Source organism: Hylobates moloch, unplaced genomic scaffold, assembly GCF_009828535.3.
Source record: "Hylobates moloch isolate HMO894 unplaced genomic scaffold, HMol_V3 SCAFFOLD_3, whole genome shotgun sequence".
Lineage (NCBI taxonomy): Eukaryota > Metazoa > Chordata > Mammalia > Primates > Hylobatidae > Hylobates > Hylobates moloch.
Window position 1 is genome coordinate 10,895,752 of NW_026652278.1, and position 106,362 is coordinate 11,002,113.

Genomic DNA, 106,362 nt, shown 5'->3' on the forward strand with positions numbered 1-106,362 from the left:
TGTCACCATGAGCTCTGAAATAACGCCTAAAGCTGCAGAGTGTGCATTCAGATGCTCTTCATTAGGGCATCTGGCCAGGACTTGCCAGCCACAACTGTCTTCATCACAGATCACATATCTGTAATATCTAAGGATCTCTTGACAAGAAGGGACTTGCTAAGAAGCCAACTTATCCACCTCTCAGTCTTCCAGTTAAAACACCTCTTGAACCACCCCCAGATGGGAAAATCTACATGTTTTCAAACATTTACAACATGAGCTTCTACAACTCTTAGTCACCCTTTTTTATGGGGAACAATGCACAAACGTCATGAGATAAACATTGTTAGCCACCGCCCGAAATGAAGAAAGGAAAATGCTCATCTCTCTCTGTCCCGGCCCTGCTGGGGCAATATCCCCTCTGTCTTCCTCTGAGACCTGCAGAAACAGGATTGGGCTGGACTGGCCAATGGTCATGCTCCGTCACCTCTCACCTGGCTAAGCTGCAGCCTCTCCCCTAATTAAGCACATGTGCACGTGTGTGCATGCACAAACACACCCAGAGAACCAAGAGATTCAGGTGGAAGCCAAATATGAAATGAAGCCTATCATTCGGGGTTTTTTTTCAAAATTCATTTTGAACTTCGTATTTCAGCAGCGGCACGCTCAGGTTCACATATTCTAAGAATGTATCTCCTGCCACATAACACACTTCATGTTGACCTTCCTCGTTCTAAATGGGCCACATTCATGGACTTCAAAGGATAACTGTTTTAACATTTCCCTTTTCCTGATTTTATAAACTTTTCTTCATTCCCACTCCAGCTCATCTTTCTATTCCTAAGTGTCTTCCTTTGTGTGTCTTTGGATGGTGGCATATCTATATATATGAGCAATATTTTCATTCTTTGACCATGCTCACTTCCAGTATTCCTTAAAAAGTCATGATTATGGACCTTTGTGCTCACTCACACAGCCTCCGGAGAGTCTCTTGCACTTTCTCTTGGCCCCTCCGCTGAAGAGCCTAGTGGCATTTAATCATTTGTCTTTTGGAGGGTTTTTGCTATTTTCTTCATTCTCTTCCACTGTGGATTAGAGGAATTTTGCTGATAGTGCTGACATCCCATATGTCACAGCATCCATGACTAGAGAAGACAAGCCCTCTTTTTTTCTGTTCCTATTCAAAAAATTGGGGAAGGATTCTGATTGGGCTACTTTAGGTCATATGCTTACCCTTGAGCCAATCAGCTAAGTAAGGCCAACTGTGGCATCTTCAAGAACATGGCAATGCCCACTCAAATGGATAGAGCAGTTTCCAGAAGCAATTGAAAATCTCTTCTCAAGAGAACTGAAGACAAAGTACTCAAAACAATAGACACTCACAATAATTAGCCAGGCCTGGTGGCGGGCGCCTGTAATCCCAGCCACTCAGGAACCTGAGGCAGGAGAATCACTTGAACCCTGGAGACAGAGGTTGCAGTGAGCCGAGATCAAGCCACTACACTCCAGCCTGGGTGACAAAGCGAGATTCTGTCTCAAAAAAAAAAAAAAAAAAAAAAGACTCTCACAATAAAGTATTTGTAAGCCTGCATGTAGGTGTAGTGAGCTTGATAACATTGCTGCCTGAAGACATGTTTATACATAATAAACACATCACAAAGAAGTTATCAAAATGCCAGTAACTACTACACTCATTTGGTATAGATACTGAATAACTTTAAGTTTTTCTAGAAAAAAGTTAAAGTATTAACTTAAAATATAAAATTTAAGGGTAAGAATTAAAAATAAGAAATGCACAATTTACAGTTTCCACATCAGCAAAGGAAATAGAAAGGGGAACATTAATAAACTTCAGAGACAGGCTGGGAAAGAAATGCAAACAACAAGGATGGTAAATAGAAAATACAGAAGATGTTTGAAATAAAGTTTAAATGTATAAGAAATCACACTAAAGAGAAATGGATTAAACTAACTTTTTATAAGAGACTATCCATATGTATTTTTTTAATCAGGCTGCTTCTGTCCTATCTATAAAAGTTATGCCTAAAACAAAATGACATAGAAAGATTGGGAAAAGATGTACTATGCAAATACTCAACAAAAGTTTGCATGGTGATATTAATTTTTAGTAAAATATTATATAATTTATAGTAAAAATTATTAACAGACATAAAGAGGATGGCTACCTAAGAATAAAAGAAACACTGCACCAAAATTTGGTTGCATCTACCAAAATAATCTAGAAACATCCTGAGCAAAACCTGACATAATTGCAAGCAGAAATTAATAAAACCACAACCATCATGGGAGATTTTAGCTCAGACACTATACATCAAACAAGCACAAAATTCGTGAAAATATAGAAAGGTTATATATGAAAGGGAGCTAGTCACCAAATCATGGTTGAAATCCAACCTGTGATGCAATTTTAGGCAAGTTATAAAAAACAGAAGCGTTCACACTGTAAGCCCATTGTCAGCGCCCTTTCTCTTATCACTCCGAAAATCATTTACCCATGAACAGCATGACTGAAAAACTATTGCTGCCAGGAAATGATTAAATAATCTGGATTACAACACACATTTACAAAACTTGCCAAAGGGTGACAGTTTTGTAAAAACAAGAGGAAGGCAGTCCTTGGCTTTTTATCATATTATTGATTTGAAAAAATGGCATCAGGCTTAAGGAACAACATCTCCCATAGTCTCTGCCAGAAGACTTGCCACCTGCTGACAGGTGGGCTGGTCACTCAGGAACTCTTTCTAGGGCAGGGCTTCCCACCTAGAATTTTTGCAGGAACTTAAAGAATAAAAGACTCAAAACAACACTAAAGATTACAATAGAATTTTCATGCTGGCTATGAAAGCATCTACAGTTAGTGTGATATTCCCTTGACTGCTGTTTACTAGCTATCCCTGGTCAGGAATGTTTATTGCCCTGTCTGGACTCTTTTATATGCTCACGTTCACATCTGGCTCAAGCTCAATTGTACACTAAGCCTCTTAACTCTTCCTCAGGAGAAAGGTCAGGAGAAAAGCTACTTCTCTTCAAATGCCCTGCTTCATTCAATAAGCCTGTGATGAACACTATCAGAATAATATATATCATTTATTCTAACAAAAGGTATCTCATGTGTTGATCCAAATCCATTGACCCTCTTGAGAAGAATTCGTAACACATCAAGATGCCATGGCCCAACACCTGAGAACCATGGTCCCAGGGTCTCACCATCCTTACATCCTTTCTGACACTTCATAACACACAACATTTTGCTTTAGTTTAAACTAGCTCCTGGAAGAAAAATGAAGAGTTAATCTGCATCATCCGTTCACTAATAAATTATAGAATACCTACTCCATGTCAGGTCTTGGCCCAGGCATTGAGAGCCAACATGAATAAAATAAGGTCCCTGCTCTTGAATTGCTTATGATGCAGGTGGGGAGACCTAGGCAAGCAGGTAATAACAACACAGTGCAATCAGGTAACCAACGAGGCCATGAGGGCACCTAGGAGAGTCCCCTTGCTGGAGAGAGTGGCACAGAGTAAGAGCATCAAGTCCTGAAGGTGGTAGCTGGGCCAAGTCATGAAAGAAGAGTAGGCAGAAAGGAGGCAGGGGGCAGGTAGTGACAATGGGGAGAGCATTAGGGCAGAAGGTTTAGCATGTGCAGGGCGTAAAGATAGCAGCAAGCACCAGACACTGGGAGGATTGTGAGTGCAGAAGAAAGTCTAGGAAGTGAGTGGTGAGAGATGAGGCTGCAGAAGCCATCAGGAACCACACACAGCCTTGTGTGCACCCTGAACAAGGAGAGACACACATGCCTGGCCCTACAAGGAGGCTTAGCTTCATCTCTACAGCAGTTCTTCATGGATCTGGAGGCTCAAAATAGCCTACTTCTTTGTCTTATCTTCTTGGGGCTTTGAATCAATTCTTTAGCCTTTTGTCCTGTATTTCCAGCTGCCATGGGAAGATTCCCATGGCCTAAAGCACAGACTTCCAAGTTTGACATTTCAGGTGTTACACCAACTCCAGGCAGCCCACCTGCCTCTCTGCAGACTTTCTTCTCCTACCCACATGTGTCCTAGTAACAGAACTTACTCTTCTCCAACTCTTTTCAATTGCTTGCAGCAGCCTAGCTTTACCTCTGTAGCCACATTCACTGTCCAGGACTCACCTCGAGCTGCCCCCTTTGGTGGCGCATAAGAAAATGTCTTGCCAATAATTTGGCATTTTCTATGCGCCACCTGGCATTGTCAAATTTCTTCTCATGTCCTGAGTTCCTGGAGGTAGCGAATGTGCTTTGAAAGACACATTCTACATTTCAAAAAGTCAGTTGGGTTAGTATAGATCAGAGCCTGAGTTGTGCTCTCTCGTTGTTAAAAGGGAGCACCTTGGTTATAAGACAGTGGTAGAGGCTAACCCCAAACTGAGACATCTTGACCTAACAGACAAGTGCAGGACACCTGAAAAGGACCCACTTCCTCCCAGTGAGATTCCAACTATTTAATGCTGGTCCCTCCACTGTCAAGATCATCTCCAGGACCGGTGACCCAGAGATCTTGGGTCACTGGATGGAAAACATGAAGACTATTTACCTCCGAAAGTGGCAATGTACATTTTTGAGGTGACCTTCCTCTTTTTCTGTATAAGTTTTGGTATTGTTCAAATCTATGGCACACACATAAAATACATTCATAAGAAAAACAATTATTAAAGTTTTTGATCACAAAATAATCAAGAAGCTCATAAAAATGATGCCATAGTTGGATGATGTGAGAGGTTATTTGTTACTCCCAAACACCTCAGCACCTGGGGGACAGAAATGAGTAAAATAAAAAAAAGAGTATCAATCCTGCCATTTTAGAGATCAGTGTGCATGCATGTGTGAGTGGCTGTGTGCACATGTGGAGCTTTTTAGTGAATGGTCAAAAGAGGAGTGTGAGGGAAGAGAGGAAGACTGAGAAAGAACATGGAAGAAGAAGAAACACCAGCAAATACCAGGATATGGAAGGATATGGAAGTCTTCTTCTAGCCCTTGAGAGAAACACTCATTTCTTGAAGCAGGAAAAGGCCCAAGAAGGATGAAGTCTCAAAGTTTTTGGAGGAAGTTTTTAGGAACAGAATTAATTCTCCTTGTTATACCTCCAGAGAGGAGAACTGGAAGTAACACCAGGTGGTTGTTGCAGAAAAGTAAAATACAACGCATCCTGGGAAGGTGCTTTCTTCCAGATCAAGAGTTTCCAGGGGGCTGTGTGGAGCATGAGCTCCCAGTCCCGTGCAGTATTGGAAGCACGTGTGAAGGCCATCCAGCAGCATACAGGCTCAAGTGACCTCCAAGGCCATCCGAGGCAGTGTGGTACAGCAGAGAGCACTAGGGTTTCCCCTTTCCCCTACTTCTCATATCTCCCATATACAATCCATAGACACGTCCTGGTGGTGCCAGAGCCAAAATATATCCCAACCCATCTTTGCTGCCAGCTTCCAGCATCCCAGTCCAAGTTGTTCCCTTCTCCCCTGGAAAGCTGGTGTCCTGGCCTCGACTCTTAGTACTCTGTGGTAGGCTCTCCCCACAGCAGCCAGAGTGGTGTTTCTTTATTGTGTGTGCGTGTGTGTGAACAAATATTTCTTTATTTTCATTGATAAATGAAAATTGTATATATTTGTCTGTACAACATGTTATTTTAAAGTATGTATACATTGTGGAATGGCTAAATTGAGCTAATTGACATATGCATAACCTCACAGACTTATTTTTTGGTAGTGAGAACACTTAAAATCTACTCTCAGCAATTTTCAAGAACATAATACATTGTTGTTAACCACAGTCATTCACCATGTTGTACAATAGATCTCTTGAACTTATTCCTCCTAACTGAAATTTTGTATCCTTTGACCAACATCTCCCCAACACTCCCCACTCCCAGCACCTGGTAACCACCATTCTGCACTGCTTCTGTGAGTTCAGCTTTTTTTAAATTCCACATATAAGTGAAATCACGTGTATTTTTCTGTGCCTGGCTTATTTCACTTAATGAAATGTCCTCCAAATTCATCCATGTTGTTGAAAATGATCGGATTTCTAGTTCTGTGAAGAATGATGGTGGTATTTTGATGGGAATTGCATTGCATTTGTGGATTGCTTTTGGCAGTATGGTCACTTTTACAATATTGATTCTACCCATCCATGAGCATGGGATGTGTTTTCATTTGTTTGTGTCATCTATGATTTCTTTCTGCTGAGTTTTGTAGTTTTCCTTGTAGTGGTCTTTCACCTCCTCAGTTAGATATATTCCTAAGTATTTATTTTATTTTTGCAGCTATCGTAAAAGGGATTGAGTTCTTCATTTGATTCTCAGCTTGTTCACTGTTGGTGTATAGCAGAGCTAATGATTTGTGTACACTAATTTTGTATCCTGAAACTTTGCTGAATTCACTTATCAGTTCTAGGAACAGGTGGTATTTGGTTACACGAGTAAGTTCCTTAGTGATGATTTGTGAGATTTTGGTGCACCCATCACCTGAGTAGTATACACTGAATCCAGTTTGTAGTCTTTTATCCCTCACCCTCCTCCCATCAAGTGATTCTCCTGCCCCAGCCTCTTGAGTAGCTGGGACTAGAGGCGTCTGCCACCACACCTGGCTAATTTTTGTATTTTTAGCAGAGACAGGATTTTGCCGTGTTGGCCAGGCTGGTCTCAAACTTCTGACCTCAAGTGATCGGCCCTCCTTGGATTCCCAAAGTGCTGGGAATACAGGCGTGAGCCACTGTGCCCGACCTATATGTCTTTTTTAAAATGCCAATACCATGTTGTTGGGATTACTATAGCTTTGTAGTATATTTTGAATTCAGGTAGTGTGATGCCTCTAGCTTTGTTCTTTTTGCTCAGGATTGCTTTGGCTATTTGAGGTCTTTTGTGGTTCCATACAAATTTCAGATTTTTTTTCTATTTATGTAAAAAAATCATTAAAATGTTGATACGGATTGCATTGAATCTGTGGATTGCTTAGAGTAGCATGGACATTTTAACAATATTAATTCTTTCAATTCATGAACATAGGCTATTTTTTCTATTTGCATCTTCTTCAATTTCTTTCATCAATATTTTATAGTTTTCAGTGTACAAGCCTTTTACCTCCTTGGTTAAACTTTTTCCTAGGTATTTGTCTATAGCTATTGTAAATGTGATTGTTTTCCTGATTTCTTTTTCAGATAGTTCATTGTTAATGTATAGCAGTGCTATTGGGTTTTGTATGTGGAAGTTGTGTTCTTGACCAAGAAATGAACAATAAGTAAATCATGGATCCCCCAAATGCTATTAAAGCACAGTTGAGCATAACCATGAAAGAATGATTTTTATTAGCATCAACTGTGTCAGCCTTGTTAGAATTTATAAAAACTTTGGAGAAGATATATTGGGTGGCTCAATGCTCTATATGAACCTATGCTTTGTCAATAAGTTTTTCTACAGCAAATAGAGAAGTCAAAATCATTCCATGGATCCTAGGTTCTCCAAACACCTGTGGAATCACAATCTACTGGTTGACGACAGAGTCCCTCCTACAGAACAGCAGTTTGAGAATCACAGATTATCATTTAGTCCACAAATACTTATTGTACCTACTCTGTGCCAGGCGCTGTGTAGTGAGCAAAGAACACAGAGCCGCTGCCCTCCTGGGACTTCCAGACTGGTGGAGGAACAATTAAACAAGTAAACATGCTGACAAAGAAGGACTGAACCAATGTTTCTCCCCTTGAGCCTGTCTTAATTTAGTCACCCAAGTAACTTATTTAGACATTTAATGACCACCAGAAAAGAACGATGCAAGCTGTTCAGGATTTGGTTCCTTTCCTGTGAGAGTTTCATTGGGCTAGCTTGCTTAAATGACTACAAAAGTACTTCTCATTGAGTTGAGAGCCATAATGCAACTCTCATTAGTATGAGTATTTGTTTTTTAACTTTTTATTTCATGGGTACACATACAGGTTTGGTATATAGGTAAACTTGTGTCATGGGGGTTTGTTGTACAGATTATTTCATCACCCAGGTATTAAGCCTAGTACCCATTAGTTATTTTTCCTGACCCTCTCCCTCCTCCCAGCCTCCTTCCTCCAATAGGCCCCAGTGTCTGTTGTTCCCCTCTATGTCTCCACGTGTTCTCATCATTTAGCCCCAACTTTTGAAAAAAACTCAACATCACTGATTATTAGAGAAATGCAAATCATAGCCACAATGAGATACCATCTCACACGAGTCAACATGACTATTATTAACAAGTCAAAAAATAACAGGCGCTAGCAACATTACAGAGAAAAAGGAATGCTTATACATTGTTGATGAGAGTGTAAATTAGTTCAACCATTGTGGAAAACAGTGTGGCGATTCCTCAAAGACCTAAAATCAGAACTACCATTCGACCCAGCAATTCCATTATTGGGTTTACAGCCAAAGGAATACAAATCATTCTATCATAGAGAGACATGCATGTGTACATTCATTGCAGTACTATTCACAACAGCAAAGACAGGAGATGCTGAAACCAACTGCAGCAAAAGCAAAAATTAACAGATGGGCTATAATTAAGCTGAAGAGCTTCTGCACAGCAAAAGAAACTATCAACAGAGTAAACAGACAACCTACAGAAAGGGAGAAATTTTTACAAACTGTGCATCTGACAAGGTCTAATATATAGCATCTATAAGGAACTTAAACAAAATTACAAGAAAATAAACAACCCCATTCAAAAGTGGGCAAAGGACATGAACAGATACCTTTCAAAAGAAGAAATACATGTGCCCAACAAGCATATGAAAGAAACATATATGGGTATTTGAATCTGAGCGTCCGGACTCCTCCAGGGAGCTAGGAAGACAGCTGAGGAGATGCTCCCCTCCACTGAGTACCTAGATTATGACCCTGAAAGAACTGTGACTCAAAGAAGAAGACCAGAGTCAGCCCACTGGACACTCAACTTCCAGAGAGTAGAGGGCAAGTGAGAAGTATAATAGTAACTGCCAGTGCAATTTTACATCCTACTGAACTGGAAGCATGCTGCATTGTAAGTGCTCCCCTAATTCCTGTATTATTCATTTCCTGAGTTGGAGATTCCCAAATCTGGTGCCACAGACAAATGGACTTCAGGTATCCATGAACTCCTAAAATGCAGGGAGTGTGTGTACACTTCCTAGGTACAGAGTACATGGCTTTTATCCAATTACCAGAAGCCTGAGCTTTAGAGGTTATGTTCTCATCTAACCAGCCATTATGAGCAGAGGCCCAGGTACAGGATGCAGAGCAGTGAATCCACATTCTGCAGTCATGGTCATCCTCAGGAGAGCCGAGCATTTGACCGATTGGGGAAAAACAGACAACGATGATAGCAATAAGCTTTCTTAGGCTCCACACATTGTGCTGAGTGTCTTAGCTGCTGTATTTCATGCATCCTCCCCATGGCTTCTAAGACAAGTCCTAATATCATTACACCCACTTTCCAGATGAGGAAACTGAGGCTTGGGAAGGTTAAGTAACTAGCCTATGATCAGAACAAATAACTGCTCAGATTCAATCCCACATCTAAATGATTGCAGGGCTGCTTGCTTAACCACTACCCTAGGCTTTCCCCATGGCCAGAAGCACTTGACATCTCTTATGGGAACCAAAAAGCACTATTATTACAAAGAGCCTCTAGCTACCCCCTTTGCTATCAAAATCAAGTCCAAAGACTGGTACCAGAAAGTCCCAACAGTGTCTCTGGCAAAATCTGATTTAAAAAAAAAAAGTAAAGGGAATCGAGACAAGTTCCCAAGATTACAGGTGCTAGCAGCTCTGACGCCTGGTATGTGTATACTTCAAAGAGTCATTGTGCATCTTAATTACAGGTAAATAGATAGGTATAATAGTCTCTGTTGATTCTTTTCAAGTCTAACTACTTAATTGTGGTCTACTCAAAGGTGAAAAACCCAAGTTCCCCATGCCCTGTCAAGATTACTTTGCCAAAGTTTATAATGCAACTCAATTCCACCCAAACCTACATGGTACCTACTACCTACAAGGCAATAGGCCTCAGGCAACTGTAGGAGGGAGGGTGAATCACAAAGATGAATGAAACATTTCATATATCCTTCCTCGCAAGAAATAAGGATGCAGGATGCATTTGGTATAATTGATACAGTCCTGATCGTTAGGTGCAAATCTTTGCTTTAAATGTTTCTAAGGGATCAGATTGAAGAATAGGAACAAGGACCAAGAATAACATCAGGCCTGGCATGTTATATGCCGTGTCTCAAAACCCCACAACAACTCTATGAAGGAGGTTTTATCGGCCCATTCTGCAGGTGATGTACAGTTGAGAAAACTGCCGGGTGGCACATAGCTAGTAAGTGAGAAGCCGAGCAAGAACCTGAGCCCAATTCTCATGGCCTGGAGAGCCTTCATCCTCCCCATGGCCTCCCCCTGAGAACTCTCTGCTGTAAGGAGAATGCAGTGCCTAGTTTATCTCTTTTATCTACTTCATCTTCCAAGAAGCAAATTCAAAATAGTGATATAAGAAATACATTTTAGGCTGGGCACAGTGGCTTACGCCTATCATCCCAGCATTATGGGAGGCCAACTTGGGTGGATCGCTTGAGCCCAGGAGTTCCAGACCAGCCTTGGCAACATGGCGAGACCCCATCTCTACAAAAATATACACAAAATTAGCTACTGGGGAGGCTAATTTTTTATTCCCAGCTACTGGGGAGGCTGAGGTGGAAGGATCACCTGAGCCAGGGAGGTCAAGGCTGCAGTGAGCTGTGATTGTGCCACTGCACTCCAGACCAGGTGACAGAAAAAAAAGACAAAAAGAAATACATTTAAACTCTAGATTGGAGCACATGCGATATGGACCCATGATCTCAGGAGGGTTAGGGTTTGCATGCAGCACTTCCTTTTCAATGTCATTTTTAAGAAGTCTTCCATCCACCACTTGCATTCAACCTTTTCATGTGCAACTGACATCGTCAGCAACAAGCACAGGTCCCGTGTTCCAGAAGCCCCCCTCCTCAGGAGCTGTGTGACACTAGCTGATCAAGCTGACTTCCTCTTTTTGAAAATGAGCATGAGAAATCGTACCTGCCTCCTGTCACCCCATGCAGGAATATTATCTAGCGAGCCCATCTTTACACTGCAGTTAATCATTGACAGTATTTCTCACAACTTAGACAATGCCAGTAATGCATAGCATAAAAATAATCTATAGAAAGATTAGTTTCTATGACCCCATTGTGTTATAAAACATCCAAATTACTGGCATTTAGATTATCAAGCACTTGGTTTGTGGGGAAATGCCTTATCCCAAGAGTTGCTTTATTATTATGGATAACTCTGATTACCAAAAGTTTTCTAGGCAAAGTCCACCATCTTCCGTTTTTCAGACATCAGGCTCATTAGAGTCACACACTCTCAACTTACAGTATGCCAAGTATTGCATAAGATCTGATATGAAGTGTTGAACAGGTGCGGTAATACATTTTAGTTTACTGAAATTGATATATGCTAGAGATGCCATAAAATGCCTACCGTTATTACACCTGATAATTGTTAACAGAGGGCAATTATGAAATACTTTATTCGGACTTTTCCGTAGTATATAGAAATTTAAAAGGAAAATTAATCACAAGAATCAGGTGGTACAACATGGGTATACTAAGCCCCTCCAAACTTCATGTTAATTAAGTTTCTAAGATTGCTAAGATTATTAATATTTTGAAAACTTTTTGTCCAATAAAGGGAAAGGTTACCCTGTTCTCAAATCTTAGGTGACATCAGAATCTAGGGGTCTGGAATAGGCATAAGGATCCTAATATATGCTCGGGTCATTCTAATTCAGGTGATTTTGGGGAATTGCACATTAAAGGGATGTAACTGACATATCTCAGTACAGGGCAATCTCTCCCCTGGCAAGAAGCCCATCAGAAATGCCCTGAGGCTCACCCACACCCTGGTGCAGGGAAGTGATTGAAATCATTCCAGCCCTTGCTCTCCACTATCCTTTCCAGACCTAAGAGCTAAGGTGTAATGATAAATGCCACCTTAACCTTGGAGAATGTGGCTAATTTGTTTGCTTAGCAGTTCAAAGGCCAGGATAAGAGGTTATAACTCACAGAGGTAGGCATGATTAGAGTTCACCAAGCCCTTCTTCATCCCAGAAACTCCCAGCCCCTTGGCACCTACAGTATTCATCTTATCCCTTCCTCCCGCCTCTTGCCAATCTCCCCTTTCCTTTGTCTCTCCTGGGCTCTGGCTGCCTCCCCTTTTCCTTATTGTTCATCATTTGGGGTTAAACTTTTAAAAATGTTTGTCATCACGGCCATTCATTTAAAAATCAAGAGTCCCCTGCTTCTAGATCATTTATAAAACGCTTACTATATTTATTTGTGTTTTGTTTTATATGACCATATGTTTTCTCTGTAGTCACTAGCTAATTCCTACTCATCTTTTTTATGCAAGATTTTGAGCTGGGACCTCTAGCCATGCAAAATCTGAGACACTTGTTTTCTGGAGGACAGAGGTATGCTTTACTCATGCCTGCATTGCCTCCCCACACAGGTAGTGTGCTCAGAAATAAAGCAAGTGTCCAAAATATTTCTACTGAACAGAATTAAGTGCATCTACGTGGCCAGAACTCACCTCCTGGCTGGGAGATGGATGCAGATGCAGAGAAAGGAGATCACAACACAGACTATGTGAGTTTCCCGCAGCTGCTATAACAAATGACCCCAAACTGAGTAGCTGAAAGCAACACAAATGTATCATCTTACAGTTCTGGAGGGTAGAAGTCCAAAATGGATCTTACAGGCTGAAGTCAAGGTGTCACAGGACTGTGCTCCCCTAGAGGCTCTAGGGGAACACCCATCTCCTTGCCTTTTGCAGTTTCTAGAGGCCACCCACATTCCTAGGCTCGTGGCTCCTTCCTCTATCTTCAAAGCCCATCATTCCAACCTCTGCTTTGGTCATCCCATCCCCTCTTCTTCCTTCTGATCCTCCTGACATCTTCTTATAAGGACCCATGTGATTTACACTGTGCCCACCAGAAAATCCAGAACGATCTCCCTGTCTCAAGATTCTTAATTCAATGATGCCTGCAAAGTCCTTTGGCCATATAAGGTCACATATTCACAGGTTCCAGGAATTAGGAGAGAGACATCTGTGGGAAGGGGCAATATTCAGCCAAACTTGCAGGCAAGCACAAATCTAGGAATCCAGAAAACAGGGTTGGGGCAGGGAGAGCCCCCAGGCGGGATGGCAGGGGTTGGCTTTCTGGAGGGAAAGGCCTCCAGCTGAGCCATGAAGGACAGATCAAACTGGGGGATAAGAGAGTAAGTTTTGAAGTCAGGCAAAGCTGAAGCCTTGATTTCCTTATTTGTATATTAGTATAATGTCCATTTCATAGGGTTATTGTGAGGATTCAATAAGATAATGAATGTAAAGGGCCTGCATGTGGTGAGCATGCCGTGTGACTAAAATCTAGGACACGAAACGGCAGACAGAGGATTTCGGAAACATCAGAAATGACAACCAGCTTAACTGCTCATTTCAGACTATTGCCCTCAAGGCTAAAAGGACACAGCAAAAGAGAAATTGTGGGGGGAAAAATGTAGGGTCCTAAGAGTGACCATGAAAACAAACTTCGTGCCATTCTCCTTCCCAGAAGTTGTGAGCTCCACATCCAGAGGTCCCAGTCTCCTGCCAACCATACGTGGCTATTTCCGTTTAGAATCAAAGATGCTTGGGGTGTAGTCCAGCCAAAGGAAATGCTTATGACCACGATCAGGAAACCGTTTCCACAGCAACCTGGTGCCAAGTGGCAGCCCGGCAACGGTCATCTTGGGCCACGCCTGGGGAGCTGGCTATTGTCCTCACCTACCGCGAGAGAGCGCTCCTCCTCAGGCTTCCTCAGACATTGTTTTCTTTTAGAACGTTGGTTGGGTTCATGAGAAAAAGAAGCCTGACAGGGACTGTTGGTTATAATCCCAGTGGTGGCTGGCCGACTGGACCATGACTTCTGGTGACCACCTTCTAAATGTGCAAAGCAAATGAGCTTGGGGTTTGACGCTGCTGAATGTTTATGTTACCCCCAAAGTTCATGTGTTGAAACCTAGTACCCAAGGTGATGGTTTGGAGGTAAGGCTTTGGGAAGGCGATTAGATCATGAGGGCAGAGCCTCATAAAAAGGATTAACTGCCTAATGAAAGGGACCCCAAAGACAGCCCTCGCCCACAGGAGGACACAGCAACAAGACAACAATCTGTGAACCTGGAAGAGGACCCCCACCAGACACTACAACTGCCAGTGCCTTGCTTTTGGTCATACTGGGCTGCTGGGGGTGGGGCAGGAAGGGGAGTGGACCTCTTTCTTAGGTGACATGATTTTTCCAGCAATTAGATGAAACTGATGGAAGCAGGCCCAGATATCGGCATATTTCCTGAAGCCTTGAGTTGGACAGTTCTCCTGGTTGCATAAACTTCAAAATAAGTTACAAGCACAGGTGTTTCCCACTGAGAGCTGATTTCCTTGTCTTTGGACCAGATGAAGTGGTAGAATGGGGTCCCTAACAAAGTCCAGATTGACATTTTTGTACAGGGCAATGACTTGGCCCTACTCGAACTTCTGGTTCAGTTTCCCCTGTGGCTCCTGTGTTGTATTTATGTCAGCACTGTGTCCTGCTGCCTTCCAAGTCAATAGAGATGGCTTAGGATAAAAACACATTACGAAAATGGACACTTAAAGGCACAAGAATAGAAGCTATGCCTGGGGGCAGGGAGTAGAAGGGGCACAAGGGGGCAGACTTGGCTCTGGAGGGGGTCAGAAGATCACTTCAGCAATAGAGTTGGTGTGACTCCATGTTTGCATGAACCAAGACTTTTGTGGTTGCAAGAAACAGAAACTTAACTGGAACCCCCAAGCAGAAAGGGTGTTTTTAATGCATATCTAGGGTGTCTTATGGTCCCCAAGGGCTAGGGTGCAGTCAGCCCTCAGGAGTGGATGGGAACTAGGGGCTTGGGCTCCTTCATCATCTCCCAGTCCCTCGTCTCTGCTCCCTCAGCACTCTGGAACTCCCATCTTGCTCACACTGCTTCCTTCCCCTTCTCTCTTACTAGTTTCCTCTGCAAGGAAACCTCAGGCTACCAGCAGCTCTCCAACTTGTATCTGCTCCTTTTAAGAAACCAGCAAATTTGAACCAAGAATCTCTTAGTTCCAACCTAAGAAAATCAGTGCTTGACACTGCATTTAAATGGCAATTTATGTAAGATTGAGAGCCACTAATTGTCTACATCAAGAAATGGGGCCCCAGAGGGAGACTAGGGGCCTTGGGAAGGAGAAGTGGAGGTTTTAACCTCTTCTCAGAGCTGCCATTATCCTGGTCCAATCAACTGTGCCAGGAGGCAGAGCCACTTTGCAGAAATGGTTGCCTGGGTGTTCACTGCACTTTCCTTGTGAACTGAGTAAGGGAGAGCTCCAAGAACGATTGTGGATGAGGGAAAGAGAACTAGATAGAAAAACTAACAGGTACTCAGTACCAAGCTGTCTGTACTTAGGCAAAAAGCTTCCACCGAGGATGGGTACCTCAGACTTATTTCTGACATAATACTGCGGGCCCAAGCATTTCAGCAGGAATTCAACCCAAGCAGGAATTTATCATCTAGTACTGGAAACAGGAACACATTCAGAGGATGAACACAACGGTGAAGGCATGGGAGCCCACAGTCTAGGAAGGCTGCATTCCTTTATTATTTTATGTTTTGTTTGATTTTGTTTCTTGTGGCTGTTGGTTTTCTATAGTTTCAATGGCTAGAAATCGTTTTTAAATGGTGGCTGTTTCACCTAGAAAATTAAAGACAGGAGTCGAGATGGGCATAACTGTGGCCTTTCAGTATGCAAGAGGCTTGCTGCCAAAGTGGGATTTGGTGGTTCTGGTTAGCCCCACAGCCACAGCTGGGCCACAGAAACAGAACTTACCAGGACACAGATTTTTCAACCCAATGTAAGACTGAGTTGCCTTTGGGTACAGGGAGTCTCCCTTCCTAAGTGTGTGCATTCAGAGGCAGATGCCTTCAGTAGCACAGTAGCACTTTGAGGGATGCCAGGTCCCATTCCTGGAGGTGTTACTCAGGATGGGCATCTCACAGTGGCAACTTGTTGGGGGAACTGGGTCAGAGGACTCCCTAAATTCCCTCCAGTCTTAGCATGGAGCCACCAGTGACAGCCCTATTCTGTGGGTCACAGCCCTCCTTGATAGGTGCAGCCTGAGAGGCTGCCATTACCAGACACTGGGGAAGACATGGGGGCACAGGTGTTCTGCAACAGCAGTCATCATGGGGGCCAAAATCTCCTCTCCGTGGGAAGACCTGAGAAGGTTCTGGGGCTAATCACCTTGGCCAATCACCTGTGCCCCTCACATAGCCCCAACATGTGGGAAAGGTGTAAGGATCCCCAATACAGATAAACACACTGAACCCCAGCACCATAAAGGCTTATCATTCAGGAAATAGAAAAATGGGTTGTGGCATATGCACGTGATAGAATACTATGCAGAAGTCAAATGGAGCGAACTATAAATATGTATGTATGTATGTATACACATGCACATATACGTACATATACATATATCTCTCAACAGGATAGACCTCACACTATAAAGCTGAGTGAAAAACAAAGTTGTAGAATAACACACACTACAATATCATTTATGAAATCCTTAAAACCCACATAAACAATGTGAACTGCCCATGGATATATATGTAATATATAAACATGAAAAAAGCAACACACTAAAGTAATAGCAGTGGTTGCCACTAGGGTGAGGAGGCAGGAAGAATGGGATTACGTTGGGGTGATCGAAGAGAGTTTCTTTTTTACTTATAAAAAAGCAAATATAACGAAGTGCAAATCGTTAAATCTGGTTAGATGGAGCATGGGTGTTTGCTATGTTGAGAGGCAGAAACAAACTGAGGCCCCAAGAGATTAAATCATTTCTCCAGCATTGGCTGGGATGCTGCTTAACACACACTTTCCAGGCTGCGCACGAAGCGGCAGTGGATATTGACCCCGGGCTGCCCAGAGGCCACCTCCACTCCACTCTGGACTTGAACCGTCATGCTTGACCGCCCCTCCTCCACACATGCCTGCCATCTCTCCCCTGTTCATCGCCTGGAACCCCAGCACCTTCAACTTTTAATAACAGGGAAGGCTCAAGATGTCGAGGAAGGCCGGGCACGGTGGCTCACGCCTGTAATCCCAGCACTTTGGGAGGCCGAGGCGGGCGGATCATGAGGTCAGGAGATCAAGACCATCCTGGCTAACACAGTGAAACCCCGTCTCTACTAAAAATACAAAAAATTAGCCAGGCAAGGTGGCAGGCGCCTGTAGTCCCAGCTACTCGGGAGGCTGAGGCAGGAGAATGGCGTGAACCCCGGGGGGGCGGAGCCTGCAGTGAGCCGAGATCGCGCCACTGCACTCCAGCCTGGGCGACAGCAAGACTCTGTCTCAAAAAAAAAAAAAAAAAGATGTTGAGGGAAGGTGAACTGCTTGCTCCTCGTCCCTGTAAGAAGTGACTAACATCAGAGCCTAGCTGGTGGTAGGGGGAGGCCTGGGGGCTGGGTGGTGGATGGGAACAGAGGAAGGCAGAGGTGGCTGTAAATTAACACTCTTGCCACCCTGGAGAAGACTGACTTATCATCACCAGTTCCCAGCATTTCTTCCTGGGAGGAAGAGGGCCCAGCATGAGATGGAAACAGATTTGATCTTTGGGGTCAGGGGTTCTCATGCCTGAGTGCCTCAAGTCACCCTGGGCCACTGAGGCAGGACTTCCTCTGAGCCCTGGATGGGTCTAGGTAGGTCAGGAATCCATGATAGTGGGGGACCCCAAACCAGGTGTGTCCCTGTGAACAGATAAGGAGTGGTTTAAACCAGATCACGGCCCAGTGCCAATAAGGGAGATTAAGCCCTGGTCATCAAAACGGGGAGAAATGCTTAGCAAGCAAAGAAACCATGAGTAAGGAAGATGAATACAGCGGGAGAGGACAGAAGCCACCCAAATTAGGGAACAAAAAGGTGCTCCTAGCCCTAAGTGATGCTCACCTGCCCCTTAGGGCCTAAAGTAGCCTCATGTTTCAAATTGCATGAAGCCAGAGGCAGCAGATGCTTCCCACGGAGCAAGAAGGAGGCTGTAAATGCCTGTGGGTCCCTGTGGACATCTCTCCACACCCCTCCACTCATTTTTCATTCATTCCTCAACTGCTCATGGAAAGGGCTCTGGAGAGTCTGTGCACAAGGTCCCTGCTCTCACAGGGTTTATATTTTAGTGGGAGAAACAAGCAACGAATAAGCAAGGCAACGAGGCTGGGGTGTACGGAAGGGGCCAGACATGGCTGGGGCATAGAAGGGAACAGACAGGGGCAGGTGGTCTTGGAGCCACCTCCCCTGAGCCTGACAGCGCTGCCCACAGTCTGGCTGGAGGAAGCTGCCCGCCCCTACCAGCAGACTTGTGTGTCCATCCTCTCTCGATTACTTCCTCCAGATATCCGTCCCTTTCACACCCAGGTCGTCTGACACCTCCCTGGAGTTTCGTGAGGCCAGCTCACCCCCTGGTGGACATACCTCCACCATCATCACAAAATTTTTTAAAAGGTGTTTGCTTTTTAATTTTTATGTTAAATTCATGGATACATGTGTCTGAACAAGTTTACCTACACAGCCACAATTTTTAGTAGGGCCTTGCCTTCTCTCCTAGCCCAGTAATAAATATTTGAAGCGTTCTGGGTCTCCAATGCAATATACCTACCTCATTGTACTAGTCAGGGTTCTCCAGAGAAATAGCACCAGTAGGACATACAGAAATCTACAGAAAGAGATTGACTATGGGAATTGGCTCACATTATTATGGAAGCTGAGGAATCCTAGTTTGCTCTCTGCAAGCCAGAGCCCCGGGAAGCGGCTGGCGTAGTTCCAGTTCAAACCTAAAGCACCAGAGGTTTAGGTTTAGAGGGCAGAAGACAGATATCCCAGCTTAAGCAGAGAGAATTTTTGCCCTTACTTGGCGTTTTTGCTCTATCAGGGCTCTCCACTGGTTGGCTGATTGATACCCACCTGCAGTGGAGAGGGTGAATCTTCTTTACTTGGTCTGCTTTATCAAATGCTACTCTCTTCCAAAAACACCCTCCGAGACACATCCAGAAATGTTTTACCAGCCCTCTGGGCATCCCTTAGCCCAGTCAAGTTGACACATAAAATTAACCCTCACCTCTATGAATAAAAAGGAGGTAATGTGGTTATAAAATGAACCAGTGGGAGGAGGGGGCCCTGTGTGAGCAGGGACCATGTTGTACCAGATATAGCAGCCCTGGGCACTGTAGAAAGGGCTTGGCAGATGAACGAAGGAAGCGGGGAGTGCGCATTAGCCAGGCAGGCGCACCCGGGGTGGTGGGCAGGGCACAGCGGCAAGAGGCACCCCCAAAGAGCCCAGGGGGAAGGTGATGGTGGCTGCATGGAAGACAGGCAGCTCAGGCCTTTGTCACAAGGACAGGTCACTGCCCCCCGCCCCGCCACAGGAGAAGGGTTTGTGTGCCCAGGGTGTAGGACTGCATGGGGAAGGCGGCCTACCTGGAGCACCTCACAGAGTCACACTGACCCAAGGCACGGCGCATGTATCCATCTTGTCACAGCCTCCCAGTCCTCATCAGTCAAGAACAGATTTTCTTTCATGGGAATGTATGTTTCTGTCATGGGGAAAGAATGGGGTTAGGAAGCACTGGCAGGGCAGGTCGGGAGGAATGCACCTTAGTGCCTTGTGGGAGCCAAATGAGAGCCACCTGCCACACTCTAGCTGTTGCAATGAGACTTTTCACTTTTATTTCAGGCTGAAATTCCACAACAAGAACCTGCTGGGGGAGTCTCTTCCTTTGGGAAGTTCCAAAACTGTGAGAAAAGTATGACAGTGAAAGAGATCTGACCTAACCAACCCCCATCTTGCCTTTAACCTCAAACTGCCTTTAGTCATGCCTGGACTTGGGCCAAATTAACTTTGGGAGAAATTTAGTTTATACTTTAAAATGATAATAGCCCTTCCCCAAAACTAAACTGCCTTTGTAAAGCTAATGAAATTCCCCCAGGTTAGGAGGATGACAGGTGCCTGAATTCTGCTAAGGTGTAGACAGGTGTCCTGAGTAAAGGTGAGCAGAGCATGCTCTTCAGAGAAGAACTGTAACCGCCCAATGGGTTTTTCTTGCCCACTGCCCAGATACAGCCAATTTATAATGATTAAATTGATAAATACCAGCCGTTATTCTGGAGGTCCCAATATTTGCAACTTCCCCAATTACTCCTGCAGACGACAGCACTTTTGCAGAACCTAAGGTTGGCCTTTTGCGATGTGAGCAAACTCAGCACACATGAGGACCATTTCCCACACGCCTAAGATTGCACCCCCCCAACCAATCAGCAGCACCCATTCCCTAGCCATCCCCTATCCATACACCTAAGATTGCACCCCCCCAACCAATCAGCAGCACCCATTCCCTAGCCATCCCCCATCCCCAAACTATCTTTGAAAAACCCTAGCCCCCAAATGTTCAGGGAGGCTGATTTGAGTAATAATAAAACTCTGGTCTCCCATTTAAGCCAGCTCTATGTGTGTAAAACTCTTTCTTTACTGTAATTCCCCTGTCTTGATAGATTAGCTCTATCTGAGCAGTGGGCAAGAAAAACGCATTGAGTGGTTACAGTTCTTCTCTGAAGAGCACTCTCTGCTCACCTTTGCCCGGGACACCTGCCTTAGATCTGCAACCTGGGCCAATGCAGGATGCTGCTGGGGGGCCATCATGGGGTCTTTTTCTGGATCGGACAGGTGCTTCTTCTGGCTCTCGAGCTTGATAATGAGCCTCATATTATTCCATTTTTAAATTTTAATTAATAGAACTTTTTAGAGCAATTTTAGTTTCACAGGTAAATTGAGCAGGAAGTATAGATAGTACCCCTATGCCCCCTGCCTGCCCCAACTCTCAGCTGCCCCCATTATCAACATCCCTCACCAGAGTGGTGCATTAGTTACCTAATGATGAGCCTACATGGACATGTCATCATCACAAAATCCATAGATTACATTAGGGTTTATTTTTGGTGTTGTATATTCTATGGATATTGACAAATGTATGTGTCTATCATTACAATATCATACAAAATAGTTGCATTGCCCTAAAAGTCCTGTGTTTCACTTCTTTATCTCTCCCTCCACCCAACTCCTAGCAACCGCTGATCTTTTTACTGTCTCTGTAATTTTCTAGAATGTTACTGTTTCTATAATTTTCCAGAATGTTACATAATTGGAATCATATACTATGTAGCTTTGTCAGATTGGCTTCTTTCACTTAGCAATATCCATTCAAGTTTCCTCCGTGCCTTTTCATGGCTTGCTGGCTCATTTCTTTTTTGCACTGAATAATATTCTATTGTCTGGGTGTATTATAGTTTCCTTATCCATTACCTGCTGAAGGACGTTTAGCCGCTTCCCATTTTTCGGTAATTATGAGTAAAGCTGCTATAAACACCCATGCTTGGGTTTTTGTGTGCACATAAGTTTTCTATCCAGATGCTTTTAAGCATTTTTATTCTTCGTGGATTTTCAGCTTAATATACTTTAAGTAATTTCTACTGATGAGGATGACAAATGTTTACCCCTTAACCCATCCAGGACAAGACTGTGCTCAGGCAATCTGACCAATGCCCAGTGGCCCCTGCAGTGAGAACCAGTGTACAAGCACTAGAGGCGGACAGCCTGGTTTCCACCCTCTGCTCTGACTTCAGTAGCTCTGTGTCATTTGACAAGGAAAGCTGCCTCTCTGAGCTTGTTTCCTTCTCTAAAAAGATGGGTAGCAACGTTGACTAAGGTGTGGTGGGAATTCAGTGGGTTGGGGACTGTATAGACTTAGCACAGTACCAGGCACAAAACCAGTGCTTGATAAAGGTTAGCAAAAATGGGTGCATGGCCAAGGTTAAAAGTAGACACTGATGTGACAAGCCCCTAACTCAGTATCCCGAGAATATTCTCCCGAAACCTCCCTTCCCTTGGATGTGCCTTCGTGCATGTAAGAAAGCTGCTCATATTCTTCCATCTCGACTCCACCTTTCTCAATTGCAGTCCTTAAACTGAAGTCAGTCCAACTTATGTATGAAGGAAAGGACGAGAGTGATAAACGGGAAAATAGCTTAAAAGTTGAGGAGTCTTGGTTGTCAGAATTTCTGATGCAGTTTGAATCCCACACAAATGACTTCCTTGGGCTTCTCTTTGTTGAGGTTCCTAAACCTGTTTATGCTCAGCATCCATGCAAGGCCTTTGGTGATGGTGCCCATTTTCTACACTGGGTATCATCTCAGACTTTGTGTCTGAATATAATGACTCATCAGAAGAGAACACAATGGAAAATGCACAAGACAGACCCGACACTCAAGAATCAACGGAGCCAGGCATCTGAGATGGGGAGACAGGTGTCCCTACGGGCTCTCCCTCTTATTGCCTACAGCATTGATGATCTTTCACAGGAGGTGATGCCCATGGAACATGGTGTAAACTTTTCAGTCTTACAAAATCATTCCCACAAATCAACCACTGAGCTTGTGTCGGGCCAGCTTCACCACTTCAGAGTTAGACCAGTAGAAAATTACACCACCGTGCAAAGTGGGTCTTCAGTTGCAAACACTGAGCATCAGACAAAGGGGAAAATGGCATGGGGGTTAAGAGAGAGGGCTCCAGGGCCAGACATCCTGGGTTTCAATGTGTCAGCCACCCCTCCTCCCTGCTGTGTGACTTCAGGCTGGTTACTTAACAGCTCTGTTCCTCAATGTCCTCATCTGTAAAATGGAGATTCTAACAAGATCTCATGGGGCAGCTGTGAAATGCTGTATGTACATCACATGTCATGGTGGTTGGTGGTGCTGACAATGGCGGTGGGTTAGGGGAGGAGACGGGCTGAAGGAGGACCAGCTGGCGTGCATAAACGCTTACCTGACCAGGTGAGACGCAATTAACTGAACGCTGTTTCCAGACAGCATCTGTGCCCCCTTTTTATTCTTTGTTTAAACCAAAAACGTATTTGTTAGTGTTTATTTCATTTGATCTTTGCTGACTCTTGGCAGAGCCCTAGACTGAGGCAATATCTTTTATAAGTTCTAAACGAAACAACTGCCCACTGGCAGGAAGGCCTCTCCTTTGTGTGTGCCTCATCCGCGTTCTGACGGAAGCAGCAGGGCCTCGGCCTCCGAGTTGGGAGCTGGCACTGGCAGCAGTGAGTCAGCCCAGCTGGACCCCCCACATAGGATGCTGTGGGGGTGGGCAGCCCGGGTAGGCTCTCCCAGAACCAGGCCCAGTGCCCTGAAAAGACTGGGGACCTACTGATGGGTTTTCAACCTGCAGACACTGGCATCCCCTTGGCAGTCAGACTCCTTTCTGGGGGCTGTGGCTGAGTGATGTCACCCCTCGGGTATTTCCCAAGATCTCCAAACAACAGACGACCCTGGGACCCTTGTGCATGGTAGAGAGAGAGGGGGGCCCAGGGGGAATAGTCCACACCCAGACACACCACGGGGTGACTTGAGAACTTTTTCAGGGACATCTCTGAAGGAAGCTCATCCGATCAGATCAGATAATGACTGAGGAGGTGAGAGAAAGAGAGAGGCAGGCAACATAGTGTTGGAACTTTGAAGAGTCTTTGGGGCATTGGCAAATCAGCAGTTTTTAAACTCAAATGACCATAACTTTTATTGCCTTGTGAAGTACGGGAGCTAGATAATAATTATAGGGACAGTCAAATAGACAGAGGTGAGCGTGGGACAGAACCTGGCATGTCCTCCTACTAGCTCCAGGCACCTCTGTTTCCCCTTGTGCTAAAATGAATACTTGATCTAACAGCACAGACAGCCCCCAACTTACAACGGTTGTGGTGTGGGAGCAATACGCACTCAGCAGAAGTCCCAACACAACCATCCCGTTTTTCACGTGCAGAGCAGCATTTAATGATTGATGACATGAGCTATTCCACAATTTACTATAAACAGGCTTTGTGCGAGGTGATTTTGCCCAATGGAAGGCTAACGTCAGTGTCCTGAGCATGTTTAAGGTGGGGTACGCTGAGCGATGATGTTCTGTAGGTGAGGTGTAGTAAATGCATTTTCAACTTACAACATGTTCCATTTACAATGAATTTACCGGGACAAAACCCCATCTTGAGTCAAAGAGCATCTGATCTGCTCACGAGGTGCCTAGAAGGAATGATGTGAGACAGCCGTGGCAGTGCCACTTGCGACCAAGCATGAGCATGTGGCCAGCGCCCACACACCATTCCCCGGTGCCTCAGACACGAGGAGGGGCTGACACCGGCCACTGGCCACTTTTTACAGATGAGGACAAGGAATCTCAGCGAAATTAAGGGACTTGCCCCAAGTGTCATGGTCAGTAAAGCCCAGAGCTGGGACTGAACCCACGATCGGGAGCATTCCCTCCACTGGGCCTTGCCCGCAGTGGTTTTGAGAGCAGCTGTTCAAAGGGGATCAATGGTAGACTCAGAGATCCCTTCTCGCCTCCATCTGAGGTCCCCCTCCCTTCCGAGGTCAATGTGTGAGACCCTCACAGGTCCTGTTTTGTATCCCTCACAAACCACCCACTTGCACTACTCTGAGAGTGAGGCCCCATCACTTTAGCTCCTGGGCACCCCACTGGCCTCCTTCTGTTCTGGGCCCCACTCTCTCCCTCCCCAGCCTCACCTCCTCCTCACACTCCCACTCCAAATATGCCCAGCACAGTCCTGGGTGCACTGTGGTTATGCAAAAGATGGATTCCATGAAAGAATGCCTGCTAAGAGGATTCTTTCCTCCACTGGCAGATGTGACTGTCCAGGGAGGTGTGGGCCCACCTCAGCTCTCAGCTAATCCATATTGATTGACACCTGCTTTGCAGGCGGGGCTCGGCCCTATGGCCTCAACAGTGGAAAGGCCGATGGACTTGGCCCCATGGAGCTGCAGCCCCAGAGTGAGTCCTGACAAGGGAATGGGCAGTTGGGACAGCACATGGCCAGCGTGCGAGCTCCTGGCAGGGGAGCCCGGTGGGGCAGATGGTAAAGAGATGGGGAGGAGCTTCCATACACGGGACAGGGAGGGTACTGGGATTTAGGTGTGGAGACAGGAGAAAGAACAGCCTGTTCAAGGAATGGAAGTGAATTCCACATGACAGAGCATCGAGAGCAGGAGAGGAATGGAGAGGTGAGAGTGGAAGGAAAGTGGGGACCAACTCAGGAAGGGGCTCAGATGTCCCAGAAAGGTGTTTAGACTTGTTCCAGGGAGACTGGGGGCGAGGCAAGGCTGAGCTGTGTGCTCCTGACCTGTGCCAGACATGGGAGCACTTGTCTCCTCTGGTCAGATACACCAGGCCAGGGGCTTGGGGCCCCCAATCTCCCCACTCTCCTCCCTACTTCCCTACAAAGGCGTGTCCTACCCCTGCCAGAGACAAGCTGGGTGGCCTTGGGCAAGTTACTTAATCTCTCTGAGCCTTCATTCCTTCATCTATAAAATGGTATAATAATAGTTTCTATTCCCTGGCATTACTAAGGAGACTAAGTGAGATATGTGTGTAAAATGGTTGTACTGTGCTTGGCACAGAAAGCCTTAGCGACAGCGCCTGCTGCCACCTTCCACACCCTACACGCCACACCCACACTCATTCTACGGTAGCATTTACTACGCGACACTGCCATTTCTATTGTTAACATCCCTCCTCTCCCCTGGATGCAGCTCAGACATGACGCCCCCTCTCACTGGTTTCCCTTTACCATGGCAAGGAAGCCTCCAGGGCCCACCTTTTGGGCTCCAGAATGCTAATCAATGCACGCACCTGTCCCAGCTGGTCCAGGGCAGCAGTGAGCAGGGCTCCAAGGCTGGAACACTCACAAAGGTCAGCAAAAACACGTGTCTGTAAATGGGAATGGCTCTCCAAGAGAGATCTGATTGTTCTCTTGCCTCAAGGATACAAAAGAGTCCCATCTCCTGAGCAAGTTACCCTGGAGGTGGGGGCAGTGCAGCAAAAAGCAGCCCCCAGGGCAGCCTGCCTGCTCCCACGAGCCTGCTCCAGACTCCTCAGCCTTGGCTGCTCCCCGGACTCAACCAGGGAGCTGATGCCGGACACACACCCAGAGCAGGGACCTCATGAGAAGGTCAGGGAGCTGAGAGGGAGACCCAGACAGCAGGTCTCCTATTTTTCTTTTCTTTTTTTTTTTCTTTTTTTTTTTTTTTTTTTGATAGGGTCTTGCTCTGTCACCCAGGCTAGAGTGCAATGGTGAGATCACAGCTCATAGCAGCCTTGACTTCCCAGGCTCAAGTGATCCTCCCACCTAAGCCTCCCGAGTAGCTGGGACCACAGGCACACACCACCACGCCTGGCTAATTTTTGTATTTTTTGTAGAGACAGGGTTTCACCATGATGCCCAGGCTGGTCTTGAACTCCTTGATCCACCGGCCTCAGCCTCTCGAAGTGCTGGGATTATAGGCATGAGCCACCACGCCCGGCCACAGGTCTCTTTTAAGCTCCTTCACACTGAGCCTCACAATCCGCCTCAACCCAGTGCTCTAGATGGTTCCCACCGATGGATCAGCATTGGTGGGATGGACAGCAGAAATCTATCTGCCCTTCCGGCACTGAGCCACTCTGACACTGTCATACCTCTGACCTTACCTATAACCACCTTCAGAGGTGCAACCTTGAATTGGACTGGCCCGTTCACCCAGACATATGTCCGCACAACCTCAGCGAGGCCTGGCCCTGACTTCAGTGGTATTTGCTGAAATGGGCCAAGCATCCTTGCCAGCCCATGGAAATGCTACCATCCAAGGTTCAGACCTGTCTAAAATATTAACCAGGTGGAGACAATCACTGTGAAGGTTCTGATAACAACATGTGCTGCTCCTCACCACGCCCACCAGACAGGAGCATTCTTCCAAATTTTCAGATGGAGAAATGGAGTCAGAAAAGACAAGACCCCCCAGGCGTGGTGGCTCCTGCCTTTGGGAGGCCGAGGTGGGCAGATCGCTTGAGCTGTAGAGTTTGAGACCAGCACGGGCAACATGACTAGACCCTACTTCTACAAAAATTACACAAATTAGCAGGGCATGACAGTGCACGCTGTAGTCCTGGCTACCCTGGAGGCTGAGGGGGGAGGATCACATGAGTCCAGGAGGTCGTGACTGCAGTGAGCCATGATCAAACCACTGCACTCTAGCCTGAGCAACAGAACGAGACCCTGTCACAAAAAAAAAAAAAAAAAAGAAGAGGACCCCCCTGTATAGAGCTGCCCATCTCAGATTCATTCAGCCAAGCCTGAAAGACACAGCAAGGAGACCCCTGCACACCACGGCCTCTCTCCTGGCCAGTGCATCAAGAGAAGCATCTGGCAGGGCAGGGTGGGGACGGTCACGTGATGCAGATGTGCTGGGGAAGCCCAGCCATGTGGTTGGCTCGCAGTTTTGCAGAAGCTGGAAGCAGAGGACTAGAGCTGAGGGTGCCGGGATTGGAAGAGGCACTGCTGAGCCCACATTTGGTGAGCAGTTCTCCAGGAGCCAGAACAGGGGGCAGGTGCGGGCCCACCAGCCAGAGGGCTGTTAAAGTGACCTTGGAGGGACCAGAAGTGGCCAAGAGGAACTAGAAACTGAGCTCCATGGAAGCAGAGATGGACCCAACTGAGGGCATTCTACAGATGAAAAAGAGGCAGGGAGGTTAAGGGACTTGCTCAAGGTCACACAGCCAGTAAGATATATAGACACTAGATTTAAACCCAAATCCATCTATAACTCTGAAAGCCATGCTCTTTCGACTCAGTTCTCTGCCTCCAGGCTTTAAGACTAATGTATGTTGCAAAACCCTGCATCACAGCCTAAAGCAAGCAGAAGCAACAACTATTCCGGAAGTCTTCAAATGTGAGGTGGGGGTTCCAGGACAAGCAGCCCCAGTGGGACACAGGGTCTCACTGGTAAGTGCAACCATGTAATCAAACATGTAATATGCAACAATGTGGCAAGCTGCCATTTCTGTCTTGTATGTGACCACATATGCAGGCAAAATTCCAACCCCGTCCAGTGTCCTGCAGAAATGTTGCAGAGTGTTTACAGAGGCCTCAGGCCGGTCGGTCACCGGGCTAGTTTCTTCCAGCAGAACCGTCTGTGATCTCCCGGATGCCTGACAGGCTGAAGACAGATAGGCTCAGGCCGGGGCTGGGTCTGACCTCAATGCCACCCACGGCATCCTCCCCACCTGTGGCAGCACCTCAGCTCCGGGGACCACCCAGGAAAGCAGGCCCACATACAAAACATCTGAGAATGAACCCCTGAAGCCACAAGCCATTCTGAGTCATCACCTTTAATGCAGAAGGGAGGGAATGCAAAACACACTCCCACAGCCAAAGGACTCGCTGGCTCCTTCCTGACTCTACTAGGTCATTCAACCAGAGAGCAAAGAGACGTGCCAGGGTTGCAATGGGCCACAAGCTGCTCAGCTGCCGAGCACCAACACTGATGAGGGCTGTGCTCAACTGGACTGCCCCTGCATTTAAGTTTGCCCTTTGGCCTTCCACAGCCTCCCCAGCTACGAGTTGGGCCTTATGCCTCTGTTGATGGACGAAGGATTCAGCTCTCAATCGGGAGAACTGAACCTCCATCCGGTCCAAGGCCCTCCTTTTGACTGCTGACAGTTGGAAAGCTTTGACCCGCTGCTCTTGGCATAAACAGCATCCTCTCTGGTGTGTGCTCCCCACAGGGACATAGGTCTGTGCAAACTTCCAAGCTAAAGCTGTGCAAGTCCTCTTGGGTCAGCCTCCCAAACTTTTGGAAAGCTTTCATGGAGATAAAGGTGCCTACAGCTGCTTCTAGCTGTGCCTGTTTGAGGGCACATCAAGGGGAGTCCTCCTCTAAACTCACCAAGGCTTAAGGCCTAGTTCTTATTTCACAACCCAGGACAAATGAGGTCAGCTGCAGCCGTGTGCATTCTGGGCCCATTCTGGGGTTGCATCCTGGTCTCCTGAGCTGTCTCCCTTTCAGAAAGAGACTTGGCTTCTGAACTGAAGCTCTACGGAGGGAGAGCCTGAGTCTTTCCTGCTCTCACTGACCACACACTTACAATGCCTGGCACAGAGCAGAGACCCAGAAAATCTTTGCTGACTAATTGCATGCTATATGAGGTCAACAGACTCTCTTTCATTTGACAAGCTCCGGATGCGAGTGCAACTGTCCTCAAGTCCTGCTTCATAAAGCCAGGGTGTCCGAGCAGAGTTGTTCATAACCCTAGTAAATCCCATGGGGTGATTCTGAAATAACTCATAAGACTAAGAGCTCAAACCTGCGTGGACAATGCAGTCTAATGAGGAGCCCACTGACATTAGAATCATTCCAAAAAGACTGCAACGAGCTGCTCTTGGGAAAGGAAAATAAGCACTACAGAAAGCAATGTGTAAGAAGTACTTTAATAGCTCAAACTCAGAGTCATCGTGCTCCCAATTCCAAAGAGATTCCTAAAAGAGGCAACTTTGGCCGTTTCAGAAGCCAGCGCCCACCCACCCGGAGTCTCTGTGCATTGACCTTTGGGTGCTGACCTGGAGAAAAGCACAAACATGACCAGTGCCATCCTGGTTCCCGTGGGGCTTCTTCTATCTACGCATTGTATCGACTGCATTAGTTGGACTAAGATGATGACTCAGTTAAAGGAGGAGACAAATGCTGACTGTCTAAGCAAGAATGGCCCAAGCTGGCAAGAAAAAGCACACTGCATACATAGGATACAGAAGGGCAGAGCTTCTGCCTGCGGATCTGCAACATTACATTTGTTTTGCCTGCAAACTATCAAGAAGGATTCTGTTGGCCAGAGTCTCCACTGAACAAACAACATGGCGGTCAAAAGTCTTGAGTGTCCTATTCCAGCAGCCCAGAGTCCTCATCCGTCATCCACGGGAGAGTCTTTGAGGGAAACATGAAGTCCAGCTCATGCCTCTGCCTATGGGTCGATTTCTTCGGGAATCACTGTGATCATGATGTCTTCATTACCCCTGCGGACCACCATGTTCAGGGTGCTTTCCCTTTTAATGACGTCACTGACATCATTGGCAGAGACCACGGACTGTCCATTGATGCTGATTATGACATCGTTTTCCTTGAGACCACCACTGCAACACACAGGGAAACACAATGGCAATGTTTCATGTTTCCATTCCTCCTGATCTGACTTTACATGGACAGAGGCACAGCTTAGAACCTAAAAGCCCAGAGCAAACAGGATTGGATGGTGGTGAACTCAGAATAATTCAAACCATCAGTGGGTCAGGCACGGTGGCTCATGCCTGTAATCCCAGCACTTTGGGAGGTTGAGGCAGGTGGATCACCTGAGGTCAGGAGTTCAAGACCAGCCTGGCCAACGCGGCAAAGCCCTGTCTCTACTAAAATTACAAAAAAAAAAAAAAAAAAAAAAAAAGAGCCATGTTTGGTAGTGGGCACCTGTAATCCCAACTACTCAGAGGCTGAGGCAAGAGATTCACTCGAACCCAGGAGGTGGAGGTTGCAGTGAGCCAAGATTGTGCCACTGCACTCCAGCCTGGGCGACAGAGTGGGATTCCATCTCAAAAAAAATAAAATAAAATAAAAAATAAACCATCAGTAGATCGGATTACTTTTTAAGGTTTTTTTTTTAATAATGTTCTTTTCTCCCCACTTTTTTTTTTTTTTTTTTGAGATGGGGTCTCAATTGTTGCCCAAGCTAGTCTCGAACTCCTGGGCTCAAGGGATCCTTCTGCTTCAGCCTCCTGAGTAGCTGGGATTACATGCATGTGCCATGATGCTGGGCTCCTTTTGAGATTTGTAGGCCAAATCATCCATTGTGTCCACTGTAGAAATGCCTACTAACACTTGTGTGGCCTTATGACCCCAAGGAGATCAAAGGTCAAGATTGACCCCAAAGTGGGGAAGGATGTACCAGGTACTATCTGCCACGTAGCATGACCATGGCCAACTTGCTTATAATGGGTATTGCAACTCAGAATGCAGTTCCTACAGGGGTGGGCGGAATGCTTCTGTTAAGGGGCACTTCCTTTGTGTGGCTGCCACTATAACTGTAGCTCTTATATAGGTCAGCATCAAAACGCTGTCACGGTCCTTCATGGGCTAGCACAAGGGTCTGCAAACTTTTTCTGTAAAGGGCTCCATAGGAAATATTTTAGGCTTTTCCATACATATGGTCTCTGTTGAAGCTACTCAACTCTGCTGTTCCAGCACAAAGCCACCATAGATGTCATAAACCAAATTTCAGTGGACACTGAAATTTGAATTTCATACAAATTTAACATGTCACAAAATACTATCCTTATTTCAGGATTTTTTCAACCATTTAAATGTTCTCACTCATAAGTGGGAGCTAAGCTATGAGGACTTAAAGGCATAAGAATGATACAATGGACTCTGGGGACTCAAGGGGAAAGGCTGGGACAGGGATGAGGGATAAAAGACTACAAATTGGGTTCAGTGCACACTGCTTGGGTGATGGGTGCACCAAAACCTCACAAATCACCACCAAAGAACTTACTCATGTAACCAAATACCACCTGTTCCCCAAAAACCTATGAAAATAAAAAATAAGTAAAAATAAAAATAAAATGCAAAAACTATTCTTAGCCCACAGCTCCATATAAAAGCAGGCAGTGGGCCAGATCTAGCCCCCAGGGCACATTTGCTGGTCCCTGGTCTAGCGCTTTTCTCTGGATATTCCGCCAGTACAGGTAACAAACCCTGATGGATGGTTGGGCTACTTCTTGTTATGTTACTTTGATACCACTTGGGTTATTTTTCTGGTATGGGCCTGTCAGAGACAATCTGGAAGACTCTGGGAGAAGAAGGGGCGCGAAGCCTAGAACAGGACCGCCACATGAGGGTTTGGGGACACTGTTCCTGAAACCCTCTCTCTGGCCAGCCAGGCCATCCCAGAGACTCATTACGAGTGTGCTATTGCTCTGTCCATCTGGAGGGTCCTCGTGGAGCAAGGACTTTTGAAGACAGAAGGCACCCTCCTATGGATGAGTCCTGGACTGAACCGGGTCGGAAGGCCTGTCCAGCAGGAATGACCAGCAATGTCCGACCACGTCTGTCGAGGATCAACACCATCATCTGAGCCAGTAGAAAAGGAACAGCGCTCCCTCTTCCTGCTACCCCCACAGGAACAAAAAGAATATTGGAAAAAGAGAAAATGACTCTAACTCACGCTTCTGCTGGGGTATCAGGAATTACTTCAATGATATACGCTCCTGAGGTCACGTCTGGAAAGTCCCGGTGCCGGTCCTTCAGCTCTTTGGCTTTGCTGCTCCAGAGAAAAAGCACCCGTGTGTTAGTGTGAAGAAACACCAGGCCTTCCCCAGGCAAAACTCAGCTCTCACCAGTTCCCATCTTCTCCCTGGGTCTAATGTAAAATTCCTCCAGGAGTTCTGATCCTATTTTAAAATTGCCTGTCTACCAGAGTCAAAGATTTACTTGGTAACAGCAAGGAAAGTGCTTTCATCATTACTATTATTTCTTTTTTTTTTTTTTTTTTTTTGAGACAGAGTCTTGCTCTGTCGCCCAGGCTGGAGTGCAGTGGTACGATCTCATTTCACTGCAACCTCCATTTCCTGGGTTCAAGCAATTCTCCTGCCTCAGCCACCCGAGTAGCTGGGATTACAGGTGCCTGCCACCAAGCCTGGCTAATTTTTTATATTTTTAGTAGAAACAGGGTTTCACAAATTGGCCAGGCTGGTCTCGAACTCCTGGCACAATGAGTTGAAGAGCACTCTCTGCTCACCTTTGCCCAGGACACCTGCCTTAGATCTGCAACCTGGGTGCTCAAGTGATCTGCCCGCCTTCGCCTCCCAAAGTGCTGGGATTACAGATGTGAGCCACCGCACCCAGCCATCATCGTTATTATTTCTTAATTAATAGTAGCTATTACTAAGGAGTCAGTAAAGTATAGTGCTTGGCCTGGTTTGCAGCTCTAGCTCTACCATTTGCTAGCTGTGTGACCTCGGACAGTTGCTTAATCTCTCTGTGCCTTCATTTCCTCACTTGCAAAATGGAGATAATAACAGTACCCTACGACATGAGTTGTGAGGATCAGATGAGGTCATCCCAGTAAGCCACCTGGCATGTGATACATAGTGGCTGGCATCACTGTGGCTGGTGATCCCTGCCACCACTCCCTGATCCGAGCCTGGCCACACACCAGAAGCACCTGCGCTGTCATCCCCATCCTGAAGAGGAGGAAACTGAGGCACTCAGGGGTCATATCATTCCCAAGGTCACAAGGCAGGAAGTATCAGAGCAGGGCCAGGAACCCAGGAAGCTGGGCGCCAAGGGCCTACCATCTTTCCCTACACCTCCTAGTTCCAAAGGCAAACAACTGAGGGGACACTTTAACCTTGACAAGTGGCTCCATCTTCTGGAGTGCTAAGAAAGGGACCACCATTCATAACGTGTATCAAAATATATTAATACTTTCACAGTGAGTGAATCATTAATTCGTCATGGTAATGAACACACTAATCTATCTGTTACTATATTTTAGTCTTTACCTACTTTACCTCTGACAGTTTTAGCCATGCCAGGTGAGTCTACTACCAGGACTCATGAGATGACACCAGAATTTTTCATCCAGGTTAGAACACCAGGATGCCATGTGCCTGCCAACCACAGGCCGCAATTCCGCCAGCTCGGGGAAAACAAGCACATCAGTCATTCACTTCCCTGAGCTTGGCCTGCCCTGGCATTCCTGGAGCCGCGGCCCACGAGCTGCAGAGCAACGAAAGCAGAGTGCCTAGAGCTGCGGGAGGGGCTTGGGGCCCTCCTGGAATGTGGGTTTCAACAGAATGTGGGGTAAAGAAGACATGAGCCAGAGTGAATCAACAGCCCCACCACACACGCACAGTTCAGGCCTGCCTTCAAAGAGGAGGACAGAACCTTCTACACTGGAGGGCCTGCTGCCAATGAAGAAAACCAGCTCAGAATGCAAAAACACAGGCTAAAACCAAAGGGACCAAGGCTAATGACCTGTCCTCTTTCCCGATGCTACTTCGTTATAAGCAGAAACTGAGATGTCTTAAGGCAGCATAAGGTTTCTCCTTCAGGGGTGCCCGTGAGCACCTTCTGAAGTTCAGGTTTATTAAAATTTAAGACACAGACATGCATCCTGTTTACCCACCTGGATGTGAGTGACATCATTCGGATACCAATATACTTCTTCTTGGTGATGGCTTTTCCTGGTGAGACAACAAAGGGACAGCAGAAGGTCAGCCCAGTTGGTGGGGGTGCTGGGGACACCAGAGGCCGGGGGCCCAATCCCCCAGGTTGCAGGAAGGGCCACAGAAGGGTACACTGAGGTTGCAGCTCAAATCCTGGTTTGGACCCCTCCCCTCTCGGGGACCTTGGGAAAGTCCCATCGTTTCAATTAATGGTCAGATACCTGGGCATGACCCTTAATTCCTCATGGCGTCATCCTGACAGCTGGCCCTTCCCCAAGCTTGCTCTACCCCCCATATATATCTGGAATGTGACCCCTCTGTCCCACCTCCACGGCCACCACCCTTGTCTGAACCCCCAGCATGTCTCATCCAGATGACTGGGAGAGCCCCTTAACCGGTCCCCAACCTCCAGCAATCCCTCCAGCAGACTCCCCCCAGCCATCAGAGTGTCCTTTCAGTGACATCAATCAGATCATGAACTTCCCTGTTCTTAAATGTGGTTAGGATGCAACCCAGGCCACTCACCACAGCCTGCTGTGAGCCTGCTCGCCCAGCCTTGGCCAGCTTTCCACCCCGGGGAACTCCATGCTGTCACTGTGCTCCGGCCCTCCCGCCACTACAGGGGCCTTGTGCTCACTCAGCTATGCTGAGTCCTCTGTCTTTCCTTCTGGAGTGTTCCCCCCACATCCCTGCCCGCTGGCTCCTCCTCACTCAGACCTCAGCTTGGAAGGCATTTCCTGGCCACACCATCTCCACCAGCTGCCCCTCCAGTCACTCCCTTGCCGGCCATCCTGATCTGTTTTCTTGGAAGCACTAATAGTATCTTATGTGTTTGATTATTTACTGTCAGCCTTCCCATCCCCCAACAGAACATAAAAGTCACACCAGCAAAGGCCCCAGTTGAGCCCCAGGCCCCAGTTGAGCTGTCCAGTGCCAAGCTCCCTGCTTGACTTAGAGCAGATGGGGCAATAAACGTTTGTAGAATGATCTCCCTGAACCTGTTTTCTCATCAGCAAAATGGGACTCGTAATTCCTAACTGATAGGGCAAAAGAATTAAGTGACATACATAAATAAAGTGAAATAATGTACAGAAGTCACCTCGGATCATGCCTGGCACATATTGGACTGACTCAAGTGACATTGTCCTGTGACATGATCAGAGGACAAAAATGGTGAAATGTCTGTGACCTTCTACCAGGGATGTAATAATGTGCATTCCCGTTCACTTCTGGATCGGAGACGGCTTGGCTAGTCCTGGGAGCTGCCGCTTTTCCCTTCCCCAAGTCCCACAGGGCAGCTGAGCTTCAGGCCCAGTCTCCGGAGTCCCCGGGGCTGTGTGGGCCTTGCCTACCTTTGGCCTGTCGGTCATGGGACTCCGTGAGGAACTTTTTAATCTTATCAGATGGGATTGCAAAGGAGATTCCAGCTGTCACTTTCAAAGTGTTAATTCCAATCACTTCACCGTCCTGAAAAGCAAGAAGGACACGGCTTACTGAATCGTGAAGCTTTACCGGCAGGTACACACCCAAAGAGAATATGCATGAAAGAATCCCTGAGCTATTTCAGAGATCGAAGTGGGGAGATGCAAGGAGGGGATCCCCGTTGCAGCAGGGAGAGAGGCATCAGGACACCCAGGCAGCGTGAGCCACGCGCAGCTGTGGAAGAATCGCACACACTCCAGGTCGGCACTGGGTGCTCACCTCACAGTAAGCACAGATAGTTTCAAATGCACGATGTTATTTGCTCCTGTTTCACAAGGAATACGTTTCCAAAGGCTCAAAGCCCTTTAGGTGGCTGCCCACACCTTCCTGCTTCTCCCATTTCTAATGATCTTAAGATGACTCTGCTGACTTCAGGGGGAAACAACCCTAGAGCTTAGGGCTGTCATGCTTCATTACCAGCAAAGCCATCTCCACTCCATCCCCAGGGTGCTGCGCGGGGAGGCAGAGGGCAGAGCTGGGAGCACAGCTGCCCCTCTGCTGGGAAGGGAAAGCTGCCAAGCGGGGATACATCACTCCGTGCACACTTCCCATGAGTGCTGAGATGTCAGTACCTGATGCCAAGGCACCATCTAGGAGGTGCCATCACACTGGGCCTTGCTAAAGACAGCCCCTATAAACGGCCCCGGAGCTGCCCTCTAGCTCTGATGGTCTGTATTCTAAGGCTTCACTTTTTCTGCTCAAGTATTTAACGGTAGACTTAAGTGATATCTTTGTGGGTGGGTAACTCCCCCTCATTCCAGCCAGGCCTTAAGGGAGGATTCCTGGCCAAGAGAAAGTGTGTATGAGCCCAGCCGGCTCCCTCAGCAGCCCAGGAGATTTAATTCAGAGGAGGGGCTTTCGGTGACTGGCCAGCACTTTTGGTGACCTTCACCTTACTCCTGCATTGGCCCTGAATTTCACAGTGTTTACCCGTAACTCTGAGACACAAGTGTGTTCTCTGGCATCACATTTCCAACCCTCACCTCCAGCCTGCCTTACTCTTCCCAGAAACGATCCGTAGGGTCATTTGCAAGCATGCAGTACATTTACAGAGCCATTTTAAAGGAATTTGATAACACGATTTGGCAACCTTATGTTTGAAAAGACCCCCTGCCTCAAAAACAAACAAACAAACAAACAAAAACAAACAAAAAACAACGTGTACACAGATAAAAACAAATGACCTAACATAGGTTTAAAAGACCTTACCAGGTTCACTAACGGGCCTCCCGAGTTTCCATACTGCAATTAAACAGAAATGAAAAGGTTACAAATCGTGTCATAACATGGTCCAATCTATGTCCCTGCCTGGCCGTTTCCTGAGCACGGTGCCTAGAGTGGGGGGCATGATTCTTCTCTGAGATTCATTCCCATTAACCTAATATTTTGCTAGAAAAAAAATGACCTTAACAATTTTTGGAAAGTTTTAGAGGTGCCATAAACAGGGAGATTTTCTCTCTGAAGCCCAGAAGCCAACTGCAATCACCCTAAAGCACCCAACACAACTTCTTCCTCCTGGGAGGAGGCTGGCTGTCCACCTGCTCCAGTGTCACCGAACCCGCCGTGTGACCCCTGCGGTGCTGCTGGCACTAGAATCCACATGGCTTGGTCTAGTTCCATCCCTTCACGCAGACTACAAGAGAGTCAGGGGCTGAGACCTATGCTGACTCCTCTCTGGCAAAACCCTGCCCCAGTCCCCACCCACAGAGGGACAGAGGCTCACGTTGATGATGGCGTCGGTCTGGATGTAATCCATGTCTGAGTTCCGGAGCCCCAGCTCTTTGCCGCCTCGCTGGGTGGTGCTCACGATCCCGGTGGTGACTGTGTTTTGAAGGGAAAACGGGCTTCCGATGGCGACCACGAACTCTCCCGGCCGCAGCTCGGAGGAGCGGCCAAGCAGCAGGACAGGCAGCTTGCCCTGAAACCACAACGGCTGGCGTTGCTGAGTTGGTTTAATTTAACCAAATGGGTAAAGGCACAGATACCATGGAAAATCAAGCAGGGGCAGTGACGGGCCATTTGGAAACACCAGGCCCGGTGGGGAACTGAGCTCACGACTGACATCCCTTTGCTGCGGGCAGGACCGGATTTCCCTCCCACCTGTAATCCACACATTGCAAGCTATGCAGGAGCCAGTGAACACTGAAGCCACACACACACCAAGGGAACCGTGGGGAGGTAACTGGAGGCCAAGTCGGGGTCTCATCGCATCTTGAAGCTATCAGCACAGACTCACTCTGAAACCTTGAGGCCAAGAGACAGAGGAAGACAACATGAATTCAGGGTTTGGGGTGAGACTGCCTGGGGCAGCCCTAGAGAACCAAGCCCCAGGGAAGGATCCCAAGCTACAGGCGATGAAACCTGCCCTGACTCATCATGTGCACGTCCGTCCTGAGGCCTGGAATATTTGGGGTGCTCTGCGGGCAGGAATTGCACTGATTCAGGTGCACACCTATGCTGAGTACAGGGCCACACTGGTCAGTGGCAGGGATGGAGCATGGGGACAGTAAGGCCTCCAGGACCCAAGACAGCAAGACCCAATAGGTGGGCTGTCTCTCCTCTCCTGAAATGGCCCTCCACCAGCCACCTGTGCTCCCTGGTCTGGGCGGGCTAACTGGCCAACTCCAGAAACCCTGATCTCCAGTGTCCCACAAAGGCCAGGCAAAGCCAGGAGTCCCAAAAATTCTGCACAACAAAATGGAACAGAAGCCAGCTCCAGGGTCACCCAGGTGAAGGAGCTGGGGGGAACCACAGAATGGCCTCCCTAGCTCTATCAGGGAAGGCATCGGGGCCCCTTCCCTCTCTGCCTTCCTCGGAGCCGAGCAGACCTCCCGAGTTCCTTCAGCCTTTATTCACTTAGAATGAGCAGCTGCCCTGAACAACATGGACCAGGCCCAGAAAGCAGAGAGCCACCCCAGCCCTCGTGGGAACTGCAACTCCAGAGCCTCACGTTTGTCTATCTCAACAAAGAAAGAGCCAGGGGACCAGTGGGGTGGGACAGGTGGAACCCAGGGGTTACTTGAGCCATCTCCTCCGCCAGGGATGGAGCAGACACTAGCTGATGAGGTGGGGTGACCCCCATGCCCATTTAACAGATGAGGAAACTGAGGCTCCAAGAGTCTGGGTGACTTGAGACAGAGCAGGGATCGAAACCTGGGACTGGGACCAGAAAAACAGACTCTCTCGTCCACTACACAGTGCCACGCCACGCCACAAATATCCCCCAACACACACCAAATAAGGAAGGTGCTGGGTGAGAAAGCTCACAGAGGGAGAAAGGGATATGAAGACAGAGTCCAAGACCTAAAACTGACTATACGACACTGAGAAAGAGGAAGGTCCCTCAGATCACAGATACCAAGAGGACCAGGAGAGCACTGTCCATGGTCAAGAGCACACACCTGGGGCCAGGCTGCGTGATTTAGATCAGGACCTGAGCTTATGACCACTCAGGTCCTCAGTTTTCTCATCTGGAAAATGGGACCAACCTACAGCTACCTCAATGGTCCACTGTAAGAATGAAGCAACTTAAGATCTGAACAGCTCTTTGAATACCCGCTGGCTCCTGTAAGCATCATCTGGGTGTTGGTTTTGCTGTGAGCATCTGGGCCTGTGCAAATCCAACAGCGGGAACCACCAACCACCTTTCCACAGCCAGCCCGTGTCACCCAGCCATGGTAAAGGTCTGCCCTGACAGTGGGTGACCCTTTCCCTGTGGGGCTGCCTGAGGCTGCAGCGTGCAGGGCAGCTGCGGGGAGGTGCAAGCCTACAGCATCCCTACTCAGCCCCACACTCACTTCCCACACTCCTCAAGCTCATCAGCATCCAGGAGCACACCAGCGAGCTCAGCGCAGCCTGTTTACTCTGGGCCTGGGCCAGTAGCCCCTGCCAGGCATGACTTCAGCACTCATGGCGTGCAGGCGGGGCAGGAGGCAGGGCTGGGATGTGTACTAGGCCACGCCGGTGGAGGTCCACCAGGGACACTGCTATCACTTCAGGCCCTGGACTGGCTGGAAGACCAGGCCTTTGAGGCCTTCGGGGCTGGGCTTGGGACAGGTAAAGGGATGGGGTGGCACAGGTTGCTGAAGCAGGGTGGCCTGGCTGCTCAAGGAGACAGACAGGACGGAGGAGGTCAAACTCAACTCAGGAAGGGGGCCCAGCAGGCGTCTGCTTCACCACACATTGAAAACCCATCAGAAAGTTATGAGGCAGGGCTTGCTGTGGGGATCCTAATTCACATCTAACTCATCCCCTATCCTTACCACCCATCGGCGCCTCCTAGAAAGGGAGGCAGGCCCAGGGTCTGTGTCTCAGGAGACCTCAGAAGGCAGAGAGACTGAAAGGCAACTCTCCTTCCAGCTCTTCTTTTCCACCGTCTGAGCTCAGGCCCAGAGGATGCAGCAAGGAGACAAACAGTTTTGCAGAAGCTGTTGAGGCTGAGGCGGGGGAGCCCCCGGGCAGAGATGGAGGCTGCAGGCTGCTTGCCCATGGGCGCTGCTCCCCTTGCTCCCAGAGAGGGCCAGGCCTCCAGGGGATGCTGCCTGCTGCCGAAAATGGGGCCCAGAGCACCCCGTGGGCAAGCCTGGCTCAGTCACACTTGGGTGACCACATGGGCTTCGACAAGATGGACACCCGTGATGTGAACCCAGGCAGTCTCCCCAGAAACCAGTCCTCACCTGAACACAGACGAGGAAATGTGGCTACGTAAGTGGCCATTTAGGCAAAGGCTGCACCAATGGGCACGACCAGTGATCATCTCGTTTACATTTTTATCCACTCAGACATTTCCTAGCTCATGAAGGGCAACCCTAAGACAGAAAAAAGCAAGCAGACACATGCGGCGGAGTGGGGAGCGGTCTCATATTGTAAACCCTGGATTTCTGTGAAAGGAATAAGCCTTTGCCTGGCAGGTGACAAAGTACTCTCATGGCACCCTTAGGAGTTGAGCTATATTTCCCCCCCATTTTAAAGATGTGGATACTGAGGCTCACAGATGGGGGCACTTCTCACAGGCGATGGGCAACCTGGCTAAACAAAAGAACAGGCTTCCCAGCTCTCAGACCCACATGCCCAGTACATGTTCACCCAGAATTCCAATCATAGGCAGAAATCTTTGCAAGGGAATGATGTGTTGCAGAGATGTTGACCAGGCCAGATTTATGGCTCTCCATGAGGTCAAACTGCCTTTTGGGGGTCACGGCCCCAGCTCCCCACAGGAGCCACTGGCTGCAGGAGCATCGGGCCCCTCAGCTCATTCCAAAGCCAGGTGGGGCCCATTCTCAGCCGTGAGCCTCACCTCGAGTCTGTCTGCTCAGCAGCTATACCTCTGCTGGCCAAATTCCTACTCGGTAATTGAGCATTTAATTCCATAGCTGTCTAGACATCAGCTCCACGGGGGAATGTGGAAGAGATGCAGCACAGATAAGGCTGGAAGCGCATAGCCACAGGCGCCGTGAAGCCCCGCGGGGCCCATGCATTCTGAGTCCAAGGCATCTGCACTGCTGTCCCCAGGCTGGTTCCCGCGCCACTCACAGCAAAGCACCTCTGAGTCTCCCTTTAAAGCAGCACCAGCCACAGGCCGTCTTGAAGGTGGCAGCTCCTCTCCTTGGCCACTTCACCATCTCCCTGGAGCCCCACAGTGAGCCTAGAAGTAAACGGGGCAAACATCTGTCCTCCACTGACAGATGAAAAGGCCAAGGGGAAGAGGAGAAGAAAGAGGGCACGCAAGTCCCACTCCTCATGCCAGATCCTCACACTGCTGGGCGGAAAAGAAAATGCAAGCGAAGTGTGGGCATGACAGCAGTGAGGGGGCAGAAACAACCCATGGCTGCTCTCACAGAGCCCAGGCGGAGACCTCAGGTCCCCCAAATGAGCTTGTAGCTCAAGTTTGGCACAAGACTTTTGGGGACGACAGTCTTTCTGCAGTGAGCCCAGCACAGGCCAGTTCTCACAATCTCAGGAGCAGGGAACCTGGGAGGCCAGAAGAAGAGAGGGGGCATCTAGAAGAAAAACGTCCACTGGCCCCCAGCCTGCAGGGACTCACAATGCTAAATAGTGTCCTCTTAACAGAGCCAGAAGCCTCTCAACAGAGGGACTTTAGGAAGACACGAATCCTCTAATGTCCTAGGCAGCCACCCAGGTAGATGTAGAAACAGCTCCCGTGAGGGTGTCAGAGTCCTGGCCATGAGCTCCAGGTCTCCCCACCGTATCTATGTAAATTACAAAGTCCTAGCCATTGGCAGGATGCTGGCCAGGTAGTGGGAGTAACGCTAACACCTCGGAAGAGGCTGCTCACAGCGTGATTAAAGATGGCTCTTACCATTCACGCAGATTACAACCAACAGACAAACAACAAGCAGGCCTGGCAGCATCGTTCACAAAACACTGCCTCCGTGAAAGAGAACTCTCTCAACAACCATTCAGTGAGTGTCTCCTATGTGCTTGGCGCAGGGAACATACGATTAAGAAAATCCGCCCTTGCGCTCTAGGCTTTTGTCTCATGGGCAGAGACACAAACAAGCCACCAGGACACAGAGCAGTAAGAAAACACAAAGTCCACCTCCCTCACCAGGGGCAGCTCAGCCCAGAGTCTTCCATAAGGGCCAAACACAGACCAGCACTAAAAACAGTTTGTGTGTATCAATTAGGGTGTTTTCAACAGCAATTGACAAAAAAAAAAAACAACTCCAAATGGAGTATGTAGAGTAGACATCTGTCCAAGGGCTGGGTGGTGCCAGGGTGATAACTCGAAGGCTCACAGACAGCACCAAGACCAAGGCTCCTTCCTTCCCTCCAACCAATCAACCTCAGCCTGTTCTCACAGCCACAAGACGGCCACCACCATTCCAGACATCACATCCAGACATGACTGTGTCCGTGACCATGCTGTGGAAGCATCTCTTCAGAAGAGCAAAGTCCCAAAAGCGCCCTGGCACCCTCCTCCTCGTAGGTCATCAGCAGTGTCCAATCAGTGACCTCAGCACCCGTTGGATGAGGGAACGTGGCCCCCCTAACTGCATTGGGCCCTGCGGATTTGCCTGAGTCAGGAATGAGGTGGAGTCAGGGGTGGAACTAAAACAAACCCAGGGCTCTGCCAGCAGGGAAGGAAGTTGGAGGGTGAGCAACCATGAGTGTCATCCAAAGCCTGGAGAATATGGTTCATTTTAAGAGAAGATCCTAATACCAGCACTTAACAATGTTTAGAAAAGACTCTATAAGTCCATACTCCTTCATGCATGTTTTTGTTTGTTTGCTTGCTTGTTTGTTTGGCGGGGTGGAGCAGGAGATGTCTGCTAATCTGCTTAAGAGGAAAACAATGGTCACAGCAGTTCCGTGGTGGTGACAGGCAGGTTCAGGTGATGGGAGCAGAGTCTGGGCAAGGCAGGGAAACCACTCCTAGGGCGCATGTCCAGCATCTTCCCAGAGCTTCTCCCGCTCTGCCAGGTATGCAGCCTTCACGACCCACCACCCTGTGGATGGGCAGGATGGCTTCACAGCCGTTCTGCTGATGAGGGGACTGCAGGCCCCACAGCAGGTGGGGGTGGTACCGGGACTGGGACCCTCCCTGACCCCAACCTCCACTCCAGGTGTTCTTCTCACCGGCCCGCTCCCCAGTTCCCAGATGCTCAGGGCACACAGCGGCCAGCAGGGAAACAGCTGCCCTTGTGCCCCGGATCACTCCACAGGGACAGGGGACCAGACTGGGTATAACACAGAGCAGGGCAAAGGGGAAGTTTAGGAAGAATCCAAGCAGGGGCCTACCACAGGAAGGGAGGGGAGGTCGGTGCACGCAGCCTCGGCTTTGGGGGCACTACGTGTGGTGTGAGTTCCATAACTGAACCACAGATGAACCATAAGTGCTGGAACTCCCCCAGGGCAGAAAAGCTGGGCCTGTGCTGAGTGAGGCCCCCAGGCTGACAGCGCACCTCAGGCTCATTCTCCAGGATCAACCAAAGTGGGGCAGAAGCAAAAACTTAGGCAAAACACCTATGTGTATATGCGTACATGCACACACACACACACATACATTACCCATCTGGGCTGGGTCTTGGTCCTATATTAACTCAGTCTACGACCTTGGACCACTTGATTAGCTTCTCTGGGTTGCGGTTTTACCACCTCTAAAATTAGGGAGTTGAGCCCAGTGATCTCCAATGGTCATCTCAGCTCTGACAATTAGCTATTCTTTATGGAAAACCTGGTTGCTTTCCAAAAAATCCATTAGCAGACAATAGTTAAATGGGTACAATCCAAACAGGCAACAGCATCCCTAATAAATCCCTTTTTTCATACAACTCCCCAAAGGAGTCAGATGATCCCCGCAAACTTATACCGCTGCAAGAGGAGGGGGGATTCCTAGAATTCTCCAGATGCTGGCTTGGCCAGTAATCTTTCATAGAGGACTGTGAAAAGAAATGACCCATCAGTATTTCAGCTTTCTTCCATTCAGGGTTCTGCCTAGTAGCACTTGAGTGCTCATTCAATCTGATTCCCTGAAGCTTGGAGAAAAGAAAAATAAAAAAACCAATAACACCAAGACCAAAGAAAAAGTTGGCAACTCTTTTTCAACCTAATAAGCCAAGTCAATTACTTCTTTCTCTCATTTGAAAATTACTAAGCGCTCCTGAGTTACAAAAATATTTTTGTTGCTGAATCTGCAGAATCCACTGCATCATTTCCAGAGGCTGGGACTTCCAGGCTGGTCCTGTGTTGGTTCAAGTTTGCTTCAAAGGCTAACATTGCAGCAACTGGCTGGGACTCAACTGAGTGATTCAATGTGCCTTCTGGAAACAGTTATGCTAACCTTTCATTTTCTTTAAAAAATATGCAGTGGACAAAATAGCACATCCTCCATAACCAGCAAGAAACAGTGCCATAGAACTTGCACACCTCCTAAGGAAAATCGAACCAGGCCGCAGAAGGGTTGTTTAGGGGGGATGTCAGCATCCAGAGACTTGCTTGAGGGACTGAGCCAAGCTGGGTAAGGAGGGAAATGAGCACATGGGCAGGGGAGGAACTGTGAAAAAGGGCGGGTCAGTGGACTGTGGACTCAGATGAACCAAAGATTTGCTGACTTGGGCTACTAAGGGGCAGGACCAGCTATAAAATTAGCAGAGCCCAGTGCAAAATGCAAATATGGGCTCCTTGTTCATAAAGCATACAGAAAGCACTGTTAAAGGTACTAAAAGAGAAAGCTTTTTCCTTTCTTCCGCATGCTGTCTCTCTCGACCTATCACAGTGTTTTTGATTTGCTAGTTATTACTGTGGTTATTTATGGGACAGTGAGCGCAGACACCGGAGGCCTCACGACTTGGCCTTGTGCCCACCAGCCCCTGGACCTCAGATTGCGCCCTGGCTGGGGGTGGGGAAGTCGAGCCAAGCATCTTCCCTAGGGGCTCACTCCTCCAACACATGGATAATGGATGACCCCAAGGACACTGCTGCTTCTGTGTCGGGTGCATTAGGTACCTGGATCAGAGTGGGAGTGGCTTTACCCTGCCCAGTAGCCCACAGAACAACCACGGCATCATCAGCCTGAGCCCTGCACCACCAAGATGTTACGTGGTGCCCAGGCTGGAGCCTAGAACTGCCCTGTGCCTACACCCCTTCCAGGGATGGAGGGTAGCAATGACCCCTGCATAGAGACAGGGAAGGGAAGAAGGTCATGTGGGGCTGGAGGTCTCAGGGGACCAGGGAGTGGGGAGGCAGTAGGAGGAATCCAGCCTGAGCTAAAGCCCCAAGTTCCCTGAGCATGCTCCATTAGCTCATAGGGCTTTATTCACAAAAATACAAATTCAAAGATAAAATTAAAACAGCGAGCTTAGGGCACAGGCCCTGTGAGTAGACGGGTCACATGCCCATGCAGCTGGCTCTTCCAACTTCTCCAGACAGGGAGGCGGTAGACCAGGAATTCTCCAGATGCTGGTTTGGCCAGTAATCTTTCACAGAGGACCGTGTAAAGCAATGACCCATTGATATTTCAGCTTCTGTTCAGGGTTCTGAACAGCTTCAGAACCCTTCCGTTCAGGGTTCCATTCAGCTTCCCTTCAGGGTTCTCAACAGCTTCAGAACCCTTCCTTTCAGGGTTCCACTCAGCTTCTGTTCAGGGTTCCGAACCCTCAGGATGGGAGCAGGTGGACCAGGAGTGAGAAGCTTGGGATTCAGATTAGAGAAGGTGAAGGTTATCAGTGATCACAAAGTCAAGGATGGTTGCAGTGAGCAGAAGAGCCAGGGCAGGAGGGATGTGCCAGACGGGCACTGAGATCACCGACATATACACACTGAGAAGAACGGTGGGACCAAGTCGCCGTCATGTTTCTCCAACTGACATGTGATTACCACTGTCTAGGGAGGGGGGTAGAGAAGATAGGATGGATGGGAGGGCAGCAGGGTAGAAGGGGTTCAGGTGGGAGAGATCAGATAAATGGGGAGATGAAGGGAGAAAAAAGGAAAAAGAGAAGAAGGAGAACAGAGGACAGTGTGCAAAAACAGAGAGAGAGAGAGCACAAATGAAGAAAATGGAACGACTTTCCTCCTCGGTGTTTACGAACACCACCAAAACATTTAGTCTCCTTCACTCTATATCAGATGTTTGCCATTTCCAATATTCCCTTACTCTTTGGTGTTTAAACCACAAAATGTCAACAGTGCTACATGGGGGCCCAACAGCTAATGACTGTATACATTCGTGGCATCCAGAGGAGGAATAATATTGTCTTGGTCAAGTCTAACTTGTGTCTCCTCCATACATCAGCCCCTTTGATCCGTCCCCTTTCATCCACCAACTTCAGAGTGGCTGATGCTGCTACAACAGCATGTGGCCATGGCAGATGCTCCATAAATATTCACAAAATCAATGAATAAGTAAATAAATGAAAGAATGAACCAGCCAGGTCTTAAAACATCCATTAGGATCTTAAAATTAGGTAATAACTGGGGTTAGCCAAGGCCTGGCACTTGGGTCTGGGTAACTGACTGGGTAACTGATGCAGCCTGCTTTTCAGCTGTCTGTAGGCTACAAAGCTCAGGGCTCAGGGAGGCAAAGGGAACAGCTTGTATCTCCCGGCTGTCATGGTGGGCAGGTGCTCAGTCCTACTCTATTTGGTGGGCTCAGAGTCCAGCACACAGCAGCCTCTCAGCATCTGCTGAACTGCACTGAAGGCACTCTGGCTTCTCATTACCCATAACCACATAGAGCTTCTTTGAGCCCCATATGCAGGGAAGTTGCCCAGGATGTAGCATTCTTTTCAGATTTATTTTAAAATGTTTAAAACATGTATAACCTCTTCTATATAAGAATAATTTGATATGGTCAATGACAAAGGGCCTTTTATAATAAGTTAATTCAATATATATTTACGACATAAAATGGGAACACAGGGAAGGCCAGTGGTTTCTGTGAGCTGCCTGGTAGATAAAGCAAAGAGGGAAATATCATGAGTCACATGTTCCCATTATCAGATTCTGGTGCTTTGTTTAACCAAAGGAACTGTTAATTCACATGTTTATTAGGATAATTAGTCCTCAATTCACCAGAAGGTCTTATTTCTCTCTTGCCACAGAAAGAGATCTGGATGGCTTTAGGAAACCAGCTATGGAACTGCATCAATGCTGCTATGATTGAGAGGTGATTGTATCATTGTGAATCTTTGTGCTTTCGGACTCTTGGGAGACTGACTACTTAAGACATTGGAGCTTTCCAGAGTGTGAGTAGGAACCCCAAAGAACCAGAACCAACAAGAAATGAGACAACACACAGAGAAACTAGCTAACCAGAAACTTGTTCTGGAGGGTTCTAATAAACTCACGAGGAAATGACAGTTTGCAATTAGTCCAAGATCCAGGTTCTGCAGGCTGAGCAGAAGTGGGAAGTTAAGCAACTCCATCTGCAACTCTTGTCACCCAACTTGTTTCCTTGGCTGGCTCTCACTGTCCTTTCCATCTCAGCTTAGATGTCACCCCCTCAGATAAGATTCCCTGCCTACACTATCTACTGTCTTTGCAGCCCGATACCTTCTACCCCTTCACTTGTTTGCTTCATGCACTGTACTTATCGCCATATTTACTTTACTTCACCTGTTTCCCACACTAGATCTTAAGCCCCATGGCTTTGCCCACTGTTGCTGCATCCTCAGCACCTAATAAGTATTTGGCCAAAACAGATGTTCAACACACTTTTATAAAATCAGGGAATTAACAAGGAATCACTGAAAGAATGAACAAACTAGACCTTGAAAGATCCATTAGGATCTCAAAATTGGATAATTGCCAAATAGCTTGGAATTCTGACAAACTCCTTTCTAGCAATGTCACAGAGAAATGGACAAAAATAAGGCCTCCCTCTGCTTCTTGTGGCAAGACCAAAGCTTCATCTCTGCAAAAAAAGCACAATCTCTGGCAAAAGAAAGGGCAAACAAAATCAGCTTCTCTTCCTGCTCCCCTCGGCCACCTAGTGCTTCTCTTCACTGGGTCCTTATGAGCATTCCTGCCTCCAGCCACTTTCAGCTCCTCTAGGACAAGGTATTAACTGCCTACCACTGGGGTTGGCAAATTTTTCCTGTAAAGGGCCAGGAAGCAAATATTTTTGGCTTCATGGGCCATGTGGTCTTCATCCCAACTATTTAACTCTGCTGGTGCAGAGTGAAAGCAGCCATACACTCTACCTAAATAAGTGAGCATGACTGTGTCCCAATAAAACTTTATTTACAACAACAGATAGAGCTTTGGACTACTGGCTGTAGTTGGCCAACCCTGGACTCTAATACTCTGTCACACACTTGATAAACTGTCAAATGGAAGCAATTTGCATTCCTCTCTCAATGAAGAGGACAGGAGACATTCCTAAACAAATCCAGTCCCAACAACTTGGGAACTGCCTTGTCAGAACCATAAATAATAGTCTTAACCCAATTCCCTGAAAAGAGAGTGCCAGAGTGAAAAAAGTCATTACCATATTAAGAGAAAAATATAGCCAAAGAATTTCCTTGACAATCAACTAAGTTCTTGAATCCGGGCCAGAGAACACACAGGGGATCCAGTTCGGAGAGTTTGGGGAACTGAAACGTTTCCCATGCCAGAAGGAGCTGCAATCAAGAGCTTAGGAGCCACGTCCCCACCCGCCTCTGGACAAAGCCTGGCACTAAATAAAAGCCAGCTTCTACTTCTCTGTCTGGCTTCACATTCCCTCATGAAATATTGATTCCTGTCCCCCTAAAAATGGTAAAAATCAATACGGTAATAGAAGCCTCATAACGTCAACACCGTCTGTGGCATCATTAGCAAATGCAATGGTAGCCCTCAGAGTTCTCGGAGAAAAAGAAGAGACCACAAAATGCGCAGTACAGAAGGAGTGGGGGGAAAGAATCCAAAATGGAAAAACACAGAAACAAGAGGGGAGCTGGGGCAGTGCGATGTGCATTCCAGGCTCCCAGGCGCTTCCTTCATGAGGATGAGTGACAGATGACTCCAGGAGAGGGCAGCGGGTGAGCCCAGGCCCTGCGTTCTCTGATTCGCTTTTGGACGAGCTCAGGCCACTGACTCAGCATGTCTGACCGTCAGGTTGCCTGAGGAGAACCGGCATGAGTCACAGCAAGCACCACCCCACTCCACTCCCGGGCCACTGCCACGTCCCGGGGGGCTGCCTGAACCCCCTCACTCAGCTGAGTCAGGGAAGATTCGCCGTGTGCAGGGCCAAGTTCTGGTGGCCTGGAGAAGAGTGGCCTGCTCAGCAGCTCCTGGGACATGTAAAAGGCCCCAGGCCCCTCACCCGCAGTGACCCCCCTCTGAACTTGATGAGGATCAGGGGTGTCGGCCTTCCTTCTCGCTGCACCAGCCAGCTCAGCAGTTAAGAGGACCCTCTGCAGACACAGTGGCCCCAGCGCCCAGAGGGCTCCCTCTCTGGACACTTCAAACAGGTCTGTGGGCGCCATCTGGCCCGAAGGTGGCCGGGGGGCTGGGGGGGTGGCGCAGGCCTACAGGGGACGGAGGAAAACCACCTCACAAGCCTCAACAAGGCCGTTTTCAAATATTTACCTGGTTATTGGCGTCAGGGAAAAGCACCCACAGGAAAGCTCACTGTTTCACCAGCACTTTCCGTTACCAAAGACCACAGACCTGCCGTAGCCCTGACAGGACCACACGTCCATCAAACTCCAGGCAGGCAAAGCGGCGAGGCAGGGGCGTCTGCAGCCAGCCTGCTGCAGGGTCATTTCCTCATTGAATATAGGAAGGGAGCTCGATGCGGGAGCCCCGGGTGCCTTCCCCTCAATTCCATCCATGTGGCAGATGCCCTTGCTTCCTCCGGGGCAGACAGCTGTGAACGTCCTACTTGGAACAAGGTTGCCAAGCACCTCCTACCTGAGGGCCAACCAGCCGGATGTGCCCCCAACCCTGCAGTCCAGCTGCAGAGATGAACTTCATTTGGCAAACGAGTGAGGCGACCCTAAATTGTGATAAATAGACAAGGAGGGAAAAACCAAGAGTGCAATGCAGTTGTCCCTGGGGTGATGTGTCCCCAAAATGAGGCAGTGGGGTTGAGGGGACTGGGGCATGAGGAGCTACCTCACACAGCGGGGTGGGGAGAGATGTCTAAGGCAGAATTTAATCAGAGGCCTGAAGGACGGGAAGGTTGGCTGCATGAGGAGCTGGAGAGGGGCGCTCCTGGGAGGGGAACAGCCAAGGCCCCAGGGGACAGCCCTGGCCTGTGGGAAGCAACCAAGGAAGGGGTGTCTGAGCAGAGCAGGTGGGGGTGGAGAAAGGAGGGAGGAGAGGAAGGGGAGGAGGGTCAGAGAGAGGGAGGGGTGCCCAATCAGGTGGGGCCCTCAAGGTCCTGGTAAGGAGTTCAGATCTCTCTCAGAACAGCAGGAAATCTGCAAAGGCTGTATATAAAATGGGAAGGACATGATTCCAAAAATGCTTTTCTCCAAGTTTCTTAATCAGCACAGCTGGACAAATAGCTGTAGCTAAAGTAACTTTCCCTCCTACCTTCTTCAATACATCCCATTACCTCTGCCTTGTACTCCAGCCTGAAGAAACCAAACTGCTCTCTTTTTACTTTTCTCTCTCCCTGTCCCCACCCCTGCCCCCAAACTGCTCAGAAAAAAAATCCCACAGGGACAAAATGCCACCATTGGATGAAAGCTTGACATATGCTGCACACAGCCAGTGGCTCATGTTAAACACATTTGGAAAGAGTTTGTAACTGAAGCTGAACTAGTTTGCCCTCAAAGCTGCTTTCTATTAACATGTTTACACGCACACTGTCCCGACTTTCTGCAGCTGGGATTCCCTCCCCAGGCAGGCTGGCCCCAGTCGTGGGTCCCAAGGAAAGGGGAGTTTCAGATTTGGGCAGAAGCATAGAAACGGATGCCCGGCCGGGGCTACGGGTGGACACCTTCTCCCCTCCTGCTTGGAGGGAGACAGCAGGGCAGGCAAGAGGGGGCTGGTGCGTGAGTGTCTCCCAAAAGCTCTTCCGGGTCCCAAGACTCAGCAGGAAAAGTGAGCGCACACGTGTCTGCTCAGCAGTGAGAAGCAGAAAAGAAGTCATTTGGTCACAAGCCCAGAAACATCTCTGGCAACTTCAAGCCACTGGAGATGTGAGGGGAGCTCCAAGAATGGGAGGAAAAGCAGATATTAAACTGGACTCAGAAAGTGCAAGAACTCAGGCAGTGCTGGGGGCTCAAGAGCAGGGGCTACAGCAGCTTCACCATGTTGGTCTCTGTGGGTGGCATCCAGCTTCACTTTGCGATTCCAAGGGGAGCCTCTGCTTGCCCTAACTTGGTCATGTGTCCACTCCTTGGCCACAGAGGGTAGGACACCATGACCGATGGTCCTACCTACGCTGTCCAGTGACGGAGATGTGAAATGCTGGCTGCTGCTGCCAGAAAAAGGGGTAGGTGGGTGGCAAGTGGACAATGGTAATTTTTATTTCACTGAAAGTCTCAAGAATATCACGTTTACAGCCACGCAGTGGCTCACACCTGTAATCCCAGCAATTTGGGAGGCTGAGGCAGGTGGATCACCTGAGGTCAGGAGTTTGAGACCAGCCTGGGCAACATGGCAAAAACCCCGTCTCTACTAAAAATACAAAAATTAGCCAGGCATGGTGGTGCACGCCTGTAGTCCCAGCCACCCGGGAGGCTGAGGCAGGAGAATCACTTGAGCCCTGGAGGTGGAGGTTGCAGTGAGCGGAGATGGCGCCACTGCACTCCAGCCTGGGCAACAGTAAAACTCTGTCTCAAAAAATAAAAATAAAATTAAATAAACATGTTTATGAAGGACAATGGAGGCCCCTCCAAGTGAAATCAGGATGCCAGGGGAGGAGCTGGGCCCAGATGATAAGCCACCAAGTTAGTCACTGGGCCCACGGATGCAGCGGGCAGTCCCACCAGCTTCACTGGGTTACTCTTAAGTGGCTTCGGGGGAGGCTGGGCCACAGTCTCATAGGACAAGGAGCCGTGTAGGTGATTTTCATTCCTCAAGCACAGTTTCTGCTGGTTCTGTTCTGCTTTCTCTGTTTTCCTGATCTCTTTCATCCTTTTTGTTATCCCTAAGATGACACAAAGCAAGGCCAGCCAGAGCCTCCCTCGAAATAACCCATCATCAAAACAAGGGAACAAAAGAGAAAGAGCTGGAAGAGATGCTGTTACTCTCCCTACTTTCAACTACTATCAGCAAAAAAAAGCAGTTTAGTCAGTGGAAACCAGTCTTTTGTGTGGGTGTCTGCAATTTAATATCCTTTCATTTCCAATTCCATTTTGAAAAGCCACATCAGTTCAATTTTAAATTTGAAGCACCCTTTCTTGGGGGGCTTGAAACACATGTCAAACAGCATGCTGCTGGCTGAAGAGCTAAACTCCCAGGACAGCAGGAGTCAGGTCAGACACACTCTGCAAAGCTCATCTATTGAGATCGTTCACATCTTGCCAGGACATGCCAGGGATGGCACGAGGAGACAGTCTCCACCTTGGCTCAGAATCGGAAAAGAATATCCCCCGGCCAGAAGCAGCTGCACAGTATGTGCCCACGCATTCCAAACACGAAGTTACTCAGTGGGGGCGGCGTCCAGGCCAGAGCCTCGCCTGCACACAGCCCATGCCCTGCTGCTGGCTGCCTCCCAAGGGCTCCATGAGGCTGAACAGGCTCCACGCGTGGCCACAGGCTGTGCTATTCTGACTGGCTCCTTCCGGTGAGACTACCACATCCTGGATACCTTTCTAGCAGCCTGTTCCTAAACCAGATGCACCCGCCTTCTCATGGGCTGTTTAAGGTCAAGTTGTCCCATCACACCACGGGGCCGGCCTCTATCCCTCCAGCAACAGCCATGGGCTTGAACACACTGGGAGCAGCAGCCTGGCTGCCTTAGGAGGGCAGGGTCATGAGGTGTTTGCTGTGTGGCCTCACACAGGTTACTAGACTTCTCTGAGCCCCTGCTTCTTCTTCTCTAAAATGGGGATAACACAGCGATTATGCAGATTAGGTGAAAAAAAATGAAGGCAGAGGCTGGCCCAATAATCCTGTGACCAAGAAACACACTTTGAAAGATTAGTTGTCGCTAGAAATTCCACACTGACCTAATAGAAATAACACACAACTGCAGCCTCACTCAAAGCCAGTTACACACACCGGGCACAGAGCCTCTATCTACCCGGAGCCTCTTCGGCTGTGCCTGGCCACCCAGCCATAGAGAAGCTACAGGAACATCAGGGAAGGAGGGTTGTAAATGTGTTAGCTGGTGGTTTTCTGAAGACTGGCCGTAAAGGAGCCTGAGCTGGGCAGCAACTTGATGCTATAAAAAGATGGAGAAGGAGACCCGGAATCCTACCACCCAAACAGCACACGCAGAGCTGTTTCCAGAAGGAGGTGTAACCAGCGTGCCATCAAACAGCACAAACAGCCAGATTAATTCCACACTTGTCTGGAATTACTCATCCCACACCCAGGTAAAGGGAGGCAAGCAGAGGGCTGGACAAGAGACCCCACCTGGCTCAGCCTCTGGTCTTTTCCTTGGCCAGAGGCAGGATTCCAGCTTCCTCTGATTGCTCCCTCCATCTGAAGTCTAGAAAATTGTAAGGATGTGAAGAAACTGGAAACCACGCTTTCACTGAACATGCCACACAGCAAACAAAACCTCTCCCATCGACGTGTCGAGTGGGGTTTTTTGATGAGTCAGTAAGAAATGGATATTGTCCCAGACATGAAGACTTTGCTAAGCAAATCAACAGAGCAAAAATGATTGCAAAGAGAATATTTAAATAGAAAGCATTTTCAAATACAGCATTTCCCAAATTGATTTTGGTATGTCTCAGTTCTGCCCGTCCCCCCCCAAAAAAAGTTGTATACTCAAATGATTATAATTTGGGCAAATAGTTCAGTCAACACCCTTTTGTAGGCAAGCCACGTGCACACTAGCATACTAAAAGCTCTACGAAGGTCTGGAAAGAAGAAATCCATTAGCTCTGTTTTAATTCAAGGTTTCCAAGACCTTTAAAGTATGAAACATTCTTTTGAAACACATCTCATAACCCCACAAAACCCCAATTTGGGAGAGCTGGTTTGTTTTCAAAGTAACTGTTGACAAGTTAAGGATGGCTCAGCCTAAAACCCAGTAATTTCTATGTTCATTGTGAATGCATGACGTATCTGTGGAGGAGAAATAAAATCTGGAGCAAGAGTTGCCACAGGATTAGGAATGGGAAGGAGACTCAATTTTCACTACTTACCTACTAATTTCTTTATAAATCTGTTGCTTTCTTTGACAAACATTTAAAACATTATTTTAAAAACTTTTATCTGGCTCCTTACAGAAGTTTTCCTGAGCCCCTTCCTCTCCCACACCCCCAGGCCATACGCAGCATCTCCTCAAGGCCCTCCTGTGACTGGTTCAGACTGGCTTCGGTGCCCTCCCCGAGAATCAGCTGCAATCAGAGAGCTCTGGTGCCTCTGCCAAGGGTGTTCCAGGGCATCTGAGAACTCACCTCTGCAGGCGAGAACACACTTACCTGGTGGTCAATTTTGATTAGTGCGATGTCTGCTTTCTCATCCACATCCTTGATTTTGGCTTCATAGGTAGCACCGTTCTTCAGCTCAACTTTGACCCGGTGCTTGTTGGTCACCACGTGGGCATTTGTCACGATCAGTCCATCTTCCGACACAATAAACCCAGACCCACTAGCCACCGGCACCTCTCGTTTAGAAAATGGAAGCCTAAATCCAAAGGAGTACACACTTAAGCCCGTAGCACCTTAAAATGAATGCTTCAACACATTGATTAATGGGTTGTGCAACAGCCACACACACCTAGCCATCGCTCCTTTATATATCGGGCTTAGCATTTAAAAACTAAACATCCTGCCAATTTTTTGCATGCATCAAAAAATTCCACTTACAAAATATTCTTAGGGAATCTCTTCAGAGCCCGAGGTTCTTTAAACATTTATAAGGGTCAAGAATGTAGATTTATATAGCCAAATAGGGAAAATGTTCTAAGGAAGACACACTTATCTTAAAGTAGGAAGATATTCAGTGACACTTTGACACTTTAATGTATCTCAAAAATAGCTCTCATGTTTTGCTAGTGGCGGTGAAAGCTTTGGAGGTTATAGGAAATAGGAAGGCTCTCTTTACTTGCGAAACAATTCGATATGAACCACGGCAGGAGCGATCTTCTCCACCACGTCCGCGATAAAGTTATATTTATGGCGCAAACTGTTGGGATCTTCCTGCCCTGAGAACAAAAGCAAAGAATAGATACTTAATGACACTCTGCTATGGTCACCTAGAGAAAGACATGGGTTAGAGGAAGCCAAGATGCATGCCCAGCCTTTGGAATTCTGAAGGCGGAGTGAGCACAATTCCCCCCCGGGCTCAGCTGCAAATGTCCATCCACCTCCCAAGGGAGTGCCCACCTAGGTAAGGCAGTAATATCCACTAATGATAACCTCTTTGCTCAGGTTCTCTCCTCTCAATAGACTCACCACAAAAACATTGAACAGAGGCACCAGCAAATGCTTCAACCTCACACTAGCCTTTCCAAGAAGCTGACGGCCCAAGTTTTTTTTTTTTTCAATTTATTTTTAGATGGAGTCACACTCTGTCGCCCAGGCTGGAGTGTAAAGGCGCAATCTTGGCTCATTGCAACCTCCACCTCTCGGGTTCAAGCGATTCTTCTGCCTCAGCCTACTGAGTAACTGGGATTACAGGCACCCACCACCATGCCCGACTAATTTTTGTATTTTTACTAGAGACAGGGTTTCACCATGTTGGCCAGGCTGGTCTCAAACCCCTGACCTCAGGTGATCCACCTGCCTTGGCCTCCCAAAGTGCTAGGATTACAGGTGTGAGCCACTGCACCCAGCCAAGGGTCCCTTTTTGATGTGGTGTCACCCTCTGCCTGTGTCCCTTCCCTGAGTCCCCACCATTACAAAGAAGCAACCCTCCTGAGAAACACCGCAGGAGAGAAGGAGCGCCGGGGCTTTTTCTAGGAGAGGCCCACCAGACGGGTAGATCTGAGATTATTACGAAGAAACACGTATATCTTTCCCACTGACTCCTCAAGGCAAGCTGAGGCCATCATCTGTCCCCAAAGCAGTTTCCACCATGCCTTAACCACACATTCCAACCCTGCCCAGGACATCTCAGACAAAAGGCATAAGAGGTGCCTTAAGTCTGTGGGTGAGAAAAAGAGAAAAATCAAATGACCATCATGCTTTATACCTACAGTCATGCACCACATAACATTTCAGCCAGCCGCAGACCATAACACCATTGTTTTTACTGTACCTTTTCTATGTTTGAATACACAAATACTCACCATTGTTACAACTGCCTACAGTATTCAGTACAGTAACCTACTGTACAGGCATGCATCCTAGAAACAACAGGCTCTGCCATCTGGCCTAGGTGTGGAGTGGGCTCTGCCATCTAGGTTTGCGTAGGCACACTCTGTAACATTCCCACAGTGATGAAATCGCCTAACAACGCATTTCTCAGAACGTATCCCTGTCGCTCAGTGATGCATGACCGTTTACACTACAGTGAGTGGCCCCACGTGGTGGGCGTTTCCAAAGCTACTTTCAACAAAGCTGTCACATGTCCCGATGTGAGGCTGTCACCCAGCAGGGCTAAAAGTTAGTTTCCATCAACCAGAGGCACACAACCAAGGTAACTGATTCAGAAACGGACTGCTAGAGATTCAGGGTCCTGGGCTCCCATTTTCGTGGCACGGGTGGTGGCAGAGGCAGTGTGTCCCTGGAAGTGCAGCCTTAGCCTACTACTCCGGCTCCTAATCTATGCCACCTGCTGCTACCTCTTAACAAGTCTCTGCTCAAGCAGGCTGGAGGGGTTCCAGGCTGGTTTGCAGCTAAGAGCAATGCACCCCATTCTTCCCCCTTGGACTAGCTCAGTGTTGCACAAGCAGGCTCCAGGGACCTGCACTCCTCTGCTACCTGCTCGCTACGAATTGACGGAAGCTTTCGGAAACTTTCATAGCAATTTCACATGGTAATCTTATGTCTGTTGCGCTGAAAAATGAATAACTGGGGCTTGTATTTCCTGTCTCATATTTTGTATTTTGTAGGTATTTTGTGTCTCATTTACCAACAGGTCTGTGTGCCCGCCCCTAACACACATGCACATACACACAGAGATGCACATGCACACACACACACAAACTCACACATACACACTATGCATACACATCCACACACGTACACACATAAACACACCCATACACATACACCCACACTCATACACAGACTGTTACATAAACACCTATACACACTTCCACACACATTCATATACTCACAGATGTGCACATACACACATACAGTCATACATATATACATACAAACGCACACATACATATACACGCATACACACACACACACATGCCTCTCTCACCACTAGAGTGGCAACCCTTCCCCAGCCTTCCCCAGGCTCTAGGCTGTAAGTAAAAGCTGTGAGACGTCCCAGCCCTCTTATGACCCATCACAGCTTCACACTCACTGGCCCCCACATCCCTGCTGTGCTGGGTCACCAGGGGCCATCGTAACCCAACTTGACACCATGGGGCACAGGGACATCGGGAGGACCACCTGCCTCTCCCACGCTTGCTTTCTCGGAAGTGAGAGTGCATCTGTGAACAAAGGGCCCCTTTCTGTCTTGGCCCCCGACCTCTGAGTTGCTCTATTTAAAGATTAGAATCATCTCTTTTTACATAGCATGGTTTTCTAAGGTACAGAAAAAGATCCGCAACTACTAGGAAGAATAATTTAACAAATTCCGGACAGTATCATACTATTATTTTTGCTTTCAAAACCCTTTCATCAGCTGCCTTAATTTAATTTTTTCTACCTTCCTGTGGAATAGGAAAATCAGGTATCCTTCCCATATTACATATGGGGAAACTGAGGCTCGCAGACTTTAAATAACTTCTCCATGGACATTAAAGTTTCTTAATAGAGAGTATAAGTAACAGATAGATCTGGGCAAGCCCTCCCAAGCCCACAGTGTCACCAGATCTACAGCTTCTCACTTCAACACTGGCCCCCTACAGATCTGCTACCCTCCCAGGTTTCCAGGTAGTTGCAAATAATTGGTCTGTCTCCCCGAGCACTCCAATGGGAGGTGTAAATAAGGGAATGGAAATGTTCCTTCTGAACACAGAGCCTGGCGAATGTCACCAGACAGCTGTAAACAAACGCATCTGGGCTTCCTCAGACCAGCTTCCTGGGAAAAGGCCAAGAAGAGGTTTAACTCCGGCCAGGCCAGCAGCACAGAGACAGCGTGGTGTTTCAGAAACTCTCAAACTCTCACGAGAAGGATCATTACTAGCGCCTTCCCACTAAGGATCATTAACTCACTTCCTCTTTCTGGCTCCCTGAATTAGGTATGGGAGAATTTGCCCACACAAGGGGCAAAAATGAAGATGGATTGAAGATGGATTTTGCTGGGTAAAATGAGAGGCAGTTGCCTTCTCACACAGCCACAGAAAGTGATTCCAGGGTCTGCCCACCAGGAAAGCAAAAAGGGAGATCAAGGAGGATCTGGCCTGGCCACTGGAAGGCCAGTTCCAGCCTCAGTCCACTGGGCAGCCTCCATTTCCTCATCTGTAAGATGGACCAAATGCCTCTGGAATGAGATGTGAGGTCTGTTCCAGCTCCAACCTTCTGTGGTGGAATCCCTGTCTCTTCCTCTCCCCAGCATGCTGCAGGAAGATAAATAACATATGAAATTTGAGATCAGGTCCAGGACTCTCCAAATTCTGTAGATGAGGAAACAGAAAGAAGGAGTAGTGGGAGCACAGACCATATGACAAGGCTGACCGACAAGCCTTCGTGGCGCATCTCAGATGAAAAAGCAACCATTGACTTCCATTCTTACCATCCCTGGGTGGACCAGTGGCAACAGGAAAATAGAACAGAAATAACTAAACAGAAGAAACATCAACTGACTGCTCAAAGGTGGACAAAATGTCAACTGAAAGGAGAAGAAATATTTGGCTTGTCCAAATGCCATTTCAGAGTGAGGAATAAAAGTGTGTCTAAAAGCAGCTTGGTTCAGTGTTAGATTCCTGTTCCGTTAAAAAGGCTTGTCCATTAAACTAGATGGAGTGGCCACGGCCTGATGGTCTACAGATACCCTGGCTGGCCCATCTGCTGTGATCTCAAGTGTGGGTCAACTGTCTTCCTTCCAGAGGGGTCAATCCCAATGGAGAATCCCCATAGATGGGCCCAGGCTGGGTCTGCCACTGCCCACTGTCCAAGGGGTTCAGGGGACAGAGGGTGGAGGCATCCACTGCTCCTCCTTTCTGTTTGCTCGTCTATCAGCATGAGGAGAAGGCTGGCACAGGCTCTGGCCTCAGATGGACCAGAGTGTGACCCTCAGCAGGGTACTCACTAGCTGTGTGGCCTTGGACATGTTACCTGACTCCTCCAAGTGTTAGCCTCTCATCCATAAAATGTGGCAACACCATCTACCTCAATGTGTTTTCTATGCTGCTTTCATGATCTACTGTATATGAAATGCTTGATCAAGCCATGGCATACAGTTTAGAAAGAAGAAAATCCAAATGACTGGCCACAGTCCTGCTCAGTGGCAACTCTGCATAGGTGCAAGCACATCACACATCAGTGGCACAGCAGAGAGGTAAAGGGAGGTGTCTGGAGACCCACGCAGCCACCTCGGCGCCTCCTAACGATGTCGTCATATCACTGCGAAGGTATGATCCAGGGAAGTTGTGTGGCAGGCTGTTTTTTCCGGCCTTCACGTGTATCTCTTCTCCCTAGCTTACAGGGGTACCCCGCAGACACTACAGAAGGGAGACAGGGCCAGGTCAGCAGATAACCTAGCCTGAACTGCAGCCCAGGTGAGCGCTTAAACCTGATGAAGCAACCAACCTGAAGAAGGCCAATGTAATGCCCTAGTAGGTAAGGACCATGCCTCCTCCCCACACTGTTCTGTTAAGCCAGAACTGAGGCAGCAGAAGGCAATGAGGTTGGGAAGCCCCCTGCAAGGTCAAGGCCTGGCCCTTTTACCTGCTCCTTTATTGAACAGAAAGCTGGAACTGGCTGCCGTTCAGTAATGGACCACACAATAAGGCATGAGAAAGAAACAAAAGGCATAGAGATTGGAAAGGAAAATCTAAAACTGTCTTTATTTGCAGATGATATATATGATAGTCTATATAGAAAAATTCTAGAAATCTACGAATATATGACTGAGTTTATCAACGTCACAGGATAAGAGGTCAATAAATAATTTCATTTCTATGTATTAGAAACAATTGGAATCAAAATTTTTAAAATATAACTATAACAGCATCAAAAATAAATATCAAATAATTAGGGAAATATTTAACAAGATATTTGCAAGATCTGTACATTGAAAGCTACAAAACACTATCAAAATAAAGAAGACCTAAATAAATGGAGAGAAATACCACACTTGTAGATCAGAAGATTTGCTATTGTTAAGCTTTCAATTTCTCACAAATTAGCCCATAGATTAAGCATACTCTCAGTGAAAATTCTGAGCAGGAGTTTTTGTAGAAATTCACAAACTATTTCAAAAAATATATGTGGAGAGCACAGAGCCTAGACAATCCAGAGTAATTCTCCAAAATAAAAAACTGAATGACTTATACAGTGCTACGTGATTTCATTTTTAAGCAGAAAAACTGAGTAACTAAGATTTGTAAAATGACAAGTTACAACAATTTATAGAGATGGATCTTTCCACTTACCTAGTAAATATTTATCATTACTGATTTTTAACACAACAAATGGCCCATTAAGAGTAGCCAACATTTCCTGTAACTTTATAGTTTAAAAATTGCCAGGATTCAATCCCAAGATAATAAATGATTCTTCTTTCCTCTTTATAAACTACTAGTCAAGCACACAACTTCATAAATGTTGCTTCCTTGAAGCACATCATCCCTGGAGTTTTACACATAATACTTCTTAACTACTTTCAACAGCTTCTTTCAAGGAGGAAGAAAAGAGACATAGGCAGTGTAGATAAGCTTCAGTCATTATTCTCCAATATGTCATGTTACTGAAAAGAGCAAGGTATTAACTGTTTGACATTCATTATCAGACTGAACAAAATTTGTTGCAGTAAAACTGAAAATCATAGTATTGGGAGTATGAATTAAAGGATAGACTTTTATCTGTGTTTCTCTCAAAAGAATAAGCACAAAATGAATATGTGGGGTTTTTTTGTTTTGTTTTGTTTTGTTTTTGAGACGGAGTCTTGCTCTGTAGCCCAGGCTGGAATGCAGTGGTGCAATCTCGGCTCACTGCAACCTCTGCCTCCTGGGTTCAAGTGATTCTCCTGCCTCAGCCTCCTGAGTAGCTGGGATTACAGGCACATGCCACCACAGCTGGCTATTTTTTGTATTTTTAGTAGAGATGGGGTTTCACCATGTTGGTCAGGCTGGTCTCGAACTTCTGACTTTGTGATCCGCCTGCCTCAGCCTCCCAAAGTGCTGGGACTACAGGTGTGAGCCACCGCGCCTGGCCGAATATGTGCTTTAAATACATCAAAATGTATGCTTCTTTCATCTTGAAGGCAAAAATACCAGGTAAAGATTAGATCTGAGGCAGGAAGAAGCCAAAATCATGTCCTTACGGTCCTAATTCCATGGCTTCCATAGTGTGCCCCAAGGGACCCCAGAGTGCCACAGAAAATTCATCAATATTTCAGGTTTTCTGGGGAAATACAGGGATACTTGATCACTGTTAGACACCTTGTAAACTAGCTCTAGATCGATCATAGTTTCGAAATCAGATCACACTACATCCCTTTTCATGATTCCATATGAAGCTGGATTTCTGGCAGTCACTGTGATAAAAAGAATGTACCACACAAAAATCAGAGTTGAACTGGAAATGGGGATGGTGGTGTCCAATCTGATTCCAAGATTTGAAAGGTCGTGTGACACCCAACAGGTGCACATATCCCATTCGTAAGTAATCATGCTTATTGAATAACGAAATTAAAATGTCTTTTTTTAATGACCACTGTGTTGCAGGGACACAAATACTTATCAAATTGTTTGGACCCCACTAACTGATAAATGGAACTCTTGGGTATTTTTTGGCCTTACTGGGGATCATGAAAAAATGACTGCACTACTGTATTAGTCCATTTTCACACTGCTGATAAAGACATACCTGAGACTGGGTGATTTACAAAATAAAGAGGTTTAATTGGACTTACAGTTCCACATGGCTGGGGAAGCCTCACAATCATGGCGGGAGGCAAGGAGGATCAAGTCACATCTTACATGCATGGCAGCAGGCAGAGAGAGAGCTTGTGCAGGGAAACTCCCCTTTATAAAGCCAACAGATTTTGGGAGACTTATTCGCTATCATGAGAACAGCGCAGGAAAGATCTGCCCCCATGATTCAATTACCTCCCACTGGGTCCCTCCCACAACACGTGGGAATTCAAGATGAGATTTGGGTGAGGACACAACCAAACCGTATCAACTACTAAAGGTATGACCAACCATGGCAGTTTGGGAACCTCTGCCTGATGCTTTTGGGCTCTCTGCAGTGGTTGGGCCTGAATCCCTGCATAGGCACAAGGAGCAGAGGTGGATAGACAGCAAACATCCACAAAGCTTCAGCATGGAGCCCTCCATCTGCCCTGTGAGGGGCCCTAGCAAAGTGCTATCATCATGGCTTATACAGAGTATATAGAAATGAAAGAGTGAAGCTGCAGCTGGTTGGGGCCACGGTCTCCTGCCCTCTGTCACACATCTATCCCATCAGGGTGGCTGCCAACATTTGGGGGAAGAGGCTAAGGGAAAAGTAAAACTGGATAATCATTTTGTTCGGGTTAAATGAGATATATTTGTGTGCTTTGACGTCCCTTCTGTGTCTAGTTAAATTGCTGTATCTATCCTGCTATATGTGTGGCCTCCGGGGACACCCTACTGCCCACCCTGCTGGTTCCCCTGGTGCAGGTCAGAGGTTGGACAGAAGACAGTGAGTGTGTGGGTAGTAGAAAAATATTGAATTGATCATAATAATAATCCAAAAATAATAAAAGTAATAATAAATTATTCTATTTTCTCTGTAGGAAATATTACAAAAGCATTGTCACATGAAAAGGTGAGCAAAGAGTTCACAGCCAAAAAATAGAGGAGGAGAGAGGGGCATTTTCAAGATGAAGGAGTGTTCAGCAGTTAGCTTTTTTTAATCTTATTTTTCTGGATTTTGTGATGTTTGTAGTATTTGTCTATTTTCTGAAGTTTGTCATCTTGGGCATTTTCTTTTTTCAATCTATATAAATAATAGTTTCATACCTAATGTTATATTCGTAATTTTGAGGGGTGTTTTTCTTGAAGAGGGTATCCTGAATTATGCAAGTTTCAGATTCCATAAAACCTGGACCTGCCAGTGGGAGAAGGTGCCAATTCCTGCTTAGGTGGCAGGTCCCACTGTCCCTCGTCCTCCCACCACCTCCCTCCAGAACACAGGGCTGGCTCCCAGCATGAGGGGCACTCGCTCCACGCCAGCAGGACACCAGAGCTATGCCTATAGGACACACTGCCTCGTCCAGACAGCTAGCAGGGACCCTCAGTCACCAATACTCCATGGCCAGCATGGGGGCTTCACTTTAGGGGACCAAGGCAGCTTTCCCTGGCATTCCCATTAGACTCCCAGGCCAGCTCTCTCCCCACACTGGCCAGCAACCAACCCAGGTGTGCAAACCCCCTTCATTGTCCCTGCACGGGACCCTGGGGCCCTGCCCCTGTTCTTGGCTCTGTCCCTTGTCCCTTCTCCCTGCAGAGCTTCCTGCCCTCGCCCGCCCTGACGTGGCAACTTGGGTTCACAAATGCAGAGCATCCATGATGGGTGGGAATACCAAGTTGTACTCCAACCCACACAGGTTCCCCGTGGGGCCAGCCACGCTAAGAAAGGTCACAACTTTTGGCTCTATGTTAATGCCTCCATGCCCACTTCTGCCCCTTACAGCTGTGTGACTTCAAACCATGAATGTCCCTGCTTGAGCCTAAGTCTCCCTTTCTGTAACACAGAGCTAGTATCACCTACTCCACAGGGCTTGGGAGCCCTAGGTGAGATTGCACATAAAGCACTAAATATCATGCCCCATCCACCTGGGTTACCGTCTCCCAGCTCTCAGCCCAGAGCCGGGTCCCCACATCCCTCCCAGGTGCATTTCAACACCTCCAAGTGGCTCTTCTCAAGCTTCTGAAGCTTCCAAGAATCCCACTCTATGCGAATTCAGGTAGGCCTCACCTCTGTCTTCAGTGTCTCCCCCTAATTGACAATGCCACTTTGGGGCACATAAACTTCCTGCAGGATCCCCACAACCATCTCCATCTCCTCGGGCCCACGATCCCCTCTCATTCGCCATGTGGCACTGATTCCTCCACTCTCCCCAGGACTCCTTAATGCACACTCCCACCCTGCAGACCTCTCCCCACACCTCCAAAGTGCTCCACCCCATCCCCCTGCATTCATGCCTCTTTTCCTTCCGGCCTGGATGATCTCATTCTCCTCCCCTCCAGCTAGTCAAATCCCGCCCAACCTTCAATGTTGGCAATAAAATAATATTATCAATAAGAATAATAGGACCTATCTATTGTAGAGCATCTACTATATGTCAAGCCCAATAATAGGTACAAATATTATCTCTAATTATTCCTGCAAGCCTGCAAGCCTGCAGGGTGCATCTCATCACCAGTCTACAGAAAGGTGAAAAAAACAAGGATCAGAGAATTAAATCATGTTGCCCAAAGCCTCAGAGCTGGCAAGTGGCAAAAGCAAGAGCCTAACCCCATCTGTCTGGCTCCCAGGCTGGCCTCCTTCCTTGGTCCCCGCCTTCTCAGCCAGCCTCCAGCCCCCCGCAGCCCACACCATTGTGGGAACATGCTTCACACTTGGTAAGATCAGGGCCAGGACGCAGGATTAACAATCTAACCTTCCCTTCCAGCCAGAACAATCCCCCCTTCCAATTTCTCAGCTGAGTTGATACGTAGAGCTAATTTGGAAAACAGAACGCACTGTATTCGAGGGAAAAGAAATGAATCCTCCTTTATTGACAGGGAACAGCATGTTCCCAAAATTCAAATCAGTTGCAAGAGCAGATTGATCCAATCAACGGCATTTTAATGCACTGTCCTAGATTCAAGACTAGCTACATAATATGCAGTACCCAGTGCAAAATGAGTATGTGGGGCCCTTTGTTCAAAAATTATTAAGAATCTCAAGAGAGCAACAGCAGAGCATTAAAACAGGTGCGGCACCCTTCTGAACACGGGGCAATGTGTGACTGCACAGGTCCATGCCCATGGGGCCAGCTGTGCCTGCATTTCAAATTCATTTGATTTCATACCCCAAATCCAGATTTAGCACAGAAAAGCATCTCAGGAGCTGCTCAAATGCTACTAGAAATGCTGCCTTAATCTCAAACTCAGCCGGGCATGGTGGCTCACGCCTGTAATCCCAGCACTTTGGGAGGCTGAGGCAGGCGGATCAGGAGGTCAGGAAATCGAGACCATCCTCACTAAGATAGTGAAACCCCGTCTCTACTAAAAATACAAAAAATTAGCCAGGCGTGGTGGCCGGCACCTGTAGTCCCAGCTACTCAGGAGGCTGAGGCAGGAGAATGGTGTGAACCCGGGAGGCGGAGCTTGCAGTGATCCGAGATCCCACTACTGCACTCCAGCCTGGGCGACAGAGCGAGACTCCATGTCAAAAAAAAAAAAAAAATCTGGTCAAACTCAGAAGCCCAGGAGCAGTCTGCAGGGGCTGACACAGTCCCCCACCTGCAGGGAGGCAAGGTACCCATCCTCCCTGCAATGCCAGAACAGTGCATACTCCAGCCAAGGCAAGCTGTGCAGCCCAGGCAAGCCCCTCATGCTGACACTTCCTCACATTTACATTCTAATGTCTCTTCCAGTTTGCAAATCACTTGTGATTCTTCGCCTGATTTCTTCCACTTTAAATACTAGCAAAGATATTCCCGCTTTAAAGATTACAAATAAGAATACAACCCAGTACCAACTATTGCCAGGATTCAGGGTTAAGGATGAGATGTGAAGACAGAAACTCAGCCAAAAATATGGCTGGATTGGGCCAGTGTCTGCTCACCAGGATGGAGGACGGGATGAGCTAAGAAACCGGGCAGGTCCGTCAGCGGCAGCTCATCCGCCTCCCCTGTCCCAGCCTCCCTTCCTTCTGCCATGTGGGTCTGGGCGTAAGTCACAACAAAATAAAAGTTCTTTCAAAGGCAGGAGCACAAAATGCATCATGTAGAGGTTGGAAATTAAGGCCAATGGATAGCATGTTCCATCCTCACTTGAAGGGCCAGGCAGCAACCTCTCGACCATGTCAGGACAAGGAGAAGTAACTGTCCAGGAGACTGCCCACTGGGCCCCCACTGCTATATGCTCAAAGTCCTGCTCTAAAGCCTGGGACATTTCTCCCGGTCGCCTGCAGACACACTGCCACTCTCTCTGGCAAGGCTGCTAGACACCAGTCAGAAACTGTAAATAAAGAAGGCCAGCACAGCAGGCCTCCAGCATTGTGTCAGGAGAACTTGGAACAATCTTTGGGAATGGCTCAGTGAAGTCTGGGACACACTCCACAGCTGCCATCAGTACTTTCCCAGCCCAGCAACCCAACAGGAGTGAGGTCCAGCCTTGGGGCCCCATTCTCCAGGTGCCAGCAGCTTTTGGGAGGTCCAGAATCCAGTGACACCCAGAATTTCCTGGAGTGTATGTGGGAGGTACATGCTGGGAGGCCTCATCTTCATCTTTAGGCCGTCTGAGGGGCTCATCTTATATTTCTTTGGCATCCCCTTCAGCCCCGAGCATGGCTAAATTAAAAGTAACTACGGGCCGGGCACGGTGGCTCACACCTGTAATCCCAGCACTTTGGAAGGCCAAGGTGGGCGGATCACGACGTCAGGAGATCGAGACCATCCAGGCTAACATGGTGAAACCCCGTCTCTACTAAAAACACAAAAAATTAGCCGGGCGCGGTGGCGGGCGCCTGTGGTCCCAGCTACTCAGGAGGCTGAGGCAGGAGAATGGCGTGAACCCGGAAGGCGGAGCTTGCAGTGAACCGAGATTGCGCCAATGCACTCCAGCCTGGGCGACATAGTGAGACTCCGTCTCAAAAAAAAAAAAAAAAAGTAACTATAAAGAGGCTACTTGCTGAATAAATAAATCCAGACCCAAATCCAGATGAGACTCCCAGGAGGAAATGACACACTGGGAAACTTATTGGCAGGCGCCCAGGGCCACTCTCATCCACTTGGCTCCACTCACAGCTCAGCACCTTTACAGAGAGGCGGGGGAGAGCGAATGCAGTCAGGGCTGGATGCAAGCTCAACCATCCCTCTAGCGCTCCTCTTACTTCCCAGCCTCTCACTGTCCCAGCAGAAGGCCCCCCTACTTGCATTTCTGATGGGGCAGGGGTGCAACAGCAGAGACAAAGCAGAGAGAATACAAGGGCTGCAGGCCCAGGGCAACTGGGACCAAGTGCCTGCAAACGGCCAGTCGCTGGGTGGCAGGAAGAGAGGACCTGGAATATTGATCTTTACACTGAATGTAGGGTCCCCACCACTGAACTTTAGCTGTCAGGACTGGAATGTGGGCTCCACCCCTCTGGACGAGCCACAGGCACCTGAGGGCAATTTGGATGCCTGCAGCAGGTGTGAGTAGGCCTGTCCAGACAGGACCCAGATGGAGGCAGGTGGTTAACTAACCTGATGCTGTGCAGCTGGGGAGAGGGGCTGGTCCACGTTCGGGAGGCCAAGGATGACTCTTCCCTAAGAAAAGCTCCCTTTGTGAGGTTTCTCGCTGAATTTGAGAACGATCGTGAGAAGCACAACCGGAGCAGGCAGAGGAGTGGGGAAAGACAGCACGTGGGCTGCATTTAAATGAGCCGTGAACTGCAGAGAAACACAGAGCGCTTCCTCCTCCTCCAGGGAACTTGGACTATGTTCTCTCAGAGGGTCAGGAGAGAAATCAGTTTTAAAAGTTTCCTAATGGCCAATGAGGCATGAAGCAAAAGGGGATGGGGCCTCCTGTCTGCAAGAGGGGTTGCCTGGGGAAAAGAAAAAGCAGCATATATGACCCAGTGAATGCAGCAAAGCTTCCCCACAACACTCATTTCTTTCTCAAGTTTTCAGTTTGAGTGGCTGCATGCTGTCTGCCCCGCTCCATTAAATTCCAAGGAAACTTGTCAGCCACGGCTCCAGCCCAGAGCCCGGCCCAGCACTGGTCTGGGGCATGGAGGCAGCAGAAACAGAAGCGAGACCTTGCACATTCCGGGAAACCAGACCCCCATTCTAATCGCTGCTGCTGGTACTGCACATTCCAGGGCGCCGGGGACATGGGCACAGAGGGGCCTGTGCGACTGGATTTCCTCGAACTCTGCAAAGAAAATGCACAGGAAGGACAATGGCATTGCTAAGTGGTGGCCCAGGCAGCCAGCTGAGGTCTAAAGGAAACCTGAAACCCTATGCACCATCAGGGCCACTGTCTGCAAATCTAAGACACGGCCAATGGCCCTCAGACCTGCTCTTGTTAAAATACACTGAATTCACAAGCAGGAATGATTATTTGTTTAAAAAGGCTAAAATTTGAATGATGAATGACCACGCTCTGTCTTTTGTATAGAAATAAAGAAATGAAATTCAGGAGAGTTTCGTGTGGCCTCTTTTCTTTTAATGAATCAAGGAGGAAGAGGCGGGGGAGCCGGGAGCCTGACCTCGACTTTCAGCACACATTGGCACTTCCAAGTGTTGGCAGCCCCTCTCTTTCCGGGACAGTCTCCCAGACGGCTCCAAGTGGGAAAAGCTCGCCGGACGCCAGACCTCAGGCTGCTCCCCCGTCCTGCATGTTCCGGGTGCCTTGAGCAGTACCTGTTGCAGGGGCTGGGCCAAGACTACAGCAGATGGTGCCTGGGAAAAGTCTGTGGCAGGTGAAGTGAAGGAGGAAGACTTACCCAGAAAAGGCTAAGACAGTCTCTCTCAAATAGAGCAGATTCGAAACGTGCTTTCGGGGGGCACCTGGCCAGCTGGCTGTGAACCCCTCACTGTGCTGTCAGTCACAAGCACAGCCTAGATCTGCAGCTTCGGCTTTACTGGGAAAAGATGCCTTTTCCTGAATAACTGTGTTGTTGTTTATGTCGTCTGTGTTTAAAGGTGCCTCTCATTGAAAATCACTCTTCAGACTCACTGGCAAAAAAAAGAAAGAAAATTGTGTTTTTCAGTCCTTGCTTGATCTATTGGGTTTGATCGGTGCTGTTACTTTTGATTGTCTTTTCTGGACTATTGTATGTATTAGGGAAAAGCTTCCAATCAATTCCACTGCGCAATTTTTTTTTCAGATGCCTCCTGAATGCCCAACATGATGTGTCTATTATTATCTTCGGGGAAACAGCTGACTGCTCGGTTCACAAAAACACCATTAACTTTGCTCTTGATAAGCGTCTGGCTCCGGTCCTGACCTTCGCAGATTTCTCAGCTGGGTTCGCTTCCTGCGCCGACTCCTCAACATAGGTTGTTATGTCTGGAGCTGCCGGGGCTGTTCAGTCTCCCTAGCCCTCCAGCCTCTGGCCGCGGACTGGGAGGCAGTGCCCACCCGGGTTGAGTCTGCCTCCCGGTGCAGGAGGAGGGCCTGAGGCTACAGAGAGGCAGAAGAGATGCGAGGGAGGGAGGTGACGGTGAACGAGCCCCTGTATCAAGGAAGAGGCCGGTTCTTCTAAGCAGTACCCAGCCCCCATGCGAGGGGAACTTGTGAAACAGAGACAGACGCCAGAAGGAAGCTTTGGCTCAAATAAGAAATGAAAAGTGGTCCCGGACCCAAAACAAGCCACTTCCCCTTCCTGGGCCTCAGTTACCTCAGTGGTAAGATGAGGGGGTAGGCTAGACGGTTTCCGACATCCTTTCCAGCTCCAAAAAAGTTCTGTGATCTAATAAATCTGAAAAGTGCATTTCCTCATGTTTTCCTTTCAGTGCGTAATCCCTATCCGTATAGAATATTCTTGGTTTTAATGCTGGCTTCCTGAGTCAGGTGCTACAGTTTATTCCAGTGGAACCAGTCAGTATCGCCTCCGCAGTTTAGACTTTCGCAGTGACTTTCCGGGCTGAAATTAGGATTCCCCATCAGGGAGGGGAGATAAAATAGAAGTCTGGTCTCCCTGTATCCATAAAAAGGCATATTTTTAATCATAAAATGGAATGAAATAATGATCCATGCTACAATGTGGACAACCTTGAAAACATTATGCTAAGAGACAGAAGCCAGTTACGTATTGTTTGATTCCGTTTATATGAAATGTCCAGAATAAGCAAATTCATAGAAATAGAAAATGAACCGGTGGTTGCCTAGGGCTGGGCAGAGGAGAAGTCTGGGGTGGCTACTAACGGATACGGAGTTTCTTTTTACAGTGATGAAAGTGTTCTGGGGCTGGTAGTGATAGGTGCATGACTGTGAATACATAAGAACAGCAAATTGTACACTTTAAAGGGGTAAATTTTATAGTATGTAAATTATCTCTCAATAAAGCTGTTTTAAAAAGAAAAATAATAATGTTCTTTGTTTCTTTTTACTTTTTTAATGTGACTACTAGAAAATAATTTTGTATATGCAGCTCCTGTTATACTTCTGCCTATGTGTACAAAACATTTGAATAAATATTTTCATCACTTTTCAAAACAGACCAAATCAGTCTGGCCTCCTCCCGCATCCTGGACAGAGCTGGCATCCGAGAGGCTCAGTGCAGCGAGCCCTGGGCTGGGCTTCCTGAGACCCGGGTTTTCTGTCGCCTCCTAGCTTCTGACCTCCAGCCTTCAGGTCGCCTCACTGGTCCCAGGCTGCTCGCCTGAGGCACGAGTGTTAGAAGGATGAGCCGACAACCACCCAAGCCCCTCCCAGGTGAGACTGTCTGTGATCACAACTCACCCCCTCCCCAGGTAGAACCAAATTTTAAAAGTGCTCGTTATTCTACCGCAAACATTGCTCAACTCTAAGAGCAATCAACCTGAGAATAAAAGTAACCTGTAAGACCAAAAAAGGAATCTAACAGTGAGCAGAATGACTGGGGTTTGGCACCATCTTCTTCCATTATTCCTGAAGGATTGCTTTTGGGAGAATTTCTTTCAGTGACTTACGAGGTTGAAATTCTAGAGCTGATGGCAACAAATATGGCTACAACCCTTCTGGAAAATAATTTGGCAATTTATACCAGATCCATAAAAATTCCATATCCTTCTTTCCAGTTTTTGTACTCCTTAGTACCTCTCCTAAGAGAATGACCCTAGATACAGAAATCGCCATAAACATGAAAATGTCCATCTCAGGATTGTTTAACATCACAACCTTGGCCCAAATGGATGTGAACAGGGGAACAGTTAACCAAATGGTGGCAACACTTGGGACAGAAATGATGGAATTAGGCCAGGCATGGTAGCTCATGCCTGTAATCCCCACACTTTGGGAGGCTGAAGCAGGCCAATCACTTGAGGCCAGGAGTTCGAGACCAGTCTGGCCAACATGGCGAAACTGTCTCTACTTAAAAATATAAAAGGTAGCTGGGTGTGGTGGTGCAGGCCTGTAATCCCAGCTACTGAGGAGGCTGACGCATGAGAACTGCTTGAACCCGGGAGGTGGAGGTTGCAGTGAGTCAAGATCGTGGCCCTGACTCCAGCCTGGGTGACGGAGCAAGACTCGGTCTCAAAATAATAATAATAATAACAATAATAATAATAATAATAAAGAAATGATATTTCTGGGGAGATGGTGATGGTGAAATATGAATCTTCTTTTCTTAATTTTTCATAGGATTAAATTACATTTATAATTTTAAACAACTGAGATAGTCATCAAATGTATAAATGTCATTTTCCATCATGTCTAAAAAGTAGAGAGAAAAGATACAAAAAAAGAGTCTTTATGCCAGGAGAGGAAAAACCTGTATATTCTGCTCAAAGAAAATCTAACCACAGCTGAAAAGACATGAAAGCATCTCAGTCCTCATTCCATGTGTCCACCATGATATTTATACTGATATTTTCCCTTCAGCAAAATTATTATAATTACCATTCAAAGGCATTTATATGTGCTTATAACTCTTGAAGGGAGACATCAGTCATCAGATGAATAATTTTTTAGTCATCTTCTAACCCAAGGAAATTATTTTAGGGAGAAGTAGGGAGAAGGGTTTTCTGCAACCTCATTTTGATTAGAGAGGCTAAGGGAACAAGGCCTGTTTCTCCAGCCTTACAGGAAAACCATGAGCATGGACCGTGGCCTCTCCCAAACACCTAACTTCTCCAACAGGAGGATGAGGCTGAGATGGGGAGGGCTCAAAGGCTCAGCCCTGGGTCTCAGGACGAACAGACTCCACACCGGTCCCTACAGATGAGCTATGCAGCTTGTGAGAGTCACGCTCCCATTGGCTCCCTCAGTTTCCCCACCTGTGAAGTGAAGGGTTGAGCTCTAGGACCTGCCAGGGCCCTTCACCCTCAGGTTTCATACTCTGGGATTCTGTCTTCTCTACAAGTCAGTTGGTGGCTTTGGGAAGCCACCAGTGTCTTTACAGGTAAGGTGGTGTCCTTCATCCACAAGATGCATGAAAACAGGGAGTTGATGCGGTCAGAGATGGGTGTGAAAGGTCAGAGCAGAATGATATTTTTCAGAGGACAGAAGGACTATATGTTTGGCCAATGATGGGAATTCCAAGGGAACAGACTGTAAATGACAAGTGTCACAGAATCCCACAGACAGAACGATATCCATGCACGTGGTCCTTCCCAGATGCTCTCAAATCCTCACCCTTCCTCCTGTGCCTCCTCTGCTATTATCAGACTTTTCCTACTGGGTTTCATCCAGTGGGGCTAAACCACACTGGGCTATATTTTTCAGAGCCACAAATGCTGGTGGAGAAAGGTCAGACTGGGATCTGAAGAACCTCAGCTCAGGCCATTTCCTGACCGGCAAACATTAAACAGAAAGTCGGCCTGAGAAGAACACAGGATGCAGGCCACCCCGGGAGGAGCGTGTGCTCTCCACGGTGCAGGCAGAGACGGCTGTTTGCCTGGTATAATGATTGGGATGCTGATGTTCTGGACCAAAGCAGCTGCCCTTGGACATGATGGTGGTGAACCCTGCATTTGGCCTTCCTGAAACAGAGAGTCAAGTTCAGTCACTTTGGCCAAGAGCTATCATGTCTCAGTAGGACAAGAGAACATGCCCAGAGGAGACCCATGCTTTGACACCCAGGAGGCATATTACTATTTCCATCCTTCCGGCTTCACTATTCTTGGTGTTGGCTCTATCAGGAATCCTGGAAGAGTCTGGAATTGCCAACTAGAGGTCCTAATCTCTTACAGCTTCAATGCTTTAGGACTCCTAAAGCACTGAAGCTTTAGGAGTTGACAAATCTCCTTCATATTCCTTATATCATTGGACTTTAATGCTTTAGGATTCCTAGCACTGAAGCATTAGGAGTTGACGAAACTTCTTCATATTCCTTATATCATTGGACTTCAATGCTTTAGGATTCCTAGCATTGAAGCTTAGGAGTTGACAAAGCTCCTTCATACCCCTTATGCCACTGGACTTTCACAGTATCCTGCTGATGTCTCCTGGGCAGCATCATTGTCCTCCTGTTGTAGATGAGGAAACTGAGGCGGGAGGGAGTCATCCCAAAGGCCCAAATGGGGCTAGGACCCAGGTTTTCTAACTCTAGTGGTTCATCATGGAGACCGCAATTCAGCGTTTCAGAATAGACTCAGGAGACGTCAACACTTCTCTTTCAGGAATTAATAGATCAGTAGGCAGAAAATCAGGAAGGATACAGTTGACCTGAACGGCACTATCAATCCACTAGACCTAAGTGACATTTATAGAACACTCCATTCAACAACAACAGAACACACATTCTTCTCAAGCACACGGGGAACACTCACCAAGACAGACCACATTCTAGACCAGAAAATGCATCCTAACAAATGTAATAGAATAGAAATCATACAAAATATGTTCTCAGCCCACGATGGAATTAAACTAGAAATTAATAACAGAAAGATAGCTGGAAACACCCACCAAATATTTGATGAATAAACAAAACATTTCTAAATAACACTTGACTTAAAGAAATCTGAAGAATAGTTTGGGAGTGAAACAGACATGGGCTCAAATCCTGGCTCTGCCTCCTTGCACTGGCTGGCCTTGGACAAGTTACAGTTAACCCCTAGGAGCCTCTTCTGTAGCCTTAGCTAGGAAGCAAGGATAATGCCCTGCCTCTCTGAGTGGCTACAAGATAAGAACAAAGCAAGGCCCATAACACAATAAGCACAGTGCCCAGCTCCCACAGAGCATCCAGTGGCAGCGGCTCTTTGGGTCACTGTTCTGTTTGGTGACATTTCCCACCGCCCTAACTGTCCTGGAGAATACAATATTCCTGTATAGCTCACTCTGCGCCACAGAAAAGCAGATGTGACCACTGAACACTGAGGCTTCCCTCCCCTATGTCTAGCTGGCAAGACTGCCCATCTGCCTGGACAATCCCAACTGTGTCCATCCGTCTCCACCAAGTGGTGACTGCGCTTAGAAAACTGGCACCAAAGAGACAGCTCTTCTTAGTCACAGGATATGAGATGACTCATGTGTTGGAAGATCGGGTAAAATCTTGCCCAAGACTATGTGAGAAGGAATTCTACGGCGAATCTCATCAAACTTTGAGATAAAAAAAAAAAACAGCTCATCACAGAGATAGGCCTACCATCTTTATTGCACAACTAATGAAAAAGACGTTCCTGAGGTTTGAAAATATTGCACAAGCCTCTGATTCATTAGGACTGAGGTTGTTCAATTTGGAAATTATCAGAAACTCCAGCCACAACAATATGCCCTCAGAGACTTTTGTGTGCACAAGGAGACATAATTATCCTGTGGCGAGGGACCAGCTGCTGTCACGGGACGCTGCGGAGGGTTGTTTTTATGAAACATGCTTATTCGACAATTTGTCCTGGAATCTAAAATAATAGGGTATCCACGGACTCCCAAATTTGCCTTTTTTTCCTTCCTTAAGATGTGACAAATCTTTCCTTGTGAGGAATTCCCAGAGCATGGAAACCAAACTAAGCATCATTCAAGAAGGTCCCAAGGCTTCTATAAACTGCCATCTCCTGGGTGTCACAAGCTCCAGGGAGAGTTAACGAGATGACATCTGTAAAATCCCAGGCAGTCCAGACATGCAGCTCTTAATTCAAGAGAAGCCACACACTGGTCACATGATACAGGCAACAACTGGGACCTCAGAGGGTGACAGGCAAAGCAACTTTGGATACCTCTGCCCAGAGAACCTTTTCCGAATATGAGATGGCAAATTCCAAGTCAGCTCCCGGACAGAAGTCTCACATGACCCTCCTTCTCTGTGAAGGTTTCCTAACGCGCCCACCCACCTCATCCCCAGGGAGACAAGAGTGTCCCAGCACTCCTCCCGCACAGCTGACTCCTTTGTCAGTGCCTTGAAGGTGATGATGATGATGATGACAATGACAACATGCTAATATTGCCCGAGTTCTAGCAATGCATCAGGCACGTGCTTCGCGTTTCATATGAGGAGATCCTTCCATTCTGCAATGCCCTAAGAGCTATGTATGTATCTGCTATTACTTCTATTATCTTACTGATGGGGAAACGGAGACTTAGAGATGAAACCCAAGAAACGCCACACATCCAGAAAATGGCAATCCAACTTCAGAAGCCCAGCCCTTCAGCTGAGCATCATACTATCTACCACAAGTACCTTGAGATCAGGGGCCACCAGTCCTTACCTCTGAGTCCCCATACCTGATACACTTCTGAGCACACAGTAGGTGTTAAACAAACGCTCTGAATGAATTTAGAAATGGAACTCTCAGCACTGACTCCAAAAGCTGAACTCTGCACCTTTCCGGCAGTGATGGGCATGCCTCTTCACAGCCACTTACTTCTGTCCTGAGGCGTGTTGTCCTGGCTAATGTCCCCCTGTGGTTCTAGGCACACGTCACCAAGTAGTGCTGAATCACTCTAACTTCCATGCCACTTCCAGGAGCCTTTTGGAAACACATTCAGAATGGCTACACTTCTCGGTTTCTCTATTAATAGCATTTTTCTTTCCTTTCTTCTTTTTTTTTTTAACGGCAGAGAAGGTGGAGAAGGAAAAGATGAAATGACACAGGGGTATCTCACTTCAGACGACCTGAAGGCCTCGGAGCCCCAAGGAAGGGGCAAGGGGTGTGAGCTCGTGGAAGCTCATCTCTTGGGACGAACATTGCACCCCTGTGGTCTCCCGGGGCCTTTAGCAGCCAGTACAAAGCTGAAACACAAAGCAACCAGGCTCAAGATGGGTCACATTGATTCGATGCCAGCCTTGGCTTTAACCATCAATAATTTAGGAAAAAGAAGTAGCTCATAAAGAAGCCTCCCCAGCCTTTAAATTAGGAATGAGGTGACCACAACCTCCTCAGAGACTTGTTTTCTTACAAAAATCACAGACCATTCTAGTTAAAAGGAGCCTCAGAGATCAACTGGCCCAACCCCCTCACTGCCGAGGCTCCAAGAGGTCGAGGGAGCCGTTACCTGGTCAGGTAACACGCCACGAAGGGCCAGAGCCGCTTGCCCTCAGCCCCTCCGCCCCAGTTGGCCTTCCAAGGAACCCTCACCCACTGCCACGCTCACCTCTTCTTCAAATTAAGCCTGACCAGAGCTATTTATTCACTTGAAATATAAGCTCATGGAAAGTCTGATTTCTGAATCCAAGGCATGAAACTCATCCAGGATCACACAGCTCCAAACGGAGAATCCAGCCCCAAAGCGGAGGCCGTCAGGCTTCTGACCACAGTTAGCTCATGGTGCCCGCCACCATCGCTTACTCAATGCAGTTATTTTAAGTTCCAATGCAACCCATTTACAAGTCTCTCAGTGGAATGAAGTAACTCAAACACTTGGTTTTTGAGCTTGTTAACTTCCTAATTTTATGAAGCCTTAATATTTTAACTCTTTAGCAAAACCAACAGAGCAATAAAAGAAGGCAGCCGACCAGAGCAGGCAGAGACTCATAAACTGCTCAAAAGACCTCCACATTTCCAAGTTTTGGGTGACTAAAACCTGGAGATTCACAAATGTTTCCACCCACCCTGCCCTAAGATGAAGCTCAGGTCCCCGGCACACTTGTTTTTTAACCGACAAAAGGTGTATTTGAATTGCCAATAGTGGAAATGACTCTCTAGCGAACTGCCCACTTTAACAATGGACAAATGCAACCCCAGGGAAGCAGTGACTGTATTTTCCCCCATTGTATTGAATATAAGTTACCTTTGGGCAGTGACTTTGTTTTATTCAACCCTGTCTCCCCAGATCTCAGCACAGGGTCGGCACTCAGCTAACAATGATTGCTTGTTTGAGGCTCCCATGAAAGAATCACCTAAATAAAGTACATTTTGGCGCGGGTGCAGTGGCTCACACCTGTAATCCCAGCACTTTGGGAGGCCGAGGCGGGTGGATCACGAGGTCAAGAGATCGAGACCATCCTGGCTAACACGGTGAAACCCCGTCTCTACTAAAAAAAATACAAAAAATTTAGCCGGGCGTGGTGGCGGGTGCCTGTAGTCCCAGCTACTCCGGAGGCTGAGGCAGGAGAATGGCATGAACCCGGGAGGTGGAGCTTGCAGTGAGCCGAGATCGCGCCACTGCACTCCAGCCTGGGGGACAGAGCAAGACTCCATCTCAAAAAAAAGTAAATTTTACAAACAGTCCAGGGCTCCAAGAAGTAAAGCAACCATCTAAGCCCTTGGTTCTTCACCAGGTATGTACATACTGCCTCTGCCTTCAGAGGCTCTGGGGTGAGACCGGGAGCAGGCCATCCTAAAATCCTCCAGGGGCAGAGTTTCTGGGCACCCCTGCAGCTTGTAGACCTCCAAGCTTGTCTGGGCTGCTGTATGGAGTAGGGTGGGCTTTCCTGGAGGATGTACTAGGAGGAGAAATGGATGAGGCTTCTGCTGTTTGGGAAGTCTGTTTCAGGTCTTGTTCCTGGCTTCTCGTCCATGTTTTAGCAGAGGTCCAGAATCCTGACTGGTCTTTCGGGACATGGGGGAATCTGGAAGGGCTTTCTCTCTTCAAGAGCAGTTTGTCTGGATCTCTGGCTTGGAAACAGCCTTCCTACAGTCCCTCGGCTCTTTTTGCTTTTCTTTAGTGAGGGCTACACTGACGGCAACTGGAGGCAAACTTGTCTTCAGGCTCCTGAGCCTACTGAGTGAAGGCTGTGATCTGTCCTGTTCCATCTCAAAGCCACAGCCATCTGGAGCCCTGTTTATTTCAGCTATTAGCTGGGGCTTAGCTGGGGTTGGTTTAGAATCTCTGTTGCTCTGTCAACAGCACAGCATGGTGGTTATGAACGAGGCTCTGGTTCCAGTTGTGTGGGACCACCAGTCCTGAGCAAGGTACTGCTCTGTGACTTAGTTGCCCAGCTGTAACCCAGGGAAGACTACAGCACTCACTCATAGGACTGTCAGGAGGATCAAATGAATTAGTATGCACCCGGCACAGAATAAGCACAACATACATGTTAGCCCTCATTATTAGTATCCTATTAGTATTTCACTTCCTTTCTTTTTTGTAATCATCTGACCAGTAGAGCTGGAGATGACAGATCTTTGTTCTCTAGTTGAATTGTATACTTTCCCATCCAAACCCTGCCAGTGCATTGACTTCTGAAATAGATGATTTGCCTTCATTTCCAGAGCAGCGAGCAGAGATGTTCTCTGAGGTCTATTCATTAAACAGCTTACAGGTGAAAGTGCTTTCCTTTGAACGGTGACACACAAAGATCTACTGTGACCCAAAGTGCCAGTCACCTCCCTAGGAACCCCTGATCTGATGACATTTCTACCTCTCATCCCCTGGCATGCTCTGCCCCAGACAAAGCCTCCTTATAATATTTGAAATCGCAGCGCCCGCTCCTGCCTCGAGCGCTCTGTCTCCAGATCTGTGTATGACTTGCTCCAACTCCAGGCCTTTAGTCAAGTGGCACCCCTTGAAAAGGCTCATGTCCATTGCAGCTAAAGTAACTCTCCCGCCAATCTTCGAGCCAGAGCAGGCAGCCAATTCACCTCATTTAACAGTGACGTCAAGTGACCTGCCCGTGGGCACCAGCTGCTGAGTCCTGGAGCCTGGCTTGGACTGAATGAAGTCTGCTGGCTCCCAGGCGCCTGTCCTCGGAAACACCTCCAAAAAGTCAAGGGTGGAGTGTGAGATCCAGAGAGGGGGCGCAGCAAAGCAGTGTCTTCCACTAAGGAAAAACAGAATGGCTGTGTATCGCAAGCACCTCCCGTTTGTCTTCATTCATTCATTTATTCATTCACTAATCCACTCGTACCAAGTGCCTCTGATGTGCCAGACAGACAAACATGCAAACGGTGTCAGACACCCTACAGAGCTCAATAAATATTTGCAAAAGAAGGAGGGAGGGATAAAAACAGCATTGTACCCACTCTGTCTCTCCCTCCTTTCAAAGCCACCATGCTTATCCCTCTGTGGCTGTCCCCTCACTGGCACACCAGGAGCCCGCTGTGAGCCTGATGGCCAATGGGGGACCTGTTTTCCTCCACACGGGGACTCAGCCAACTCCAAAGCTTGTTAAGCAACTTGCCTCACTAGCAATAAATTAGGCAGCTCGCACAGTGCCAGCAACTCAGGACCCCGTGCAATGAGACCACAAACAGCGAGACCAGTAACAGCTGGCTTGTTTTGGACAAAAACATGCTTTTTCAATGTTGTCGCCTCACACCCAGATTATTGCAGTAGTCTAAACTCTCCACCCTGGATGCATTCCTCACTCCACTGCTGGGTCAGCGCTACACTACACTAGGCTTTGAGTTGCCCCACTTCAAGAACATCTGCGCACAGGGCACGGGGCACAGCCAGCCTCTTCAGACCCGGGACTCTGGGCCACCAGCCTGGCTCACTCCTGCTGCCCTCCCCAAACGTCCCCCAGCCACACTGATCTATTCACCTCCAAGCAAGTCTTAGGCTTTGTGTATGCTGTTCCCAGCTCTGAGGGGGATGCACGTCCAGCCCGCCAGGAAATCTACAGCACCTGACCCCTCTCCCACACCCTTCGAGTTAAGTGCTGGGCTGACTCCTCTGAATGAGGCTGTCTGGGTTTAAATTCCAGCTGAGTGACCTTGGGCAAGTTTTTCAACCTTAGTTCCGCTATCTGTAAAACAGGAATGAGAAGCTGGGTGTGGTGGCATCCGCCTGTAGTCCCAGCCACTTGGGAGGCTGAAGCAGGAGAATCATTGAGCCCAGGGGTCGGAGGCTGCAGTGAGCCACGATCACACCACTACACTCCAGCTTGGGCGACAGAGGGAGACCCTGTCTCTTAAGAAAAAGAGAGAGAGAGAGAGAGAGAGGAGAAACTCCCACCTCGTGAGACCAAATGAGGTCACAGAGGTAACACACCCGGCACACAGACTGGGTGATCAACAGGCGTGTGCTATCATCATGCCCATTCTCGAGTCTGCAGGATCACTTCTCTCCGGGACAACTCTCTACTGCCTAACTAGGCTGAGTTTCCCGAGGGCTGTGCTCCTGTGTTGGTGAAATACACAATCTCGAATTTCACCCAGTTCGGCTCTGGCACCTTCCCGTCCATGTAAGCCAAACTATGCTAAGCCCTAGTTGGTCACACTGAACCACATTCCTATAAAGTAAACTCTAGACCAGTCCCTCGGCACTGTGCTCCCCTATGCCCCTCTCCTGGCACTGCCCGTGTTGAGGAGGCAGCGCTGGGGTCGGGCAGCAGCCGCATGGCTGCGCCCAAGCGCACTGCCAAGCCCCGCTGTCTGGTTCCTACACCGCGGGACTGGCCGCCGCTGAACTCGATATTATTTTTCCACATGGCCCCTGCCTGAAGATGAGGAGCATCTCTCCGGAAGGTCCCGCGAGAGAGTTAGACATTGCTCCACTCCACTCCTTCCCCCATCACCACCATCTCCCCAGCCAGAACAGGTCCTGTGTGCGGCTGGAGGAACAGAGGGGTAGACTTCTTCCTCATCACTAACCCGGTCCCTTCTCCGCCTCTGCAGATTTCGTGATCCAAAGCCCGATTCAGCTTATTCAAAAGGAGCCACTTTCATTTTTGTAGGGCTGGCTCAAAACGAGGAAAGCAAGACCGGCAGCAACGCCGCCGAAACGAGTGCGGCGCCAAACCGTTCCCTGCTCGGGGTAGACTTTTTGGGGAAACTCCGGGGCGGGCCGGCAAACACTGTTCCTTTCCAAAAGAGTTACATACAGTTTTCACGGAGCGGTCCCGTGATCAAAGTAATGAATTTTAAAGGGGACGGAGGAAGTAAATACAAGAAAAAGCAACGGAAATGACTTCTTGTGGTCCTGAAGCCGCTCTGCGAGGCGCCAATTCCCAGTCCTGAACTTCTCTCCTCCCTTTATGCCCCCATTCCTCTTATTTGTCCTGGGGTCCACGCGCTGTGTGGCTGCCCTCAGGGCACTCCGTGGCCGGTCGCCCGGCGTCTCGAGCCCCAGAGTGCAGGCCGGGCGCACCGGCATCGTTTGGGCGCAGAACCGGCCCCGGGCTGGGCGCGAAGCTCGGTTCCGAGGCAGCCCGCGGGAAGCCGCCACCCCGGGGCCCACCTGCCTGTCCCCGAGAGTTGCCCTGGCCACCCCACAACGTTTCGCTGCCCCTCAGCCTGCCCACCAGTCCCGCAGAAGCAGGTCCGAACTGGGATGGAGAGAGTGGGGAGCTGCCCAGGAGCGCGGCGGAGTACCTTGGCCGCAGGCTCCGCGCTGCAGGACGATGACCGGCGGCCGGTGCAGCCTCTCGGAGCGGCGGCTGGCGGCGCGCAGCTGGCACAGGTTGGCGTAGGTGTTGGCGTCGCTGCCGCACACCGGCTCGCTGCTGGCGCACACACAGAGGCCGGCCTGCGCGCGCCGCCGCACCGTGGCGGAGGCTGGCACCCCAAAGGGCACCACGCACTGCAGCCCCTCGCCGCACGGGCCCTCCTGCAGGCCGCACGCGGCGCCCTCGGGCGCGCCGCACACCTCGCAGCAGCCGCACGCGTCCCGGGCCCGGCCGCCCTCACAGTGCTCCGGCTGCGGCGGGCAGCGCGCCGGCTCGCAGCGCTCTGGGCACCCGGCGGCCAAAGGGGCCGAGCGGCCGGCCCGGGACAGCTGCGCCGAGGCAGGCGCCGCCAGCAGCAGCAGCAGCAGCGGGAGGAGAGCGGCGCGCGGGATCTGCATGGCGACTCTGGCGGCGGCGGCGGTGGCGGCGGACAGGGCGAGGGCCGGAGAGCTGCGCCGGGGAGAGTGCGGGAGGGCCACGGGGGCAGCGGGTGCGAGTGCGCGCGGCCGCGCGGCCCAGCCCATTGGCCTCGCAGCGGTGACGAGCCGCCTTGGGGACGGGCACGGCGCCCGGGATGGGGGCTGGCCGGATGGCGGGAGGGCGGGCGGCTGGACCGGGACCGCCCGCGGAGGGGGCAGGGCGGTCGCGCCCGGGCACGGCGGAGCTGGTGGGGCGCGGGCGGGGCAGCGCACAGGCCCGCCCTCTCGCGGGACTCAGTTTCCCCGTCTGCGCGCCCCACATATTCGCCTTCCGCAGGTTCTCTCGCTGAGATTCGCGTCCTTCAAACTAATGGAACTTTGCAAGGGGGCCCTGCGGCGGCCCCGCGTGGGAGCGCCCGGGAAAGTTCCTGCAAATCGCCGGACTGGGGGCCCGCCCGGGAGGCTCGGACTGGGACGGGCAGGGACTGCAGGGGCCTCTGCGCAGACCCGGGGCGTTGCGGCACCGCGGACCCCGGTCACGCGCTGGTTCTGCCCCCAGTACGCACAACGCGGGACCCTGACCACGGGGCCTGTGCGGCCGGACGAAGGCAGCGTCCGCGGAGCTGGCAGAAAGCCCGCGCCCAGACCCACAGTGAAGTGATAAAAGCAGAGAGGAGAAGTAATTCGAATAGAATCCTTCACACGTCTGATTCTTTTAAAAAGTTGTTGTGGGTGGCACGCGTGTCCGTATTCACCGAGAGCTCAGGAAGCGGCTCGGAAGCTCGTAACTGGCGAAGGTGGAGCGGTCTCAGATGGGAAAGGGGTTTTCCCCTGTTTGAATTTTTCCCCACGTGCGTGATTATTTCAAAACACTTTTGTTATCAAAAATTTGATTTCCCACTGGCGAATCTTTGGTGCATCCTTTGGGACAGATGCGAGTCTGAGAGTCATCAGGAGGGCCGAGGGCGACCCTGGAGGTGGGTCTGGGTGCCCAGGCAGCACCAGGCCTGTGGGCAGTAGTCCTGGGTCCACACTGAGCAGATGGGCACAGCTCGTGTCCAAGGACCTGAGAGGAGGCGGTTCGCCCAGCCCTCATCCCGAACCCTCAAACCTCCACCCCCACCCTGGGCAGAGGCACCCAGGGTTGTGTGGGCCGACAGGGTTGACTCTGGGATAGAGTAGCATGGGAGGGGGCTGGGGGCCTGGGGATTTTAATATTCTTCTGTATTTGGGTTGTTCCCTTGTGCACACGTTACTTTTCCGATACAAATAGTTTAAAAAGTAAACTCCAAATACTTATAAGCCCCCTCAAAGCACCTTCCAAATATGAACCTTGTTAATGCCCAAGGTCCAGAGGGGTCCCCCAGAAAGGCCCAGGAGCCTGGGGCATGGGAAAGCTGTCGGGGTCCCCATTGTGACTCCCTGGACTCCAAGCGATATTCCATACAGCCAGGGCCTCATGGCTGCGGGAAGGAGGCCTTGACCCAGAATCCATTCAGTCCTGGATACTGGAGAGGCAGAGGCCTCTGCTGATGAGAAGCCCTGAGTTCCTGGCTAGCTGTAGTTAACCACAAAAAATGCGGGGGCGGGGGGTGATGATTTTCGAAGTCCATCAGCAAAGAAAGACTCCCCACTGCAGTCCTGGGGCAGATGAAATTAAAAGAACACGTGGTGGTGAATAAATTGGTGATAACTTATTTTTGTCGAATTCTCTTATTTTACAGAGGAGAAAACTGAGGGCCAGAAAGGGTGACTCCCCTGAGTGTCATGCCACAAGTTGAGTGCTGGAGCCAGGACACCTTCCAAACCGGCTGTGCCTGCCTGCAAGCCCCATCCTCCGCCATCCCCCTGAGCAGCCAGACTGCAGAGGGAATGAGCGGACCGAAAACAGTGTGGCCGCAGCTTCCCCATTGCTTTGCGGGAGGTGGAGGGAGTTTCTAGGCTCTTTCCCTGTCGGGGAATTAAGTAGCCGGGGGTCCCACTGAGTCTTCACCACCCTCTCACCCATTATCCACCCCTCCCCCACCACATATACACTCTGCTCCCTCAGTGCTGAATAACTTGCATTTTCTGGAACATACCTTTCTGCTTACGGTCTCTGTGCCTTTCTTTGCCCACATCTCCCCTCTTCTTGAAACACCCCTCCTCCCCTCCAGCGTGGGCTCATGTGACCTAGAGAAGCACGTGGGAGCCCTGTCATCTGGGGCACTTGGGTTCAAATCCCACTTCTGGTCCTTAAGTCTGTGACCCTGGGCCTTTGTTTAATAACTGGAGGAGTTTCATTAGGAAAATGGCAGTGACTGCATATGTCCCTGGAGTGACTGATGTGCCACCCACAAGCTTCTATTTGGTCAGTGCTGGGTCCCATCGTCCCATCTAGCATGCTCCTCTTCCATCCTCGTGCCCCCACTCAGTGCCATTGCCTCTTCGTCTCACCCTCTGTGCTGCTGTTCCTGCCCTCATCACCTCCTCCCTAGGGCACAGGCCCCGTCTTCTTTACCCCTGAATGCCCCAGTGCCAGCACAGTGCTTTGGCGAGTTACCCAGCACTGGGGCAGTAGAGTGTATGTGTGGTGGGGGAGGGGGTGGAGAATGGGTAAGAGGGTGATAGAGACTCAGGGGGACCCCCAGCTACTTTATACCCCTGAGGAAGTGTCAGCTGAACTGGACCCACTCCTGTGATGGTTCACAGCCTAGAAGAGGCGTCTGTAACCACGGTGACCAGTAAGCACAAGCCATGGGGCCACGTGGCTGTTCTAGAGAAGGAAGACAGCACTACCCTGAGAGCCATGCTGGTGGCTTCATCAGGAAGGGAGTCAGCAGGGGGAGGACTGGGGGACCAAGCGGTCCCTAAGAAGCAGAATTTGCAATACCCAAGGTTTTAGAAAGAGCAACCTGGCAGGGCCACTGCACAATGAGATCACAGGCTCATCTCCCAGCTGTGAGTGCAGCTCACTCCACCTGCTCTGACCCAGGCACGGGTCATGAAGAAGACAAGAAGCTCTACAGAGGGGCCTAGAGAAATCAGAGTCTTGCTGGAAGGGTTGTGGGCACCCTGGACTGTCCACATGGGAGGCTGTTGGTGTGTGTGCCTACCTGTGTCCATCAGTGGGTGCACGAAGAAGGAAATGGTAAGTCCATTGAAACCTGGCCTCGTGGGCCCATCACTGACCTTCCCTTAGTCCTAAGGTCTCCATATCTGGAGGTAATGCTTTCAACCTGCAAGCGTTGCTCTTTCTCTCTTTTAGATTCTTCCCCATCTGCTGCCATTTATAAAGACGTTTTCTTAAAAGAAGCATTTTTCTTTTGATACATCATGAAAACTCATTTCTCACTCACCAGGCCTTGGCACAGTATTCTAGAGAGGATTTTTCCAGAGAAAAGGGGGCAGTTTTGAAGCCAAACAGGCGAGTTCCCCAACATCCTCTCTGCAGCCCTCATTTGCAGCACTGAAGCTTTAGTTTTGAACAGGGCCAAGTCTATTCATGAATAATGAACAATGAAACACCACAGCTGCCAGAGCCTTAATCAGGAAGCGAGGCTTCTGAATAGGAATGGAGCAGCCATGTTTGTGTTGCCCAGGAGGACGATTTCCCACTCCAGGCCTCTGTTCTCCCAAATGTACAAAGGACACAGAATGCTCAGGGGCTCCTGTTGCCTTTCCTAAGTCACAGGATCTAAGATCTAAGGAGCTGTATTAATAATTTTGGCTCCTCCTGTAAGCTTAGCCTATCACTCTACTGCTCAGTAATTTCCAGGGGCTCTCCATGCCAGTAGAATGAAGTCCAAGCTTCTTACCCTGACTTCCAACGTCCCCCATGCCCCTCAAGCCAGGTTGTCCTCTAGATCCAGGATGGTGTAATCCATCCCTACTCATCCATTCTCCCATAGCAAGAGAACCCCGGCTGGGGCCATGCCAGCAGGTAAAAGATGACTTCTCAGCTGGTTTCACCCCCTTCCCTCAGAGTGCCAGGCCCACTCCCATCCCCTTTGGCCACCCCAGCATCAGAGGTCATGACCTCCTTTAACAGCAGGTACACCCTGATGACAAACCCACATCAGTTCAGTTAGGTTCGGTTCAGGAAAAATTTCCTGAGCCCCTGCTACAGGGTAGACAATGCTAGACACTGTAAAGCAGTGTCGAATGATCAAGCCCCTGTCCTCAAGAAGCTCAAAGTCTAGAATTTTCTGCAGTGATGGAAATAATCTCTATCTGTGCTGTCCAAGAGGGTAGTCACTAACTACATGTGACTGCCAAGCATGTGAAATGCAGCAAGTGCAAGGATGATCTGAATTTTTATTTAATTTTAGTTAATGCCTATCACAGGGGAGAGAGAGGAGGGTAAGAAAACAAAGGCAGGATGACAGGAGGGAATGCAGTGACAGAGAGGAATCCAGATGTTAGGAGGAGACTGGGCTGCATCTCAAGGGTTGAGAAGGATTTCACCGGCTTCACAGAGCAGAAGATGCATCCAGTTGGTGATGACGCGATGAGTCCACCCAGGTGGGGAAATTCCAAGTTGCACAGTGTGGCTGCAGGTGGGAAGAGAGTCCTGCGGACAGTTGAGGCAGCCGGAGGGAAGGGGACCGGTCTAGGTTGTGAGGGACTCCCTCTGTCCTCCTCAGGATTTTTGGCTTCACACTGATGCTGATGAGAAGCTCTAGTTGGCTTTTAAGGAGATACGTTTTGGCAGAATCACCTTGCTGCAGTGTGGATGATAGACTGAAAAAAAAATAGATTTAGTAATATGCATTTTTAAATATAGACACATGACTGTATTTTATGTTGAGGAGCACTTTAAATTAAATTGAAGATGCAGTTAATGTAACTCAATAGGGTAAGAAGTATAGATATTCCATTCGTTTTGTAACAATTAATTTATTTCTGTATGATCTCTTCAATGCAGACCCCTACTTCAAAAATAGGACAAAGGTGAGGAAGTTCAAAATATTTTTGAAAACTTTTTTTTTTTTTTTTTGAGACAGAGTCTCACTCTGTTGCCCAGGCTGGAGTGCAGTGGTGTGATCTTGGCTCACTGCAACCTCCACCTCCCAGGTTCTAGCGATTCTTCTGCCTCAGCCTCCCAAGTAGCTGGGATTACAGGCGCCTGCCACCACGCCCGGCTAATCTCTGTATTTTTAGTAGAGATGGGGTTTCACCATGTTGACCAGGCTGGTCTCGAACTCCTGACCGCAAGTGATTTGCCCACCTTGGCCTCCCAAAGTGCTGGTATACAGCCCTGAGCCACCATGGCTGGCCTATTTTTGAGAATTTCTGAAGCACTTTAGAATTACAATACCAGCATTCTTTTTTCTTTTTTTCTTTTTTTTTTTGTGTGTTTTTTAGATAGGGCAGCCTCTCCAGCCAGAGTAGGCTCAGAGACTCCAGTACTAGCATTTCTAATATCAAATCAAAACATTCATGTCTATTAGTTAAATAAAGATACTTAAAAGCCAACCCCAGGCCTGCTGCTGCTCAGTTTCCTTTTAAGCCTTTAAATTCTATGTATTTGATCTATAATTCAGACCTTTTATTAATTTAGGCAAACCCTTCCCCTAAATCAGTTGCATGAGACCAGCAGTCCATCTTTGCATTAATTGGCTCCTTCCAACATATTTGCTTTAGAAAATTAAAAGCATGGCAGGTGATCAAATTTTTCACTCTCCATGGTAAAGTATCAGACAGATACAATTCAAACAGAGCCCCAGGCAGCTACCAAAAGGTCTTGAATGACAGCTTGTCAATTTCTGTCACTCGGGAGCAGCTTGAAAAGCTGAGCGCGCTCACATTTAGAACATGCTGCCATTTAGGCAAAATGGTTTAACATTGAATCAAGGACATTATGAGCCAGAATTTTAAATCTGCTTATAAAAAACAAAAATTAAGAGAGGGAAGGGGTTCAACCTTTGAGTTCTTTCATTTGTCTAATTATATAGTACTACGGCAAGCACAAAGCGCCACAGTTCCGTAAGCATTAGAAAGCATTTACTAAGCTTATTTGGCAACATGGTCTCTAAGGTGCTTGATGTCTAAGCTTTAAACCAACGTGACCTAGAAGGCCCAGATTCTTTCTCTACAAACTTGCATTGTTGTTTTCTTACACATACAGCCAAGGCATTTTTTTTAATCCATAAATGAGCAGGAAAAATGAGCATTGGAAAGCAGTGAGAATGGTACAGCTTTCTAAATGACTCCTCTAACAACTCAGACAAGAAGCAGGCTGAGGTTTCCACCTCCTTCAGTAAACCCTAAAGCCAATTCACCAGCTTGAGGGGCCACTTGGGTGGCTTTCTATAGGCTTTGGGTTTCTGCTCACCCCATCACTTTCTCAGACCTACTGCATCTTCTTGTTTCCTTTTTCTGGCATGTAGCAGATGCATTGCAAGCATTTACTGATATTCCCAACTCTCCAGCTATTCAACCAGAGAGGGCTGAACTGACCCTGGGCCCTGCCTTGGCCTCCCTGTGGCCAGTGGTGCTCAAACCTGAGCATGCATCAGAAGCACCTGAAGCCTGGTTAAAATGCAAGCTGCAGGGTGCCACTCCAGAATTTCTGATTCAATAAGTCTGGGGTAAGGCCTGATCATCTGCATTTCTTACCAGTGTCAGGTGGTGCTGAGGCTGCTGGAACCCAGAGGAGGTTCCAGCAAGAGAGAAGAAGGCTGGTAAGCAGAGCTCCGTGTGGACTTTAGCAGCTGGGATCATGGAGTGTGATAAAGACAGTTTGCTCCTCTGCCTGTCACTGGCTCCTTCTCCACCAACTCCAGTGTCCAGCACAGACTCTCGCAGAGTGGAAATGAAGGACACAGGAACCACTGCGAGGACAGACTTGCCATCTCAGGCCCTCCTTTCTCCTCCGCCTCAGTTACCGTCGGTCCTGGGTGTAGGTGCAGCATGTAGGGTACAGGGACATGACGATGTGACAAAGGTGCTGTCCCCTTGCCAAGCCAGCTGCCATCTCACTCAGCCAGGAGCACTGTCTTTTCCTGTCACACAAAAATGCCCCCAGGAGTCAGGGCGCCCTGATAACTCCACCCTGAATTGTTGGGTGGTCTCAGGCAGCGTCCACCCCTCAGTCCTGCTCTGCCAGAGGAGGCAACAGAGGTCCCTAGTATCCATTGAAATCATCCGAGAAGCTTTTTAAAAATGCAGAGACCCAGGGATTTGAAAAAAAACCTTGATTGTAGATCATAGTATTGAATGAATGTTGATTTTCCAATTTTGATCATGTTACTGTGGTATGAGAAAAAATTTTTTAAGAAAAACACACTGAAATATTTAGAAATAAAGGACGTGCAACTTAAAGCCTGCAACTTAAATGTTTTAAATGTTTCACATGCTTTACATGTTTCCAAGAGCTAGAATCATGTAGCAAGGGTGGTAAGCATTCAGGAAATCTGGGTTAAGGGCCAATGAGAGTTGTGGGGGTTTTGGGGGTTTTGTTGTTGTTGTTGTTGTTGTTGTTGTTTTTTACTATTTTTCAACTTTTCTCTGAACCTAAAATTATTTCAAAATAAAAAACTTCTTTTTTTTTTTGAGATGGAGTCTCATTCTGTTGTCCAGGCTGGAGTGCGGTGGTATGACCACAGCTTACTGCAGCCTCAACCTCCCTGGGCTCAGGTGATCCTCCTACCTCAGCCACCTGAGTAGCTGGGACTACAGCTACAGATGTGTACCACCATGCCCAGCTATTTTTTATATTTTTTGTAGAGACCAGGTTTTGCCATGTTGCCAGGCTGGTATTGAACTCCTGAGCTCAAGCAATCTACCTGCAAAAGTGCTAGGATTACAGGCATAAGCCACCAGGCCCAGGCCCCCCCCACCTTTTTTTTTTTTCTGAGACAGGGTCTCACTTTGTCACCCAGGCTGGAGTCCAGTGGCATGATCATGGCTCACTGCAGCCTCATACTCCTGGGCTCAGGTGATCCTCCCACCTCAGCCTCCCAAGTAGCTGGGACCACAGGTATGCAGCACCACACCTGGCTAATTTACTTTTTTTTTTTTTTTTTTTTTAGAGATGGGGTCTCGCTATGTTGCCCAGGCAGGTCTTGAAGTCCTGGGCTCAAGTGATCCTCCTGCCTCGGCCTCCCAAAGTGTTGGGATTACAGGTGTGAACCACTTCTCCCAGCCAAACACTTTTTTAAAGGGAAAAAAATGCCGGGCGCCATGGCTCACGCCTGTCATCCCAACACTTTGGGAAGCCAAGGTGGGCAGATCACGAGCTCAGGAGATCGAGACCATCATAACTAACATGGTGAAATCCTGGCTCTACTAAAAAATACAAAAATTAGCTGGGCATGGTGGTGCATGCCTGTAATCCCAGTTACTCGGGAGGCTGAGGCAGGAGAATAGCTTGAACCAGGGAGTCGGAGGTTGCAGTGAACCGAGATAGTACCAGTGCACTCCAGCCTGGTAAGAGAGCAAGACTCTGTCTCAAAAAAATAAAAAATAAAAGGAAAAAAAAAAAACTACTCCAGACCAACTGAATTAAAAACTCTAAGAGCACGAATAAGCACATGAGAAGATGCTTGGCATCTTTAGTCATCAGCAAATCAACAAATCAAAACCACATTGAGATACTACTTCAGAGGCACTAAGGTAGCCAGAATCAAAAAGTCAGATGATAACAAGTATCGGCAAGGATGTGGAGAAATCAGAATCCTCATGCACTGCTAGTGGGAATGTAAAATGGTATAGCTGCTTTGGAAAACAGTCTGGCAGTTCTTCAAACAGAGTGAATATATGACCCAGCATTTCCATTCCTAGGTAGCTACCCAAGAGAAAGGAAAATATGTGTCCACACAGAAACTGGAACACACATGTTCATAGCAGAACTATTCATAACAGCCCAAAGGTAGAAACAACCCAGATGTCCATCAACTGATAACAGATAAACAAATTATGGCATATCCATAAAATGAAATACTGTTCAGCCATAAAAAATAATAAACTACCCACTACAACATGGCGAACCCCAAAAGCAGGGGGCTAAGTGAAAGAAGCCAGATACAAAAGACAACATATAATATGATTTCATTCATAAGAAATGTGTATAACAGGAAAATCTACAGATACAGAAAATAGATTCGTGCTTGCTTAGGGCTAGAAGAGTGGGGAGAGGCTGGGCACAGTGGCTCATGCCTGTAATCACAGCACTTTGGGAGGATGAAGCAGGAGGATTACTTGAGGCCAGGACTTTGAGACCAGCCCAGGCAACATAGTGAAAACCCATCCCTACAAAAAATAAATAAATAAATAATAAAATAAAATAAAAAATTGTTGTTTTTTTTTTAGTTTAGTGTGACTGTGCACACTTGTATTCCCAGCTACCCGGGGGGCTGAGGTGGGAGGATGGCTTGAGCGCAGGACTTTAAGCCTGAAGTAAGCCATGATTGTGCCACTGCACCAGACTGGGTGACAGAGTGAGACTCAGTCTCTTAAAAATTTTTAAAATAGTTGGCCAGGCGCAGTGGCTCACACCTGTAATCCCAGCACTATGGGAGGCCGAGGCGGGCAGATCACTTGAGGTCAGGAGTTCCAGATCAGCCTGGCCAACACGGTGAAACCCTGTCTCTACTAAAAATACAAAAATCAGCAGGGCGTGGTGGCGCGTGCCAGTAATCCCAGAGGCTGAGGCAGAAGAATCGCTTAAACCCAGGAGGTGGAGGTTGCAGCGAGCTGAGATTGTGCCACTGAACTCCAGCCTGGGTGACAGAGCCAGACTCCATCTCAAAAAAAAAAAGAAAAAAAACTTTTAATAGAAATTAAAAAGAATAGCTAAAGAGTATGGAGTTTCTTTTTAAGATAAGGAAAATGTTTTAAAATTGACTGTGTTGGCTGGACTCAGTAGCTCAAGCCTGTAATCCCAGCACTTTGAGAGGCCAAACCAGGCAGATCACTTGAGGTCAGGAGTTCGAGACCAGCCTGGCCAACATGGTGACACCCCGTCTCTACCAAAAATACAAAAATTAGCCGGGCATGGTGGCACACACCTGTAATCCAAGCTACTCGAGAGGCTGAGGCAGGAGAATCCCTTGAACCAGGGAGGCAGAGGTTGCAGTGAGCCAAAATCATACTATCGCACTCCAGCCTGGGCGACTCCATCTCAAAAAAAAAAAAAAAATTGACTGTGTTGTTGATTGTTGTCCATATCCATGAATACACTAAAAACCACTGAAATGTATACTTTAAATGGGCAGATTGTATTTTATTTGAATTGTATCGCAATAAAGCCATTTTTAAAAATTCAGGGGGAGGGGGCAGGGACTGAGCATCCCTAATGTCTCTAATTTGAAGAGCTCCTTGGGACTCCAATGAGCAGCAGGGCTGAGAACCACACACAGGTAATTTCTGTGTACTGACACTATGTGGATCCACGTTTAAGCCACCCAGTTAGTCTAGAGCCAGAGTAATGTCCTTAGAGATGTGAAATTCAGCAGCACCAGGTATTTTATTTGTCTAACTCATAACCCTTATTTAATCAGCCAATCTGTGTCCAGGTGGGCCACCACATTGTCTTCCTCAATCACGTTGGGAGTTGCCTAGCACAGGAGCCTGCCTTGCCCACTGTGCCCAGACAGCACCCGCCACGTAGCAGGCGCTAGTCTCATGTTGCTTGTATTAAACAGATGCTTGCAGCAGAAGGTATAGCACTGAAGTAATGCATTTTTATCTTAACTTTCATTTACTTTCTTCCCTTAAAATTGATTCCATTCTTGATGTGACTTTCAGCTGTCAGCTGTCTGCACTCCCAGACGGGGTGATGGCCTGGCACCAACAGAGCATTACCCTGATGAATCATGGTCGAGGTACTTTTCCACTGGGCCAGCCGCCACAGCCCCTTCTCCATCCTTCGGAGAACTCTGTCACCTCGCCTTATAGCACTTGTGACTCTCCCACTGGCCTCCACTTCTTGTGGGCAGTTTCTGGATGCCCAGGCCTAATCCAGTGCTGGCACTCAGTTAATTCTCTCTTCCTTTAAAGGGAACAATTACCACCTTGAGGAATGAGGCCTGAAAGCTAAGTCTCTGCTATTGCATCCGCCTTCTTCTCACGAAGACCTGCAGCTTGAAAGGAGGGGAGGGAGAAATAGCCCTAAGCTCCAGGAAGACCAAGCCCAGCCGCTGTGATGATTCCAAGGAAATTCAGGAAATCCTTGCTAATGGCCAAACTTCCCGGGTTTGAGATGCAAAAGGAAATCAGATCCCAGGGTAATGCTTTTACACTAAGCAAGAAATTGCAGGATATAAAGCTGTGCAGACCACTGCCTCTAATTAAGAAAGCGATTCTGAGACTCCAGCCTGGAAGGAACCGGGCCCCAGTGTTAACTGTGGTTAATTCTGGGTGGAGGGGTGATGAGTGATAATTTCTCCTTTTTCTTTTCTGTACTAACCATTAGTACTGGGGGGGATGGGCAGTTAAAAATCAAAGGAAGAAAACATAAAGAAAGCCAAATCCTTTTCCATCCGTAGCCGTTCAAGCTACCGCCTGGACACGCTCTCCTTGAAGCCCCACCTTACATGGCCCAGCTCCTTCCTGGGGTCACTCCGTGTTCCTCAAGCACTTCAAACTCATCCTCTCCTGCCTCTGAGCTCAGCATATGGGCCTCTCCCCTTCCTTTAGATTCCATCCGTGACTGCCTTCTGTGGGTCAGCCACATAGCTGAGTGAGGACCACATGCTTCACACCGAATGATACAAGAAGCTTGTTCCAAATCTATGTGGGTTTTTTGACATTTTGGAGACTGGATGCTTTTTCACGCTTTCTAATTCCCTATTATATGTATACATCTCTTTTAAAAGATCCTGCAAGTCCTTTTAATGTCTGGACACAGCTTATTCCCTCCCTTTCTTTTTTCCCAATTTCACCTGCCCCAGTCCTCCTGGTCAGTGCTTCTGTTTCCTGCACAAGGAAACAGCCTTGCAAACATGGTGAACCCTGAAAGCATGCTGGAAATGAAAGAAGCCAGGTACAAAAGACAATATACTATATGATTTCATTCACAAGAAATGTGTGTAACAGAAAAATTTACAGAGACAGAAAATAAATTCCTAGTTGTTTAGGGCTGGGAGAGTGGGGTGAGGCCTCTCCATAGAGATGGCAATGCCCAGGATTCCTTTGAAGATGTTGTTTAGATATCACAGCATAGTCAGACAATAGTGAGGACAGTCCGGCATTGGTGTACAGATGAACAAATAGATTCATGCAACAGAAGAAGCCAAACCAGATTCCAGCCTACCTCCAGTCACCTGATTTAACAAAGTCAAAGTCACAAATCAATAGGGAGAGGATGGTCTTTTCAGTAAATGATACCATATCAATTGACTCGTCATATAGAGAACAAAATGAACTTTGGTCCCATACACACACAAATCATAAAAGTTCATTCAAAGTGAATCATAGACCTACATTTGAAAACAAAAGCAATGCAGGGTCCAGGAGAAAGGGTCCAGGCGGGAGAATATTTTTATGACCTTGGGCTAAGCAAGAGATTCATAAACAGGACACAAAACCACTAACCACCAAAAAAAAAAAGTACTGATAAATATGACAATTAAATGAAGAATTTACGTTTATCAAAAACAAAAAGGGGAACCATCGACTGGGAGAAAATAGTTACAATACTTGTATCCAACCGAGAATTTATATTCAGGTTAGAAGACTCAAAAACAAAAAGGCAAGCAATCCACTAAGAACAAATTCTGGGCAGAAGACTTCACAAAAGATCTGCAAATGACCAATGACATCAGGTAAACATAGATTAAAACAACAAGAAGACACACCCACAAGATCCATGACAATTTTGAAAATGAAACCCTGAGGCAGGCAGAATTCTAAGGTCGTGTCCCAGATTCCCCTTCTTGGTGTCCGTGCCCTGCACAGTCCACTTGAGTAGGGGCCAGACCTGTGGATATGATGGATGCCGTATGGGCCTCTCCCCTTCCTTTATAAGCTCCATCCGTGTTCTATCAATACATTCTCTTTTACTTTGCCTTGCAATAGAGGTACATTGTGTGTGTCTGCCTCGCTTATATCCCAGAGTCCAGCAAAATTTCTTGTCCATAAGACGCCCTTGAAAAACATTGATTGAATTTAATTAAGTGCTTTTTTTCTGCTGGGAAAAGAACTGGCTGAACACAACCAAAGACATTTTGTGGCATTTATTAATGCCTGTTCTACTTTTAAGCCTAAGGACAAGAACCACCCGTGAGCCAAGCTGTATTATGTCAGCAAAACTCCCAGAACAATTAAGCCTCCTTTAAAGCTGGCAGGGAGCTGTTTCCAGAATCAGCATGAAATCCAGTACTCAGCATGCCTCTGCTAGCTCCTCCTCTGGGGGCCCTCCTGTCACTCTGAGTAAGGCAGTAGGAAGTGGGAGGTGAGTTAGGACCAGATCATGTTAGGCCTTCACAGACCAGCAGATATAAAGCAGTGATAACCTATCAGTGGAAACTGTCAGAGGTTTTCATGCAGGGGAGTGACCACCTGATATTTTAAATGTTGTGACAGCTTACTGACTAGAGAATAGATTAGAGAGAGACAGGAGTAGAAACAGGGATGGAATAGAAATTTTCTCAGAAATCATGAATTACCAATTTTGACAAACGAAAAAATCTTAAGTAAACCAGTATCTATGGTGAAAAAGAAATATTTGTAAAAACAAACAAAAATCACCTGTGGAAAAATTCTGGATGTTAAATGGTTTCATGGTTGAATTCTCTGAAACTTCACATAAACAGATTTTACATTCTTTCAGCTGTTATTGACCATGGGGAAAAAAATGAAAAACTTCCCAATTGATTTTGTAAAGCAAGCACATCCCAATACTAAAACTTGTCAAAAATTGGGCAGAAGGTAAAAGGATCATTTATTGCAGATGATACTACTGTATTACTGAAAACACAAGAGAATCAACTAAAAAAAAAATGAATAATTCAATACAGTGACCAGTATAAAAAATTAATTTATACAAGCATTAGTTTCCCTATAGACCGGCAATAAACAGCTGAAAAGTAATAGAAAAAAAAAATTTTAGGCTGGACGCGGTGGCTTACGCTTGTAATCCCAGCACTTTGGGAGGCCAAGGCGGGCAGATCACGAGGTCAGGAGATCGAGACCACGGTGAAACCTCGTCTCTACTAAAAATACAAAAAATTAGCCGGGCGTGGTGGCGGGCGCCTGTAGTCCCAGCTACTCGGAGAGGCTGAGGCAGGAGAATGGCGTGAACCCGGGAGGCGGAGCTTGCAGTGAGCCGAGAGTGCGCCACTGCACTCCAGCCTGGGCAACAGAGCGAGACTCCGTCTCAAAAAAAAAAAAAAAAAAAAAAAAAAATTTATAGAACCAAAAATATAACTAGAAAAATTAATTATAATGAAAATATAAATAAATATTAACATTTTTAAAAATTAAACAGAACTACCTAGGAATTTACTAAACAAGAAAAATCCAGGAGTTACATGAATACAATTACTGAAGGATTTAAATAAAGACTTGGCTAAATGGAATGACATACCGTAATATTCCTAGATGGGAAAAACATTATGTAACTGGAATTTTCCAACTCCTTCATCTGTAGATACAGAAATCTCACCAGCTCACAGGCCCCTCCTACATGACAGAAGGACCTTGGCCCTACCTTACAGTTTCCTGGGTTATTTCTGACAGTCCCCAGAGTATTCCACATCACACAAGCACAGGAATCCTCTGCCCTTCCTTTGCAGTGATTCAAGTCAGCTGTTGGCAAACCCTCTAGGGGCAAGCTCACAGTGCCCCCAGTGCAGTGGTTCATGGGAGAGGGGACGGCCTCCTCCCTAGGGTACTGCTGGACTCCCTCCTCCCATGTCCCCAATTCAGAAAACACTTGAAGTGGTGGTGTGCTGGCAGTTCTCTAGGAAAAAAAAAAAAATGTTTATTAGAAACTTTACTGATATAAGGGATATGTAGCATATGATTCACAAATAATAATAAATAGTCTCTAAAGCCAGTGTGTGCCATGATTTTCTACAGCCTGCCATATAAAAGTGTTTTTTTCATTTTTGAATGATTGAAAAAAATCAAAAGACAGTATTGCATGACACATGAAAATTATATGAAATTTAAACTTCAGTATCCACAAATAAAGTTAGTACAAAAACCCAGGCTCACTCATGCATTTAGGTATTTTCTATGCTTTTGCTCTGTAAGAGCAGAATTAGTCATTGTGACAGAGACTGTGTGGCCTACAAAGCCTAAAACGCTATCTGGCCCTTTACATAAAAATTTGCCATTCCCTCCTCTAGACAATCAGGAAAACAATCAATCAAGCCCTAATTTGTAGCATTTGCCAATTTCCATGGTGTAAATACGCCCACTGTGCCAGTGTCAAGTTTGCCATCACTGAATGTGGAATTAGGAAGGATGCACAGTAGCATATCATTACATAGTATTTCCACCATATAGACAACAACAGATGTAAATAAGCATAGATTATAGTAAGGTGTAGTAAAATGACTAACAAATTATGAATTTTGAATATTTATTACCTTTGTTCCTCACATAACTCATTTAATTGTAAGTTTGTAAGTTTAATTTTTAATAATGGTTCTGTTTAACAACCAGCTTGGAAAATTCTTGGAAATTTAACAATTGGGTCTCAGGAGCCAGCGCCTGCACACCACTGATTTGGAGTGACCAATGGCATGTCAGGGGTGGCAGCCCTGTGGCTCTTGTCTATACCAGGTGCCACAGAAATGGGGACAGTGCTCTTCTCTGTGCCCCATTCTGCCACCATTGTCCTGAAGAACAGCGCTTCTTGTCTTCCCTATCTTCAAAATGCAGATTTTATTCACAGCCTTCACTATCTTCAGAGCACCAATCCAATCTTCCTCTCCTTCCATGTACACAGCCTCCTCAAGGCAAACCTCCTTCCTCCAAAGACAGTTACCTGGAAGATCCGTAGGTGGGAGAATCATCTGTCCACAGAGTCACCAAACACAGCTAGTGCCACAGTCTGACTATTGGTGTCCTCCCAAAATGCATATGGGACCTGATGCCCAATGTGATAGCGTTTGGGAAGGGGGGTACCTTTTGGGGAGTTATTGTCGTGAGGGCTCTACCTTCATGAATGCGATTACTGCCCTTTTTTTAAAAGAGACTCAAGCGAGCTCCTTCACCCCTTCTGCCATGTGAGGACACAGCAACAATGAGCCATCTATGAAGCAGACAGCAGCCCTCACCAGACACTGAGTCTGCTGACACCTTGATCTTGGACTTCCCAGCCTCCAGAAATGTGAGAAATAGATTTCTGTTGTTTATAAATCACCCAGTCTATGGTATTTTTGTATAGCACCCCAAATGGACTAAGACAGCTAGACTATGAGTTTCATCTCAGGTTTACAGGAACAAGCATCCTGACAATATTAAAAACTTAATGTAATTCCAAGTTTTTAAAAGTAGAATTTTTTGGAACTTCAAAATAAGCAGTTGGAAGTTCAAGAATACTGAGAGTAGAAAAACATTTCTATCAGATATTAAAATATATTATAAATAATAATTACTTATAATACTATAGAGAAATATTCATATTGGTGCTATAAAAAGTTGAGAAATGGACTCCTGTGTAAGTAATCAGTGCCTGATATAAGTAATATTCCAAATCAATCGTAGAAATAGATTTTAAAAACAAATAGCATAGAGAAAACTGGCTGAATTTCAGGTATGAGGTAGAAAAGTATATTAGATCTCTATGCTATTTACCAAAATTATTCCACACGTATTTAACTTTTAGAAGTAAAAAATTAAAATAAATGTATTGAAAGGTATTATAAGTATATATATAAAACTTTGTGTGGCAAATTATTAAGTGTGACAACAAAGGCAAAATCCAAAAAGAAATTTAAAATAACCATATTTAAAATAAGAGACAAATGACGAACGAGAATATTTCAATACAGGACAAAGATAAGTAAATACAGAAAAAAGATTAATAGTTTATATATAAAGGATTCTTAGAAATAAATAAGAAAACTTCAAACAGCAATGAAAAGCTTGAGATAAAAACAGATAAAAAAAGCTATTCACAAAAAGGATAAATAGAAATGTTAACATTTAAAAAAATCTTATAGTTTTCACATAAATATAAAAGTCATAATATATCATTTTTCTTTAATCAGATTGCCAAAAATTAAAAGCATGGACAAAACCCAGTACTGTCAAGGATGTGCGGAAATGGGTTTTGTTTTTTTTTTTTGAGACGCAGTTTCGCTCTTGTTGCCCAGGCTGGAGTGCAATGGTATGACCTCAGCTCACTGCAACCTCCGCCTCCCGGGTTCAAGCGATTCTCCTGCCTCAGCCTCCCAAGTAGCTGGGATTAAAGGAATGTGCCACCACACCCAGCTAATTTTGTATTTTTAGTAGAGACGGGGTTTCTCCATGTTGGTCAGGCTGATCTCGAACTCCCAACCTCAGGTGATCTCCCCACCTCAGCCTCCCAAAGTGCTGGGATTACAGGCGTGAGCCACCATGCCCGGCCTGCACTGTTATGCACTATTGATGGGAGCATAAATTTGTATATCCTTCCTAGGTCATTTGACCATGGCAGGAAGTGCATATACCTTTGAGAGCAACAAACCCATGCCTGGGAGTGTATCACTAGTGGAGAAAAGACATGGCCTGCAGTATTGTTAAAATAGTGAATGGCCGGGCACAGTGGCTCACGCCTGTAATCCCAACACTTTGGGAGGCCAAGGCGGGCAGATCACAAGGTCAGGAGATCCAGACCATCCTGGCTAACACGGTGAAACCCTGTCTCTACTAAAAAAAAAAAAAATACAAAAACTTAGCTGAGCGTGGTGGCAGGCACCTGTAGTCCCAGGTACTGGGGAGGCTGAAGCAGGAGAATGGCATGAACCCGGGAGGTGGAGGTGGCAGTGAGCCAAGATGGCGCCACGGCAGTGAGCCAAGATGGCGCCACTGCAATCTAGCCTGGACAATGGAGCAAGACTCCGTCTCAAAAAAATAAATAAATAAAAATAAAAAATAAAGTGAAGAAGTAGAAACAATCAAAATGTCCAATAAAGGAATGGTTAAAGTTTTTTTCTGTATAAATACACAGGGAAGACCAAAGTTTAAGCCTTTATAAATAGTGGTGTCCATATATATTTATTGATAAGTGAGGGTGTCTGTAACATACTGCTACATGGAAAACAAGCTACTAAACAACATGTATGGCATGGTCCCAAATACGTCAACTTGCCAATGTCTATGTGTAAATAAGCACAAAGAGCCATCCAGAACAAAGTCAAGTCATGAGAAGTCTGGTGATTTTTGCTTTTATTGTTTTGTGTGGGGTGTATATGATATTTGGCTTGTTTACAGAGGCTACAGATTTTTACACACACACAAATAAAGCTATTTACGTACGCATTTAATAAAAAGACTTGGAAGTATAATCACTGAAATGTCAACACAGGTCATTTCTTGATGAAATTACAAATTATTTTTATTTTTTTCTTTTTGCTTACATGGATGTTCTACAATAGGGTATCCCGTTTAAAATCAGAAAAAAAACATTAAGGCTATTCTTTTTTTAAACAAAACAAAGATTCTTGTCTCGAGGAAGGCTTAGGCTCACAAAAGAAAAAAAAAGTAAAGACTCTAGTACAGTAACAGCGATGGTGGCTCTGTGTCCACGACGGCATAGAGACCAAAGAAAGGAATGGTCAGTACCAGCAGTGGGAGCCAGGGAGGCTCCATGTCACATGGAAAAGTGAGTCATGGAAGGTAATGAGGAGCTCACGAAATGGACAGACAGGGAAGCTATGGGTGTTGGAGTCGGAGGGAAATCATCTCCATGGAATTACACTCGAAGGTTTGTCCTTGCTTCTAAGGGTGAATATGGAAGACCACCTAAAATTTTTTCTACAAAAACTGTGAAGGACATTGGTCCCCACGTTACTCAGTGTCCCCTGTAGCACAATCCACATCATAAAAGATTCCAAACATTTAATACCTGGACAGTTCTCTAGCTCTAAAAGGTGATATGGTTAGTTGCATCAAACAACAAAGGCTATTCTAGAACTCAACGTTTTCCTTTTCAGTTGCCAGAAAGCTCAGAGTTTAGTTGGTGTTTATATGTGGTAACCACCTTTCTTTGATTCCTGATGAAATTCTGTCTATATAGAAGACCATTAAATAAAGAAATATTTTTATTCCAACCTGTGTTTCACATTCAGTTGGTCAGAGTCAGTTCATGCATGCAGCCTCTTTCAGTGGGTTCTTTATCTGAACCACAGAACACAGGCAGTGATTTAGGTAACTGTTTTCTCAGCTCTAAGGATGCTATGTAACAAAGGCCATCCTGGACACATAGGAGAGAAGTTAATTCCTTACATGTAATGGATAATAGATATCTTAGGGCAGAGGATCTCAAACTTTTTTTTTTTTTTTTTTGAGACAAGGTCTCACTCTGTTGCCCAGGCTGGAGTGCAGTGACACATCAGGACTCACTGCAGCCTTGATCTCCCAGGCTAAAGTGATCCTCTCACCTCAGCATGCAATGCGAGTTGCTGGGACTACAGACACGCACCACCATGCCTAATTCTTTTAGAATTTTAGTAGAGACAATGTCTCACTATGTTACCTAGGCTCATCTCGAACTCCTGAACTCAAGCAATCTTGAGCCTCAGCTTCCCAAAGTGCTGCGATTATAGGTGTGAGCCACCATACCCAGCCGATCTCAAACTTTAATGAATGTCAGAATCACCCATGGGCCTTGTTAAAACAGATTGCCTGCCCTAATCCCAGAAAATCTGATTCAGTAAGAGTGGGATGGGAGCAATAATTTGCATTTCTAGCAAGTTCTCAGTAATGTTGACATTGTTGGTCTCAGGGACCACACTGTGAGAACCACTGCCTTAGGGGATTAGGATTTAATTTCTCTCACAGCAGACTTAAGAGGAGCCCATGAGGTGATTGTTAGCACCTAAAATTAAACGTAAAACCAAACATACATTAAGTACGAAAGGGGCCCAGGACCAGCTGCTGAAACCACTGCACTGGTGCAGTGCTTATACAGTGGCCATTACTACTAGAACTTGTTTGCATTTTGCTTATCTTATTTATGTCCCCTTTGGGCCAATCTAATCAACAAAGAGCTAGATTTGGACTGTTTTCATTTTCTAATCTCTTCCAAATTTTGAAGTCTTTGGCTTTTAAAAGGGACTACAGTGAAAGGAGAAAAGCTATTTAGTAGGCCAAAGTTTAAGAGCAAAAGCTTAAAGTGAATTCTGTTCCAATGAACTGTACTGAACGTTGGCATGGGAAGGGAAAAGGGAATCCGGTGTTTTGGGGTCACCAAGGCTTGCGTGATGGGAAAGATGAGAAAGCAATTCCAACACCTCAAGGAGAAAGTGACATTTTGGTGAGAATTGAAGGATGGGTGGAATTAACAGGCAACAATTATTAGGAAAGTGGCATTCCAGGCAGAAGAAACAGCACAAATAATAGCAGGAAGGTGGGAAACAGGGAGATGGAAAGGTTCAGTTGAGCTGGAGTGCCAGATATACACAGAAGCACTGTGTGAGAAGGTGGACATGGAAGGGCCATGAATGTAGGATAAGAAGTTCAAATGCTATTCACTAGGACAGTGTTTCTCAAATGGGGAACCTAGACATGTTCTCCAGGAACCACATGTTCTTTACAAGAAACTATACTTTTTACATTGAATTTTGATAATTTTTTAAAGACTCCTAAATTTAATTTGGATGGCCTCCTGTTACCTGAGTACTACCACTTTAATCTGGTGGTATGTTTGTGATCACATTGCTGCCAGGTAAAAATCAGAAGATAGCACAACTTGTCATATAAGCAATCTTCACAGCAGTTGTATATTTTGAGTTGAAGAACAAAGGGGGATCTGCAGTAATGCGTTTCTCCTTAAATAAGTTCTGTATATTGTGCTCAGCTCCATGCAAATACATTTAAAAACTTAGATAAAATGTATAATTTTCTATGGATATAATTGATCAAAACTGACCCCAGAAAAAATAGAAAGCCTAAGCATATCAATCTTCATAGAGGAAATGAGGAAGTTGTCAGTGGTACACCCTCAAAAGAGCACCAGGTTGAGAGGATTTCCTAGCGGAAGTCCACTAACTCTTTAAGGAGTATAGAATAGCAACTCTTTTTTTTTTTTTTTTTTTTTGAGATGGAGTTTCACTCTTGTCACCCAGGCTGGAGTGCAGTGGCACCATCTCGGCTTACTGCAACCTCCGCCTCCTGGGTTCAAGCAATTCTCCTGCCTCAGCCTCCCACGTAGCTGGGATTACAGGCGCCTGCCACCATGCCTGGCTAATTTTTTGTATTTTTAGTAGAGACAGGGTTTCACCATGTTGAGCAGGCTGGTCTTGAACTCCTGACCTCAGGTGATCCAGCCTGAGAAATACCTCGGCCTCCCAAAATGCTAGGATTACAGGCGTGAGCCACTGTGCCCAGCCTAGAATACCAATTCTTTTGAAAGCTGTTCTGTAACAGCTTAAAATTAAAAAAAAAAAAAAAACCCTTTCAAGTATTTTCTATGAAGCTAGTAAAACACCACAAAACCTACAAAGACTAGAGCTACACAAAAGAAAAATGTAGACCAGTACCATTTATATTTATGCAAAAATCCCTAATAGCAAATAAAATCTAGCAGATCTTAAAAATAACATATCTTGACCAAATGGGATTTATTCCAGAAATGTCATGATGGTTAAATATTGAGAACTGGATTAATAGCTTTCACCAACTTAATTAAAGAGGGATAAAAACATTATTTCCAGACATACTGAAGATATTTAACAAAATTCAATCACCATTCTTAAGAAAAAAACTCAACAAAATATGAATAGCTGGATACTTCTTCAACCTGATAAAATATTTCTCAGCCCCAAAGCCAGCAGCATGGGGAACCACTAGAGCAAGCTTGTCCAACCCACAGCCCGCAGGCCGCATGTGGCCCAGGATGGCTTTGAATGCAGCCCAACAAAAATTTGTAAACTTTCTTAAAACATTATGAGATTTTTTTGCGATTTTTTTTTTTTTTTAGCTCATCAGCTATCATTAATGTTAGTGTATTTCATGTATGACCCAAGACAATTCTTCTTTTTCCACTGTGGCCCAGGGAAGCCAAAAGATTGGACATGCCTGCACTAGAGGCTTTTCCACTGAAGTCAGGAGCATGACAAAAATGACTACAGTTATCAGTTATTGAACACTGTCATTCATGCACACAGAGCTCAGTGGGTTTTCAGTGCTGCTCAGAATATCCTAAATGTCCCTAGTCCATTCCTTCTCCCCAATCCTATTCTCTCATGCCTTTCACACCTTTCCCCACCTTACTTGCAGTTGAGAATTCTGTTTCCTAGTTTACTGAGACTAAGGCAGAGACTTTCAGAGACTTACCCCTCCATGTCTACCCACTTAACCAGTGGCTGCACCACATACTGTGCCTTCCTAACCCAGATAAACACCTGTGCATTTGGAGAAGTCAAGCCAACTTGTGCCCTAGCTTCCATCTCATCTCACCTCCTCAAGGACTTGTTCCAACAATTCCGTACTCTTCTACATCATCAATCTTTCTTTTCCTACTGGGTCATTTCATCAACAAATAAGCCACCATCTTTTGCTATTGTTTTTTGTTTTTTGAGACAGTGACTCACTCTATCACCCAGGCTAGAGTGCAGTGGCACGATCACAGCTGTGGCCTCAACCTCCCCAGGCTCAGGTGATGCTCCCGCCTCAGCCTCCCAAGTAGCTGGGACAACAGATGCACGCCACCACACCCTGCTAATTTTTGTATTTTTTTGTAGAAATGGGGTTTTGCCATGTTGCCCAGGCTGGTCTTGAACGCCTGGATTCAAGCTATTCTCCCACCTAGACCTCCAAAAGTGCTGGCATTACAGGTGTGAACCACCGTGTCTGGCCAAGCCACTATCTTAAGAAGAAAAGACTACTTTTGCTACTAGCAACCATCACTTTTCTCCAGTCCTCTTGCAGCAAAACTCCTCAAAAAGAGTTCTATTTGTCCCCACTACTCCATCAGAACAGGCCCTGGCAAGATCCCCAATGACATCTGTACTGTCCACGTTGCCAAACACAATGGGCATTTCTCAGGCTGCCTCTTAACTTGACCTACGAGCAGCATTTGACACATTCGATCTGCTCCTCGCTTCATTTTCTTCACTTGGCTTCTAAGACACAACGTACTCTTGATATCCTACTGACGTGGTGGTCATACCTTCTCATTCATCATGGCTACTTCCTCCTCTTCTTCCAAAGCTCTTAATATTGGAGCACCCCAGGGCTCATTCCATGGTTCTCTTTTCTTCATCTTCCTTTTAAAAATCCAGTTTCAAAGCCTTCAGTAGCGCCTAACTGAAGACTCCCACATTTTTATTTCCAATAATGATTTCTCTCAATTCCAAATTTGCATATCCAACTGCCTGCCTGCCATTTCTACTTGGATGTCTGACATGTCAACCCTAACATTCAATACTGCGACCAATACTGCAATCATGATCTTTTCCATCAAACCTGCACTACCTGCAATCTTTGCTATCTCAGTTCATGGCTTCTAGTTGTTCGGGCCAAAAACCTTGTCATTACCCTTAATTCTTCCCTTCCTTTCACTTGCCATATCTGATCCATTGGAAAATCTTCCACCTTCAAAATAGACGGGCAAAAAGCAAATGGGAAGAAAAAATGGCATGAGTGACAATACGAACCAAGACCATGAGCATGATTATGTGAAAGTCATAAAGAAAC

General features: G+C 47.3%; 2 protein-coding genes across 2 annotated transcripts; both read right to left on the bottom strand.

Annotated features, from left to right (window-relative positions):
* Positions 1 to 29,481: 29,481 nt before the first annotated feature.
* Positions 29,482 to 82,671, bottom strand: HTRA1 (HtrA serine peptidase 1). The gene is made up of 9 exons (XM_032176026.2): positions 82,089 to 82,671; positions 55,389 to 55,488; positions 54,764 to 54,968; positions 37,489 to 37,683; positions 36,975 to 37,007; positions 35,636 to 35,750; positions 34,244 to 34,301; positions 32,279 to 32,374; positions 29,482 to 30,197 (listed from the first exon to the last, which is right to left on the bottom strand). Exons 1-9 carry the CDS (start codon positions 82,558 to 82,560, stop codon positions 30,029 to 30,031), a joined length of 1,443 nt encoding a protein of 480 aa, XP_032031917.2. The 5' UTR covers positions 82,561 to 82,671; the 3' UTR covers positions 29,482 to 30,028.
* A 6,226-nt stretch (positions 82,672 to 88,897) lies between these two features.
* Positions 88,898 to 89,577, bottom strand: ARMS2 (age-related maculopathy susceptibility 2). The gene is given in 2 exon segments (XM_032176041.2): positions 88,898 to 89,399; positions 89,402 to 89,577. Coding segments are annotated over 2 exon segments (336 nt in total). The 5' UTR covers positions 89,478 to 89,577; the 3' UTR covers positions 88,898 to 89,139.
* Between the last annotated feature and the right edge of the window lie 16,785 nt (positions 89,578 to 106,362).

Excerpts from the sequence above, each read along its gene's own strand:
- HTRA1 (XM_032176026.2), bottom strand. The coding sequence starts at position 82,560 with ATGCAGATCCCGCGCGCCGCTCTCCTCCCGCTGCTGCTGCTGCTGCTG. Across the intron at positions 34,302-35,635 it reads CCATGACCGACAGGCCAAAG|GAAAAGCCATCACCAAGAAG; the intron begins GTAGGCAAGGCC and ends TTGTCTCACCAG. Across the intron at positions 32,375-34,243 it reads ATGATGTCACTCACATCCAG|CAAAGCCAAAGAGCTGAAGG; the intron begins GTGGGTAAACAG and ends TCTCTGGAGCAG.